This window comes from Hemiscyllium ocellatum, chromosome 35 (genome assembly GCF_020745735.1).
Source record: "Hemiscyllium ocellatum isolate sHemOce1 chromosome 35, sHemOce1.pat.X.cur, whole genome shotgun sequence".
NCBI classification, from domain to species: Eukaryota; Metazoa; Chordata; class Chondrichthyes; order Orectolobiformes; family Hemiscylliidae; genus Hemiscyllium; species Hemiscyllium ocellatum.
In genome coordinates, this window is record NC_083435.1 from 47,855,339 (window position 1) to 47,999,517 (window position 144,179).

General features: G+C 43.6%; 1 protein-coding gene and 1 pseudogene across 1 annotated transcript; both read right to left on the bottom strand.

The window, feature by feature from the left end:
* Positions 1 to 54,241: 54,241 nt before the first annotated feature.
* Positions 54,242 to 54,443, bottom strand: LOC132833026 (U2 spliceosomal RNA; annotated as a pseudogene).
* Positions 54,444 to 59,331: 4,888 nt separating this feature from the next.
* LOC132832663 (verrucotoxin subunit beta-like) lies at positions 59,332 to 90,957 on the bottom strand. The gene is made up of 5 exons (XM_060850741.1): positions 90,858 to 90,957; positions 87,559 to 87,797; positions 85,743 to 87,348; positions 61,094 to 61,276; positions 59,332 to 59,522 (listed from the first exon to the last, which is right to left on the bottom strand). Exons 1-5 carry the CDS (start codon positions 90,955 to 90,957, stop codon positions 59,332 to 59,334), a joined length of 2,319 nt encoding a protein of 772 aa, XP_060706724.1.
* Between the last annotated feature and the right edge of the window lie 53,222 nt (positions 90,958 to 144,179).

Sequence of the window (144,179 nt, forward strand, 5' to 3'; positions counted from 1 at the left end):
ACCCTGCGCCCTGTAAAAACGCCATCCCATATTCCCAATTCCTTCGTCTCCGCCGCATCTGCTCCCAGGAGGATCAATTCCAACACCGCACAGCCCAGATGGCCTCCTTCTTCAAGGACCGCAGATTCCCCCCGGACGTGATCGACGATTCCCTCCACCGCATCACCTCCACTTCCCGCTCCTCCGCCCTTGAGCCCCGCTCCTCCAACCGCCACCAAGACAGAACCCCACTGGTTCTCACCTACCACCCCACCAACCTCCGCATACAATGTATCATCCGCCGCCATTTCCGCCACCTCCAAACGGACCCCACCACCAAGGATATATTTCCCTCCCTTCCCCTATCAGCGTTCCGCAAGGACCACTCCCTTCGTGACTCCCTCGTCAGATCCACACCCCCCACCAACCCAACCTCCACCCCCGGCACCTTCCCCTGCAACCGCAGGAAATGTAAAACTTGCGCCCACACCTCCACACTCACTTCCCTCCAAGGCCCCAAGGGATCCTTCCATATCCGCCACAAGTTCACCTGTACCTCCACACACATCATCTATTGCATCCGCTGCACCCGATGTGGCCTCCTCTATATTGGTGAGACAGGCCGCTTACTTGCGGTACGCTTCAGAGAACACCTCTGGGCCGCCCGAACCAACCAACCCAATCACCCCGTGGCTCAACACTTTAACTCCCCCTCCCACTCCACCGAGGACATGCAGGTCCTTGGACTCCTCCACCGGCAGAACACAACTACACGACGGCTGGAGGAGGAGCGCCTCATCTTCCGCCTGGGAACCCTCCAACCACAAGGTATGAATTCAGATTTCTCCAGTTTCCTCATTTCCCCTCCCCCCACCTTGTCTCAGTCGGTTCCCTCAACTCAGCACCGCCCTCCTAATCTGCAAACCTCTTCCTGACCTCTCCGCCCCCACCCCACTCCGGCCTATCACCCTCACCTTGACCTCCTTCCACCTATCCCACCTCCATCGCCCCTCCCCCTAGTCCCTCCTCCCTACCTTTTATCTTAGCCTGCTTGGCTCTCTCTCTCTTATTCCTGATGAAGGGCTTATGCTCGAAACGTCGAATTCTCGATTCCTGAGATGCTGCCTGGCCTGCTGTGCTTTGACCAGCAACACATTTGCAGCTGTGATCTCCAGCATCTGCAGACCTCACTTTTTACTAGAAATAGAGTGAAGCTCCCTAGATGACATTCAATTTAAACTTTGAAAGGCAGATATAATCTGACAAGAGATGCTGATTTAAACTGACTCTCTACTCTCCCCATCTTCATAGACACACACACAACAAGAACAGAAATATTCCACAAATTCAACACCAAGGTCTTTGTTTGATTCTCTCTGTTCTGTTCTGATTCCTTTAGCTTGCTGGTTCTGAACATCCACAACGACAGTCGTCTGGATCCCATGGTGCCACGTTTGTCCGCAAACAAAGCATCTGATTCCAATTTGGAGTGTGAGACAGGAGCATCTCAATGTCAGAGGGAGGTGAGACTTGAATCTGATCCAGATGTGTGAATGTCCTGTGTTCATCTGACGCCCAAGGATTGTTTAGTGGAGCTTTAACATTTGACAATTCCAACATTACTTTGTCATTCCGCATCCCTACGTTACTGTGTGAACGAGTGTGTTTGCCTGTGTGTGCATGCGTGTACCTATGTCTGCGTGTGCATGTGTGTGTGTCTGTGTGTGCACACACGTGTATGTCTATGTGTATGCCTGACGTCTGTGTTTGTGCATGCCTGTGTGTGCATATGAGTGTCTGTGTGTGCACACATGTGTGTGTGTCTGTATGTATGCACGTGTGTGTGCGTGCGTGAGCAAGTCTGTCAGTCAGTCTGCCTGTTACCAGGACAGTGCAATATTGAGTCAAGTCCTCCTTCACTCCAGGACTTAGGTATTAAACATTATTTTCTGCATTCTGGATTAGAGGTTAGAGGTGCTGGAAAAGCACAGCAGCTCAGGCAGCATCCGAGGGGCAGGAAAATCGATGTTTCGGGCAAAAGCCCTGCATCTTTGGTCACAACTCACAATTAACTAATGTGCTTTCATCACCAAGTATTAGGCTGGCACTACGGACCTTGCTTTATTTGCATACTTCGTCTGCAAGAGCAGCGAGTGATTAGAAAGGCAAAGTGATTGTTCATGTTCGTTGGTTCATAAGATGAAAGCATCACTGGGTGGTCCCAGCATTTATCCCCCATTCCCATCAGTACTTCAGGCGGTGGCAGTGAGCTGCCTTATTGAACCTCTGCACTCTATCAAACTAATATTTTTGGTGAAACAGGATGCGGCAGAAACTAAATTCTACCATTCACTGTTTCTGCTCCCAATTTAATATTCAACTGCTTAATTTATACTGAATTAGGAAGTGGAATCTCATCGATGGTCTCAATGAGTTTACGTCTTGCACAATACACTGTAGAGTGAGTTTCAGTGTGAAAACTAATTAGGGGATTAATATAAAGAGTAACAGGTAACAGGAATAAGTTAGAAATAGAAGTATAGTGTAGGGATATGCATGATTCATAATTGATTAACTAATGCTGGGGAGTGTGGTATAGACTGAGGAGTTGTAGTGAGAAATGGGCTGGAATGTAATGGAGAGTTTTGGAGACTGGTGTTATGTATAGAATAACAGGTAAATGAAAACCAATTCGAAATCAGAATTTTATCAAGCTGTTTGGAGCATTTATTTAGAGATAACGGACACTCAGGAGTGAGATCCAGGCTGGAATCATATTGACGGTTTCAAGGTAGTATATATATAGAATAACAGATGCCAAGGAGTGAGATACTGACTGAAATTGTTATCTTTTAGAATGAATTGCAGGTTTTGGTTCATTAATATGTAAATCCCAGAGCTTCTTTTAAGTCACATTCTCGAAATAACTTTAGAAGATGACACACTTCACAGCCAACTAAGTTTGTTCAATATATATACAGCAGGCCAATGTAATCTTTTGCAAAACATCCTGCTCCACAGGTACCTGATGAAGGATCAGCGTGCTGAAAGCAAGTGCTTCCAAATAAACCTGTTGAACAATAACTTGGGGTTGTGTGATTTTTAACTTTGTCCACCCCAGTCCAACACCAGCTCCTCAACGTTATAGTAGATTTAGAGAAGGGATTACACAGCAGAATTAGTCAGATAGGAAATTGACTGTCTGGAAAGATAACAGGGTAGTTCAGAGTTCTCATGTGGCTAGCCCTCTCTCAAACAGATATTCCGTTTTGAATTGAATTGAACTGATTTGAATTGAAACTGGGTTGAATTTATTTACTGTCACGTGTGATGAGGCTTTGCCTTGTGAGTAATATAGACAGATCGCAATGTTATGTAGCATAGATAAGTAAATAACAGGTAAACAGCAACAAAATCAAAAACACAGGGACAGGTGAATGTGAAGCGTTTGTGAGTCAATTCAGTATTCTAACAACAGTAGGGTAGAAACCGTTTCAAAACCAACTGGTGCGTGTGTTCAGCCTTCTGTACCTTCTCCCTGATGGTATTGCTACGGTGGGATGGATCTTTGAGAATGATAGCGGCCTTTCCTTGACAGCAGGCAAGGTAGATGAATTCTATACATGGGAGGTTGGCCTTTGCGATTGGCCAGGCCGTGTTCACCACTCTCTGTAACCATCTTCTATCTTGAATGGTACAGTGGCATACCAGGTAGTGATACATCGAGACAGAATGCTCTCAATGGTGCACCTATAAAAGTAGGCAACGGTATTCAAGTCTCTCAGAGGAAAGCAGAAGTACTAATCAGATCTTGGGAACTAAGAATGAATCTTATGCTAAACGGGTTTGTCAAGAGTTTAAAGAACACTTGTTACAGGAGACTGCCCTATCAGCGACACAGAGACGAGATTTAGCAGCAGTAGGCGAGAAATTAGGACAGTATGTTACTTTTCTGGTGCCAGGGTTAAGGACATCTCAAAGCATTTGAAGCAGATTGTCAAAGGGGAGAGAGAGAAGCTGGAAGTTGTTGTGTACTTTGGGAGGAATGACATCGTCAGGGCAAGGGATATGGCTTTGCAGAGTGGGTATAAGAGGTTGGATAGAAGGTTAAGGACACAGCAAATCACAAGTAGTAATCTCTGGTTTACTTCTGGTCCCAATTTCAAATGAGGAAAGAATAGAACATGTAAATCAGTGGCTGAAGAGGTGGTGCAAACGTGCAGAAATTCCGGTTCTAGGATCATCAGGATCTCTTCTGTTACAGAAAAGGCCTGTTCAAAAAGGGAGAGTTTGACCTGGATTAGGAAGGGACCTATATCCTGGTAGGTTCTATTTTGAGAGGCTGAAAACCTTGTTCTGGAGCGGAGGAGGTTGAGGCTTTCCTCTGTAACAGTGAAACTCGACAGAAAGATGAGGATGGTTCTGAATCAGAAAAGACCAAGTTAAATAGAAAAGACAGACAGACAGCAATTCAGAGCCCAAAGCAATTCGGAAGAATTAAACTGCATTTGTTTCTACAGAGAAAGCTGATGAATTCAGGGTATGGATGGCAACATAGAACTCGCCTGTCAGAGCGATTACAGAAACGTGGCTCAGGCAGGACAAGTCAGGCTGGTCAATGTCCTGGGTTTTATATGTTATGAGAAGGAGAGAACGAGATACAAGAAAGGTGGGAGAGTATCATTTTTGGTTGAGGAAGAGACGAGGGGGATTAATATACAGAGTAAAAGGTACAGGGGGAGAGTTACAGATTGGGGTATAGTCGAGGGTTATAGTGTGGCTCAGAACTGATTAACCAGTAATGACGAGTGAACTCTAGACTGGAATCTAACTGAGGAATTCAGGGTACTTAGACATGGAATCACGGATACTCAATTACTACTGTACTTTGTGCAGAAATTACAGAGGGATAACTTAGTGAAAACCTATGGTTTGAAATGACAAATATGAAAGGGACAATCACCTTGATGAGATTGGACTAAAGGACCCCCAGTAATCTGAAGGAAATCGAGAAGAAAATATGTTGAGATCTCAAATGCATGTAAGAATAATAACATTGTAATAGCAGGGGAGTTTAATTTTCCTATTCTAGCGCCATTTAGAAAAGTGTGGTAAGGAGAGTTCATAGCATGTTGCTTCTGTTAGAGTGAAAGGCAAGGCTGGTAAGATGAAGGGACAATGAATGAATAAGGTATTGGAGTTGTAGTCAACAATATAAAAGCATCGTATGTTAGATACAGATAATTGTCCTTGAAGGCTGTAAATTTATTGGGGCATTCTTCGGACAGAAATCAGGAAGGCAAAAATTGATATGAGATCGTCATGGCAGATAAAGTTCAGGATAATCCAAAAAGATTCTACAAAGACATTAAGCACCAGACAGCAACTCCAGAAAGAGCAAGACCCCTTAAAGATTAAGAAGGTCATCTTTGTGTTGAACCTCAGGAGATTAATATTTTGCATCGGCTTTACTGTTGAGAAAGAAATGGAGGCTAGGGAACTCAGAAAAATAAATACTGATGTTTTTTAAAAGAGGGATTACATTACAAACGAAAAAGTCCTCAAGGTATATAAATCTCCAATACCTGATCAAGTGTTTCCCAGGATATGGTACGACATTAGACAGGAAATTGCGGGCCCCCAGCAGAGGTATTTGTATAATCTATAAACACGGGTGAATTGCCAAAGGATTGGAGGGTAACTAATGTTATGCTATTCTTAAAGAAGGGGTGGAAGGAGAAGCCAGAGATCTATAAACCTGTAAGTCTGATTCAAAGGTTGCTAAATTGTTGGATCTGATTCTGAAAGATAGGATTCATATGCATTTTGAGAGACAAGGATTAAATAGCGGTATTCAGCATGGCTTTGTGAAAGGAAATTCATGTCTCACGAATTCAATTGTGTTTTCGTTTTGAAGGAATGAATAAAAGATTGATGTGGGCACAGCAGTAGATATTATTTACTTGAACTTCAGTAAAGCCTTTGACAAAACTCTGCTTGGTATAGAGATTAATACTGGATCCACATTTTTCTTCATTTATATAAATTATTTTGATGAGAATGTAAAAGGCATGGTTAGTAATTTTGCGGATGACGCCAAAATTGGTGGTGAAGTGGTCAGTAAAGAATGCTACCTCAGATTACAACGAGATCTTGATCCATTGGGTCAATGAACGGAGGAGTGGCAGTTGGACCTTAATTTGGAAATGTATGAGGGATTGCATTTTGGTAAAACAAACAATGACAGGATTTAATGGTAGGTCCCTGGGCAGTGCTTAGAAGAGAGAGGCCCAGGGGTTCAGGTACCTCATTCATTGACATGTGCGTACTCGGTAGACATGGTGTTTAAGAAGGCATTTGGCACGCTTGGTTTCGTTGCTCAGACCATTGAATATAGTAGTTGGGATGTTATACTGAGGTTTCACAGAGTGTTGGGGAGGCCTCTTCCGAATTAATGCGTGCAATTCTGGTTGCCCTGTTTTGGAAGGATTAACTTGGAGAGTGTGCAGCAAAGATTTACCGAGATGTTGGTGCGAATGGAGGGTTTGAGTTATAAAAATAGACTGGAAATGCTATGATTTCCCTCACTGGAACATTCGGGATGGTGGGTTGACCTTATTGAGGTTTATGCAATCATGAGGTGCATAGAGAAGGTAAATGACAAGGGTTTCTACATAGGTTATGGGACCATGAAAACAAGGGCTCATATTTAAAGGTGAGAGTAGAAAGATTTAAAAAGGATATAAGGGGCAACTTTTTTACACAATTTGCGTGTTGAAATGAACTGACAGGGAAAGTGATTAATGCAGGTACAGTTACAACGATTAAAAAGCAGAGAGTCAGAGAGATGTACAGCACAAAAGCAAACTCTTGCATCCAATTCGACTATACCAACCAGATACCCTGAATAGATCCTGTCCTATTTGGCAGCAATTGGCTCGTATTTCTCTAAACCTATCCAATTCATACAAACATTTCCAGATACCTTTTAACTATTATAATTGTACCAACCTGCACCACATCCTCTGGCAGCTCATTCCAAACAAACACCACCCATTGTGTGAAAAAGTGGACCTTTGTTTCCGTTTTTAAAATTTCCCTTCTCACCTTAAGCTAATGTCCTCTTGTTTTAATCTATCCATGCCCATCATGATTTTAAAAACCTATACAAGATCATCCCTTCACCTCTGACACTCCAGCCTATTCATCCTCTCCCGAAAACTCAAACGCTTCAACCCTGGCAACATCCTTGTGAATCTTTGCTAAAGCATGTCAAGTTTCACAACATCCTCCCCATAGCAGGGAAACCAGAATTGAATGCAGTATTCCAAAAGTGGCCGAATCAATGTCCTGTGCAGCCGTAAATTGACCTCTCAACTCCTATACCCGATGCTCTGACCAATAAAGGAAAGCCTTAATTCACTATCCTATCTACCTGTGACTCCTCTTTCAAGGAACTATGAACCTGAATGCCAAGGTTTCTTTGTTCAGCAACACGTTCCAGGACCTTACCATTAAGTGCCTGGATTTGTCTTTCCAAGATGCACATTTGGAAAAGTTCATGAATAGGAAAGGTTTGGAGGGACACGGATCAAGCGCAGGCAAGTGGGACATTTTAGTTTTGGAAGGTGGTTAGTGTGGACAAGTTGGCCCGAAGGGTCTGTTTCTGTGCTGTATGACTCTGTGACTCTATGATGTAACAGCAATCACTCAAAAAACAGGTTAGTCTCTGCACATGCTCGCTTTTTTATCCAACCCATGGGCTGGGGCACAGGATATGGAGCATTGTGGATGGATGGAGACACGGATCTCTTATATACAGTGAGTGTGTAATGGAGAAACTATAGAATGGACGGTTCAGGGGAGATGAAGGCACAAAAGGAAAGGGCAATTAGACAGGGGCCACGGAAGGAAGAGGTGTAAGATGTGAGACGACAAAATTTGCGCAAAATTGGGTGGGAGGGCTTCAATTTGAGGATTGAAAGACAGAAATAAGAAGGAAAGAGAGAGAGAGAGAGAAAGTGAAACAAGAAGAAAGAACGGAAGAGATTGTTAAAAAGATCTACAAAGTTGAAAAATGTAGGTGAGAAAAAGACAAAAGGTAAGGCTATCAGTAAGGAAGAGAGAAAGGGATAGTGTGAGAGCGAAAAAGATTGAGAGAGAGAGAGATAGAGAGAGAAGAGCTAAACTCCGAAAGAGCTAAACAGGAGTTAAGGAAATACATGACATGACTAAAATGGTGATACTCTCCATTCAGGTTGGTCCAAGCTCTCTCGATGGTCTGTCATGCTCCCTCTTTCCCATTGGGGCAGATACTGATTCAGGGGCTTGCTTTAGGCGGGGCTGGTTCAGGCAGTGAATGGGGTTGTTAAAGGATCAAACTGAGACTGAGATTCAAACACTCCCCACGCTCTCACAAGCACAGACAGACAGAAGCACACAGATACTCAGTCTCTGCTCAGTGCACATGGCGAAAGGGAGTGTGGCTGCCAAAACCTGTTTGAAGTACCCCCAGATCTGTCACTCAAAGACGCCTTCACCACCCAAGTCCCAGCTCATCCAGTCAGCTCCCAGGTTCCTCTCCATGTGGCAAACCTCTCTCAGAGATGAAGCACAGTTGGAGTCATACTTGTGGGATTAGAGGGAGGAAGGGAGGGAGTTGTGAGAGAAAGCAGCAGGTAAACAGTTTAGTCCAGACTGCCTTCTGTCTGTTCCTGCTTAGAATTTTACTGACTTGGAATGAAAGCTGTATATATTCTCATCCTGATCAAATTCCTTTTGTCTTTGGGTTTTCTGATAGATCAACGTCAAAATCATAACTTACGATTGCTGGGAATCAAACACAGATCACCTGTTTGGAAGGCAACTGTGCTCACCACCATAGCACCATCACTATCCACTTTAACTCAACATAATCCCCAAACACATTTTAAAAAGACCTTTACCAGGTCAAATTAAATAGCGCTGATGTTGACCCACCGATGATGATATTAGGTCAGGTGACAGTAACTGATATAAAGAGGCAGATTTGAAGGAGCATCTTAAATCAGAGGGGGAGCTGGGTCATTGAAAGGTGCAGAGAGAGAGTCCAGTAGTCCCTCTGGTTGGGCTTGGATTCCCTGCCAACCCATCAGCTGGTTCTTGGAAAGGAAGGAATAAAGAAACAGAATGATGCCAGGGATTGAATGGAAATGAAATAAATTACGAATGAAATAAACTTGCAAACAGAAGACACAGAATATTTGACAGAGCATGGTTTATTCTTTATAACACCCTCTTTTTGCCCCCCTTTGGTCAAGTTGTGTGGATCAGTGAATTCAGTGAGGAAGAGTGGAGAGGACTCTATCTCTACGTTTCCCACTCTGGGCCTGTAGTGAACAATAATCCGTTCCTCCAGCTCACTTATTTATGTATCTGTGACACCTACTGAGAATTGATTGCTTGGGATGTATATAACTTAAGTCCTTTTTCGGTTCTGCTTTTGTTGTTCAGCTTTCTACTAACTGTTGTGCCTTGCTGACAGCACTTTGCACTGGCTTTGCTCCTCCAGTGTCTTTCGTTTTATTCCACAGATAGAGTCATTCCTTGCCAATTAGAAAATGAGTGTTGTCACGTTGGTATTCCTCTGTCTCCTTCTGACCATGTCTCAGGAGAACTCCTCGTTCTGCTGCAGATCGTGCTGACTCTCAGTTACTTGGATTTATCCATCAACTGACTTATTTTGAGAACTGGATATTTCACTGCATACTTTAACTGGTCTCTGATTTTTTTCTGCGTCACCACGTAAATAAATGCATTTGTGCAGCAGCTGAGGTTCCGCAACATATATGTGACTTCTCGAAAGTGGCGATAATCAGTGGAATCCAAGGAATCAGCAACTCGAAAGAACCTTAAAACATGCATCAACCACAATAGGATGAAGGTGGTGGTAATGGCAAACAGTAAAATCACAGAATTCTTTCTGCTCTGTATCTCTGGGTCATTCTCTATTTTTCCCTCAGCCTTGAGTCTCTTCACAGCCTCGAAGATGTGTCCAACAGTCAGAATGTTGAGAAAGAGAATAAAAGTGAATGGTAACAACGGTGTTAAAAAATGTTCAAAGAATTTAAAACTTTCCCATTTGTCACTGTAATACTTTGGCCTGGTATAACAGTACATTGGAACATTGTTAATAATCATTTCAGGTATATATCGAAAATAGTTGGGAATGTTCTTTAAAGAAAAGAAAATGCAGATTGTTGCTACAACCCTCTTTGCAGTTTTCTCTGTACAATACTTAGTTTTCATCTGATGAAAACAAATGGCAACAAATCGATCAAAAGAAAAAACGACAGTGAACCAGACAGAGGTATCAATGGACAAGCAGGTCAACGCGTAGATAATACTACAGATAGGAGTGATGCTCAGGAAACACCGGGGATAATAATAATACGAAAACCTATCAAGTATGACCTCAAATACGATGAATAGTAGATCAGATGTTGCCAGGGCCACCAGATAGTGAGTCGTGCATGAAGAAAGGCCGCACTTCTGCCGAGCTAAAATGATAATCACCACCAGACTAACTGTAAGAGAGAGAGAAAGGAATAAACAGACTTGAAGTTACTGATCAAACATGCTCTGATGCCTGAACCCAGATGTAAATAATGACACAAAGATAATTGTTGTTCCATGTCATATGACGTTTAAAAGAATCTGAATCACAGCAGCAACCTCTCTCTAAATGAATCATTTGCACTTTTAAAAAATGGCGAAGAACACTGCTCACAGAAACACGGTCATGTACTCAATTATTTTTGAGATTGGAAACTGTTGATTTCCCCTATTTTAGAGGTTGCTCAGAGAGGTTGGAGATTCCCATGAGACCACAGCATCGACACAATAACACCGTAAATCAGTAAAACAAAAAGTGGGAAACGCCTAACTTGGACACTGATTGCAAAATTACAGTATTTGGTTTTGGCGCCTCCGCAGCTCAGATTGCCCCCAGAATTGAATATTCACACTGTATGAATGATAGTACAGGGCAATGAATCACCGCACAGTGTCCAGAAATGAATGCTGTCCACAATATGGATGAACAAATGATCAGGCAATGAGACCCTCCTTCATGGACAGGATTGAACATCCTGACAATCCATATCATGGAAATATTCATCAGTGAATCCAACCACCATGTCCCAATCTGCATATCGACTGAAATCATAAGCACTGCCACCGTTAAATCACACCATTACAGAAGACGTCGGAGGACAATGGCCTAATGGACCTATCACTTGACTGTTAATTCATAGACTTAGGTAATGATCTGGGGAGCTGGGTTCAACATTCCCCATGGCAGATGGGGGAATTTCAATGAGTCTTATCAAGATGATGAAATGGTTGATAGTTGTCAGGAAGCAAAAAAAAATCGCGTTCCCTGATATAGTTAGACAACGCAATCTGTCATCCTTACCTCTCCTTGCCTCATGTTACTCCAGCCCTACGACAACCTGGTTGACTCTTACCTGCCCTCCTGGCAATTAGGGAAGGGTGGGAAATGTTGAACAAACCAGCGACACTCACATTCCTTCAATGAAAACAAAAGATGGAAATTACCATGCACAGCCAGCTTCGTGCTGCAGGCAACTGCTCCTTTTTGAGATCTTTATCTGGGGTTGGATATCCCGACACTGTGTCCATTATTACAAATCTGAAATGATCCACTCCAAATCTCATCGAATTTCAAAGACCAAGAATTGGGAAATAAATTAGATTTGATAAAATAAGCTGTGACAGGAATTATTCACTCATCACCAAGCACCTTTCAGACAGGAAATTTCTCCTTCTCTCTACCTTATTAAACATTCCCTTTGACACTAACCACCCCTCGGATTCAGAAAAGTCCATTTGTAGATTTGAGAATTGGTGTTAATTTAAAGGTGCCATTTGAATTTGAGCTTTAGTGACCAGGCCAGTATTCGTTGCCCAGCTGTATTCACCTTTGTCATGGGACTGGCGATATACCTGTTTGAACGTCTATATTGCTTGAAATACAGGAAAAACCGCAGTGCTTCAGGGGTACAGTTGCAGAATTTTAACTCAGCAACAGTGAAGGAATGACTTTTTTTTAGTTAGAATGAAATCCAGCTTGAAAGGGAACTTGCACGTAGTAGTGAATCGAGGTGCAGGAGATCGTGGAAAGTGGTATTAAGGAGAGACTTACACGCTTACTGGTTTGCATCGCGTAAGTGATATTCATTGCTGGTCATAGTGTCATTGGTGAAGAGAGTGTGCAATGAATGATCTGTGTGCTAATCACCATGATTGGCTCACTGTCCTGCACAATGTGGAGCTTTGTGAGTATTACACTCAGTGCTGCATTTGAGCTGCACTCAGCAAATACGTGGAAATCATTCCATCCCGGCCCTGAGCTGTGCTTTCTGGATAGTGGACATGGAATGGAGAGGTAGGCAGTGAGCTTACTGTCACAGTAATCGGAGTGTGTAACATACCCCTGTGGCTACAGCACTTGTATGGCTGGACCAGGTTATTTCTCGCAATGTTTGCTCCAGGTTATTTATAGAGACACAGAACTGCAGATACTGGAATCGAAAGTAGGTAAGCAGGTGGCTGGAAGAACACAGTGTCAGGAGGTATAGAAGTCAACATTTTGAGCATAATCCTTCTGCAGGACTGGGTGTGAGTGTGGCGGGAGCTGCAGATAAAGTGGGTGGTTGGTGCAGGACGATGAGGTGTTGAGAGGTGATCACAGGTAGAGGGTATGACCTGGTTGGTCGAGGGGGGGGCGGAATAAAACTGGTTGGTAGCTAGAACGAAGCTTCAATTAGAGGAATGGAAGTGAGGGGAAGGGGCTGGGAAGGCACTGCAGTATGGGAAGGGAGCTTATTTGAAACTGGAGAACTCAATGTCGAGTGTTGTGGTCTGTAGGCTGCCCAGGAGGAAGATGAGGTGTTGTTTTTTTACAATTTATGGTGTGATTTATTGCTCAACATTGACCTCCTATCCCCCCAAATCCCTTCCCAGCAGCCTCTTCCATTCCCCTCATTGACACTTCATTGTATATTTACAAACTGCATTGGCAGTGAACTGAACAGAAATGGGGATGTTATATAAATTAAACACTGCATGACCCCTATCATCATAGTTACCACTGCAGTCATGTATTGCATTTCATTCAGTTCCCCACAAACAGTTAGATTTTATCGTTAGAAATGCACCTCCTTGCACACGCCCACTGGGGTAACTTTTTTCCCGTCCAGTTAGTAACCCACACTCGGTGTAATTTGACTTTGAGGGGTGCTCCAGTCATGCTTGGGCACGGGGCTAAGTTGGTCCCTTGGGTTGGAACTCACACTCAGGAAGATTTTAATAGATAGATGCTCACTGAAGATTCACGTTATCAGAGGAATCAACTGTTCCCTGCATGTTATTGACCCACATGCAATACAGTTCTCCAGTGAAAGATACTCCCAGGAAAAGTTGCAATTGAGGTCACGGATATTTTCCGTATGTGCTCCACACTTATTACAGAAAAAGCAAGAATAATGCATCAGAAGTTTCTCTGTAGCAGTTGCCCACACTCAGTACAATTCTACTGTGACACATCCGCCGTGAAATATTAGCTCACAGCAATCAGAGGGTCCAGCCTGAGCTTCGTCATCCCAATTCAGCGCAGTTCCACTATCAATTGAGTGATTCCTGAGATCTGGATCAACATTCTAATCAATCACTGGATAATACAGAGGTCCTGTGAGCTACAGACAAAATATATTTTTCCTCAGTTGACTAATTACACCACAGAGTTAATTTGGAAATGTTAAATGTGTGCACTGCTATCACACTTTGGAACTCGTGCTGCCCCAGTCCAGTGCTCAGTAAGTCAGGGGTTAAACATATCGATCATGCAGAGCACTGGATCACACAGCACCCGACATCAGTGCGGAGGATTCTCTGGGGAAGAAAAGACTGAAACTCAAGAGAAGAATAAATAAGAAACTCCAAAGACAGCACATGACAGAATGCTCATGCTCCAGAACAGTCTGCCTTCTCAAAAATTACTGGAAGAACGGCGGATTACTGGAATTCAGAAACAGAAAAGAAATTTTGGGAAAGGTTAAGCAGGTCTGACTACATCTGTGGAGAGAAATCAGCTTTCAGCTGCGGTTTCTGGATCTGAAATGTTAACCCTGATTTTTCTCCACGGATGATGCCAGGTCTTCTGACCTTTTCCAGCAATATCTGTTTTTGATGTTATTGTTGTTGACTCAGTCTTACGTATTGCACTAACCTCTGGCACTATGGCAGTAATGTTCTCAGAATCTTCCAGTCTTATCAGGTACCAATGAAATTCATTTGATATTTTCCTACTCAACACTTCAACAATAGCATTTTCCCTCAAGTGAACTATTTTGGAATGGAAGAAACGGGACGTTAAAGAGTTAGATCCATTGTGTTACTCCCCTGATGTAAAACACACTGTGCTAGATATGTCCCAGCCAACAGTGTTGATGCAGCAGTCCTGACATTTGTAATGTTCTGCGGAAGGGAACAGCTCGGTATCATCATTTCTGTAAACATTTACAAACTTCCAAGTGCGAGCTGGCTATAACAAGTCCCTTCAATACAAACTCAATCTCAATCCCAGCTCAATTTCCATCCCTCAATAGCCACAAAGAAGTCTGGGTTTACTCAGCGCCTACATGTGATTTCCAATAAACCACCCTACCTCTAAACCACAATCACTGTTAGGACAGACATCCCATGTGACAATTGGTGGAATGATGCCCCATGCTAAAGGGCAAAGAACATTATGCGAACCAGGGTCAAGAGGCAATACAGCAGACATGTCTTTTTGATAATCAAAGAATTCTTTTAGCAGTGTGTTACTGATGGACATGAATGAACTTGGGACCCAGATATATTATCCAACTCGCTGAGTCCCTGATTACTGAATATCAGATCACCTGAAGGTCCCAACAGCAGAGCTAACTGTCAGTCCACATAGCTGAATGTTCTTGATCCCGATTGGACCCTCGGAGAAGCACAACAATATCAAATTTCCTAAATCACACATCAGTCACCCCAAACCGACTTGCCCTTCATCAGTGAAAAATCCTGTTGAACCACCCAGTCTCCATTGTTCTGAGCCCTGTGGAACAGGTAGAAGAACAGAGGTTTCATAAAGTTGACAGCGTACTGCACTCCAGGGCATAACACTATTGCCTCACAGTGAATTGGTTTTAAAATATACCCAGAGGATTCATCTGTCAGTACCAACATAATAACAATAACAATAATTAAAACAATAATAATACTTATCCAAACCAGTAGCCAAAGACTAAATAACAATCCCAAACGAATTTACATTGGAGCCTCTTCACATTTACCAGAATTGTTCCACGAACATCAAAGGGTAACAGCAACAAAGGGCATCATGAGAAATATCCTGTTGGACAAAGTTGCTTGATCCTCGATGTGAGAGCTGCTACCACAGTACTCCAGATCGCAGGGTATGTCCTATTAAACTCCACACCACAGTACTGTACAACCTGTTTTTCAAATGGCACAACTCACTCGTCTTTCTGAAAATCAAATAATTCAACATTGTGCATCATAGATAGAACCCTGTGCTCAACGCTCCTCCCAATGATCAGTCATCACAACTATCATGCCTCCACATATCCACTGACAGAAAATAAAAGCCAAGTTGGCCAAAGCTATGCATGCTGACATTCACTTATCATTCTGTCATGACTTGCTGAACTTGATCATTGTATTTGCGCATCCATTTGGAGTGAGCTGCCTGACCAAGATCCACCAAGACAATCCCTTCACATCAAGGAATGGGAAAAAAAACAGGTATTACTAAGAGGTGGGTTGTTACAAAACCCATCTGGCCAATACTTTGAACTCCCACAGACAGAGGGAGTCTTGCTAAATACTTTCTAAACCAGCCCGGGCCAGTGCTCAGCCAAACCCCATAAATGTGGCCTCAGGGCAAACCCATTCTGCATAGTATACTATGAAACAGACAATGCTGCACATTACTGAGGAACTTCCTAATCAAACAACTACTTTCTTTAAACTCAGTAAGTAAGGATACCGGCATCTGGCATCAGTATTTGCTATGCTAAATGGAAATAAAATGATTAAGAGTCAAAGATTAGAAATATGCCTGATTTATGGAGGAGGTGTACAACTTAAGTTGTTATAAGACTTACCAGGAATACCAACAGCAGCAAGGATGGTGTAATATACTCTGGCGACCTTTTGTTCTGGCCGAAGCATTTCGTTGTTTGCTGGCAATCTGTCAGAATGGGAGAATTCTGTCATAATTGGAATGACACAGTTCCAGTGATGCTTTTTTATATATATACAGTATGGCATCTTCGTTGGGAAACTGTGATTACGTCTTCCATTTTTTAATATCAGTTTGAACAAACAAATTATGACAACAGGTTTATTTTAATGATGTGATTTCATTGAGATTTTCCTCTGTAATTGAATACTCCAAAGATTGGATTAAACTAATCCTTTGGGCATCACAGTTAATTTCAATTTGTCTTGAAACGACAGTATTATTTCACATACTATCAATGCCATAAATATCTAAATATCTTCCGAAATTATTTTCTTTTATGCCACTTCATTTTGCAGAGGTTACTCAGTCATTCAGCACCTCATGCTGTCGAGCTCCTTGAGAGCTGTTCTACAACACACTGTTATCCCACTGCTGTTCTTGTTCATTCCTTTTTCCAATGCATTTGGGTAATTCTATCTGTGAACCAGCACTCTAATACAGAACTTGAAGCTGATACTGTTCACAACAAGAATTGGAACTCATACTGTCTCAAATACGAGAAAAGATACTAATTCCGAACCTTACCTTCAGAATTGTAGAATGACAGAATCACATAGGACAGAAAAAGCTAGTCGGCCCATCATGTTTATCCCACCAAAATTATACTAACTCAACATTCGTCCCATTTTCCAGCACTTGGCCCATAGCCTTGAATGCTATGACATTTCTAGTGCTTATCAAGTATTTTATAAGGGTTGCAAGGCTCCCATCTCAACTTCTTCCCGGTCAGTGTATTGCACGCCCATTCCATCTACGAGGTGAGAAGTGTTTTCCTCATGTCCCTCTTCGCCTTTCAGTTTAAAATTGTCCGTCCTTGTTATTAGCCCTTCTACAAAGGGGAAACAACTCCTGTTTATCCGCACTGTCCATGTTCCTCATATACCCCAATTCTCGCTCCAAAGGAAGCAGCCGGAGCTTATGAGCCACCCCCTTCACAGCTGCATTGTGACACCCCAACAGTATTCTGGGTGATTCGCGTTTGCAATCCCTCCAGTCCTATTATAGCCATCCTCTGGTGCAGTGACCGGAACTGCACAGAAATCTCCTAATCTGGCCGAAACAAAGTCCTGATTGATTCAGTTTTTTTTGAAGTGTGAAACAAGAAGGTCGATGAGGGCAGTGTGATAGCCATCGTCTATATGGACTTCAGCAAGTTATTTAACAAAGTATCGCATGGATAGGTTGTTGAGTAAGGTCAAACCTCATGGGACCCAGGAGAGCTAGCCGACTGGATCCAAAATTGGCTTGATGTTACAAGATATTCTGAAGTTGTAGAGTTACTGTACTTTTCAGAGAGTTGAAAAGCTAGGAAAACTGGCTGACCCAACACAAAGTGTTCTGTACAAGATAACAATGTAACACAAATAGAACACCTAGCTTGTCATGAGACAAAAACAAATTCAAATTCGGCGAATCAGTTTAAATTATGCCCCAAGATACCAAACTCCAATCAAGATTGAATTTAATATTTTGACAATATTAAAACTGATCTGATGTTTTAAGTATAAAACTGGACATTTTTGAACAGTTGAGAGAGAACAGCCATGGAGTCTGCGAGCTCAAATGAACACTGAAAGGTACCTGTCTGGAGGAGGATTTCTTTTACAGTAGAACATCGAGGTTGACCTAGTGAGTACCTGCAGATGAAAATCTGCAAAGGAGATTCGGGAAAGCTGATTGGGTTTGAAACGTGATTTTGGTTTTGTAAATCTTCATTGGGATTTTTTAGTCGGACTGGTATTGTAGAGTGGGAGGTAAAAGATAGATTTGAGAGAAAGGAGTTTTTAATAGATATTTGTTTTAATATTCTCTTTTAGATTTAAAGAATACGTTGTCTGTTTTTACTTTGAATACTGACCTCAGGGATAGTTCTTTGCCTCTCGTATTTTAATAGATTGCAGCATGGGCTTAAACTTTTCCGTGTTGCTGGCTTAAATTTGCAGAGGGCTTTACCCCATGTTGTAACAGTTTGGGGATTTTGTCCATAATTTGAACTGGTTTAGACAGATCCACTCTGTGACTTGGACAGATTTGAATAGATTTGGGGTACGCAAAAGCCCTGTAGATTTGAATACTTACAGGTTATTATCGTCAATCTCCAAATAAAATGTGGGTGAGACAATTTGTTTAATTTAGGCGACTTGTGTTTGGTTCAATTGGTAAGCGAAATGGCTCTTAAAATTGCCAAAGAGATTTTGGGATTTTAGGATGATTTTTCAATTTGCCAAGATAGTTTAGAAGGAAAGAAAAAGGCCATAATTTTAGAATAAGCAAAGACGTTAGATTTAGGTTTGACAAAGGACAAATGTAAATGAGAAATTATAAGGGAATTATTCAAACACTTAAAGGTACAGAGAAACAGTCAAGTGCAGTCGAGGTAGAAAAAAATGAAATTACAGTTGAGGAAAATGGAGTTAGCATGTAAAGAAGAAGAGAGAGAAAAAGAAAAGAAAGAGAGAGAGAGAGAGAAGAATCAAAAAGAAGGGGAGAGGTAAAAGAGAAAAGAAAAACTTCTTAACTGAGCAAAAAGACACGGAGTTTGAACTTGAGAATTTGCGATTAGCAAAGTCATGTTAACAGGACTGAGCTTAAAAGAGAAGGTAGAGGTATACACGATCATGTCAAAACTATGCCGCATTTTGATGAAAAAAAACGTTAAAATCTTCTTTATTAGGCCGATGGAGTGGCATGAGGATTTATGGCTAAGGCTAGCTCAGACTACACTGGGAAGCAGAGCTAGTGATGTTAGATGTGGGATCAAGGGGTTACGAAGAGTTCAGAAAGGCTATTTTGAGTGCTAATGAACTGGTACCAGAAGCAAATCGACAGCAGTTCAGAAACAAAATAAGAAGCAACCAACTCAGACTTAGGTTGAGTTTGAAAAAAATAAACATTGTGATCTTGATAAATGGGTGCATGCTTTAAAAATAGGGCATTTGAGGCTCTAATGGAGATTATTCTGCTGGAGGACTTTAAACTTCACTTCCAGAGATGATAAGAGTTCACATGGAGGAACAAAAAGTTCAGGAAGTGAAAAGGGCAGCAGAAGTAACAGATGAATACATATGGGTACATAGCACAAGCTTCGAGCCAGAATTTCATCCGTGAGGAGTAGAGGTTGGTAGAAGGGAAGATCCTACACTACAAAACCAATAGTTGATAGCACTGGTAAGAATTTTCAATTTGTTAAAAAAGCCACGGAGGATGGAAAAGAGGTGAAAGGCCTCAGGCGTTTCCCCTGGGGTAAAGTGGGACATGTAAAGTCACAGTGCTGGTTGTTAAAGAAAGGTGGCTGTGGGAAAAGATGTGGTATAAAAAGCTCTGCCAGCGGCATTAGTGAAGGTAGTAAAAGAATCCCCAAAAAGAGCCAAGGAGCTTCAGGAGAGTGCACAGCCCAGGCAGGGGCTGCGTTTGTAGTTAGTACCTGATCTCTACAAAGAATTCAACACTGAGGTAAAGTTTACTCAGAAAATGCGTGGGAGTAGGAGAAGAAGTTATAATTTTGAGAGATACAGGATACAGGATATAACCATTCACTGATGGTAAGAGATGAGAGAATTTGCACTCTCTCTGATCTGTTGCCTGAGAGTGTGGTATGAATAGATGGACAAAAATTACGCATTCCCCTATGGAAGATCAGGTTGGCGTGCCAACTCAAGACTGGGAATTAACAGTGGGAGTGAATGATAGAGTGTCAGTTCCAGGAATCCAGTTTGTTCTTGGGAATGATTTAGCAGGATCCAAGGTGGAAGTGACACCCCTTGTTGGGGAGAAGCCCAAGGAAGACCAATATACTGAGGAGTTAAAGCAGAAATATCCAGGTATTTTCATAGTCTATGTGGTACACAGATCCCAATATCATAAGTCATAGCATGAAGCAAAAACTAAAGAGAAAGGTGAAAGAGTTAAGGTTCAGTTAGCGGACACCCTGTTTGACGTAATGGTGCAGGAAAAACCTGAATAGGTAGAGTGTCAGACAGACGTTTTTAGTTCTGAAGAGCTAAGAGACTTGCAGCAGTAAGACAAGATGATAAAAGATATAAATAGGGATATGAACTCCGAAAAGGAGGCAGAGGACATTTCTGAGAACTATTATCTGAAAGATGGAGACCACAGCAGGTGAGCACAGAGGAGAAATGGCCTGACGTGCACAAGATTGCGTTGCTGGTAGCATACAAACAGGTGGTGTAGCACATGAACTACCTGTAGGAGCTCACTGAGGGGTTCGAAAGATTAAGGCTAATGTACAAAGACATTTTTATAGGCCTGGAATGCACAAGGGTATGGATAATTTTTGCCGTATGTGTCAAATATGCAAAATGGTAGGTAAGCCACTGGTGGTAATAAAATCAGTATCTTTCTTGCCAATTCCTGCATTTGAAGAATCTTTCACGCTGATTATAATTGATTGTATACAGCCCCTCCTGAGGACTAAAAGTGGGAACCAGTACTTGTTAACCATAATAGATGCGTCGAACAGACTTCTGGAGGCAATTCCATTCGGGAGTATCAAGGTAAAATGGGTGGTAGAGCAGTTCGTAGCTTTCTTCACATGGTTTGGGCTACCCAAAGAGATTCAGTCGAACCAAGGGTCAAATTTTACTGCTAGGCTGCATAAGGAATTTATCGATACTTTACTTGGACAGCACTTTAAATCCAGTGAGCATCATCCTGGATCCAAGTGAGCTTTAGAAATGTAGCATCAGACCTTGAGGACCATATTGAGAGCATACTGTCAGGTTTACCTGAATTATTGGAATAAAAGTATCCCATTGTATTATTTGTCATGAGAGATGCCCCAAATGAATCTACTGACTTCACTCCCTTCGAGTCAAAATTTTGGCATGAAATAAGAGGCTCTTTAAAATTGAATAAAGAGAAATTGACAGGATCAAAGTCGGAGATCTCTTATGCATTGAAAATTACCAACCAAAGATTTAAGTCTTGTTTTATTTCTTTGTGAAGTATTATCTTGCTTCTACTTTGTTCCAACAAAGTGAGAATGCAGACAAAGTGAGAGCTGCCAACTACATTACCATGAAATGATTGTGAACAACTGAGAGACAATCCAGTTGAAATGGGGTAATTCACTTGCTCAGTGTAAGGTTTGAAGGACCTGTGGTTGAGCAGCGGGAATTGATTTTCCATGCAGAGGAAAGTATTGAGTAGAAAGGAAGAAGCATAGTTTGCGTGTGTGTAGACGTGAAAGTAAAATGCCTAAGACATTCTTTTGAATTATATGTGTTTTATTCAGTGGATAATTGGTTAGCATTGCTACCCCACAGTGCCAGGGACCCAGGTTCATTTCCAACCTCAGCAACTGTCTGTGTGGAGTTTGCACATTCTCCCTGTGTCTGTGTGGGTTTCCTATGGATGTTCCGGTTTCCTCCCACACTCTAAAGATGTACAGATTAGGATATTTGCACATTGTGTCTAGGGATATATGGGTTAGGTGCATTAGTCATGGGAAATTCAGGCTAATAGCGATTGGGTGGGGGATGGGTCAAGTTGGGATGCTCTCCGGAGAATTAATGTGGACTTGATGGAACAGATGGCCTGCTTCCATACTGTTAGCAATTCAGTGCTTAAGAACTCTATCTTTACTTAGTTTGGAAGATGTTTGTAATGTATTTTTCTGAACAGTTGAATAGGGAAATCAGGGTTGATATAACATTCCTTCGCACTGGGAAGGAAAAAGTGCAAAAAGAAGCCATGCTCAAAATATCTGAAGTAGATTTATAGATGGTGCAAACTGGTCACCTTAAACTTGTAAAAATGCTGAGATGTGGAGCAGTTATAACCAAAAACACAAAGGAGGAAATTACAGGGACTCTGTCCCAAACATTTAATTCCGTGGAGGAGGTGCAGAAGGACTGGAGGACAGCTGATGTGTTTCCATTTGTTATGAAGGGTGGTGGAGATAGCTTAGGAACAATAGGTCATTAAGTTTCACATCAGTATTAGGGAAACGATTGGAGAAAATTGCAAAGGAGAGACTTAATCTCCATTTGGAGAAGTGAAGTTTGATTAGAGATAGTCAACATGGATTTGTCAGAGATGGATCATGCCTCACAAATCTCTTTAAGGTTTTCAAGGAGGTGACCAGATCTGTGGCTAAGGGTAGCGTAATTGATGTAGTTCATATAGATTTCAACAAAGCCTTTTACAAGGTCCAACATTGAGGTTGAAAACGAAGGTTAAAGCACATGACACCTGTAGTACCTTTGTAAGATGGCTCCAAGATAAGTGCAATTCGAGGGGGCAGAAGGTGTTTATTGATGGCTGCTTGTGTAACTGTAAGCTGGTATCCACAGGAATCAGAATTGGCTCCCTTATATTTTCTGATGTTCATAAATGATATTGATGAGAGTGTGGGTGCTATTGTGGCATGGAGGTGCGGGGGTGATGTTGTGGATATGAAGTACGTTTGCAGATGACACAATTATTGACCAGGTGGTTGGCAGGGAGGAATATAGTCTTCAGTGACCGATAGAAATAGACAGGTTTTTCAGGTGGGCAGAACAGTGGTGGATGAAATTTGACCCTAATGAATGTGAGGTGATGAACTTTTACAGAAGTCACAAGAGAAGGGAATGCTCAATGAATGGTAGGACACGAGGATGCTCAGAAGAACAGAAAGGTCTTAAGGAGCTTATTAACAGATATTTGAAGGCAGCAGGACAGGTTAATATGGAAGTTCAGAAGAACACGTGCCTTTACCAGTCGAGCCAGAGATTGTGAGAGCAGCGAAGGGTGGTGGAGATAGCTCAGGAACAATAGGTCATTAAGTTTCACATCAGCATTAGGGAAACGATTGGAGAAAATTGTTGGAGCTATGCAGGATATTGTTTCGGCCACAGTTGAAGAATTGCATGCAGTTATGGACACTACACCATATGGAGGATGGGACTGAATTGGAGGGAGTGCAAATGAGATTCACCCAGAATGTTGCTTGGGCTATAGCAATATAGCTGTGAAGAGGGAAACTGGATAAGCTCGGGCTGCTTTCATAAGAGAAAGGGTGTGTGAAACTATGAGGGGCATGGACAGAGTGAATAGAAACCAGTTGCTCCCCTCAGTCAAAGAGCCACTAACAATGTGGCATAATTTTAAGCTAAAAGGCAGGGGATTCAGAGGATATGTGAGGAAAAATAATCTTACCTCGAGAATGGTAGGAGCCTGTAATTGAAAGGGCAAACTTCACAAAAGTACTTGGATGAGTACTTGAACTGTCGTAATATTCAACACTATGGGTCAAGTGCTGGAAAGTGGGACTGTTGTAAATTTAGAGTAGATTTTGCCTGACAAATATGATAAGCTAAAAAATATCTTTTGTTCGATGTGATTCCATCATTCTTGAATTCTGAAGATTAGGTTTTTAATTAGGTTCTGTTTTGTTTTGTAATCGTTTTGAGAAAATATTACCGAGTGTAAGTTCCAGCTGTTGTGTGGTCAGTATCAGTTTCAGGTTCTGTACTAGGGTGTGCATTCACAGATACAATTTCCGAAATGGTGTAAAACTGAATTAACAAGGAAAGCAGTGGGATAAGAGCTTGCAGTAGAACAGCTCACAAGGTGCTCTACGAGATGAGCGATTGAATGACGGTGATGTACTAAGACTTCCAAAAGGCAAGGTGCTGCCAAAAAGGCTGCTGCGTAAGGTTAAGATGCATGACAGTACGAGTAATGTACTCGCATGGGTAGAGGGTTGGTTAACTGACAGGCAGCAAAGAGTAGGGATATATCTGTGCTTTTCTGCTTGGTGATTAGTGACTGGTGGTGACACTCAAGGATCAGCATTGGGACCATAATTGTTGACAATTTACACAGATGATTTGAAGTTAAGGAACACATGTAGAGCGTCAAAGTTTGTGAATGATATTAAGATGTGATAGAAGTTAGAGAGTCAGTTTTCACTGTCATGTACAACTAGGACAGGTGTGTACAGCCTCAAAATTAGGGGAAGTAGATTTCGGACTGAATTGAGAAGGAACTTCTTCACCCAGAAGGTTGTGAATCTGTGGAATTTCTTACCCAGTGAAGGCTTCCTCGATGAATGTTTTTAAAGCTCAGATATATACTGTTTTGGACAGTAAAGAAATTACCAGTTAAGAAGAGTATGTGAATTAGTGGAGCTAAGGCTGCAAAAAGATCATCCATGATCTTATTGAGTGTCAAAGCAGGCTAGCTTGCCTATTTCTGCTCCTAGTTTTTCTGTTCATATGTTCTTATAAATAACCTTAGCAAAACGAAGGCAGTCACTAAAAAAAATCAAAAGGTATTTACATATTGACGGGATTGATTGTGAGTGAAATAATGCAAATCTTGTGATTTGGAGACAAGTTGGAAGTGACGTTTGAGACCAATTAGGATCAGATTAATCCAGTCTTTGGGTATTCAAATACAGATGTAAATATCAATGACATCACATCATTAACATAAACCTATTGTTGTAATTCATTTTTCTTTCAAAAATGATTTTAAAATAGTGAAAGTAAAATAATAATACTTTCCCAAGGGCGATACCACACAATATAATATGAAGCCTCTGGAATTATCTCATTCCAATTACGAATTAATTCCCCAATTCCGAGAGATTGCCATCAGCAAGAAAGGAGAGGTTGTTTCACACACAACAAAACGTATTTTCCAAGGCGAATGATCTTAAAATCATACTACACGATGCTTCCCATTATTAGTGTTCCTGGTAAGTGTTGTCACTTCTACTGTATGCCTGATAATTATTTTGTTTCCATTTAGCAAGTGTCTAATACTAGATAATAGTGTCCTGAGTCTAAAATGAATTGTTTGTGAACTAAAAGACTCTTCAGTAATGTTCAGCATTGCCTGTTGCTCTATACTGTGTTTGATTGAGCACTGGCCCTGACTGTAATGTTGAGTGTGTAGCTGGAACAAAATAGCCTGAGGCTTCATTCCTGATAAGGGCTTTTGCCCAAAACGTCGACTCTCCTTTCCTATTCTCAGATCTTGCCTTGCCTGCTTTGTTTTTCCAGCATCACACTCTCGACTCTGATCTCCAGCATCTGCAGTCCTCAATTTCACCTTGCCTGTAATGTGTTTAGCAAGACCACTCTCTCTGTCTGTGGCAGTTCAAAGACTGTTACTGGTCAGATGGGTTTTGTGGCAACCTTCCTTTTAGTGATACCTGATGTTCCCCATTCCTTGATATCAAGGATCTTGTTCAAGCAACTTGCTCCAAATGGCAAAATGTGGTACAGACACAATTTTGAGCAGGGCATTATGGCGTGAAGGTAAGGGAAGGTCAGCAGAGAGCTTTGACTATCCTGTGTATTTTCGTAGTCAGTAGGTGTGTAGGGACATGGTAATTGTGATGGAAGATACCCGGGAGGTGTGCTGAGCACAAGATTCCAATTATGATGTGTATTGTTGAATTATTTGCTTGTCAAAAAGACGAGTGAGTTGTGTCATTTGTAAAAAAGATACACAGTACTTTAGTGCAGAGTCTAATTGGACTGAGATCTGGAGTGTTGGACAGTAGCTCTCCCACAGAAGATCAAACAACTTTATGAATCAGGATGTTTCCCACCTTTCCCTTTTTTGCTGTGATCTTTTGATGTTCCCCTAAAACTCATGGTTTACGTGAAGGTCCTCCCACTGATAATTATTGGGAGTATCATTTAGCTGTTGACTCTCAAGTTAGATTTATTATTTTTTTGTTGATATTGACATTTTGGAGATGAATCCACTGGGTATATTTTCAGATCAATTCACTGTGAGGCTATAGTGTTTCACCATGGATGCAGTGCTCCGACAAGTTTGGAAGATAGCTGGTTTGGGGTGAGTGATGCATGACTCTGGATACTTGATGTTGTTGTATTGTTTTGAGATTCCAATCAGGATCAAGCACGTCATATTGGGTCAGCGCTGCTGCTATGCCCTCCCGTTGACCTGATGTTTAGCATTGAGGGACTTTTTGAGTTGGAAACTGTATCAGTGTCACCAGCGCACTGCTGAAAGAATATGAATCTGTCAACACAGAGAAAGCATGATGTTCTCTGTCTCATGCTGTGAGACTTCATTCACGTGGAATTTCTGTCCAAACAGTAATTGGGATTTACACTACAGAGGCAGTTATATAAAACAAATAAATTCCTACAATTACAACGTGACTTGTCATAGTTACATCGATGCAGTGCAATATCTCACTGGTCAATATGAGTCAATCTGCCCACTAGGAATGTTACCATATCTTTCTGGCACACTGGATGACTGGGAAGCGGGGTTCAGTGGAATGCCTGCTCACCCGTGATCACTTTGTGGGAACTTGTACATGACTAGACTCTGTGCTGGATGAGAATGGCCATTCAGGGAACGGACCCCACACAGGGCAGCACAGTATGTACAGCTCCTTCTGCTCAGCTGAAATGGTTCATGTAGTTCAAATCGTTGTATGAGGTGAGTTGATTTACTGGAGATCACATTTCAGTGCTCAGTAACTCCTGACAGTTTTGTGATAATTGAGGGATAGAAATGATGTTGGGTGTGGGAGTGAGATAGTATTGTTGGTTAGGACATATCTGGCACAAAATGTTGTACATCAGGGGAGTAACACTGTGTGTCAAACTCTTTGATGAAATGACAACTTGTTTCTTCAATTAGAAAATAGTCCACTTGAGAGAAAATGTTGTTGTTGGAGAGTTGGGAGGCAAGGTATCCAGGGAATTTCATTTGGTAGTTGATAAGACTTTGTAAGATTTAAAGAACATGCAACAAGACCTGGACAATGTCATCGGCTGTCAGAATCCCTGCAAAACAGAGAGAAGCCATTCATGTGATTGCATCTGAACTCATCCTCCGAAGAACATCCCACCCATACACACCACCCTATTGCCATAACCCTGCAGGTACCATGTACCATAGCCTGTACAAATTTGAACCGTGAAAAGAAATCAGAACATCTGCTGGATATTCATGCAGACATGGGGAGAACATGCAAAGTGCTCTTTCACTAAGGCTGGAATCAGATCTAGGTCCGTGGCACTGAGGCATGAATGTTAAACACTGTGCCACAAGAGCTGCTGGATATGGCAAGTAATGCGCATGTCACATAACTGCCTGGCAATTAAACTCGCCAAGAAGAGAAAATCTAACATCCACCCTCTCGACATTCAGTGTTACTGATACTGAATCCCTCATTATCATCATCTTGAGAGTTACCATTGACTACTGGACACATTGCATAGACACAGTGGCTTGATAAGAAAGTCATTAGCTAGGAATACTGCGGAGGGTACCTTATCTTCTGACTCCAAAAACCTGTCTACAAAATACAAGTCTGGAGTGCGACAGAATATCACCCAACTTGCCTTAATAAAGGCAACTCCAACAGCACTCTAAATTTTGAAACCATCAGGACAAAGCAGCCCGTTTGTTTGGCACTCATCCACATAGGCCCACTCTCTCCAACACCAAAACTGCGTAGCAACAGTGTCTACCATAAACAAGGTGCTCTGTCAAAATTCACCAAAGGTCCTTAGAAGAACCATCCAAAACCTGGACCATGACCATCTAGAAGGGCAAGCTCAGCAGATGCATTGGGCACACTACCATCTGATGCTTGCCCCCCACCCACCCCCAAGCTGCTCAAAATTCCGACTGTGAAATATTTTGCCATTCTTTCAGTATCAATGAGTAAAAATCCTGGAATTCATTCCCTTTTGGCATTGTGGGTCTGCCTAAGCAGGTCGACTGCAGCGGTTCAGAAACATAGCTCGCCATCACCTTCTCAAAGGCAACTTAGGATGGATAATAAATTATGGTCAGACAGCGATACATCCATCCCACGAAAGAGTAATAAAAAATATTGCACTAAATGTGGGTAACTTCTCAAATACGAACTTTTGATCGAGTGTTCTTACTTTCCTGTGGGTATCTGGAAGGGCAGAATTCAGTAAGTCTTCAGCGCTGACAGGAAAATGCCCTCAACTACAAACTTTACTAAAAATATCTTTGACTGTCCAATTGCATTGCATATAGGTCAAAGGCCTGACGGGAACGCCCGATTCCACTGGCAATGTGGTTCAGGAAGCATCTTTCAATCGAATTCTACTGAATGTGGATTTGTATCTGCCGCTTCTGGTTGTTAGTTCCAGCTGTCCGCTGCAGTGGCCGGTATATTGGGTCCAGGCCGATGTGCTTATTGATTGAATCAGTGGATGAATGCCATGCCATTCCCTGGCTGTTCTCTGTTTGGCTTGGCCGATAATAGTAATATTGTCCCCAAGTCGAACTCATGTTGCTTGTCATTTAGATTAGATTAGACTTACAGTGTGGAAACAGGCCCTTCGGCCCAACAAGTCCACACCGACCCGCCGAAGCGCAACCCACCCATACCCCTACATTCACCCCTTACCTAACACTATGGGCAATTTAGCTTGGCCAATTCACCTGACCCGCACATCTTTGTGACTGTGGGAGGAAACCGGAGCACCCAGAGGAAACCCACGCAGACACGGGGAGAACGTGCAAACTCCACACAGTCAGTCGCCTGAGTCGGGAATCGAACCCGGGTCTACAGGCGCTGTGAGGCAGCAGTGCTAACCACTGTGCCACCGTGCCGCCCAAACTGAGTGTGTGGCTCCTAAGGATAGCTGGTCATGTCGTTTCGAGGCTAGCTGGTGGCAGAAACAACTTACCCCACGGGAGCTGCATAATTAGCAGTATCTCTGTCTACAATGCAACTGTTTGTGGGAAATTAAATTAAATCGAATGTCTGACTACAGTGGGAACTAGGATCACAAAACCTTGAATTACACAGTGCTTCATTTATATTACATTCCTCATATCTGTTCTGTCCACTGATGGAGCTGTCAATGTAATTTGTAAATATACATTGGATTGAAACTTGGAAAATCTTCACAGTTTGTTGAATATGTTTGGTTATAAGTTTAATAAACTGAAATAATCCGACGGATATAAACAGATAGGATTGCTTATTTTAACAAAAGGGAAGTGGCAGAGCTCCAATGTATATTTAATAAAATGTCCTGTAGACATATTATGTTCACTCAAATAATATTGATGATACTTTGGGACTTTTAAATTTTCCGTCAAGGTTAGGGCAAGCTGTGTGACGTGGTTATTCTAATTTATGATCTAGACTTGAAGAGGGATGGGTATAGAGCTGGAAATGTTGAAACAAATTCACATCTGATTAGATTGGATTAACAAGTTTTGAATCTGTAAATCATAACCTATCCACAGTTAATTTTCCTGTGATCGCTGCTCTTCACTTTCTGATGTGTGTCCTCCTGGGGAGGAAGACATTTTGATGAGGACCGTGCATAAGTCAGTTTTGAATAAATATATAAAGCTAAAAAATATAAATAACATTAGGAACGAAAAATATCCGCTTCAATAAATAACCGACTTTTGTTCCTTTAGTACACTCAGTACGTGTGTAATTATGAATTGAATTGAAGAGCATTACATAGAAGTAACAGGGCAGATTACAGAACACTTACATGGTGTTTCCATTTACCATACATCCCTCTCCTCTCCTATTAGTAAATGACCGAACACTGATTGAGCATTTGAACAAAATGAATTCGAGTTATGAGCTTCGTCACTCATGGAAATATCATAAACGTTTCAAGCCCCACATTGGCTGTAATTAGCATTCTCTCGGTGAATTTCAAGAAACAGATATACATATTTAATTTTCCATGTGGCAAGTGGAACATAGAGCATTGGCCCTCGAAGTTGCGTTTATCTATTTCCTATCTATCTTACATTATTTTATTTTCATCCATATGTTTATCCAATGACCATTTAAATGCACTAAAGGTTGGCGTGTCTACTACATTGCAGGAAGTGCATTCCGTGCCTCTACAATATCTGATTAAAGAAACTAGCTCTGACATCTGTCCTATATCTATCACCCCTCAATTTTAAGTTATGTCCCCTCATGCTAGCCATCACCATCCGAGGAGAAAAAAACAGTCCATCCTATCTAATCCTCTGATTATCTTATATGTCTCTGCTTAGTCACTTATCAAACTTCTTCTCTCTAATGAAAACAGCCTCAAGTCCCTCAGCCTTTTCCTCAGTCTTAGGCTGTGGTAAAGGAGGACATTATGACAGTCTTGGGTGGTGAGGCATTATGGGTGGAGCTGAAGAAGAAGAAGGGTGCAAATACATTGTTCTGGCTGCATTACACACCTGCCAACAGTGAGCGTGAGGTAGAAGAACAAATAAGTAAACAGATTATGAATAGATCTAGAGGCAACAGGGTAGTGGTGATGGGAGATTTTAATTTTCCCAACATTGACTGAGATACACTGAACGTCAGTGGTCAGGATGGAGTAGAATTTGTACGAATCGTCCAGGAGAGTTTTCTAGTGCAGTATGTCAACAGTCCGACGAGGGAAGGGGTCATATTGGAACTGGTACTGGGGTACGAGTCTGGACAAGTGGTAGAAGTTGTCGCGGGGGATTTCTTTGGGAACAGTGACCATAATTCTCTAAGTTTTAGAATACCCGTAGATAAAAAAGAGAGTGGTCCTAAGGGAAGAGTACTAAACTGGGCCAAGGCCAATTATATCAAAATTAGGGAGGAGCTGTAAAATGTGGATTGGACACAGCTATGTGAAGGGAAGTCCACATTTGAGATGTGAGAGGCTTTCAATTATAGGCTAACGGTAGTGCAGGATATTCTTCTCCCGTTGAAGGCAAAGGATAGGAAGGGCAAGATTCGTGAACCGTGGATGACAGGAGAAATTATATGATTAGCCAAGAGGAACACAGAAGTGTACGTAAGGTTTAAGCAACTAAGAACAGAACGGGCCCTGGAGGCATATCTAAAGAGTGGACAAGTCTTAAACATGGAATCAAGTGGTATAAAATGGGAAATGATATCGCTTTGGCAAGCAGAATAAAGGAAAACTCCAAAGCATTTTATTCGTATATAAGAAGCAAGCGGGTAATGAGACAAACGATTGGTCCAGTAAAAGATGATGAAGGAAAGTTGTGTGCTGAACCTGAGAAAATGGGTGAGATTCTGGATGATTACTTTACATCAGTGTTCACTGAGGAGAGGAACATGAGATTAGAGGTAGAAGTTTGATTAGTCTGGATCACGTTAGCACAAGTAGGGAAGATGTGTTGTTTATGCTCGAGGTTATTAAGGTGGACAAATCCCCAGGATCGGATGGGATCAATCCAGGTTGCTGAAGGAGGCAAGAGATGAAATAGCTGTGGCCCAGATAGATATCTTGGTGGCATCCTTAAATACAGGTGAGGTGCCAGACGACTGGAAGGTTGCTCATGTTGTCCTCCTGTACAAGAAGGGTGCTAGGGATATTCTGGGTAGCTACAAACCAGTGAGCCTGACGTGGGAGGTGGGGAAGTTGTTTGAGTGGGTAGTTTGAGATACGGTGAATTTATATTTTAAAAAGAATGAGCTTCTCAGTGATAGGCAACGTGTTTTTTTTTCGCGGGGAAGATCGTGCCTTACCAACTTAATAGATTACTTCAAGGAAGTGACCAAGTTGTTAGATGAAGGAAGGGCTGTTGATGTCATATACATGGACTTCAGTAATGAGCTGGACAAGGTTCCCTATTGTAGACTAATGGAGAAAGTGAAGTCACAAGGTGTGCAGCATGTTCTAGCTAGGTGGATAAAGTAATGGTTGAGCAACAGGAGATAGAAAGTAGTAGTTGAAGGGAGTTTCTTGAAATGGAGAAAGGTGACAAGGGGTGTTCCACAGGGGTCAGTATTGGGGCCACTGTTGTTTTTAATGTTTTGAGACTAGGACCGTTGGACACAGCCTTAGAATTAGAGGGGGTCAATTCAGAACAGAAATGCGGAGACATTTCTTCAGCCAGAGAGTGGTGGGCCTGTGGAATTCATTGCCACGGAGTGCAGTAGAGGCCGGGACGCTACATGTCTTCAAGGCCGAGATTGATAGATTCTTGTTGTCTCGAGGAATTAAGGGCTACGGGGAGAACCCTGGTAAGTGGAGTGGAAATGTCCATCAGCCATGATTGAATGGCGGAGTGGACTCGATGGGCCGAATGGCCTTACTTCCACTCCTATGTCTTATGGTCTTATGGTCTTAATAAACATAAATGATCGAGAAGCGGGCACTGTTGGTATGATCAGCAAGTCTGCAGATGACACAAAGATTGGTGGAGTAGCAGAAAGCATGAGGGACTGTCAGAGAATACAGGAGGATATAGATAGACTGGAGATTTGGGCAGAAAAGTGGCAGATGGCGTTCAATCAGACAAACGTGAGGTGATGCATTTAGGAAAGTCTACTTCTAGAGCGACTTATGCAATGAATGGAAGAGACTTGGGAAAAGTTGTTGGGCAGAGTGATCTGGGAGTGCAGGTACATTGTCCCCTTAAAGTTGCGGCACAGGTGGAGAGTGGTTAAGAAGGCATATGGTATGCGTGCCTTCATTGGACGGGGTATTGAGTATAAGAGCTGACAAGTCATATTAAAATTGTACAAGACATTGGTTTGGCCACGTTTAGAATACTGTGTACAGTTCAAGTTGCCACATTACCAAAAGGATGTGAATGCTTTGGAGAAGGAGCAGAGAAGGTTTACGAGGATATTGCCTGATGTGGAAAGTGCTAGCTATGAAGAGAGGTTGAATAGGTTAGGTTTATTTTCACGAGCAAAAAAGGAGATTGAAGGGTTCCTGATTGAGGTTGAGAAAATCATGAAGGGCATAGACAGGTTGGATAGAGACAAGCTTTTTTTCCAGGGTGAAGGCTTAATAACTAGAGTTCATGCTTTCAATTTGAGAGGTGGAAAGTTTAAGGGGAGCATACGCAGCAAGTACTTCGCACAGAGAGTGGTGGGCAGTTGGAACACTTTGCCAGCAGAGGTGGTAGATTTTTTTTAAGAAGCATGGTAGTTTTTTAAAGATGCGTTTGGCCAGTTGAATGAGTAGGTGGGGAGCAGAGGGATGAAAATGCTTAAGAATTGATCGACAAGTTTCGACAGCACATCTGGATCGGTTCAGGCTTTGAGGGCGGATGGGCCTGTTCCTGGGCGGTAAATTTTCTTTGTTCTTTCCTCATAAGACCTTCCCTCCATATCATGAAATATCTTGGTAAATTTCCTCTGCACACGTTCCAATGTTTCCACATCCTTCCTGAAATGTGGTGACCAGAACTGTACACAATACTCCAAGTGTGGCCATACCAAAGTTTTGGAAAGCTGTAACATGACCTCATTGTTTCGAAATTCAATCCCTCTACTAATAAAAGCTAACACACCATATATCTCCTTAACCACCCTACCAACCTGGGTGGTCACTTTCAGGGATCTATGTACATGACCACCGAGATTTCTCTGCTCATCTATACTACAAATCATCTTACCATTAGCCCAGTACTCCATATTCTTTGTTACTCCTTCCAAAGTGAATCTCCTCATACGTTTTCCACATTAAATCCTATTTGCCATCTTTCAGCCCAGCTCTACAGCTTATCTGTGTCTCCCTGTAACCTGCAACCTCCTTCAGCAGTATCTACAGCTCTACCAACCTTCGTGTCATCCGCAATTCCGAAACCATCCTTCTGTGCCATCATCTCAGTCATTTAGAAAAGTAACAAAAAGCAGTGGCCCGATGATAGTACACCACTCGTAACTGAATTCCAGCTTGGGCATTTCGCATCAAACACCACCCTCTGTTTTCTTTTAGCCAGCCAATTTCTTATCCAAACCGCCAAATCACCCTCAATCCCATGCCTCCGTAGTTTTTGCTTTAGCCTACCATGGGGAACATTATCAAAAGCTTTAAAGAAATCCACATACATCATATCAATGCTTTCCCCTCAGCCACCGATTTGGTCACCTTCTCAAAGACCTGATTAAGGTTTGTGAGGCATGACCTACACTTCACAAGGCCATGTTGACTCTCCCTAATCAAGATATTCCTTTCGAGATGATTATAAATCCTATCACGTATAACTTTTTCCAACACTTCACCCATAACTGAGGTAAGGCTCACTGGTCTGTAATTACTCGGTTGTCTCTACTCCGCTTCTTGAACAAGGGGCAATATCTACTATCCTCCAGTCTTCTGGCACTATTCCTGTAGACAATGATGACATAACGATCAAAGCCAAAGGCTCTGCAATCTATTCCCTAGATTCCCAGAAAATCTTAGGGTAAATCCCATCCAGGCCAGGGGATTTAAACTTTTAAACTTTTGAGCATTGCTAACACCTTCTCCTTGTGGACCTCAATTCCAACTAGTCAGTCGTTTCAGCCATTGTACATCTCTGCAGGAATTCAGCATGGTCTTGTCCTCAGCCTCAAAACCTGCAGCTGTCTCATCAATGCCTCCTTTGTCATTTCTGACGTAGAGAGGTTTGTTCGTGATTGTACAATGTACAGCACCATTTCCAATTCCTCAGATCATGAAGACGTTTTGCCCACACACAAAAGGATCGTGCTTGGCCTGACAATTGACAAATAACCTTCACAATCCACAAGCAGCCAGTAATGGCCATCTCTAAAAGTGAGATTTCACCAATCTCCCACTGGCTTCCTATGACATTCCTATTACTGAATGCATCGCTCTCAGCTACCTGCACCAACCATTGACATAAAAATTTCCTGCTTCAGCCATATGAGTGCTGTAGCCACAGGAGTATATCAGACACTCTGATTACTGTAGCAAGAAACTGCCTGCCTCCCTCTCCAATCTTTGTCCACCATTCAGAAAGCTACCTCATGGTGGAATGGAATGCCCTCCACGTATATGGCTGAGTGCACTCCAGCAACATTCACAAAGCTTTATATTGTGCATAACAAACAAACGATTGATTGGCATATCAGTCACCACATTCAGTAATCACTCTGTTCACCAACAAACTGCATGACCAACAATGAATACCACCGGCAACATTGAATTGAAATGAATTGAATTGCATTTATTGTCATGCGCACGGTGGCACAGTGAAAAGCTTTATCTTGTGAGCAACAAAAACACTACAAGTATCTCCTGGCAACACCTAACAAAACCATAAATTCTTCCACCTAAACAAATGGCAGAAGATACACGGAAATGCCATCACATACTAGTTCCCTTTCAAGGCAGCTTTCATTCTGACTTGGAAACACATCATTGTTCCAACACTGTTGCAGTCAAGAAATTCTGGAACTCTCCTCCAAATCTACAAGGTTTTCCTGTACATCCGAGAATAGAGATGTTCGCAGATGACACTCTCCAATACAGTCACAAAGGTAATCAGAACGAGAAAATTAGTATTGGCCTAGCTATTGAACTCATATTCTGTGTGCATATTTTTAAAAATAAACCAGTATTCCCACATCTGAAAGAAGATATATTCGCACCCGACCGGTGGTTATTGTACGAGGAAGTGTCCGACTTGGGAAAGAGACTGAGAAATGTTGTGGCTCTGTTCGTCGAGCTAGGAATCTGCGTTGCAGACGTTTCGTCCCCTGTCTAGGTAACATCCTCAGTGCTTGGGAGCATCCTGTAAAGCGCTTCTGTGATGTTTCCTCCAGCATTTATAGAGATTTTTATTTGCCGCTTCAGGTTGTCAGTTCCAGCTGTCCGCTGCAGTGGCCGGTATATTGGGTCCAGGTCGATGTGCTTGTTGATTGAATCAGTGGATGAGTGCTATGCCTCTGGGAATTCCATGGCTGTTCTCTGTTTGACTTGTCCGATAATAGTAGTGTTGTCCCAATCGAACTCATGTTGCTTGTCACCGGAGTGTGTGGCTGGTCATGTCGTTTCGTGGCTAGTTGATGTTCATGGATGTGGATCGTTAGCTGTCTTCCTGTTTGTCCTCTGTAGTGCACTCATCCACTGATTCAATCAACAAGCACATCGACCTGGACTGCACAGAGAAAACTGCAATGAGGGTTCCAGCAACAATCTGCATTTTCTTTTCTATAAACAACATTCCCAACTACTTTCGAATTAAATCTAGAATGAACAGCAACAATATTCCATGGTACTGTTATACCAGGTCCAATTATTATTGTGGCCGTTGGTGGGCAAGTTTTATATATTTGGATTTTTTAAACACCAATGTTACCATTCACGTTTATTCTTTCTCTCTCAAAATTCTGGCTGCCCGACATATCTTTGAGGCTATCAGGGTGCATGAGGGGCTGAGTGGTCACAGAAAAATACAGAATGATCCAGAAAATAGAGAACATAAAGAAATCTGCGATTTTACTCTTTGCTACATCTGCCACCTTCATACTTCTCTGGTTGATGTATATTTTGCTTATTTTTCAAGTTGCTTATCATTTGAATTCTGACTTATTTTGTCACTTTGAGCTAATCACATTTATGCTACGGGACCTAAGTTGCTGCACAAATGCTTTTATTTATGTGGTGACACAGAAACAGTTCAGGGAACAGTTAAAATATGCCGTAAACTATCCATTTATAAAAGTAATTCAATTGATAAATCAATCCAAGTAACTAAGAGCCAACATGAGATGCAGCAGAATGAGGAGTCTATGTGGGGAATGGGCCGAAGGAGAGGGAAGATTTGCAACATGATTAACCTCCTTTTGTAATGGTCAAGGAATGACTCCATCTGAGGATAGCCATGATGTGGAGGAGCCGGTGTTGGACTGGGTGGAGGTTGTTAAAAAATCTCACAACCCCAGGTTATAGTTGAACAGGTTTATTTGGAAGCATTTGTGGGCGGCACGGTGGCACACTGGTTAGCACGACTGCCTCACAGCGCCTGAGACCCAGGTTCAATTCCCGACTCAGGCGACTGACTGTGTGGAGTTTGCACGTTCTCCCTGTGTCTGCGTGGGTTTCCTCCGGGTGCTCCGGTTTCCTCCCACAGTCCAAAGATGTGCGGATCAGGTGAATTGGCCATGCTAAATTGCCCGTAGTGTTAGGTAGGGGTAAATGTAAGGGTATGGGTGGGTTGCGCTTCGGCGGGTCGGTGTGGACTTGTTGGGCCGAAGGGCCTGTTTCCACACTGTAAGTAATCTAATCTTTCGGAGCGCTGCTCCTTCATCAGGTGGTTGTGAAGCAGGATCATTAAAAAGATCACAGTGTCGTGCAAGTAAATTTATATGCTTAACAGACCTTAGCTGTTGTTAAGTCTTTCATCATTTAGAATGGGTTAACAGCTTTAAGTTCATTCATACGTAAATCCCAGGACTCTTTAGTATCTGTCTTATTCTTGGATACATGCATCTCCAGCAAGAATGGGCACCTCAGCAACTCACTCCATTGCAAATGCACAGAAAAACTCATAATGCCACACTTCGTTAACATCCACCCTAAATGTATTAAAACAGCCATCCCCTATGGGCAAGCCCTAAGCATAGACAGTATCTGTTCAGATGAGGAGGAACGTAACAGGCACTTGGAAGGACTGAAGGATGCCGTCATAAGAATGGGGTACGATGCTCAACTCATCAATCTTCAGTTCTGACATACCACACCACAATGACCTCTTCAGGTGACAGACACGGACTGCAACCAGTAGGGTACCCTTTGTTGTCCAGTACTTCCTAGGGAAATTCTGTGTCTTATTGACCTGCCTCACAACCACCTGATAAAGGAGCTGCACTGCAAAAGCTAGTACGTCCAATTAAACCGGTTGGACCATAACCTGGTGTTGAGTGATTTTTAACTTTGTCGATCTGAGGAGCAGATGAAAGACACAGCAGGAGCAAAGCCAGTATATTGTGTTGTTACCAACAAGTTAGTAGAAAGCTGAACAACAAAAGCAAATCATAAGGAGGAATTCGTATCGAATGAAAAGAAAAGATCGTCTGAAGCAAGCAGTTCTCAGCTAGTGAACAGGATGTGAAAAAAAGAAATGAACTGGAGGAAAGGTCATCGTTCACTCCAGGTGTAGAGTGGGAGAAGCAATGATAGTCTCCTGACAACTCTTTCTCAGAACAAATGGACAAAAGAACTGAGAAGCTTCCTATATTATAAAAATTAAATAATGTACTGAACAAATTCTGTCTTTTGATGAGGAATGTACTTACGGTAATACATTACCTGTTTCCATTCAGCTCCCCCCTCCCTCCGGCCTGATACTGACAAAGAAAACAGCACATAGAACAGTACAGCACAGTACAGTACAGGCCCGTCAGCCCACGATGTTCTGCCGACCACTGATCGTCATGTATGCACCCTCAAATTTCTGTGACCATATGCATGCCCAGTAGTCTCTTAAATGTCCCCAATGACCTTGCTTCCACAACTGTTGCTGGCAACGCATTCCATGCTCTCACAACTCTCTGTGTAAAGAACCCGCCTCTGACATCCCCTCTATACTTTCCTCCAACAGCTTAAAACTTTGGCCCCGCGTGTTAGCCATTTCTGCACTGTGAAATAGTCTCTGGCTATCAACTCGATCTATGCCTCTCATTATCTAGTATACCTCAATTAGGTGCCCTCTCCTCCTCCTTTTCTAAGGAAAAAAGTCCGAGCTCAGTCAACCTCTCTTCGTAAGACAAGCCCTCCAGTCCAAGCAGCATCCTGATAAACCTTCTCTGAACCCTCTACAAAGAACCCACATCTTTCCTAAAACAGGCCGACCAGAACTGGACGCAGTATTCCAAGTGCGGTCTAAACAAAGTTTTATAGAGCTGCAACAAGATCTCACGACTCTTAAACTCAATCCCCCTGTTAATGAAAGCCAAAACACCATATGCTTTCTTAACAACCCTGTCAACTTGGGTGACCATTTTAAGGGATCTATGTACCTGCACACCAAGATCCCTATGTTTCTCCACACTGCCAAGAATCCTATCCTTAATCCTGTATTCAGCTTTCAAATTCGACCTTCTAAAATGAATCACCTCACATTCATCCAGGATGTACTCCATCTGCCACCTCTCCGCCTTTCTCTGCATCCTGTCAATGTCCGTCTGCAGCCAACAACAGCCCTCTAGACTGATAACGACACCTCCAGCCTTTGTGTCATCTGCAAACTTGCTGAGCCATCCTTCAATCCCCTTATCCAAGTCATTAATAAAAATTACAAACAGTAGAGGTCCAAGGACAGAGCCCTGTGGAACACCACTCACCACAGACTTCCAGGCAGAATATTTTCCTTCTACTACCACTCGCTTTCTTCTGTTGGCCTTCCAATTCTGCATGCAGACAGCTAAGGTCCCCTGTATCCCATTCCTCCTGACCTTCTGAATGAGCCTACCATGGGGAACATTATCAAATGCCTTGCTGAAGTCCATATACACCACATCCACAGCTCGACCCTCATCAATCTTTCTAGTCACATCCTCAAAGACCTCGATAAGGTTCGTGAGGCATGACCTGCCCCTCATAAAGCCGTGTTGACTGCATTTAATTCGCCATGCTCTTCAACATGGTCATACATTTTATCCCACAGAATCCTTTCTCGCACCTTACAGACGACAGACGTGAGACTTTCTGGTCTGTAATTGCCGCGGATTTCCCTATTTCTTTTCTTGAACAGAAGAATTACATTTGCCTCTCTGCAGTCCTCAGGTATGACTCCAGTGGAGAGCGAGGATGCAAAGATCTTCGCAAGCAGCGAAGCAATTCATTTCTCGTTTCTCAAAGCAGCCGAGGACAAATCTGGTCTGGGACTGGCGGCCTGTCAATTTTAATGTTTGACAAAATTTTCAGCACATCAGCGTCCTCTACCTCTATCCATTCCAGCATGCACACCTGCTCTTCAAAGGTTTCATTCACTTAAAAGTTCGTTTCTTTCGTAAACACAGAAGCAAAATATTCATTTAGTGCTTCCCCTGCCTCCTCAAACTCCACACACAAATTCCCTATGCTATCCCTGATCGGCCCTACTCTTCCTTTGACCATTCTCTTATTCCTCACATAAGTGTAAAATGCCTTTGTGTTCTGCCTAATCCGTTCTGCCAAGCCTTTCTCGACCTCCCTCCTGGCTTTCCTCAGACCATGAGAGCCTGAAGCGTGGAGAGATAAGCAAGAGGAGGGTGGGGGTGGTGCGAAAGTAGAATAGAGTACAATAGGTGAGTGGGGGAGGGGATGAAGGTGATAGGTCAGGGAGGAGAGGGTGGAGTGGATAAGTGGAAAAGGAGATAGGCAGGTAGAACATGTCCGGACAAGTCATGGAGACAGTGCTGAGCTGGAGGTTTGGAACTAGGGTGAGGTGGGGAAGGGGAAATGAGGAAAGTGTTGAAGTTCACATTGATGCCCTGGGGTTGAAGTGTTCCGAGGCGGAAGATGAGACGTTCTTCCTCCAGGCGTCTGGTGGTGCTGGAGCGGCGGGGAATGAGGCCGAGGACCTCCATGTCCTCGTCAGAATGGGAGGGGGAGTTGAAATGTTGGGCCACGGGGCGGTGTGGTTTATTGGTGCGGGTGTCCCGGAGATGTTCCCTAAAGCGATCTGCTAGAAGACGCCCAGTCTCCCCAATGTAGAGGAGACCGCATCGGGAGCAACGGATACAATAAATGATATTAGTGGATGTGCAGTTAAAACTTTGAAGAATGTGGAAGGCTCCTTTAGGGCCTGGGATAGAGGTGAGGGAGGAGGTGTGGGCGCAGGTTTTGCAGTTACTGCGGTGGCAGAGGAAGGTGCCAGGATGGAAGGGTGGGTTGTAGGACCTGACCAGGTAGTCACGGAGGAACAGTTTTTGTGGAGGCTGAAAGGGATGGGGAGGGAAATATATCCCTGGTGGTGGGGTCTTTATGGAGGTGGCGGAAATATCAGTAGATGATTTGGTTTATGTGAAGGTTGGTAGGGTGGAACGTGAGCACCGGGGCGTTCTGTCCTTGTTACAGTTGGAGGGGTGAGGTATGAGGGCAGAGGTGCGGGATATGGACGAGATGCGTTGAAGTGCATTTACCTGGTTCAGGTAAATTTAAGGTCAGGGTGGAATGTGTTGGTGAAGTTGATGAATTGCTCAACCTCCTCGCGGGAGCACGAGGTGGCGCCAATGCTGTCATCAATGTAGCGGAGGAAGAGGTGGGGAGTGGTGCCGGTGTGATTACAGAAGATCAACTGTTCTTCGTAGCCAACAAAGAGACAGGCATTGCTGGGGCCCTTTGGTCTGGAGGAAGTGAGCCGATTCGAAAGAGAAATGGCTAAGGGTGAGGACCAGTTCGGCAAAACGAATGAGAGTGTCGATGGAAGGGTCCTACTGGGCACGTCTGGAGAGGGAAAAACGGAGGGCTTGGAGGCCCTGGTCATGCCGATTGGAGGTGTAGAAGGATTGGATATCCATGGTGAAGATGGGGCGTTGGGTGCCGGGAAAACGGAAGTTTTGGAGGAGGTGGAGGGAGTGGGTGGTTTCTCGAACGTATGTGGGGAGTTCCTGGACTAGGGGCGATAGGACAGCGTGGGAACACTTCAACCCCAGGGGATCAAAGTGGACTTCAACAGTTTCCTCATTTCCCCTTCCCCCACCTCACCCGAGTTACAAATCTTCAGCTCTGCACTGTTCCCATGACTTGTCCAGACTTGTCCTATCTGCCTATCTCCCTTTCCACCTATCCACTCCACCCTCTGCTCCCTGACCTATCATCTTCATCCCCTCCCCCACTCACCTATTGTACTCTATTTTACTTTCTCCCCACCCCACCCTCATCTAGCTTATGTCTCCACGCTTCGGGCTCTCTGCCTTTATTCCTCATGAAGGGCTTTTGCCCGAAACGTCGATTTCGCTGCTCCTTGGATGCTGCCTGAACTGCTGTGCTCTTCCAGCACCACTAATCAATAATCTGGTTGCCAGCATCGGCAGTAATTGTTTTTACCTCGTTGATTTTAACCCTACCGCGAATCCTTTTGCAAGGATGCCTTGAAGAAATTTTCCTCCTCTCTCTACAAAAATTTCAGTGAGTCTCTCTCCCACTGCAATTCCCGGGTCATTCCTCTGCCCTGAATCTTTCCAACCATGTCATGAAACAAACTCGCTACCACAGTATTTCAATTCCATCTCAAACATCAAAAACTGTAAGTACAACAAATTTTTATCTCCCCACCTCCATAACCAGCGCTCCTCAAACATTCCAGAAGATTCACCTGGCCTTGGAAACTACTCAGACGGCATTATTCATGTGGCTGATGCAGCTGCCAAACCCACGCTAAGTGATGATGTCACTTCCGCCCCATCATGGTCACTCCCACAACCACTTCCGAACCCTCACAATTCCTCATGTATCCCAAGTGACTTCACTTCTGCCCTGCATATCATCGCTGATGCCACACGCTCAGTGACTTTCACCACCCCACTGCCGTGGTCACCACCACTTCCGCCCCCACCAATGCCACTCAACTTCCTTCTGCTGACACACCCCCTACAGACCTCACTGTCACTATCTCCATCCCCCAGAATCCTGAGGGGAAAACTACCTCTGCTTTGACTCCACCCCATTCCCCAACCACCACACCAGTTAAAGGCTCCGCCGCCACTCCCAGCTCTACACCTACATCAGATCCCAGCTCCCAGCCTGCTGAGTTTTCACCATCCCTCCAGACCTCCCCCTCACTGAAGACGAATGATCAGTCTTCAGCAAAGGACTCACCTACATCCCCCTCCGTCCACGCATCAATGAATTTTATACACGCCATGACATCGAACAATTCTTCCGTCGCCTCCGCCTCCTTACTTTCACAATCAGGATTCCCACCCAAATTCCGAGGACGCGATCGCCCACCTCCAACACACTGCATCCACCTGGACACCCTGCGCTGGCCTATTACCTGCCCTCAACCTCTTCATTTCCAATTGCCACTGGGGCATTAACCGCCTCAACCTGTCTACCCCCTCCCCCACTCAACCTCTCACCCTCACAACGTGCAACCCTCCAATCCCTCTGCTCCAATCCCAAACACACCATCAAGATATTGGGGGTGCAGTGTTAGTCTGGCGCACTGACCTTAACACTGCTGAAGCCAAATGCCAACTTGAGAACACCTCTTCCTATTGCCCCCTCAACCATGACCCACCCTCCATCACCAAACCATCATCTCCCAGAACATACAGAACCTCATCACCTCAGGAGATCTCCCACCTACAGCTTCCAACCTCATAGTCCAGGAACCCCACACTGCCTGGTTCTACCTCCTTCCCAAGATCGACAAGCCTGACCACCCTGGCCGACCAATTGTTTCAGCATGCTCCTGCCCCACTGAACTCATCTCCATCTACCTCGACACTGTCCTATCCCCCCTAGTCCAGGAACTCACCACATACCTTCGAGACACCACCACGCCCTCCACCTCCTCCAAGACTTCTGTTTCCCCGGCCCCCAATGCCTCATCTTCACCATGGATATCCAATCCCTCTACCACCATCCACCATGACCAGGGCCTCCACGCCCTCCATTTTTCCCTCTCCAGACGTCCCCAACAGTACCCTTCCACTGTCACGCTCATTCGTTTGGCCGAACTGGTCCTCATCCTTAACATTTTCTCCTTCGAATCCTCCCACTTCCTCCAGACCAGCGGGGTAGCCATGGGCACACTATATCTCTTTGTTGGCTACGTAGAACAGTTGATCTTCCGTAATTACACCGGCACCACTCCCCACCTCTTCCTCCGCTACATTGGCGCTGCCTCATGCTCCTGCGAGGAGTTTGAGCAATTCATCAACTTCACCAACACATTCCACCCTGACCTTAAATTTACCTGGACCATTTCTGACACCTCCCTCCTCTTCCTGGACCTCTCCATCTCCATTATTGACGACCGACTTGATGCTGACATTTTTTTACAAACCCACCGACTCCCACAGCTACCTGGATTACACCTCTTCCCACCCTACCTCTTGCAAAAATGCCATCCTGTATTCTGAATCCTCTGCCTCTGCCCAGAAGGACCAGTTCCACCACAGAACACACCAGATGACTTCCTTCTTTCGAGACTGCAATTTCCCTTCCCACGTGGTTGACGATGCCCTCCAACGCATCTCGTCCACATCCCGCACCTCCACCCTCAGACACCACCCCTCCAACCGTAACAAGGACAGAACTCTCCTGGTGATCACATTCCACCTTACCAACCTTCGCATAAACCAAATCATCTGCTGATATTTCCGCCACCTCCAAAAAGACCGCACCGCCAGGGATATATTTCCCTCCCCACCCCTTTCCACCTTCCACAAAGACCATTACATCCGTGACAACCTGGTCAGGTTCACGCCCCCCTACAACCCACCCTTCCATCCTGCCACTGCAGGAACTGTAAAATCTGCGCCCACACCTCCTCCCTCACCTCTATCTAAGGGCCTAAAGGAGCCTTCCACATCCATCAAAGTTTGACTTGCACATCCACTAATATCATTTATTGCATCCTTTGCTCCCGATGTGGTCTCATCTACATTGGGGAGACTGGGCGCCTCCTAGCAGATTACTTTAGGGAACATCTCCGTGACATCCGCACCAATCAACCACACCACCCCGAGGCCCAACATTTCAACTCCCCCTCCCACTCTGCTGAGCACATGGAGTTCCTGGATCTCCTTCACCGCCGCTCCCTCACCACCAGACGCCTGGAGGAAGAACGCCTAATCTCCAACGCCTTGGAACAATTCAATCCCAGGGCATCAATGTGGACTTCAACAGTTTCCTCATTCCCACTTCCCCCACCTCATTCTAGTTCCAAACCTCCAGCTCAGCACTGTCCCCATGACTTGTCCTACCTGCCTATCTTCTTTTCCACCTATCCACTCCACCCTCTCCTCCCTGACATATCACATTCATCCCCTCTCCCACTCATCTATTGTACTCTATGCTACTTTTTCCCCAACACACCCTCCTATAGCTTATCTCTCCATGCTTCAGACTGTCTGCCTTCATTCCTGATGAAAGGCTTTTGCCAGAAACGTCGATTTCGTTGCTCCTTGGTTGCTGCCTGAACTGCTTTGCTCTTCCAGCACCACTAATCCATAATCTGGTTTCCAGCATTTGCAGTCATTGTTTTTACCTGCCTGTCATTGCCCCTTTTTTTATTCATTTCTTTCCACCAATCAGCTGCTGTGTTGATGGGGAATCCAAGGCACAGTCAGAGGGCTTGGTGACAGAGGAGCTCCAAAGCCTAGGAATGGGTTTGAAAGTGGAATATAAGCCGTTGACCTCAGGGTTTCTATGAAAATGTTTTGCAGCACTCACTGAATCCATCAAGCTCAGCAGGAACTGACTCTGGACAAACTCTGTTTCCATTGTGGTTTCGCACTGAAGGGCCTGATACTTTATTGATGAATTGTTTCCTGTTTGCAAAACAGCTCCTACATCCATTCCTGTCTCAGCTCATAATTGCTGAAACAATCATTCATTCTACCGTTACCGCTGCACCCTTGTCTCTCAATGTCATATTGGCCTAAAACTGGGATTATAAACTCCACACAGTTACTTTCTCCAAATTACCCCCATTCTCCTGGTTTGCATTTCGCAACAAATCCCAATAATCCCTGATCTCAGGAACCAACCCAGGTATATTGATTTCCAAATTCTCAGGTTTAAGTTCTCTCTTATGTATTCAAAATATTCCACATACATCCACTGACCTTTTTGCTTTCTGAGACTAGTGTAAACCTTGTTTGGCAAATTCTATATGGAAGGATTTGAACTTCTGTTGAGCAGTAAATGTTAGCAGCTGGTGTGATGGTAAAAGAAGTTCCTGATTTAATTGCATTAAATCAAATTAAATGACAGATCAGAATCCCAGAAAGAATGTTCAGTCTGATGATTGGGAGCAGTTTAGCAACCAGCAAATGATGACCCAGAAACCGATGGGGAGACTTTGAATTAAGTCTTCCTTTGAAGGCAAGATTCCTCTGACATTGTTAGGTCATTCCGAAACTTGTTTGTTACCTCCCCAACAGCACGTGCACACCTTTTGTGAGGCTGCTCATTCCATTCTGCCAAGATGCAAACTGTCCATCGTGTGGAGCACTAGTGTGTTCCAGAGCTGGTCCCATCACCTCTGAAACTTGCTTCCCGCCCTCCTGAGCCCGTTTTCCAGCCATACTTCAGACACTTAACGGGTCTCCCTATGAGCATGTGGGGCAGGCAGTCGCTCTGAGATCACAGTATTACACGTCCTGCTTTTCAATCCTATTCCTAACTGGCTAAAACCTGTTTAACGGACCACGTCCCCGATGTCCTACTGAGGTCTTTGTAACCAACATGGACCACATCCCCAACTTCCTACTAAGGTCTTTGTAACCAAAATGAACAATATCTCCACCTTCTGACTGAGGTCTTTGTAACCAATATGAACCATATCCCTGCCTTCCTACTGAGGCATTTGTAACCAACATGGACAACATCCCCGACTTCCTGCTGAGGGCCTTGTCACCAATATGGACCACATCCCCAGCTTCCTACTGAGGTCTTTGTAACCAACATGGAACACATCCCCAGCTTTCTACTGAGGTCATTGTAACCAACATGGAACATATCCCCACCTTCCTACTGAGGTTTTTGTCACTAACATGGACCACATCCCCACCTTCGTACTGATGTCTTTGTAACAACATGGACCATATCCCTACCTTCCTGCTGACGGACTTGTAACCAACATGGACCACGTGTCAGCCGTCCTATTAAGGTCTTTGTAAACAATATGGACCCCATCCCCACCTTCCTTCTGTGGTCTTTGTAACCAACATGGACCATATCCCCACCTTCCTATTGATGTCTTTGTAACCAACATGGACCACATTCCCACCTATCTACGGAGGTCTTTATCACCAAAATGGAGCGCTATCTCTGCTTATGATCTTTCTCCAGCAGAATTTCATGCTGCTGTTCTGTGATATCCTTGACCCTGGCAGCAAGGAGGTTATCAGAGCACTCTGAAGGTATGTTTACAACTGTAGAAATTCCACCCCGTTCCCCTAACTAAAGAATCCACAATAAGTACTGTGTGCCCACTGTCCTTCCTACCTTCCTGTCCAGGTGAGCTGTTCACACTGTCACTGACTTGGCTCTGTCTGCAGACCAAGAGGAATCGTCTCCATCGCAAGTTTCTAAAGCAGGAGACTGGTGTGTGATCTCACTCATCTAAGGAGATTCCGGGATTCTCAGGCTGTAAAACATCCCTGATCACCCATACCTCCCAAAACTGTGGTGTGACCACCTCAATAGATGGGTTTTTCCTCTCGTCCTCAGCTCCTTGGCTGGCCCACAGTTACACCTATCCCGGAAAATAGAGCTTCAGCTTCTGTATCCCATTACGTTTCTTGCAGGTTTGTTTTTCTCTGGCACATTTTGCATCCCAGAATCCCACATTCCACAGACTGACCATTTCCTTGCAGTAGAGCTACCTTACTTTATTTTGAAATTACTTGCCAGTTATAACGTGAGGAATGGCTGACCCGTTAATCTCAAAATTAACTCTTTCCACTGCATCATATTAGGAACCAAACTCTGGATGTTGTCTACTCAATGAAAGTAAATGAAAAGTAGAGAACAGTAATTTGTTCCCTCTTTAACCGAACCACCATTCACCAAGATCACTGTAGCGATTATGTGATTCGACTTGGAGCTGGTGAATGGTCCCTCCCTGGTGTGACTGCATTGATGAGTTTCCTGTTCAGATAGCGATCTGTATCCCATCACATTATTCTCACATTCCCCATAGTTTGGCCCAGTGTGAATCCATTTGCGGTTTGAAAGATCACATGATCAGCTAAAACCTTGTCCATGTATAGTATATGCGTCTGGTTTCTCAACACTGAACCATGCTCTTCCCTTCCATGTTCAAAACTTGATGACATTCATATTACAAAAATAAACTGTGTGATTCTCTCAAATCCTGATGTGAACTTTGGTTTCAATTTCCTGATTACAAATCCTCCCCTCTGACAGACTGTAAATTATTTGAATCTTTATTAAAACAGAGGACGTGATGGCATTGTGGTATTATTACTGGACTATTAATCCAAAGGCCCTGGTGATATTCTGGTGACCTGGATTCAAATATTGCTATGACATAGGTGGAATGTATTTTAATTTTAAAAAACTGTGACGAAGATACTAATGTTAATAAAACTGTTGCTGATTGTAAGAAATACCCATCTGGTTCACAGATGTCCTTTCGGGGAGGAAATCTGCCATCCCCGGCCACGGTAGCTGCTGGATTGGTGTTAAAAAGACCCAAACAGATTGACTGATGTCTTTCAGTGATGGGACCCTTCCCCTGGTCTGGGTCTACTTACGATGCTGTGCTCTTTAGGAGCAGACTGAGGGAATAAGTGGTTTGTTGATCTGTTCAGATGTTGTTCTTTCATCACCACTGGGTGAATAATCTGCAGCTCCTGACTAACAGCATTCTGGGAGCACTTTCACCACACACATTGCAGTCATTCAAATGGTTAACATCATGGCCCTCACAGACAACTGGGGAATGGGAACATCTGCTGGACTTGGCAATAAATCCCAAATTCCAATACACAGATTGACAAATATGTATGCATGTCACAGCTTCAGAGCATCAAACTTGTTGCTGAAACAATATTGCTTTCCTTTTATGGACAATGTGTATTTTGCAAATTGATCTTCCCTGGAATCTACCTGCTCCACCTGATCTTCCCGAGAATCTATCTGCTCGATCTGATCTTGCCTAGAACCTACCCATTCAACCTGATAATTTCTAGAATCTACCTGCTCAACATGATCTTCATTCAGACCTGAATGCTCAATCTGATTTTCCGAAATTCCAGAAAATAGTAGAAAGAGATGACACTGGAAAGGGACAATTTGATTTCCTCTTGCAGAAAGCTCCCACAGATATGATGAACTCCGCAGACTCACTCTATATGGTAATCATTCAATACTTCAGTGACTTGGTGTAAATGGAGCAGTGGTGTTGGCCAGGGATCACCTTCTGCCACTAATGTTCTCCCTGATAGATGTGGCTCTGATTTGCTCCACCTGTGTTAGAGTCAGTTCTGGGAGCAACATCTGTATTCTAACAATGGAGAAATCCTACAGCTGCTGAAAATCTGTCATCCTAAAGGAAATGTTGGATATTCTCAGAAAGTTGGGTAGTATCTATAGAGAGAAAAAAACAAAACACAGTTCATGTTTCAGATGGGAATAAGAGCAGAGCACAATTTTATCATCACTATAAGTTCAGGAACAAAAGAGAAATGCACTGTAGTGCAGAGAAAAAAGAACTGAGGGAAGATAAAAATTGTAAATTAGCAGCACATGGGCAGGTAGGGGATAACTCAGCTAAACATAGTTGGCATAAGCAGAAATTAAACTAGTAACTGAGCTAAAATACACTCAATAGTAAAGACAGTGGAAGGGAGGCAAAGACAATATGGTGACCAGGAACTGTAGAGTTGAGATAGATAAATGGATGGGCATAGATTTAGATCAACAGAAAAGGAGCCATCGACCTCCCAGAGACATGGAAAATTACACATGGAACAGAGCACAGCACATAAAGAATGACATTGGAGGTGAAAGCTCAGAAAGCTCTGAAAGAATTTCACTTTTAAATAAATTCTGAGAAGTTTCAGGTGGAGACTGCAACAGGAAAGCTATTTGATCTCAGGTGTCAGAAAAAAACCTTTAAATCTGAGAGAACGCACAGGGAATTGTCACTGTGTGTTGACATTACCCACAGGAATGCAGAGCAACTACAGTTCCCATACACACTGGGAATGATGGCAGGTTTCCTGACAGGGGACCCAGGACATTAACTAGGATGGTTTGGAGAATGGTAGATTTCAGGGATGTGGTTAGAGTGTAGAAATCGAAATTGAGGGGAGATTTGACAGGATGGGGGCAGTCGTTAATGATTGGTTGACACAAGGTAAATAAAGTGAAGCTGTGTCCATTAGCTGACCATAAAAGGATTAGAGGAGAGTAATATCAGTTTGGAGATGATCCACAGGGAGAATGTGAGGAAGAAGTTCTGTGCAGTGAATCTTAATAACCTTGGACTCAATATTGACACACAAACACCAATAATGCTGAGATCCTGATACATTGATGGTGGTCATGCATAAATAAAAATCGTTCTGACCAATGATGGAATCTGAATGCAATCATTAATACCATTGATCTGATAGAATTAATTCGAAATGTATCTCAATGGACTCAAACCACATGATTCAAGGATAGATAGCACATCACCTTTCCACAGATTACTAATTGGTTCTGGAGAAACCTTCAGCTGATTCTGAAAATCTTTCCATTGCCTGACGTTGTGAGATGTTGAGGATGTACAAAGTTGCGACTATACGAAGGACAATCCTAGAAACACTCAATAGATCAGGCAGGTGGGAATACACACAGTGAATATTTTAGCTCAACGAAATTTTAACATTTTTTTGAAGTGATATCAGTATCGGGTAAATAGCAAATGAAATTGATCGTGAGCAATTGTATAAGAGTGCAAACTAGAATCTAAATCACAAACAAAAGTAACATATTGTGAATGCTGCAGGAGGTGGTGTGTCTGGAGAGACACACACAGGATTAAAATTCTGAGTTCAAAGTCACTGTCAGTCAGCTGACCTTGAAACGATAAATCCGCTTCTCTTTGCAGAGAGGGTATGCTTGGTTTAGAAGGATTACCGAAAACAATGAGCTGACTGTAAGAATCGGCAATGGAGGGGGATCCTTGGTTGCGCACATGAATTGTTAACATTCAGTTGTGGAATGCTCTTTAATCCCAGGTTCAATTCCAGCCTTGGATGACTATCTGTGTGAAGTTTGCACATTCTCGCCGTGTCTGCGTGCATTTCCTCTGGTTGCTCCGGTTTCCTCCCACAGTCCAAATATGTGCAGGTTAGGTGAATTGGCCATGCTAAAATGTTCAGCCGAATGTACTGTTTCTACATTGTAGGGAATCAAATCTAAACAATTCGGAAATTGCACTCAGATCAAATGGCTTTTTATGTGTTAATAAGCGCCTGGTTGATACGTATGCACACCTTTTAAATTGCAGTTTGTGTTACTCTCCCACAGACATATACATATTTGTTTCTTGGAAACAATATAACCATTCAATTTGTAGATAACAATCAAAGGAAAGCTTTAACTCCAAACAAAAGTTTGAGATGAGTCCTGTGCTATATCCCTGCTTACATTTTTCTGATCTGCTCTCGACCCAGGTGAGCATAATGATGCTGTCCTGGAGAAATACAGTATCTTCAGAACTTTCCCTGGTCTCCATGGCAGTGAAAGATCTCCTGACCAATACAACAACCATGACGCTGTCTGATTTCTAGTCTATGTTTTCTATGAGGTTACTACCACCATTCCAGCAAATGCATTTATCCCTGTCTTCATTTATTTAGTAAGTGGAAGTTCCAGCCAGTTGATGGTTACTTGCTCCATAACTCCCATTCCTTACACATCCATCTGGTTATGGAGCTAAAAGCCACTGAAACGCCCCTATCATATCTGCCTACATTACCATCCCTGACATTACGTTCCAGACACCTACCACTCTCTGCGGGAAGAAACTGCTCCCCCACATCTCGTTTGACCTTTGCCACTTAAACATGCTCCATTGTTTAAGACATTTCAATGCTGGGAAAGAGATTCTGACTGTCAACTCTATTTATGTGTCCCATTATTTTGTAGACTTCCACGGACTCTCCCCTCAGCCTCAGCTGCTCCAAGGTAAACAGCCTGAGTTTTTATCGAGTCTCCTCATAGCTCATACACTGTTCTGCAGGCAGCATCCTGGTAAAACTCTTCGTATCCTTCACATCCATCCTGGAATGTGGCGACCAGCATTAAATGCAACACTCCAAGAGAAGCCAACTAAAGAGTTATAAAACTGTAACATGATATTCTCACTCTACTTTGTTCCTTCCACTTTGTGTCAAGTCCATGAGCTTCTGTACTGTCCGACACAGCACGTTCGTGAACAAATTTTACCTCAAAACATTACCCATAACCAAGCCCCAGGCCTGCAGCATCGCTGTACTGTCCCCACATAAAAACTGGGACTGTGACGGTGCCCACCAATTCCACAGTAACCCATGTCCTTGTCTCCCTCCGACTCTTATACGGTGACTTTCCCACCTCTTCCACAATTCCTGTCCACTCCGCCTACAAGCAGGCTGTCTCCGTTGCCCAGAACGGTCTTCCCCAACTTCACTGTCACTGCAGGGCCCCCCAAATTTCATCAAACATATCCTCAATTACAGGAATGGACAGTGTCGACATGAATAGGTGAACAGGAATTCTGGATCGAAAAATCTACTGGAGCATTTCGGGAATGTAATGCATAGTTTTTGTGGCCACCTCTCTGGACTGTCGTGATACAGATTCTCGGATCCTGACTGTCCCAAACAATGTCAAAGTCCCTGGACATAGTGTGCCAGGATCTCCTGACTGAATCCTGTCTCCCTTACCCTGACTGAGAACTGGTTCGCTGAGGCTTTTATTCGTGAAAATTTGGTTGAAGCACATGCAGTGTGCTGCTTTAGCTGCTGGTCCAAGTGCAGCCCCCTGACTGATCACCGCTAACAAAATGACAAGCTGCCTGGCTTTTGTGTGCGATAAAGAACCAGGCCAGACAGGAGCATTGTGACCCATTAGATTCTGGTTGAGGCATCAAACTGCAAAAAGCCAAGGAAAGGCAGATATGTTGTGCCAGTCCCTACGCAGGATGTTTCTCAGGCACTGGAAAGTTTGTAGTGTTCTAATTTTTTGGAGCAATAGTGTACAGGTAATTCTACATCTTGATGCAGTGCTTTTGTTGAACACTTGCTAGTTTCGCCCGCTCCGTAAGTATCTATTGGACCAGTTAATGTCGGAATTGGCTCTCGGTGTAATATGCCTCTGACTTGGTCATTTGTGATCCCACACACAATTATGTCCTACATCAGTGAATATGTTATCTGATTCAACTCACAGGCCTTTGAACTGAGAAAATAAAGTCGTCACAAACACACCAATTGATTCGAGTTGTTCTTGTACTCTGACGAAAAATATTCTTAACGATTTACAAGGATGTTGCCAGCGTTGGAAAGTTTCACCTACAGGGAGAGGCTGAATAGGCTAGGGCTGTTTTCCAGAAGTGTCAGAGGCTGAGAGATGACCGTATAGACGTTTATAAAATCATTTCAAGTTTGATTAGGTTAATTGAAAAGTTCTTTCCCCTAGGGTGAGGATTCCAGAACTCGAGGGAATAGGTTTAGGTGAAAAGTGGAAAATTATAAAAGGGACGTAAGGGGAACGTTTTCACGCAGAAGATGGTGCAAAAAAATGGAATAAGCCGCCAGAGAAAGTGGTGGAGGCTAGTACAATTAAAACATTTAAAAGGCATCTGGATTGGTGTATGAACAGGAAGGGTTTAGAGGTATATGGGTCGAAGTGCTGGCAAATGGGACGAGATTAGGTTACAATATCTGGTTAGCATGGTTGAGTTGGCTGAAGACTCTGTTTCCGTACATCTCTATGAGTCTCTGTATTTTCATGCTTCACAGAGTTCTCAAAATCTCTCGTTAAATATATCCAAGTCATCCTCATCTTCATCAAAATCCAATCTGTTGAATACTTCAATAGCTTCATCTACTCCCTTTTGTTTTCTGAAATGCCGTTTGACGTTAGTAGAGCTGGTGGGCAACTGTGTTTTCCTTATTTTGTTAAGAGTTGGGAGTTGGCGGGAAAGGGAAGAAATAACGTTGAGAGTGAGGGCCGAACATGCAGGAAGACTCAGATTAATCATAATCTAGAACATGATTTGGAAATGCCGGTTTTAATCTGGGGTGTACAAAGTTAAAAATCACACAATGCCAGATTGTAATTTAACAGGTTTAATTGGCAGCGCACTAGCTTTCGGAGTGCAGATCCTTCATCAGGTGGTTGACAACCTGGTGTTGCGTGATTTTTAACTTTGTAATCTGGAACAAGCTGAATCGCACAAAAGCCAGGCAACACATATTAAAGTAAACATATTAAACTGCTTTTCGGATTCTTTAAGGAGGGGTGCACCATTCCCAGAAACACTGCAATACCAGGACGATGCGCGATGTTGGCTGGAGCAAGCTCCAAACCCAATTCCTTCCTGCAAAACTCAGATTCATATTCAGTATCTAACTCAGGGACATCAGACACTAAAAATATTAGACATTAAAAATGACAAGAACAGAACTGCACACGGTCTTAGCCACCTCGAATGCTGCCTGACTTGCTTTCCCCTAAGCCCATTTTGGAGAGAACATCTTCCATATACCTGTGTGATATCTTGTCAAAGGCTTTCTCCTGGTCCAGGCTGATCAGTCAGGTGTCCAACCCTCTGTCCTGCATGTAGGCGATCGTATCCCTGAGAAGTGCGAGACTCTCAGCGATCTTCCTGCCCGGTACAGCACAGGTTTGGTCAGGGTGAATCACTGACACCAGAGCAGACCTGACACGTTTGGCGATTACCTTTGACAGAATTTTGTAATCCCGCATTTAAAAGTGAGATTGGTCTCCAATTTTTGAGTTCCTCCCTATCCCCCTTCTGCTTGTAGATGAGGGTGATGATGTCTTTCCTCATGGATTCACTCATGCTAACTGCCCGAAGCATACTGACATACACCTCCAGCAACTAAGTCCCATAGAGTGGAATACAGCTCGACCAGTAATCCCTCGCTTCTGGGAGTTCTATTCTTTTCGAAGGACTTGAGGGCCTTGGTCAGCTGGTCCAGAGATAGCGGCTGGTCCAGCCTCTCCAGTGTCCTGTCGTCTAAGAACTCCGTGATAGAGGACAGGAACGACTGGAAGACCGCACTGTCAGTTGGTTTTGCGTCATACAGACCGGCATAGGAGGCTTGGCTGATCCTTATGACGTCAGACTGAGATGACGTTATCAAGTCATCTTCTTTCTTCAGGATGCTGAGCATGGAGCTCTCTTTTGCACCTTCTGGAAGAAGAAACGTGAGCACGTCTCAACCTTGTCCCCGAGTGGACCCTGGACGGAAGGTATCTTGGAGGCCTCCGAGGCAAAGAGCGAGGCTTAGTGGCCCTTTACCTCCTTGAGGTCCTCCATGACATCTACTCCCATCATCTGCAGCAGGAGCAAGTTCTGCATACTTTCCTGGAGCTGGGACAGTTTTTCCCGCCTCCTGAACGCCATTGAGGATGAAGAACCTCTTGATGTTCCCTTTTACTGTTTCCCTCCAGACCGCTGGGGACTCAAAGAGAGGTTTCAAGGTTCTCCAAGCTGCATAATCCCTCTTGAGCTCCTCAAGGTCAACAGCTTTGTGTTCAGCTTACCAACCCACTGCTTGTCCTATAGGTGACAGTCGGCCAGCAGGAGACAGTAGTCAGAGAAGAACACCAGCTTGACGTCGATGGATCTAACCAAGCTTCCTGACTTGTGCTTTCACAGCATCACTCTGATCTAAACACAGCCAAAATGACAGGTACGTCCCTCGCCTAGATTAGATCCCAGCCGCTTCCTATGTTTTCTATCAGCTTGACTGGGATCAAAGACTTATAGATCACGGCTGACAGTTTTACTGCTGCTTTGACGTTCCAGTTTTTCTGACCAGAGTAAACGATCCATTTCACCCAATTGGTTCTGTTAATCATTTCTGTTCAGATATTTGGTAATGATGTAGACAATTGGCAATGTACCAATCAGATGTGCTGGGGCTGAGTGTACATCACTAACAAGCTGATAGTGTGTCTGACAGACAGACCGTCAGTGAGATTGCAGCAACCCACAGGGAATGGTGCAGCACGGATTGAGGCTCTGCAGCCTCTCATTGTCTGCATCAGCTCTCTGTATCAGCTCCTTCCCTAGTCCCACTCGCCATGCTTTTCCAGATGCATGCCTGCAAATCTCTCTGCCAATAATTATTCGATTCTCTCCTAAAAGTCATGGTTGAATCTGGCTCTAGTGACACCCCAACCCCCCAACCCTCCCCCCTCTCCCCCCCCCCCCCCGCCCCGGCAATGCACAGCCAAGAATGAAGATGATTGGGATTACCTAAATACATTGATGAAATGCAACGCTTTATTAAAAAAAATTATCATCTACCTCTACCCTCACCCCCATCTATTCGCTTGGCATGTGCAACTTCCTGCAGGGTTAATGAGCCTGCAGTTTGTGCTTTTCCATTGTCTGGTCTAAACAAACTGAACTGTTAACAATGCAAATTATTCCTACCTCTCTACAAGGCAAATCAAGACAAACAATTGAAATTGGTTCTAATTCTGATCACATAACATCACTGCCAGGAAATATTAGATCACTCTTATGAACAGAAATCCTTGGACTAATCCATCCATCTTGGATTATATGAACTCTGAACTCCAAACCATTAAACTCTGCCAACCCCACCAACTGAAATGAACAGAACCATGGTGGACCTGAAGTTCGATTGAGCGAATCAGCCAAAAATGATTTGGCTTTGACTCCGAATATTCCAACTGCAATTTGCTACCTTAGAATTGCAAATCAAGATTCATAGAGTCATGCAGTTGTACAGCACAGAAACACAGACTCTTTGCTTAAATCACCAGCATCAACCAGATAACCTCGATAAATCTGGTCCCACTTGCCAGCATTTGGCCAATATCCCTCTAAATCGTTCCTATTCAATTCTCCATACAAATCCATTTCAAACGTTGCATTTCTACCTGGCTCCACCACACCCTCTGGTAACACGTTCCATACACAGCACTCTCTGCATGAAAAAAAAGGTTGTCGCTTAGGTCCCTTTAAAATATATCCTCCCTCAAATTAAACATCTTCTTTTGGACTCCCCTACCCCCAGGAAAAGAACTCTATTATTCATTCTACCCATGCTCCTCCTGATTGTATAAACATCTATATGTTCACCCATTAGCCTCTGACGCCCCATGTGCAACATTGTCACCCACTTTGCATGAACTCCATGCGGACAAAATCGGCTTTTCTGCCTTCATCAGTCTTCTTTATCACTGCTTCGAAAATCTCAATCAAGTTAATGAGAGACAATTTCCCTCACAAGAAGCCATGCTGACTGATTATGATCAGTCCTTGCCTTTCCAACTGCACGTAAGTCCTGTCCCTTAAAATCACCTTCAATAACTTACCCACCAATGACATCCGGCTCACCAGAACTATATTGTTATCATGCAGACAGCACATTATTAAAATAGATAGTTTAATATTATCTTTGCAATCAGAACGCAAAGTCAAAAATGCAAAATAAATCAAAGAACTTCCTCACTCACTCTACTCCTCGTAGTATTAATGAAAATTGTCCAATCCAGTTTCTGTTCACTCTCGCTTCCACAATATTGATAACTGCGGATTTATGGAAATGCATCTGAATAGCAAGTATGGTCGTTTGGATTCTTTCTTACTGGGGCTGGTCACTACCAGGCAGGGCTATGTATTTTATACCACTTTTCATCCCAAGCCTAAAATTCTTTGAATATTGTCATGGATTGCTTCAGTGTCTGGGTAAGTGAAGATTATGTTGTGTGTGAGGCAACCGATTGGGTACACCCACACTTCTGGTCTCATGGTGGATAGAATATGATTAACCAAACCAAGCATTAGCCGTGGTGAGGGATTGGAGACTGATTGTGAGGAACTCTCATGCGAAATTTATACTGCTGAGATGATAGGCCTTTGGTCACCAGAAACATTTCATTTTGTGGTATGGATAACTCTAACCAGTGGAGAATGTATTCCTTTATTCCTATTGACTTCTGTTACAGGCGCTTACTCAGCTACATTAGATCAAATGCTGCAAAGAACTCTCACACTCTCTAGCCTTTCCTGTTCAGTTTATTTGACCGTGCTCTGCTGTAATAAGACTGCTGAAAAATGTGTTGCTGAAAAAGCTCAGCAGGTCAGGCAGCATAAAAGGAGCAGGAGAATCCACGTTGCCGCAATAAACCCTTCTTCAGGAATCCTTATACCCGAAACGTCGATTCTCCTGCTCTTTTGATGCTGCCTAACCTGCTGCATTTTTCAGCTCTGATCTTCAGCATCGGCAGTCCTCACAATCTCCCTGTAATAAGACTGCAATGAGTTCTGGGCCTCTGTGGCCAGGGTCGGATCAAACTGACAGTATGTTAAGTAGGTTGTTGCGAAATATTTACATCTTGATATTTACTTCTTACCTCTTCAAATGTTGGAGCAATACTGGAACAGCTTAATTAGCTGCTCTTTAAAAAGCACAACCATTCACTTGACGCAGGGCAATTTGGGCAAATAGTATTTCTTATTTTTATTTTGATATTACATAGAGCAAGTAAAATTCTTTGGAGACAGGTATTTGTGGTGCAGGTCAGTTCTGGAAGATAATGCATTCAGATATCTATTTGAAGATGACGGCAGGTATTTTATATCAATATCATGGGCATCTCCATCATCGACAACAGGGAAAATTTGGGAGAAGATTAGTAGCTCGGGTGCTCGTTATTGTGGTTCTGTTCACTGAGCTGGGAATTTGTGTTGCAGACGTTTCATCCCCTGTTTCGTTCTTGACAAGCAATATGAGTTCCACTGGGACTACATTACTATTATAGGACAAGCCAAACAGAGAACAGCCAGTCAATTCCGTAGAGGCATGGCACTCATCCACAGATTCAATCAATAAGCACATCGACATGGACGCAATATACCGGCCACTGCAGTGGACAGCTGGAACTGACAACCGGAATCAGCAGGTACAAATCACTGTAATTGCTGGAGGAAACATTATAGAAGCGCTCCACAGGAGGCTCCCAAGCACTGAGGATGTCTCCAAGACAGGGGACAGAGCGTCTGCAACACAAATTCCCAGCTCGGCGAACAGAACCACAACAATGGGGAAAATTGTGATTCTTTCTCCTCCAATTAACTTTTCCTAATTGTGTAATGCTAAATATGAAATAGTCCCAATTAACTGTGAATGCAATCTACCTTTCACATTTATGAGTTTAGTGTTGATCACATTCACTTTCAATGCAAAGTGGCCCTGAGTCTGGCTCAGAATTGATGAGCTGGAATCTGAGCTTCAAACACTACAGCACATCTGGGAGGAGGAGAGGTAAATGAACGCTTTGATTCAGGAGGCAGTCTCTCCTGGTAGATTAAGTATCTCAAATCCAGTCAGTGACAATGGACAGCCGGGTGTGACTGCAAGTGAGGCATGCAGCGGGATCCAGGAAGAGGAGCCTCAGCTCTTGACCGTAGCCAACAGGTATGGGGGACTTGCTGCTTGTGAAGATGAGGAATAGAGCTGTGGGGACGATGGCCGGCTGACCACAGCACCATGGGGCAGGAGGCCATTCTAGAGGGGAGAGCAAGGAGACAAGTGGGTAGCTGTAGGGTATTCTATAATTAGGGAAATTGATAGTATCCTTTGTATGCACGATCAAGGGATCCATGTAGTGCATTGGTTGCCGGTACAAAGGTGAAAGCCATCTCGGACCGTTTTGAGAGGGAAGAGGAGGGTTCAGTTGGTGTGGTTCCCATTGGGACACACAACATAGGCAAGGCAAGGAAAGAGGAGCTGTTTAGAGATTATCAGGAACACGGAAACAAATTAAAGAAGAGGTCCTCAAGCGTCATAATCTCCAGATTGCTGTCTGAGCGACATGGAACTGGCACAGAGATGTGAGAATAAAGGAAGTAATCACCTGGATAAAAGAGTGATGTGGGAAAGAGGGGTTCCTTTCCATGGGACACTGACATCAGTATTGGAAAAGGAGGGATCAGTACCAATGGGATAATCTCCACCTGAACTGAGCTAGGGCCAGTGTTCTACCGAATAGGGTGATCAACGGGATTTTATAGACAATAGACAAGAGACAATCGACAAAAGGTGCAGAAGTAGGCCATTTGACCCTTTGAGCGAGCACCACCAACCTTCCACAATCTGTATCCTGTTCCTGCCTTATCACCATAACCCTTGATTTCACTATCTTTTGGAGTTCGATCCATCTCTTTCATGAAAATATCCAGAGACTTGGCCTCCACTGCCTTTTGGGGCAGAACATTCCATATATCCACTGCTCTCTGGTTGAAGACGTTTCTCCTCAATAGCCTACCCCTTATTTTTTAAACTGTGTCCCCTGGTTCTGGACTCACCCATCAATGGAAAAATGCTTCCTGCCTCCAAAGTATCCAATCCTTCGATAATCTTATGCGTCTCAATCAGATCCCTGTCATCCTACTAAACTCAAGTGTATAAAAATCCAATCACTCAAATCATTCAAAATATGATAGTCCTGGCATTCCGGGAATTGACCTCATGAACGTATGCTACATTTCCTCAATAGACAGAATGTCCTTCCACAAATATGGAGACCAAAACTGCACACAGTACTCTAGATGCAGGCTCAGCTGCAGAAGGACCTATTTGTTCATATACTCAATTTCTCTTGTTATGAAGGTCGGCATGCCATTAGGTTTCTTCACTGCCTACTGTACCTGCATGCTTGCTTTCATTGACTGATGCACAAGAACACCTAGATCTCATTGTACTTCCCCTTTACCTAACTGTATTCTATTTAGATAGTATCAGGTTTTGAGTGATACTGGAAAAGCACAGCAGGTCAGGCAGCATCCAAGGTGCAGGGAAATCGACATTTCTGGCAGGAGCCCTTCATGACGAATGAGGCTTTTTTCTTATGCAGGGTTCCTGCCCAAATCACCGATTTTCCTGCTCCTCAGATGCTGCCTGACCCGTTGTGCTTTTCCAGCACCACTCTAATCGTGACTCTTATCTGCAGCATCTGCAGTCCTCACTTTCACCAACTTCATTTAGAAAGTAATCTTCCTTCCTGTCCTTCCAACCAAAGTGCATAAGCACATATTTATCCACATCAAACGGCATCTGCCATGCATTCGTCCACTCACCTAGTCTGTCCAAGTCACCCTGTATTCTTGTAACATCCACTTTACATTTCACCCTGGCATCCAGGTTTGTGCCATCAGCAAATTCGCTAATATTACGTTCAATACCTTTATCTATATCATTAATGTATATGGTAAACAGCTGCCGTCCCAGCACCGAACTTTGTGGTCCCCACTGGTCACCACCTGACATGCCAAAAGGGACCCATTGATCACTACACTTCGCTTCCTGTCAGCCAGTCAATTTTCAATCCAAGTTAATATTTTGCCCACAATAATATGTGCCCCTATTTTTCTCACAAATCTCCTATCTTGGACTTTATCAAAGGCTTTTAAAAGTCCAGATTCACTGCATCCACTGGCTCTCCCTTGTGTGTCTTCATAGTTACATCCTCTAGAAGATTAGTCATGCACTGAAGACGAAGTGGGGGAGAAGTAAAGGATAAAACTCAAAGAAGTATAACTATCAATGGGAAGCAAGTCTGCAGTTAACATGTGCTGAAACTGTGTTGCGGGAAAAGCGCAGCAGGTCAGGCAGCATCCAAAGAGCATAATAATCGACGTTTCGGGCATGAGCCTTTCTTCGGGAATGAGGGAAGTGTGTCCAGCAGGCTAAGATAAAAGTTAGGGAGGAGGGACTTGGGGGAAGGGCCCTGGAAATGCGGTAGGTGGAAGGAGGTCAAGGTGAGGGTGATAGGCGGGAGTGGGGGTGGTGGCAGAGAGGTCAGGAAGAAGATTGCAGGTTAGAAAGGCGGTGCTGAGTTCGAGGGATTTGACTGAGACAATGTGGAGGGAGGGGAAATGAGGAAACTGGAGAAATCTAGGTTCATCCCTTGTGATTGGAGGGTTCCTAGGCGGGAGAGGAGACGCTCTTCCTCCAGCCATCGTGTTGCTATGGTCTGGCGATGGAGGAGTCCAAGGACCTGCATGTCCTTGGTGGAGTGGGAGTGGTTGGTTGAGCCACGGGTTGGTTGAGTTGGTTGGTCAGGGTGTCCCAGAGGTGTTCCCTGAAATATTCCGCAAGTAGGCGGCCTGTCTCCCCAATATAGAGGAGGCCACATCGGGTGCAGCAGATGCAGTAAATGATGTTTGTGGAGGTGCAGGTGAATTTCTGATGGATATAGAAGGATCCCTTGGAGCCTTGGAGGGAAGTGAGAGGGGAGGTGTGGGCGCAAGTTTTCCATTTCTTGCGGTTGCAGAGGAAGGTGCTAGGAGTGGAAGTTGGGTTGGTGAGGGGTGTGGACCTGACGAGGGAGTCGCGGAGGGAGTGGTATTTTCGGAACGCTGATAGGGGAGGGTAGGGAAATATATCTCTGGTGGTGGGGTCCGTTTGGAGGTGGCGGAAATGACGACGGATGATATAATGTATGTGGAGGTTGGTGGGGTGGTAGGTGAGGACCAGTGGAGTTCTGTCCTAGTGGCGATTGGAGGGGCGGGGCTCAAGGGCGCAGGAGCGTGAAGTGGAGGAGATATGGTGGAGGGGATTGTCGATCACGTCTGGGGGGAAATTGCTGTCTTTGAAGAAGGAGGTCATTTGGGCTGTACGATATTTGAACTGGTCCTCCTGGAAGCAGATGCGGTGGAGCCGAAGGAATTGGGAATAGCGGATGGCATTTTTACAGGGGGCAGGGTGGGAGGAGGTGTAGTTTAGGTATCTGTGGGAGTCGGTCGGTTTGCAGTAAATGCCCGTTGATTCGGTCGCCCGAGATAGAAATTGAAAGGTCTAGGAATGGGAGGGAGGAGTCTGAGATGGTCCAGAACTGTTCAATCTCCTCGAGGGAGCACGACGCAGCACCGATACAGTCATCGATGTATCGGAGGAAAAGGTGGGGTTTGTGCCAATGTAGCTGCGGAAGATGGACTGTTCCACATATCCTACGAAGAGGCAGGCATAGCTGGGGCCTATGCGGGTGTCCATGGCTTTGGTTTGGAGGAAATGAGAGGATTTCTCGATTTCAAATCAGTTTAATAAGGAGGAAGACAACATTATAACCTTTCTTGCACAGACTCGTTTGTTTCTACTTAATTTTAAGTCTGCTGTGTTTTATTGGTGATCGTTGTTAAGAACAGTTGTAGTCTTATTGAGGGAGTCCTCTTCCTCAATGACCATTGAAGTTCCAGTTCAAAATTCAATTGTGATAAATCATCTGAAAAAGAAAATACTATCCTAATGTTAATATCTGTGTCTTTGGATTCAGCCATTATTCATGCATTAGAATTTTTTTCATTCGAATAGACAACACCTTTTAAGGCAGACCAAGTTATTTCATGACCTATAGCATTGTAATTGAGCAAAGATTGGTCAGGACCCCTTAAGAAACCTAACCTTGGACTTTTTGGGTAATTATAGTAGATTTCAAAATTGGGAACTGTGCACATTTTACATTTTAAATATTAAGTACTGAATGACGGAATTTCCAGTCTATATGGATGACAGTAAGAAAATAAAATGTAAAATTACCATTTTCATGTAAAATAAAGTGACCATTGTTATATTATCACAGAGGAGATTTGCTCTCAAAACAAGACCAAGAGAACTAAACTCTGTTGATCCTCCAATGTCCACTAAAATAAATGAAAACTTATTTTCCAGACTCTTCTTCAGCTACACTCAGTAATGCGCAAAGTATGCTTTGCATCACTTCACTGAGTGGTCTCTCCAAAATCCAAACTTAATTCTATCCACACCATTAGGTGTCCCTAACAAATGCAAATAGAATAATGCCTGACTTAAGCAGTTACTGCTGTCACCCCGCATTCCACCCTTTGGACAACAGGGACAGCCAAACATATCAAGGAATAGGGTGGTAAATCAATCACTACTTCTTTTGGAGCATTACTGCCTCATTGCCATGGAGTTAGCAGGCTCCATAATGTCACAAGCATGTGATACAGTCACCAGGAGAAGTGAAAGAGGCAAATCGACTATTTAATTATTCTCCTCTTGCAATTTTTGATTAGCTAAAAATTCATTTCCTAAAACTGACTTTCAGATTATGACAATCAAGATTCCAAAATGCAGAGTTAGGAACAGGTTTTAAAGTTAAACAAACATAAATTGATAAATTGGTTAAACAAGGTTAAAATGAAAAGAGAGCCTCGGAGATCAACTACAGAAGGGAAGAGAATGATGCAATAAGAAGGATAAAGCAGCAGAGTACAGTTTTTAAAATGCCTTATTGTATTCCGACCCTGAATTTCAGATAAGATTAATTTATTTATTATTTTAAATTAATACTTTATAATATTTATAATGAATTGTATTAGCCTGAATCAAATTTAACTGGTCGCTTGGTTTTATTTCTTTACGCATTGTCAATGACCTGTCCTATTGCCTCATGGGTAACTTTAAATATGGCTGCATTAATTCATTGTTAATTAAATAATGGAAAGCTTCCTTACTGAAGAAATTCTGCATGTGATTGGGGAATAGGGATACACACGCAAATATATATATATATATATATATAGAGAGAGAGAGAGAGAGAGAGAGAGAGATAGAAAGATAGATAGATAGATAGATAGATAGATAGATAGATAGATGGAACTCCCAAAAGCTGGGGAGGTGACTCTGAATGGGTGTGTGTGTGTATACACACACACACACCCATTCAGAGTCACCTCCCCAGCTTTTGGGAGTTCCATCTATCTACCTATCTATCTATCTATCTATCTATCTATCTATCTATCTATCTATCTATCTATCTATCTATCTATCTATCTATCTATATATATATCTATCTATCTATATATATATATATATGTATCCCTATATATATGCACATGAGAAAACAATGCAAGGCCACTAAGGTTGAAGAATACATAAATAAGGTTAAAGTAACAATACTATCAAATAAAGAACTTCGTTTCTATTCGGATTCCAGAGCCGATGTCTGGCATACCGACCCGTTTTGAGGATTGGGATTTTGATCCTATATTACCGCTGAGCCCCTAACATTTCCTGATTGACATCAACCTTAATTTTAATCACCCTCCTGTTACAAATCTTTCTTTTGAAAGATATCATGGGGATAAGTGGCCTGCGTCATCCTAAACCAGGCCCCATCCCAGGAACTAGAGATTCGTCAATGAAGCATGCGCCTGACCACAAGACCAAACTGGCCAAATTCGCTCAATATGTCCAAGGGTGATACGGATGTAAATGCAGTAATATTCTTGGAGTAGCCTGAATATGAATGGCTTGTGTTACAAGACTGAAAGATATGGTTATCTGTCTGATGGAAGTGACAAACAATTGAACAATCATCAAGACGACCAATTACCTTTTTGTAACCCTGTGTTTTTGAAATGTTTTCAGCCTGGAGTCACTGTCATGATCCAGACCAACAGTACGAACCAGTCCAGGGATTTCCCATCGCAAATGAGGTGAGCTATGTTTTCTTTATTGGGATGGCCAGAACGGGACAGAACCAAGATGCAAATCACAGATAAAACATATTATATCCAGCGCCCTCTCGATTCCAAAAGCCATATGTTAGCCCTGATATGGTTGATCAGAATCAGGATACCCATTGAGTGCGGAATGTACCTCATGTACCAACCCGACCACCACTGCTGGACAAACTTTTCCTGAGGGGATCCTGAAAATGGGGACAGGAATTCTCCAGCACTTCATCTTTGAGACTGGGAATAAGACAGCAAAAACCCCATGCTTCGCCGTTGCTTTAACAGTTGAAATGTGGCCAATGGGGAGTAATGAGTCTTTAATGTTACCTCGGAAATGATGTTGGGAATCGACATGCTTTCATCCTATCAAAAGGAAAATCTACTAATATACATAGACTCTTCATTGTGCTTTAAATATGATCCACGGTATTCGAGCTTTGTGGGAACATTGAAGAGCTTTAACCCCCACCCCCACCCCCCCAAGGGGCCTGTGCTATAAAAATGTTATTGTTTCCAATCAATGTGACGATTATCAAGATGGTCAGCTCATTCTGATGAAACTGATACAGATTTAAATATAGTGGGCAAGTATATGCAGCTGCCAAGCAGGCAGCCTTACACCCAAAACTTTTGATCCCATTGGGTCCCCAGCGAAACCCGGTTAGACACTGAGGATGAATATGCTCGACCTGGATAAGGGGATGAGACCGTCTGTTCAATGCCAATTCACAATGTAGAGGTTGATTTCTCTTTTGCCTACTGACTATAAGCAGGTTTAGTGCTTGCATCGTTTTCCATATTGTTGAGAAATTTGAAAGTAATTTGAAAATTACCACTTCTGAAATAATGTAGGCACTTCATACTGCAACATACTACTGACTGAATTATCAAGTGATTTGATTTCATACATAGACACTAAGTGTAAATATCTTTGTTTTGTGTATGGAGCTTATAAGAATGCGCACTGGTTGATTTGATTTATCTTTGGACTGGGCTGTTAGATCGAAAGAGGCGTGTCTGGCTGAGCAATTATCTTCACTTAGATAGTTGATACTGAGTAATGATGGTTTATAGCTTTAAGACTGTACCAATTTCCAAGTCCTAGGGTTAGCTCAATATTAGAAAATTTCAGTGTAGTTTGAAAGCTTTTTGTCGTAATTTGGGCACAGTATTTCCCTCCAGCCAATACTCATCACAAACATTTCAACTCAAAATCACTACCAGGTTTCTACGCTTAATTCTAAATACTGTTAACTACAGCTGTAGATCAGTCCATTTGATTAGCCACAAGGTTAATGCATGTTTTTAAAAAGAATACAATACATTGCGGCACTAATATAAATTTTAGATAATATTGATGGTTTTTTTGGTAGCAAAACTTCGGAGAGTATTACCTCTTAGCAAAGCTGGATTTATAAAAAAAATAGGTTTGCTTAATTCGCCCATGCCAGGGCTCCTCCATATAAAGTAAGAAAATAATGGTTAGGAAAGGAGTATGTTGTGCAATGAATAAAATGAATGAGCGTTTGGCCAGTGTGGGCAACACGTTTACTCAAGTAGGCTATTTTAGTTAGATCAATTTGTTACAATGGACACCACATGACCTCCAGGCTTGTTGGGAAGGACCCTTCCTGGTCCTCCTCACCACCCGAACTGCTGCTAAGGTCGCCAAACGTTGCAAGACGGGGGGGGGGGGGGGGGGGCTGGCGGAGTGAGTGGGGGTTTTGATAAAAATCCAACTTGCCCTTTCCAGCTTTGATGCACAAGAATGGACAGTTTTCCTGTGCAATCCTGAGCACCAGAGATTGTGGACCATCTAAGCTGGGAAGATGTTCTCATCTGCCGAGAGACTGAATGTTACCAAGAATGATGATTTTAGTGGTCAAACGCATCAAAAAGATTGAACAGTTCATTTACAGAACACGTCCATATGGTCTTTACCTTGTAAAGGTTCTGTGTGCCAGTTTGATTTCATATATATGATGAGCATCCCTGGTAAGCCTTGTCCCTTTTCAGATAGATCACGTAATAAAAGAGAAAAGGGGGTGGGGGTGGGGGGAGTTAAAATATTTGGAGAGAATGACGTTACGCCCTTACTTCAATAATAGACTCCCTGAACCATTTTATCCTTCTAATTAATAATGGTTCGAAAGTATTTACAGGATTATGGACTTTCTCCAATAATTCCTTGATATCCTATTCAAATTGCGACACGAGTAAGTAATGGGAGTGTATAGATGGGGATGTGCTTTTGTAAGAGTGCCTAAAATTATCACCTGTGCTATGATTAAACGTATCAGTTGTCATTGCTTCCCTGAAGGACCCCGCATCCCATGTGTATGCCTTAAGGAGGAATGTGATTCAATTACCACTGGTGTTTAAATCTTTTGTGGGGTGGGTAACAGCACCCACCTTCATTATGACATTCCTAATGGCAGTAATATTGTCCCTTCTGTTGTATGGGTACAACAATTCTGGGATGTCGACCACGTTTTTTTATCAAGAGATCCACCTCATTCAACTAAATGGTTTCCAGCCTTTACGTTCAGGACCAAACTATGTAATCATGAATTACCCAGATACTCTAGAAAGTCACAAAGATAGACCCGACGGTCCCTCCATTATCTGTACTAAACTTGTATTTTTTTTCAGTTATAAAAAGGCATCGAACTATCTTATCCTGAATAGAGCGAGTACTCCTCATGCTATCATGATTTGGAGATGCCGATGAGCAAAGTTAAAACTCACACAATATCAGGTTATAGTCCAACAAGTTTAAGTGGAAGCACACCAGCTTTCGGAGTGCTGCTTCTTCATTAGGTGGACACAGAATTTATAGCAAAAGTTTACAGTGTGATGTAACTGAAATTATACGTTGAAAAATACATTGATTGTTTGTTGAGTCTTTCGTATGTTCGAATACCATGATAGTTCAACTTCTTTCATGTGTAAATCACAAAATAATTTTTAAAAAGTTGCATTCTCAGGTTAACTGTAACAATTGATGTTAGCGAGACAATATGCTGAAGGTGTTATCCCCGTGTGTTCTCTGTCTGTGCCATAATGTTTACACTGATTGTAATCTAAAAGTATTATGTTAGAGTTTTACATGAATTCATGCAGTTTTTGACCAAAGTACAATGTAGCTTTTCAAGTCCAAATTCACCCTACAAAGAATATGTACGTATGTGCATGTGGGTCTTTGTGTGTGTCGTCTGGGTAGGGGGTTTGCGATGTGAGAGAGAGTGTATATGTGTGTGTACCTGAGTGAAGAGTGCCTTAAGTATGTGAGGGAGTGCATGTGTGAGTGTTCCTATGTAGGAGTGTGTGTGTTTGTCTAGGAATGGCGGGGGGGGGGGGGCTGTGAGTGTATGTGAGAGACAGTGTATATGTGCGTGCGTGAGCATAGAGGGATCTAAGTCTCTGAGAGGATCCATGCGTGAGTGTGGGAGTATGTGAGTCTGTAAGGGTGTGTGTGTGTGAGTGTCTGTGTGCATGTCTGTGCATATGTGTGACCGTGTGTATGTGTGGGTATTGGAGTGCCTGTGTGTATGTATATAGTGAAGTGGTGGTTACCTGTAGTGCGACATGACACAATAATTATTGCCAAGGAAACAATTAGGTGCATTCAAGGGGAAATACTTGGTTATTTTAAAAGTGCTTTGACTAGGTAATAATATGATCCTGCTGTGATAATCAGACTCATCATTTGGGTGCTATGTTTTCATTAGATTTCAGTCTTAAAATTGAACGAAACAAGTGGGTGGATTTATTTCTTCGGCAATCAAGTGACTATGATTTATCATCTTCAAGAATGACACTCTGCAGTTAATGATCAATACGATATTGAAAACATCTTCATAAAATTTCAAGTGTGAGTCGCACACAATGATGTTAGTAGGCATCATGTTGGACATCCATGTAGATGCACAACTATGTATGGACACTGCGATGATGGAGCTGACATGCACTGGATATTGTTGATGACGGATTCAATGCAAGATGCCATTTCATCCATCACTTTTCTAAGACCTTCAATAAAGATCTGCTCCAAAGTGGAGAGTTATGAAGCTTATGCAGCATACTAGCTGTCATCAACATTGCCGAACTTACCAGACATGGTCATTGGAAGCTCTGGGCGAATCCTTTGGCCAATCTGCTGCATGCACTTCCCCCTTGTTCAAGGGCGAATCTAAATTGCCTGTTGAGAGGAAATGTTTTCATATCTATCCAGAACCAGTTTGGGAGCTGGCTGGAGATATTTAGGAGCTGGCCACTCTTTACTGGAGGTGCCAGTGTGATCTAGGAAGACTGTATATAGATTCTGGCCATTTCAATTATATTTTTGATGGAAATAGTCGTGCAAAAATCACGTGTTTACTCTTTGGAACATGAATCAGCTGTTTACTGCGGTTATTGAACTGAGCAATAATCAGCTTGTTACTACAGTTATTAAAGTTAGAAATAATTAGGAGTGCATTCTGATTATTGAAGTGAATAATATCCAATGGTAAAAAAAAGTTTGGTTTGATTATAAAATTCCAAGAAATAAAATGGAGTTAACTATTGTACAAACTTAAACCTGACGTGCAGTATATTTGTCACAGGCTAATCCAGCAACAATCGATATTAGTCTCGCTCATGGAATCCCACTTTCCAGACAATATCCCAGACAACACTATGATCATCTCAGGGCACGTCATGTTCCACTGGCAGGACAGAGCCAGCAGTGGGAGCAGCGCGGGGTGGGGGGGAGTGGTTGGGTGGATTTGGATACCGTGGCAGTGCTCACATTAATGCCTGTCTCCATAAAGCCTCATGGCATCAGGTAATACACGGGCACGGAAACATTCTGCTGATTATCAATTACCACATCACTCGAATTTCCTTGTTTGTACACAACATTGAAGGTGGAAAGGAGAGAGAATGGATTCTGTGAGGAGGCTTCAGTGTCCATCACCAAGACAGGCTCAGTAGCACCACTTATTGACTAAGGTGGGACATTGGAAAAACTATTGATACCAATCTGCAGGCCGCACATTGAAAAGACACCGCATTACGTGATGTGGCACTATCTCTGTGTTAAATGGGGCAGACTTCAAACAGATCGACCAACTTATGACAAAGTGTCCATGAAGTTCAGTGGGCCATCTGCAGCATCTGAATTATACGTTGGAGCAGGAGAATGAGGGGTGACTTTATCGAGGTGTATAAACACATGATGGGGAGAAATAGGATGAATGCTTGTAGCCTTTTTCCCAGGGACGGAGAATTGAAAACTGGAGGGCAGATGTTGAAGGTGAGAGGGGAAATATTTAGAAAGGACCTGGGGGGGGGGGGGTGGCATTTTTTCACACAGAGAGTGAATGGAATGAGTTGTCAGAGAATGTGATTGAGGGGGGTACAATAACAACATTTAAAATTCATTTGAATACGTACAGAGATGGGAAAGGTTTAGAAGTATATAGACCAAATGCAGGCAATTGGAACTAGCACATGGTCAGCATTGAGCAGTTTGGGCCTAAGATCCTTTTTCCAGATTGTATCAGACTGTGACTCCATAACCAGAAAAAAAAACACAAGCTGAAAGGATGTTGATGGATTGTTGACATGCCCTCTTCATACACGAGTATGTCATTCTATGAAAAATGCATCTTTGAAATATTGCCTTGTTTTTCATAATGATAGGTAACTGAGGTGGCCATTGTGGAACTGGGAAAATAATATCTCGTAAAAGGACTGTGGATATTTGAAATCAGAAATCAAAACAGAAGCTGAGTTGGATACAATCGAGAGCGTCTAGTTCCTGGGAGTGACAATAACCAACAATCTGTCCTGACCACCCACTGAGATGCAATGGTCAAGCAGGCACAATAATGCCCCTTCTTCCTCAGGATGCTTGGGAAATTCGGCATTTCCATAAGGAACCTTATTAACCTTTTCAGATTCACCACAGAAAACTTTCCATCTGGGAGCATCATGGCTTTGTCCAGAAACGTCTCCACCCAGGATTGTAAGGATGTTAGAACATAGAACACAGAACAGGCACTTCAGCCCACGATGTTGTGCCGACCACTGATCCTCATGCATGCATCATTTCGAGAAAAGAAGCTTAGAGCTGTGAATAGTTGCTGTCTAATGTTCACCTTTGAAGAAACGGAATAAAATTGATTCTTTTTTCTTAAAATAGTGGAATTTGGGGAGTTCTCTGTCATTCATACTTTAACAGATTTCTGTGTCCTTGGTTTAATTAGCAGAAGGGTTTACCACCGTATGGTAACAGTTTGGGAAATCATCTGGGATTTGAACCCCGGAACTCTGACACTTAAAGCAATAACTAATCTCCAGATTGTGCAGGACATACAGATGATTGATCGGTATGCCAATCACTGCATTCAGGATTCACTTCCTAAACTAAAGACTGCATGACCAGCAATGAGTATCACTTATAAGATGCAAACGAATAACAGACCAAGTCTCTTTTTGGCAGCACCTCAGAAGCCTATGACCTACAGCACCTGGAAGAACAAGGGCAGCAGCTACATAGAACTGCCACAACATGAAAGCTCACCTTCAAGCTGGATTTCGTTGTGACTTTAAACTATTGTCATTCCATCACTGTTGCTGGGAAAACATTCTGCAATTCTTCCCCGAAAACACTGTGGGTTTTCTGTACACCAGGGAATGTAAATATTCAAAAAGCCAGATTGCCAACACCATCACAAAGGGAATACAACTGGGCTAGCTCCCAAAGCTCAGATTACATTAGCATCTTTAAAAATAATCACTATTCCTAAATCTGCATGAGATACCTCTGAACCAAAGGGATGATCACTGTCCATAGGAATATCCTGTATGGCAGAGAGCATGAGAATTGTCCAAGGGGAAAGGCTGGATCCTTTTTGCTGCTGAGGTCCTACCAAATTTAGGGCATCAGATGTCCCAGCGGATAATCCGTGACATCACTTATTTTACTGAGTCCAATGCATTTCCCAACTCTTGCTGGTCTCAAAGCCAAGAGGCAGATCCTTTTGCCTCGATTCTCTGTGCTTTGTACTGGTCTTTGCTTTGTTGTTCCCTACTTTAGATAACTGCACTGGATCATTGGTAGGATCTCTTACCTTCGAAAATGGATCAATTCTGGGAGATATATTTCAGTGATAGTGGATTTACTGTGGTGATATCCAATCCAGAGAATGGTCTAAAAAGGGAGACGTCATCTGTGCCAGGGAGTTAGCTGTGCATGAGGACTTCATTTCCTTTCGTTCTTTCAAGGGATGTGGGTGTCTCTGGCTAGGCCAACAATTACCACCCTTCCCTAATTTCCCACAGGGCAGGTAAGAGTCAACTAGATTCTTGTGGATCTGGAGTCACATCTAGATTAGACTAAGTATGGATCTCAGATTATCCTCACAAAAGGAATGAGTTTTTTTTTCTTTTTGCCCCCCAACAACTGCTAATTGTTGCTTTGTCATCATCAGACATTGGAACTCCAGTTTTTGTTTAACTGAAATTCCACAGTCTGCCATGGTAGACATAGAACCCAGCTCCCCAATATATTACCTGGATTTTAATTAATACTATGGTGATACGATCATTTGGACATCATCTCCCCTAAGCTTTAGCATTAGCGTTAATCCGGAGAGTCAGTCTGGAAATTAGAGAAGGGTTGTAATTGTTGGCCTAGCCAGAGACACCGACATCCCTTTACAGGATGAAAGAAAATGGAGGTCTCCATGCACATCAATATGACAATGTCTGAGTTTCCGAGAACAAGCTGTGATACAGTTCTGGTGATTTCCATGCAGTGCTATGGAAATTCCTAGTCCCGGTGGGTGCTTCCAATCTGGGAGGGGGATCTCCGTTCACATGGAGAGGGCATAGGAGAGGAGCTTGAGTGCATGAGTCTGAACATCAGGCAGCAAGCTTTGCTTAATCCCAGGTAAAGTATGTCATTTGCAAACTAAAAAGTTGCAATGACCGATGCTGCATGGATTCTGCTTCCATTTGGGCCAGGATTGTGAACATGAGAGGGGAGTCATATCAACTGTTAAAGTAGTTCTTCGGATTGTTGTGGGAATCCACCCTGGGACATGTTGCTTGGACTCATTGCTGAATAATTTCATACTTCAGATTGTGAGGATGTTCAATTCCATACACAAAGTACTCAGTGTCCGGTCATTTGTTCATTCACATTGTAGACAGCATTCATTTCCAGACACTGTGGAGTTGTTACTGTTTACTGTTACTGTTACCCATTACTATTGTTCATACAGTGTGGATATAAAACTCTGGAGGCAATCTGAGCTGTGGAGACTCCAAAACTGAATGCAGGAATTTTGCAGACCCTGTTTGTGTTAGGTGTCTCCTGTTCTTTGTTTCACTGATCCCAGGTGTATTTGCGTGGGTGTTGTGGGAAACTCCAGCCAGTCAGAGTGACCTATAACACCTATAAAAACTGCCAATCTAAAAAAATACACATTGAGTACGTCGTCATATTTCTGTGAGCAATCTGCTGCTCATGTTCTTCCCTCTGTCTTTTAAAAGTGCAAATAATTCATTTATATAAGTGTCTACGCTATTGTTCAGATTCTTTAAATTTCATATGACACAGAGCAACAATTATCTTGCAGCGATTACTTACAGTCTGGGCTCAGGCGTTGAGAATGTTTCATTAGTAACTTCAAGTCTTCTTGTTTCCTTTCTCTCTCTTACAGTTAGTCTAGTGGTGATTGTATTCTTAGCTTGGGGCAAGAGTGGTCTTTCTCCATACAGCACTCGCCGTCTGCTGGCCATGGCAACATCTGATCTATTGTTCATTCCTTCTGAAGTCGTACTTAATCGATTTATGTATTATTATTATCCGCGGTGTTTTCTGGACATCAGTCCTGTTTGTAGCGTTATCTATGCCCTGAAATGCTTGACCATTGATTGTTCTGTCTGGTTCACTGCTGCTTTTTCCTTTGATCGATTTGTCATCATTTGTTTACATCAAATGAAAAAAAAATTGTACAGAGAAAACTGCAATGAGGATTCTAGCAACAATCTGTATTTTCTTTTGTTTAAAGAATATTCCCAACTACTTTCGATTTAGACCTTGGAAGATCATCAACAATGTTCCAGTGTATTGTGTTACTAGTTACAGTTATACATATGGCCAGCAATGGGCATGTTTTAAATATTTTGAACAATTTTTAACACCATTTTTGCCATTCATTTTTATTCTCTTTATCAACATTCTGACTGTCAGACATATCTTTGAGGCCATTAAGGTGCATAAGAGACTGAGGGGTCACGGAAACACAAAGAATGACCCAGAGACAGAGAGCAGAAAGAAATCTGTGATTTTACTCTTTGCCATATCTGCCAGCTTCATCCTTCTCTGGTTGGGGTATATTTTACATTTCTTTCGTGCGAGTCATTTCTTAGATTCTTCTGCTTATTATCTCTTTGAACAATTCGCATACATGCTGCGAGACTTCAGTTGCTGCACAAATGCTTGTATTTATGTGGTGACGCAGAAAACTTTCAGAGACCAGTTAAAGTATGCTGTGAAATATCTAGTTATAAAAGTAGCTCAATTGATAAATAAATCCAAATAACTGAGAGTCAACATTAGCTGCCGTAGATGATGGATCATAAGTAAAAAACATGAGAATGTTCTTGTTTATAAAGATTAAATGATATACTTTTTAAAAATGTGTATTTGATGACATATATATTTTCAGCTGCACTTTGTTCACATTCAGCTCCCCCACTCTCTCGCCCAGAAGCTGCCATCAGTCCCTTTCTTTATTTGTTTCTTTCCACCAATCAGCTGCAGTGTTGATGGGGAAATCCACAGCCCAATCAGAAGGCTCTATGACAGACGGGATCCGAAGCTCGGGAATGCGGTTGGATGTGAGCCATGCGCCGACACCCTCAGTGATTCCAAGAATATAGTTTGTGGCTCTCACTGCCTCCATGGAGCTCAGTGGGAACTGACTTTGGATGAACCCTGTTTGCTTATGGTTTCACATTGGTGCTTGAGATAAATTCAAAAGGGCATTCGCATCATCAACAAGAATTATTAATTCCATCTGCAACACAGCTCTTAAAGCCATCCCTACCTCAGCTCATAATTGGTGAAACTGCTGTGACTGTTGAGAAAGGAATGCAGATTAGAGAACGCAGGGAAATAAATATTGATGTTTTAAAACCAATTCCACTGTTACCTCTGCATCCCCACATCCTGGAATCTTATCGGCCTGCCTCTAGATTGTAAACTCCACACATTTACTTTGTACAAATTCTTACCCCCTCCTGGCATGTTTTATCAACAATTCCTGGATCATCCACTGAGCACAGTGATCTACACGGACATGTTGTACTCCAAATTCTCAATTTTACATTCTCGCTCTTTTATTCCACATGTTTCAATATCATCCACTGATTTCCTTGCTTTCTTGGACTGGCATAAATCTTGTCTTGTAATATCTTAATGAACTTGTTAGACATTCTGGTGGTAAATGTTACCATCTAATGTGATGATCAAAGAAATTATAGATTTCGCAGAATTAAGTGAAATGACATGGCAGGTAAGAATGCCAAAAACAATAACAAGGTACACAAGCGTGGGGAGCGGGGTGGATGGGAGACCACGCCAAGCCAGGCAGCATCAGGAGGTAGAGAAGGCAACATTTTTGGTGTAACCCTTGTTCAGGACTTGGTGTGGGTGTGGGGGAAGCTGCAGATAAAGGCGGGGCATTGTGGTGAGTTGGGGACAGGTGAAGACAGGCAGAGGGTAAACCTGATTGGTCAATGGGAGGGATGAATCTGGTAGGTGGTTGAAATGAATGCAAGGGAGGGGGCGGGGCTTGGAAGGGAGCTTGGTATTGAGGGGTTGGGTGGGTTTGAAAAGGAAGCTGGATGATGGGAACAGAGGTTATTTCAAATTGAAGAAATCAATGTTGAGTCCTCCGGCTGTAGGCTGCCCAGGCGGAACAGGAGGTGTTGTTCCTCCAGTTTGTGGCTTGATTCATTGTAGTAATAGAGCAGGAAAAGGATGGTGATGTCGGAAACGAAGTGAGAGGTGGAATTAAGATGGGCTTTGATTGCGGGGCTTTGATTGCAGAACTGACCATCCTGTGTTACTGAGATGAATCCATTTCTTGTTTGAACCCCCCTCTCAGTTCTTCCGATTACCCAGCTCATTCTCCCGAATAAGATGCTCCTTGTAATTTATCTCCTTGAGTAAGTTATTCTTACCTGACCAAATATCGCCTTTAATAGGTCAACATTAACTCTAATTTGATATGATAAAGGTCTTATTAAGCATGATTCTCGAGACATAGAGCAGTAAAGCATGCAAACGTGCTTCTTGGTCCAACTCATCCATACCAAACACATATCCTGATGTGACCTTAGTGGATGAAGGTGATAGGTCAGGGAGGAAAGTGTGGAGTGGATAGGTGGAAAAGGAGCTAAGCAGGTAGGACAAGTCTCGACAAGTCATGGGGACATGCTGAGCTGGAAAGCAACTTTCTCAAATACGATGAAAAGTTCTTCTACATCCTTCTCCTCAATTTAAGGCAATGCTTGGATATAATTGAACAGATCCCCACCAGCCCTTGGCTGCGATGGGTTTGCACATCCTCACTATTCTCCTCACTAAGCCTATCTTCGACTTCATATCCATCCTTTTCAACCAACTTTCCTGTTTAAGTGCCTGTTTCTGAAGGTCAAACTCTCTTTATTTTGCCTTTCCTCGCTCTCTTCTCCTTTTTGATCTGCTAAAGTGATTCTATCCTTTTCTTTTTGTTATGCTCAGCCCTTCCCTTCCTTTTGTTTTATTTCTCTGCTAAAGCCATTTGTACTTTTCCTCTTTCGTCTACTTTTAATCGTAATTTAAACTGTTTCTATTCCTTTTCATGTTCAAGTTGCCTCATTTGGAAAAGGGCTGTCAACCAAAGAGCTTTAGCCAAATTTTACAAACAGTTTCCTGGCCTGGTATTTCTCGTCTCATTCACGTTGGTCAATCCCATGATTTCAGGAAACCTGTTTGGTTAAAACAGCATTTAAAAATGTGTTGCTGGAAAAGCTCCGATCCTCAGCATCTGCAGTCCTCACTTTCTCCCGGTTAAAACAGTATGTCCAAGTACTGGCATTGCTCGCAGTTTCCATTCTCTTACCAGGACCCATGCTCTTTTTTTTCTTTAGCATGTCACAATGACAGGGTCTACAATCCATTGCTTCTTCGGCCAAGGCCAATACTAATTGTATTCCTGCTACCACGAGAGACATTACCCTAATCTCGGGACGTATATTAATATTCATTCCCCAGTCCCATTTCTTCCCTCACTATTTCTGTTTCCGAAGTTCTTGTTCTGTATCCTCAAGAATTTGGAGCTCCTTTTGTAACCGATATTGGAATTTCACTGTCTGATCTGTCGTTTGTCTAATTTACCTCAGTTGTTTCCTCAATGCGGAATAGGGGCTGCTTATATCTCTTCAGATAGTCATGGAGTATGTCAGATAAGGTGAGCACTTCTAGTTCCTCTTGTTTGGAAAATTTAATTTTGTTCAGGATATTAATTCCTTGGACTCTGTTCCGTTAAAATAAAATGCAGAAACCTGAGGATATATTCAGCAGGTCAGAGAGAATAGATGCTGACAGAACAGTTCAAGCTGATAACTTTTCATCCCAACTGAAGAAAGTTTGAAAAACAACAAAAGTGTAGGAGGGTGCATCATATTCAGAAGTGAAGGCCTGTGATCCTGGAGCACACAAGACAGAATGTGTTACAGTGAAAGTAGGAATGCTGATAAAAACACAAGTTTAATGAATGGCTGCATGACTGGCCCTCACTGCAACAAGGGGAAATAAAGAAGATATATTTAATAAAAAAACAACAGAATGTGATACAACAAAGAAGTTGATGTTCTGATCTAAAATGATTTAAGTCAAATGTTGAGTCCAGAAAATGACCACTTTAGATGAGGTTCTGTTCTTTGAGCTTTGCTGTTGTTGAGCCACTGTAGTCCCTGGAGTCTGTTCTCTTGTTCACTGATGCTGGGGTTCACTGATGGTCATCTCCAAATCCTTCATTTTCCATCATTGTCAGAATTCTTCATATCCACATTTAACCAAACTCTCCTTATCTCACATTTAAAATAAAATTATGAATCACGCAAGAATGACCATGCACAGGAGGGAGCTCAAGTGTTCCGGCATTATTTGTGTGCAGAATTATCCTTAATTACAATGTTGGAATCGCTGGATTTAATTTACTCGTCGGTCTTAGCCCTCGATCCACAATCAACATCCTTAACTGGCCTCATCTGTTCCACTGAACCTTGTGAAAATTATTAAATGTCACCAGAAACCACACCTCTTCACTAGAGGCAGTTTCTGTTATAACATGGGGACTGAGCTCGAGTTTGCTCACTAGATTCTGCAGGTTATTCTGCTGGAACGAGATCAGAAGAGAGTGCTCCCACTCCCTACCGGTATCAAAGACCTGGGAAGGAAGGCAGGAATGTGATCCATAAACAGACATCAGGCAGTGAAACCTCCGACTAAACAGCAGAATCGGTAACACAGTAATAGAACATAGAACATAGAAGGATACAGCGCAGTACAGGCCCTTCGGCCCTCGATGTTGCGCCGACCGAATCCTACCTAACCTATACTAGCCCAATAACTTCCAAATGCCTATCCAATGCCCGCTTAAATGACCATAAAGAAGGAGAGTTCACCACTGATACGGGCAGGGCATTCCATGAACTCACAACCCGCTGTGTGAAGAATCTACCCCTAACATCTGTCCTATACCTACCACCCCTTAATTTAAAGCTATGTCCCCTAGTAACACCTGCCTCCATTAGCGGTAAAAAGGTTCTTAGTATCTACCCTATCTAAACCCCTAATCATCTTATACACTTCTATCAGATCTCCCCTAAACCTTCTCTTCTCCAATGAGAACAGCCCCAAGTGCCTCAGCCTTTCCTCATAAGATTTTCCTACCATTCCAGGCAACATCCTGGTAAACCTCCTCTGCACTCGTTCTAAAGCTTCCACATCCTTCCTATAGTATGGCGACCAAAACTGCACACAATACTCCAGATGAGGCCGCACCAGAGTCTTATACAGTTGCAACATGACCTCAGGACTCCGGAACTCAATTCCTCTGCCAATAAAGCCCACTACACCATATGCCTTCCTCACAGCACTATTTACCTGGGTGGCAACTTTCAGAGATCTGTGTACATGGACACCAAGATCCCTCTGCTCATCCACACTACCAAGTAGCCTACCATTAGCCCAGTAATCCATCATCTTGTTATTCCTACCAAAGTGAACGACTTCGCACTTAGCTACATTGAATTCCATTTGCCACATTTCCGCCCAGCTCTGCAACTTATCTATATCCCGCTGTAACCTACCACTTCCTTCCTCACTATCCACAACTCCACCGACTTTTGTGTCATCCGCAAACTTGCTTACCCAGCTTTCAAGTCCTTCCTCTAGATCATTTATAAAGATAACAAAAAGCAATGGTCCCAAAACAGATCCTTGTGGTACACCGCTAGTAACTGCACTCCAAGATGAACATAATCCATCAACTACTACCCTCTGTCTCCTTCCAGCCAGCCAATTCCTAATCCAAACCTCTAATGTATCCTCAATGCCATACCTCCGAAGTTTTAGCATTAGCCTACCATGGGGAACCTTATCGAACGCTTTACTAAAATCCATATACACAACATCTACTGCTTTACCCTCATCCACTTCCTTAGTCACCTTCTCGAAGAACTCAATAAGGTTTGTGAGGCACGACCTGCCCTTCACAAAACCATGCTGGCTATCCCTGATCACGTTATTCCTACCCAGATGTTCATAAATCTTATCCCTTACCATTCTCTCTAAGACTTTGCCCACCACTGAAGTCAGACTCACTGGCCTATAGTTGCTAGGGCTATCCCTACTCCCTTTCTTGAACAATGGGACCACATTCGCTATCCTCCAGTCCTCTGGTACTATTCCTGGTGACAACGACGACATAAAAATCCAGGCCAATGGCTCTGCTATCTCCTCCCTAGCTTCCCATAGGATCCTGGGGTAAATGCCATCAGGCCCAGGAGACTTATCTATATTCATCCTTTCCAATATTCCCAAAACCTCTTCCCTGCATATTTCCAGGGCATCCATTCTAATTATTTGTGATTCCATATTCACATCAGCAACAGTGTCCTGTTCCTGAGTGAATACTGATGAAAAGTACTGATTTAATGTCTCTCCAATCTCCTCCGCCTCCACACACAACTTCCCACTACTATCCTTGACTGGACCGATACCTACCCTAGTCATCCTTTTATTCTTGACGTACCTATAGAAAGCCTTTGGGTTTTCCCTAATCCTACCAGCTAAAGACTTTTCATGTCCCCTTCTCGCTTCTCTTAGCTCCCTCTTTAGCTCCTTCCTGGCTACCTTATAACTCTCAATCGCCCCTACTGAACCTTCACACCTCATCTTTACATATGCCGCCTTCTTCCCTTTCACAAGGGACTCCAATTCCTTACTAAACCACGGCTGCCTCACAAGGCCCTTTACACCATGCCTGACTGGTACATACCTATCGAGGACACGCAGTAGCTGCTCCTTGAACACTCCCCACATCTCATTAGTGTTCTTCTCTTGAAGCCTGTTTTTCCAATCCACACATCCTAAGTCATGCCTCACTGCATCATAATTTCCCTGCCCCCAGCTATAGCTCTTGCCCTGCGGCGCACGATTATCCCTCTCCATCACTAAAGTAAAAGTCACCGAGTTGTGGTCACTGTCCCCGAAGTGCTCACCTACCTCCAAGTCTAACACCTGGCCTGGTTCATTACCTAGAACCAAATCCAATATAGCCTCCCCTCTTGTTGGCCTGTCGACATATTGTGTCAGGAAACCCTCCTGCACACATTGTACAAACACCGACCCATCTAATGAACTCGAGCTATATCTCTCCCAGTCAATATCTGGGAAGTTAAAGTCCCCCATAACAACCACCCTGCTACCTTCACTCTTTTCCTGAATCATCCTCGCAATATTATCCTCTACTTCTCTAGGACTATTAGGAGGCCTGTAGAAAACACCTAACAGGGTGACCTCACCTTTCCTATTTCTAACCTCAGCCCAAACTACCTCAGATGGCAAGTCCTCTTCCATCGTCCATTCCACTGCTGTGATACTGTCTTTGACAAGTAATGCCACGCCTCCCCCTTTTTTACCCCCATGTCTGATCCTACTAAAACATTTGAACCCTGGAACGTGCAACAGCCATTCTTGTCCCTGTTCTACCCACGTCTCTGTAATGGCCACAACATCGAAGTCCCAGGTACCAACCCACGCTGCAAGTTCACCTACCTTATTCCTTATACTTCTGGCATTGAAGTATACACACTTCAATCCACCTTTCTGGTTACAGGCACCCTCCTTAGAGATCGCTGCATTATTCCTAACCTCCCTACACTCAAGGTCCTGTACCCTAAAGCTACAGTCCTGGTTCCCATGCCCCCGCGGAGTTAGTTTAAACCCTCCCAAAGAGCACTAGCAAACCTCCCCCCAAGGATACTGGTGCCCCTCAGGTTCAAGTGTAGACCATCCTTTTTATAGAGGTCCCACCTTCCCCAGAAAGGACCCCAGTTATCCAGAAACCGGAATCCCTCCCTCCTGCACCATCCCTGTAGCCACGCATTTAACTGCTCTCTCTCCCTGTTCCTCGACTCTCTATCACGTGGCACGGGTAACAAACCAGAGACTACAACTCTGTTTGTTCTAACTCTGAGCTTCCAACCTAGCTCCCTGAAAGCCTGCCTTACATCCTCACCCTTCTTCCTACCTATATCGTTGGTGCCAACGTGGACCACGATCTGGGGCTGCTCCCCCTCCCCCTTAAGGACCCGGAAAACACGATCAGCGACATCACGTACCCTTGCACCTGGGAGGCAACATACCAAACGTGAGTCCCTGTCGCCCCCACAAAACCGTCTGTCTGTACCCCTCACTATCGAGTCCCCAAGAACAATTGCTCTACCTTTCTCCACCCTACCCTTCTGAGCAACGGGGCCAGGCTCCGTGCCAGAGGCCTGAACCTCGTTGCTTGCCCCTGGTAAGTCATCCCCCCCACAAGTATCCAAAACGGTATACTTGTTCTTGAGGGGAATGACCGCAGGGGGTCCCTGCACTGGCTTCCTCCTCCCACTCCCCCTCACTGTCACCCATCTATCTTGAACTTTCGGAGTAACTACTTGCCTATAGCTCTGATCTATGACCTCCTCTGCCTCCCGAATGATCCGCAGTTCATCCAACTCCAGCTCCAGTTCCCTAACACGGGTTTGGAGGAGCTGGAGATGGGTGCACTTCTTGCAAGTGTACTCAGCAGGGACGCTGATGGCTTCCCTCACCTCATACATGTTGCAAGAGGAACATTGCCCTCTCTGCACTGCCATCCCTCTAAAAGTAAGCTTTCCTTAAAAAAAACAACAAAAACCAACTAAATCTAAAGAAACAAACAAGGAAAATGCAGCACTTACCCGCTAGTCACAATTGGTCTTATTATTAGGTTAGAGGAGGTGGAAGGGTGGGAGGCACTACTCGTGTAGTGCCTCGGGTGACTCGCCTGTGCGTTTAAATAAGGGGAGAGAGAAAAAAAACCTTACCCAGGTAACCTAGCGCGCCTTCCGGGTCTGCTAATCGCAGGATTACTGCCAGTCCCATGGTGTGCTGGTGAGAATTGAAGGGAATTATTGGACGGTTGGACATGGGGCTGGAAACTTGTTTTGCGGGGGGAGGTAGCATTTTATGGAGGCAATTGGACCAGTTCTGGAGTCAGACCAAACTCAAGAAGTCAGACAGTTTGTATTTGGCTGGACTGGAATGGTTTGTGAATGCTGTTCGGAATGTGACAAATGAGATTGGTAATGGCCTGGGAACATAAGAGGGCGCTTGGCTTCAAGGCAAGACTGCATTCATATTCTCTCCCTCCCATGATCAGTTTCCTCATCAGCCTTCGCTGGAACCTAAACTGTTCCCAGTCGTTTCTGTCATCCCTATCCGCCATTGCATCTGATTTAATGCAATGCAATCTATAACTACTTTTTACCATCATACTCTGGTGACATTTACAGCACTGCAGGACATCAAACACTTCCATATAGAGTTTATAAAACAAGATTCACATCAGTCTAAAAAATAAAGAAATCAGTGGAGGAACATGGAACATTTTGAATGCATGAGTACGAATTTAAAGTCAAGAGTTTGGAGGACAATACGCCTGTGTTGGTTTCTGTCGTCACCAGATAATCAGGGATTATTGGGATTTGTTTGGATATGTAAACCAGGAGGATAGAATAAGTTTGTACCAAATAAATTATGGGGTTTATAATCTGGTGTTAGGCCGATATGATGCTGGCTACGAGGGTACGGGGAAACAATGGATGGAATGGTTGTTTCATCAATTATGAGCAGAGGCAGGGATGGATCTGGGAGTTGTTTTGTAGATGGAAACAAAGATTTCTTGACAACGCAAATATTTTTTTGAATTGATCTCAGGATCCTTTATGAAGCCACAAGCAAACAGAATTCATCCAGAAGCAGTTCTTGGTGGAGTCAGTGAGAGCCACAATAGCTTTTCATAGAAGCACTGAGGATGGCGACTCATCCAGGAGGAGGTGAGGACAGCAGATGCTGGAGATCAGAGTCAGGAGTGTGGTGCTGGAAAAGCACAGCAGGTCATGGAGCAGAAAATTTGTGGAGCAGAAGAATCGATGTTTTGGGTATAAGCCCTTCAGATGATTAATAATTGAGGCTGATGTTGGTCATGTCCCAAAGCAATCTGTTCAGATTATAACTCCCTCTGTATTTTCTACCAACAGCTTTGTTGTCTCTCCCAGTCCTCCAGGCTCTGGCCTATATCCTTCCTCTCACCTTCCCTCTGTTGTGTGGCCCAGGAGGTGAGTTGACAAGGAATAAGTTGGAAAAAGTCGAATGCAAAATGGATACAATCATCTCTTGGAAAGTTGATTTGTGAATTCTGAAGAACTTCCAAGATCGCAAATATTTGACCATCGCACAGTTGATCATTTGCCGAGGAACGATTGAGTGATTCGGAAGGTGGAGTCCAATGAAAGGGAGGTCAATATCCTCCAGCAGAGAAACAGAGGACAATTTTGTTACTACACATAGTTCTTGCATATGCAAAGATTTGGACTGTAAACCAACAAATCTTCAAAACAGTTCAATAAAATTTCATCAATTTCGACAATGTTAAGAGAGTATAGGATCGAAAATCCCTCTTGTTGATTGATTACACGCTGGATTACAGAGAACCTTCCCTCAACACTCAACCCCCGAGTGCTGCTAGTTAATTGGAACTGATCGGCCCAGTCCCCACTGAGGATGTAGTAGATCAGGCAATTAATCAAATAATTTTTCCCAGAGTTTTACTTGCCAATGATCATAATTGGATACGTTGATGTTCTGCCTTCATCAAAAAACTGACTTTCTCCAGCAGTTCTCATTCACCGAGAATTGCTTTTCAATTTTGTGGTCGTCCTAATTGATGAACTGTGCATATTTAGGGGCTAATTGGAAAGGGAGTATGTACAGTTACTCCGATTTCTACTTCAGAGTTAGCTGGTACATTCCAGCCTCTCAGCAATCACTAGTATGCTCATTTTGTGAGCAGTTTCTGCCACTTGAGTTGGGATCCTTTTTCTGGAGGTTAGGATCAGCATCTCTTAACTTGGAGCAATTCTGCCAGTTCCCTTGTAGAATGACAATTAGCACAGTGGCTCAGAGGTTGGCACTGCTCCCTCACAGCACCAGGGACCCAGGTTCGATTCCAGTCTCAGGCGACTGTCTGTGTGGAATTTGCATATTCTCCCCGTGTCTGCCTAAGTTTCTTTTGGGTGCTCTGGTTTCCTCCCCTAGTACAAAGATATGCTGGTTAGGTGTACTGGCAATGCTAAATTGCCCCATAGTTCAGAGATATGTAGGCTCGATGCATCAGTCAAGGGAAATGTAGAGTAAAAGGGTAGGGGAATGAGTCTGGTTGGAATAGTCTTCGGAGGGCCGGTTTGGACTTGTTGGGTCAATTGGCCTGTTTCCACACTGTAAGGATTCTGAGATTCTATTTGCTAGGTCGGATGGGACCTAAAACCAGATTATACAACTCAATCTCACTGATCAGACTCTCTGAGTCCTCCTGACTCTCACCTTTTTGATATTCAATATTTGCACCATCACCAACTCGCACAGGAGGAGCTTTGGATGCTGAAAGCCCGTGAGAAGTAGTAGTGAGGACACTGACAGTGGGATCACTGAATAAGCCTATGAATGACTTGTGTATATGAGCAGCCCTGAACTGGTACTGACAGTGTGGCTGTAATCCTGTCACCGTGAAGGTTTCAGAAGAATCCTGCGTGCACTTCCAGGACCAAACCTCGTCTTGGATACACCTAAATTCCACCAGGAACATCAGTCCCAGTCCAGTGTTATCTTCAGGAACCTTGAGTTTCAATGTCACACTGTTGTCACTTGTCCCAATGATCTCTGGGGTGTCCAGTTTCTGTGGCTTGAATTCCTTATTTATCAATATTCCTTGCTCATACAGAAAAATTGAGGCTCCAGTAATATTCTTGTCATCTACTGAGGCAATTGCAATCTTGCAGCAGCTCCTCAAGTTTGTGCTTTTCATAAAGGATGCATTGGACTGGATAAACTGCAGAAAAAGCTTTGCCTGTTTCCTCATTTGCTGGGAGATTGATCCGAGAGAGAACCAATCTTCACTCGGTTGACTTGTGTTAGTTTGCGATGTGTGGCCTGATACTGTTAAAGACCATGAGGTCTTGAGGTAGTTGGATAGTTCTTGAAAATAGATATCTTCATACCACAATGAAGTGAAGGTGAAGCAGACAACATGTTCAACCATTGGATCTGTCAAGTACTTGTCCAATTGGCTGGAGGTCAGAACATCTACACCTTGAAACATAGTTAGGTATCCACCCACTGTGTTTATCTCCTTCTCCCTCTTCTCCATCCAAGCTGTCAGTGATTTGTTGCTGAATGGTGATTGCTCTCTCTGTTGCAAAATATTGGCTAGACGACTTTCCTCTTCTCCTGTTCCCCGGATAGATGTCAGCACTTTCCCCAGGTCTTTCTTAAAGATAGTTTGGTATTCTAGGCACATTCCCTTGAACATGAGGATTTTTACCTTTATCTTGGAGAATTCTCTGGCAGCTACGCTTTTAATAAGATCATTACATCTCATCTCTATGTCAAGAAACTGGTCAAAGAGTAACTGACACCAATTGACCAGTCCAACACTAACCTCTCGCACAATTTGGGCAGCTTTTGAATCCAACATCTTCAGAGGATATAACCAGACTCTGAGGGGTACCACATTCCTTCCATCATCGCCCAGTAACTCAGGGAGTGTTGAATAAACATTCAGGGCATCTTGGTAGCTCACTGGGTTCCGAATGAGCATAAAATCACCATGAAATGTGCAGTTGAACTTCTTAACAATTTTATTTTCATCATCTGAGAGTTGCAAGGAACCCTTTCCCTCGATACTGAGGAATGGGATCTTTTTAATCATCACCTGTAGGTTGCCTTCTACTTCATGCTTGTTGTCATTGCAGGAATATTCCTGGTCAAACACAAAGAATGCCTGAGCCCCGTATAACACGGCGGTGACAACATGAGTCGCTGAACCTTGTTCAAAGACAGATGGGTAGGCAATATTCTTGGGACCTAACTGTCTCATAGTCAGCTGCTCAAAGCGGGTTGTTGCTTGATAATTCAAGGTGCAAATGTGTTGCTGGTCAAAGCACAGCAGGTTAGGCAGCATCTCAGGAATAGAGAATTCGACGTTTCGAGCATAAGCCCTTCATTGCTCTTATTCCTGATGAAGGGCTTATGCTCGAAACGTCGAATTCTCTATTCCTGAGATGCTGCCTAACCTGCTGTGCTTTGACCAGCAACACATTTGCAGCTGTGATCTCCAGCATCTGCAGACCTCATTTTTTACTTGATAATTCAAGGTGACTCGGGCTTGCTGCTTTGATGACTTGCTGTCCTGCAAATATCTGGCAGAGCCGCCCACCTCTACCAGTCCCCCCAGGAAGCTGGCCTTGAGTGAGGCTTCAACATTTAAGTGGCTCGCTTTCTCCTCAATGGAGTCTGAACAAATAATGCTGAAGTTTGTGTTGGGCTTGGGTCGGACATCAAGGTTCTTCAAGAGGTCATCCAAGTCCCATAAGGTGACACCTGCAATGATAAAATAGATTTCTAGAATACAGCGATGCAATGGTTAAAGAGTATCACTGTTGGATTCCTTCACTGTCTGTTGGACTATATTGAGTTGGCTCTGAACTGTCTGAGCAGCAGCACTTAAAGAAGGCCGTACTTACAGAAGCAGAAAGTAGCAACCCATGTTCAGTCTCACAATTACACAGTGAATGTGGTGAATAAGTGTGATCCTTGTGACTAGGTAGGAATCAAATACCCACTTCCAATCTCTCATAGACACACACACTGACACACACACACAGCTTCCAATGGGCACTTTTGCCAGAATTCACCAAGGCTCTGTTGGATACACCATTGGATGCAACTTGAATGTCTACATTAGTTCAACCCAGCTCCTTAGCTCATCCCAACCCTTCACTGATGATCAGAGCTAGTCACCTAGTCTGTCTCATTATAGCTCTGAAACAAAAGTGTTTTCTCGTCCTCTGTCATTCACACATTTTAAACTCAATTTTTCAAAGAAAACTATGAGTCTATTATTTTTACATTCTTTCTCCTTGCTCAGCAATTTACATTTTTGTCATACTTTTACATTTGTTTTTGTCATTAATATTTTATGTTGTGCCAATCCTTATCTTTCTGAAGTGGGCTACTTAGAGTGAAAAAAAAATGAAATGTGTCTCCTAGGACAAAGAAAAAGTCAGACAATCATCACAATCATCGCTTCCTTCATGAAGCATCTTCAATTTGTTTGTAAACTACAACCTTGTGGTTTCATTCTTTTCGTAAATATTTGGGATTTTAAGTTTCCTCTACAACAGAGTGACTAGTGTCTCGCAGGATGCCAGAACAGTTCTGAAGAAGGGTCAAAATGAAAACTCTGCTCCCTCTCCACAAATGCTGCCAGACTAGCTGAGTTTCTTCAGCATTCTCAGTTTATTTCACATTTCCAGCATCAGCAGTATTTTGCTTTGCCTGACTAGGATTGAAACATTTCTGCAAAGATAGAGTGTTACCAGAAGGCTGGTGCTGAACGGAATTTTCAAGTTGCTGGGAGTTTTGGTTCTGGGAAGGTTCAGACGTTCTTGCAATGTAGCAGCTTTAATAGAACCAGGAACAATGCCCTTAGAGTTTGCAAGTATTGTTGGGGATAGTTTGAACTAAATTAGCAGGAGGACAGGAAGTAGGATATTGTATTAAGGGCAAAAGAAGTCACGTGGCAATAGAACAAGAAGCAAGATGATTTCTGATGTTCAGGCTGTGAGTGAATATATTAAAAGTATAAATGAGGTGTATAAATCTGCTGCCCAACAAACAAAATGTGGCAGATAATGTTGGTGAATTGTAGGCACAGATAGCCACATGAGCACATGGTACGTCGATAATGCAGTTTTGATTTGAAAAGTCAGGACAGATTGCAAAATTTTGCTATTCTATTGTCGTTGCAAAAACATTTGTGACTTTGGCTCTTAATGCCAATTCTTGTTAAATCTTTACATTGGCTTTTGGCTCCTATTAATTTTAATTCACTGCTCTTTTTCTACTCTGTTTTCTGGTCCGGCTCTTCCCAATCTCAACTCCTATTGTTTTATAAGCTCTCTCTCTGCACCTGCTCTTTTCCAATACTCCCTTTAACACTGACCCTCTTCTATTTTTTTGGTGGCATGGTGGTTCACAGCAATAGGGATCTGGATTCGATTCCAGCCTTGGGTGACTGGCTGTGTGGAGTTTTCACATTCTCCCTGTATCCTCCAGGTACTCAGGTTTCATCCCACTGTCCAAAGATGTACAAGTTAGGTAGATTAGCCATGCTAAATTATCCATAGTGTCCAGGGATGTGCAGACTCGGTGGGTTAGCCAGGGTGGGGGTGGGTCTGGGTGGGAAGCTGTGGTCAGTGTGAACCTGATCAGTTGAATGGCCAGCTTCCACACGATAGGGATTCTATGATTATATTGCAAACTCAGCTCTGGCTTTCAGTTCCTGATTTTTAAAAAAGATCCAACCCTGACTGTCAACTTCCACCCCTTTAGAATTTTCTGTTTCATTTCAAGTTTTAGTTTCTTAGAAACCTCCGGTTGACATTAATTATGTTTTGCGTCTCCACTCCCCTGTCGTATTTAAAGTTTCACTCCCACTCCAACTCTCTATGCTCACTCATTCAAATCTCTGCTCTGCCCCTGATCACCAGCTTGTCTCCAGATAGTCTCCAATCCAGCTGTTCTCAATTCAAGAGAAAGCCCATCAAGTTCACCAATCACTTCATGCTCCCTCATCACAAGAATTCAATGTGTTAAATTAGATTAGATTACTTACAGTGTGGAAACAGATCCTTCAGCCCAACAAGTCCACACCCATGCCTCTACAGTTACCCCTTCATCTAATACTACAGGCAATTTAGCATGGCCAATTCACCTAACCTGCACATCTTTGGACTGTGGGAAGAAACCACAGCACCCGGAGGAAACCCACGCACACACGGGGAGAACATGCAAACTCCACACAGACAGTCACCTGAGGTGAGAATTGAACCCGAGTCTCTGGTGCTGTGAGGCAGCACTGATAACCACTGTGCCACCGAGGCTTGTGTTGTAAAGTTGTAATGTGTTTGTCTTAGGGCTATGTCATGGATACTTTTGGAATTATCACAAAATTGTAATGTTCCTCCAGCAAAGAATCTGGCCCATTGGGAATGCACAAGCTCTGAGTAAATAGCTCACTTAATTGTCCCTTTACATATAACTCTATACACTTGTTCTTTTCAGATAACTACCTTCCCTTTTTCATACCTCTTTTGAATCTGCACAGTTCATGCTCTTATCCAGTACAGTTTAACCCTTAACTCATTGCTATCTTTTGTGATTTGCTACATCTCTTTTCTGCGTTTCCTGCACCATAGCATTTTCTCTTAGTCCCTCATGGTTTCACAGCCCCTGCTGAATTGTGTTCAGCTCAGATGAAAATAACAAATGCTGACAGAAAGGATCAGGCAGCATCCTTAGAGAGAGAGCAAGCTAGATGACCCTTCATCAGAGTTGTGGTGAACGTTCAGCTCAGCTCCTGGCTGACCTCAGCATTACCTGGGATGAAAGTGTCACTGCGTCGATCATACAACATCCCTGTGCGGAGCGGCCTTCCGAGAGTTGGCATTTCAAATATGTCATTGTCCCCTTCAGCCATTGTTGCAATATGTTCACTGAAATGGAGATAGACAGTGACTATGGAGTTTAAAATCCATTGGACAAATCAAAAGTATCAATCTTGCAGTGCTATCAAGCAGAAATACAAGGTTGTTGCAAACAGTCAGGAAAGAAATCCACAGCCTCGTGCAACAGGGAACCCAACTTTCCCCTTGCACCAATCTCAAATAAAATTGACTCTCCCACACAAGCCCAGCAGTTCATTCTGAAAAAACACATGATTCATATGCTCACCCGCAAAAACATAAATTAGAGGATACAGAGATACATTGTGGGCTCTTGTGATGCATGGGGTTGTCCCTACCTATGAGCCAACAGATTATATTCCACATACTCCGTGGCATTGCTAAACAGGTTGATAAGAAAATATCTAATATCGGGTTCCAAACCAATAGTTCCAGGAGTACATGTCCCAACGTTCCCCTTCATTAGTATAAAACAATGATGTACAGATACTGGAAATACAAAAATAGAAATTGCTAGAGAAACTCAGGTCTGGTAGCATCTATGCAAGAAAAGCATAGTTAATCATCTGAGCTAACTGGTCACTACATTGGTGACTGAACTGAAAGACAAAATGTTTTTTTTTTAAAAGCTTGACCACGAATGAGATTTTTATTTTTACCGCTGGTCTCCCAACATTCATCGGTAATTATTTCAAATTCAACTCTTCAGCTATCAAAAGTCAGTGATATCATAGATTTCTATGTTTATTCTGCCTGGTTCTCAATCCATAACTTTAGGGGTATTTTTTGACTTTGTTGAAAAATCTAAAATGAAGCAAAAAATCCCACCTGCTCAGTTGATGTATATGTTATCGGTGTTTGTACCATTGAGCAGCTAACTTCAGATGTGTCATAACAAAGTTTCTGAAAACTTATTGATATTTCACCAAACAATTATTCTCTTCTGACTCACTTGTTAAGAAGCTAGTATAAAATAGATTGGAATCTGAACTTTTTTGTGGGGATTTGAGGGAGGGCAACAGCCTAGTATTATTATCCCACATGATTAATTCAGGAAAGTCAGCTAATGTTCTGGGGACCCGAGTCTGTGACAAGGGGTGAGGGAATCAGCAAGAGGGAAAAACATACTTCACCTCATCCTTTCTAATCTGCCGGCTGCAGATGCATCTGTCCATGACAATGACCAATTAAACAACTCACTGGAGGAGGCGGCTCCACAAATATCCCCATCTTCATTACAGAAGAGCCTAACACATCAGTGCAAAAGTTAAGGCTGAAATATTCACAGCAATCCTCAGCCAAAAGTGCCAAGTGGATGATCCATCTCAGCCTCCTCCAATGCTCCCTAGCATTACAAATAACAGTCTTCAGTCAATTCGATTCACTCCACATGATAGAAAGAAACAGTTGAGACATGGGAAACTGCTAAATGTTAAGGGCCCTGGCAACATTCTGGCAAAACTTTGAAGTCAAGTACTCCAAAAATGCCTTTCAGTTACATCATTGGCATCTGTCTGGCAATGTGGAAAATTTGCCCAGGTATGTTCTGTACATAAAAAGGACAAATCCAACCAGCTTATTGCCGCTGAATCGGTCAACTATCGATCATGAGTAAAAGTGATGGAATATGTCATCAACAGTATTATCAAGCAGCGCATACTCAACAATAACTTGCTCAGTGAGGCCCAGTTTGGGTTCTGCCAGGGCCGCTCAGCTCCTCACCTCATTGCAGCCTTAGTTCAAATATAAATGAAAGAGCTAAATTGCTGAAGAGAAATTTTGGGTACAGCGTTTGGTTACAAAGGCCACATTTCACCATGTGTGGCATCAAGGAAGTCCAGCAAAATTGGAATCAGACAAAACTCACTGCTGGTTAGAATGATGCCAAACATTGGAAGATGGTGGTGTTTGTTGGCAGTTGGTAATCTCAGCTCTAGGACATCTCTGCAGCAGTTCCTCAGGGCTGAGCCCAAGGTTCAACAATCTTCAGCTGCCATCTACCCCACCACACTCTGATCACAAGTGAGAAAAAGGGGTTTTTGCTGATGATTGCACAATGTACAGCACCATTTGTGACTCCTCAGATATGAGGCAGTAAATGTTCTAATGCAACAAGATCTGGACAATATCCCAGCTTAGAATGAAAAGTGGCATGTAACATTAACGATACACAAATTCAGGCAGTGGCTGTCAGGCAATAAGAGACAACTAACCACCACCTCTTGACATTTAATAGTAGTAGCATCATTTAACCATCATTACCATACTGGAGTTATCATTGACCAGAAACTCAAAAAGACTTGCCATATAATCACAGTGACTTCAGGAGCAGGTCAGTGGCGAACAATACCGTGTGGGCGGCATGGTGGCACAGTGGTTAGCACAGTGGTTAGCACTGCTGTCTCACAGCGCCTGAGATGCACTGGAGAAATCCACCAAAAATGTTTATACAACATCTTCTAAACCCACAGCCACTTCCAACTAGAAGAACAAGGATAGCAGATACGTGAGAAATCAATTAAAAATAGCTACAAGACTATGAGAGCTAAACTCTACCACATTCAACAGAAGTTCAACGCAACTTGTTCCAACAAAACAATCGGTCTTTATTAACAAGGAAACTGCTTGCAGAGTGGCTGAACTTAGAAAAGAGAGGTTTGATTACAGCTCTGAATCTCTCACTTGTTCACACTTACATAGAGAAAAGCCAGAAGTTTTATACTTAAAAGTTATCAACAGCTATCAACCAGCTAGTGGTTAGTCATCCATTAGACTAGTAAATTGAATTATGATCTGTGTTATTTTATATTGACCTCCCAAAATCTGGTTGGAGAAAGTGAGAACTGCAGATGCTAGAGATCAGAGCTGAAAAATGTGTTGCTGGAAGAGTGCAGCAAGTCAGACAGCATCCAAGGAGCAGGAGAATCGACGTTTCAGGCATAAGTCCTTCTTCAGGAATCCTATTTTCCTGAAGAAGGGCTTATGCCCGAAATGTCAATTCTCCTGCTCCTTGGATGCTGCTTGACCTGCTGCGCTTTTCCAGCAACACATTTTTCTGCTCCCAAAATCTGGTGCCACAAACTTTATTTCATAATCTCATCCTTGTTGGGGCCTCAAAGGATTTTGTGGAATGTCTTTATTTGGGCTCAGTCAGTATCCCAGAATTTATGGTAGAGCCAGCCTAATAATGCCCAACTTCCACCCTACCTCCCTAGCACCAATCTTGCTGAGTTGGGGACTGTTTATGATCAGAATTATCTAAGATCGATGACTTTTAGCAATTTCTGGGTAGTTTATTTAGAAACAGCAGTTTGGATATGCAGCCCATGACGGATGAGAACTCTTTACCAATCCCAGAGCTGCTCTGTTAAATGGAGGTACAGAGGCAGCACACTCCCAGCTCCCTGTCTGCTGTGAGGTCTGCGATGGTAATGGCTTTTACTCTTCTGATGAGCAAATGGAACGGAACTCCTTGCCTTCCCCAGAAAGATGGAGGCTTGTCTCTCCAGATATTCATTGAGCATTGTTCCCTACCTGTTCCTGTAGATGTCCGTTGTTTTGGGAGTTCATCATCTCGTTTCGTCAATCTCCTGTGGAAACCCTCTCAGCCTGGGACGATGGCCAGCTCCTCATGATGGTCCAGAATGACAGTCATTCTCTTTCCCCACCTCTATTTGAAGGTTAGTTGTCTCCTAACCCAGCTGTACAATGACCAGCCCATTTCACTATTGTAATTTCATCTGTATCCCAGTATTCCTGATGCAATTCCCCCTCATTAAGTATCACAGCCTCCTTCCCATTGCATAGACCCTGAAAAAGGGCTTATGCCCGAAACGTCGAATCTCTTGTTCCTTGGATGCTGCCTGACCTGCTGTGCTTTTCCAGCAACCCATTTTCAGCTCTGATCTCCAGCATCTGCAGACCTCACTTTCTCCTCCATTGCATGGACCCTGACAAGCCCATCTTGGCTATTCTTGGCTGGAATCCTAGGAGAAACCGTAGTCTACCTTCTGAGCAATTTAGCCAGACAGACCTGAATGATAAATGAATAGACCCCTGACTGTTATATGTAAAGCTCTCTAATCAGGTTCACACAACAACCAGGACTGGTTGCACCGGACCCAAACTGTAATGGTATGGGACCCCTGACCAGCAAACCAACTGTCCCCAAGCCTGTGGACTGGTATTGGAGGCTGCTTTCATTTTACTGTGCTGGCTACTCGGCTTGAATAGTCCGCTACCTGGACCTCACTGATATTGGCTTCCTTTTGATTTTGAGACATGATTATTTGCTTGAATCACATGCACTGTCTGGTGCATATGAGACTGGCAAAAGCCGTGGGACAGGAACTGATGTATTTCTTCGCTGTCTATAGGAATCTGTCCACCCACTTGACTGGGATTATGAGGAAAAGGCAGGAGAATGACATGGAGTCATTCTGCGCAGTCAGAGAATGGTACTGACAATATGAACAAAAGCAAGTTAAGCAGTCAGGGCAGGCAGGGATAAGGTAGGATGAATAAATTAAACTGCATTTATTTCAATGCAATGGGCCAAACTGGGAAGGCAAATGAATTCAGGGCATGGTTAGGAACATGGGACTGGGATATCTTAGCAATTACAGAAACATGGCTCAGGGATGGGCAGGATTGGCAGCTTAATGTTCCAGGATACAAATACTACAGGAATGATAGAAAGGGAGGCAAGAGAGGAGGGGGAGTGGCGTGCTTGATAAGGGATAGCATTACAGCTGTGCTGAGGGAGGATATTCCTGGAAATATATCAAGAGGAGCTATTCTGGGTGGAGCTATTCTGTATTATAGATTCCCCCCCCCCCCCAATAGTCAGAGGGAAATTGAGAAACAAACTTGTAAGAAGATCTCAGTTATCTGCAAGAATAATAGGGTGGTTATGGTAGGGGATTTTAACTTTCCAAACATAGACTGGGATTGCCACAGTGTTAAAGGTTTAGATGGAGAGGAATTTGTTAAGTGTGTACAAGAAAATGTTCTGATTCAATGTGTGGATGTACCTACTAGAGAAGGTGCAAAACTTGACCGACTCTTGGGAAATAAGGCAGGGCAGGTGACTGAGATGTCAGTGGGGGAGCACTTTGGGGCCAGCAAAGATCATTGTATTAGTTTTAAAATAGTGATGGAAAAGGATAGACTGGATCTAAAAGTTGAAGTTCCACATTAGATAAAAAAACAATTTTGACACTATTAGGCAAGAACTTTCTAAAGTTAATTGGAGGTAGATTTTCACAGGTAAAGATACGGCTGGAAAATGGGAAGCCTTCAGAAATGAGATACCGAGAATCCAGAGAAAGTAATTTCCTGTTAGGGTGAAAGGACAGGTTAATAGGTATAGGGAATACTGGGTGATGAAAGAAATTGAGGGTTTGGTTAGGAAAACAGTAGTGGGCGGCATGGTGGCACAGTGGTTAGCACTGCTGCCTCACAGCGCCTGAGACCCGGGTTCAATTCCCGACTGACTGTGTGGAGTTTGCACGTTCTCCCCGTGTCAGCGTGGGTTTCCTCCGGGTGCTCCGGTTTCCTCCCACAGTCCAAAGATGTGCAGGTTAGATGAATTGGCCATGCTAAATTGCCCGTAGTGTTAGGTAAGGGGTAAATGTAAGGGTATGGGTGGGTTTCGCTTCGGCGGGTCGGTGTGGACTTGTTGGGCCGAAGGGCCTGTTTCCACACTGTAAGTCTAATCTATACAAAGGAAGCATATGTAAGGTATTGACAGGATAGATCGAGTGAATCCTTAGAAGAGTATAAAGGCAGTAGGAGCATACATATGAGGAAAATCAGGAGGGCAAAAAGGGGACATGAGATAGCTTTGACAAATAGAATTAAGGAGAATCCAAAGGGTTTTTACAAATACATTAAGGACAAAAGGGCAACTAGGGAGAGAATAGGGGCCCTCAAAGATCAGCAAGGCGGCCTTTGTGTGGAGCCACAGAAAATGGGGGAGATACTAAACGAGTATTTTGCATCAGTATTTACTGTGGAAAAGGATATGGAAGATATAGACTGTAGGGAAATAGATAGTGACACCTTGCAAAATGTCCATAAACAGAGGAGGAAGTTCTGGATGTCTTGGAATGCATAAAGGTGGACAAATCCCCAAAACCTGATCAGGTATACCCAAGAGCTCTTTGGGAAGCTAGAGAAGTGTTTGCTGGGCCTCTTGCTGAGATATTTATATCATTGATAGTCACAGGTGAGGTGACAGAAAACTGGAGGTTGGCAAATGTGGTGCCACTGTTTAAGAAGGATGGTAAGGACAACCCGGGGAACTACAGACTAGTGAGCCTGACGTCGGTGGTGGGCAAGTTGTTGGAGGGAATCCTGAGGAACAGGATGTACATGTATTTGGAAAGGCAAGAACTGATTAGGGATAGTCAAGATGGCTTTGTACGGGGGAAATCATGTCTCATAAACTTGATTGAGCTTTTTGAAGAAGAAACAAAAAGGATTGATGAGGGCAGAGCGGTAGATGTGATCTATATGGACATCAGTAAGGCGTTCGACAAGGTTCCCCGTGGGAAACTGATTAGCAAGATCTCATGGAATACAGGGAGAACTAGCCATTTGGATACAGAACTGGCTTAAAGGTGGGATGGAGGATTGTTTTTCAGACTGGAGGCCTGTGACCAGTGGAGTGCAATAAGGATCGATGCTGGGTCCTATACTTTTTGTCATTTACATAAATGATTTGGATGCGAGCATAAGAGGTATCATTGGTAAGTTTGCAGATGACACCAAAATTGGAGGTTTAGTGGACAGTGAAGAGGGATACCTCATGATTACAACAGGATCTTGACCAAATGGGCCAATGGACTGAGAAGTGGCAGATGGAGTTTAATTCAGATAAATGGGAGGTGCTGCATTTTGGGAAAGCAAATTTTAGCAGGATTATACACTTAATGGTAAGGTGCTAGGGAGTGTTGCTGAACAAAGAGACTTGGAGTGCAAGTGCATAGCTCCTTGAGTTGCAGGTAGATATGATAGTGAAGAAGGCGTTTGGTATGCTTTCCTTTATTGGTCAGAGTACTGAGTACAGGAGTTGGGAGGTCATGAGGCAGCTGTACAGGATATTGGTTAGGCTACTGTTGGAATATTACGTGCAATTCTGGTCTCCTTCCTATCGAAAAGACGTTGTGAAATTTGAAAGGGTTCAGAAAAGATTTACAAGGATCTTGCCAGGGTTGGAGGATTTGAGCTAAAGGGAGAGGCTGAACAGGGTGGGGCTGTTTTTCCTGGAGCATCAGAGGCTGAGGGGTGACCTTATAGAGATTTTAAAAATTATGAGGGGCAAGGAGAGGGTAAGTAGACGAATTCTTTTCCCTGGGGTCGGGGACTTCAGAACTAAAGGGTGAGAGGAGAAAGATATAAAAGAGACCTAAGGGGCAACACTTTCACACAGAGGATGGTAGGGATATGGAATGAGCTGCCAGAGGAAGTGGTGGAGGCTGGTCCAATTGCAACATTGAAGAGGCATTTGGATGGGTATATGAACAGGAAGGGTTTGAAGGGATGTGGGCTGGGTGCTGGAGGTAGGACTAGATTGGGTTGGGATATCTGGTCGGTGTAGACGGGTTGGACCGAAGGGTCTGTTTCCATGTTGTACATCTCTATGACTCTATATGGATTGCTGAAAGGGCCCACTGTTCCCATTTCTTCTCTCTGATAGTGCTTTCCTCTTAATTCTGTTCTCACCATTATCCTGAAGTTCCCTTTCTCTAAATAGTCACTCACCTGAACTACATTACGTTCCACCATTTTCAGAACAAGAACACAGATGGCAATCTCCAAGTGCCTTCTTCCCATAATCACAGTGCCATCTCAGAAAAACTCTCTGCTGAGCTCCATTTCCCAGCAGACCAATACCCTCACAGTAGTCCCATTTTCTCAGACCCACGATACCCAATAAACAAAATTCCAATCAGTTCTTTTCCCAACTTTGCCATGAATTCCGCCATCTCTTGTGTGTTCTCTTTTCAAGTGAACTCATCCTCAGTTTCACAATTCCACAGAGGTAAACTGGAAACAATCTACCACATACCAAGATTTAATAAGGCATCACATTGTAATTGAGGAACTGACTGAAGGAAAGACTGAGAAAAAAAACAAACCAACTGCACGTTCTTAGTGAAGGAAGGTTAATCGCAAACATTCTTAAAAAGGTACATTCAAGAGTTTTAATAATTAATTCCTTAGATGAACAATTTGTAGGTCTGTCACTGTTGCAAATTGAATTTCTACAACTTCAAAACAAATGAGAGATTAAAAAAAGGCTTGACTCCACTAACATTCTAGTATGTGTTAATTGATTTAATTTAAAGATGGCTTCCTCCTGTAAACTGCCAAATCACATCACTTCCAACACAAATAGCTATTGACCTCATCAGTCTTGAGAGCAGGGTCAAATTAAATGTTAAAACAGCTAAATGTTGGCTATTATTTTCATTGAGGAGAAACAAGTTCTCAAATTTAGTTGCATGGACTCAATACAGTTTTGTTCTGTAATGACATTATGAATTTCCTCCATTTTGAACCCATTAAATACATTCTCAGAAATACCTTTACTGAGTTGAACAAATTCAGCCCAGCTTCTCAGAATTATTTAGAGGAATTTAGAATACTGTAATATGGTGAGAGATTTGAAAATGTAAGTCAATTGACAGGTTTTCCATCCAATTATACAGGTTATTCTGCTATAACGCGCGCTTCATTAACATGAATTTGCTGTAACGCAATGGATGAATTCAGGACACTGTTTCTATAGCCGATTTTTAAAAAAAAAAGTGGGTTGGTTTTATTGCAATTACATCACCAAGACTTGAAGCGTTGCTTTTAAAGAGCAATTTATCCATAAAGCACAAAAACGCAACAATCCCATTATAGAAGAACTACCTGTAACCACATCAACAGATGATTAAACAGGTTATACTTCCCCACTTCAGTAGCCTAAGGACAGGGCCTTTGCTCTAGTTATGTGAGGGTTAAAAAAAAGAAAATCAAATTCAAGGCAATTTAGCATCATGATCAAACCTATTAGTCCATTGAAAATATTGAATTTATTTGACATGTTTCATTTCAGAATTGTGTGAAGTCCTCACTTTCACTTGTATCAATCACATGTCTACTGGATGAATGGCTTTCTAATTTGACACAATAACAACATTTAGATATTCAGGCTGGACAAAGTGTAACACAAAGTAGTAAAAATAAAGATAGACGCCGATTACGAACCACCATACAGGGAAAGCAGAAGTACGACTGAGGCAAGACCGTACAGGTTACTGGATGACAGCCTGACAGATAAGGGAAGTAAAACCAAAAAAAAGCATACTCAGATCAGGAAGTTTTATAATGATTAAAGCAAAATATTATAGATACTGGAAATCTGAAATTAAAATAAATTGTTAGAAAAATTCAGCAAGCCTGTATGAATATGTGGAGCGAGTAACAGAGTTGATGTTGAGCCCATAAGGCCTCTTCTTCAGTAATTTTTACTTCCACATTATTAAAGGCTATTTGCTCACAGCATGAGTCAAGTCCAAATGGACTAGACCCTGGTTTTAAACTAGCAGCAGCTGGTCTCCTCCATATACTCAATTCAAGCAACTTAGACACAGCGCTGTTGCCCACAGCAGACAAGACATTTATCCCCATGAAGGGCATATTGAGAAGCTTCAGGGTGAGCATCTAGTCGGATATTCTGTGGGGATAACAATATACTCCATTAATTTGTGGAAAACAGTCAATAGGTCTTTTTTTCTCCTTCCCTTATTTCTCCTGCCTTGTGTTTGCATTCTCATTCTCAGTCTCTCACACTCTCGCTCTCTCACCTGCTCAAAAGTTGAGTTTTCTGATCCTCTGGCAAGTCTCTACACAGTCCAGGGTTTTGTGAACTCCACCTTGAGAACTACTGGCCATAAAGGAATCTATTGTCGAAAATAAATGTAACAAAACCAGTATCACTTCTACTTAGTAATGAGGACAATTCATCCTGAATATTCAGCTAGTTTCTATTTTATCAGGAGCCTGTGATTCACCAGGTTTCCGTGACACCATATAAATTGCTGATGCAGGACCAACTGTACAGGACATGAACAGCTTCACGTCCACAGCAGTACAAGAAATAAATATTCATATTGTTCACAATGCAGTAACATTGCAAGTCGGATCAACTTTAAACGATTTAAATCAAAAATTTTAGTGATCATATACACTGCACAATAATGATTGCAACAGAAAAATATTTCTGTCACATTTTAAATGTAGCAAATGTTTGAAGAATATTGAATATTTGAAGGAAAGTGGAATTGAGATAGATAAGCAATGATCGTATCCTTTCAGATCCAATAGATAATATGATCGATATTTGCACCTATTTCTTATTTAAATGGAAGTACGACTCTGCCAGGATCCAAAGTTGGCACTTGTGTGGAAACAGAAGCCACTCAGTCTGATCATAGCTGATCACTCCACTGTATATAGTCCTCTCTGGCCTAATGTCTCTTCATACACCAGTCCTGCCTTCTCAGGAATAAGTCTGATATTCTTTCGTTGCATTCCCTTCATAACCAAAGCAATCTTTCTCAGATAAAAGTGGACTGAAACTGCACACTGTGCATTAAGTGTGGCCTCAACAAGGCCCTAAGCAATTGCAGCAAGGCATCCCTGCTTCTGTACTCAAATCCTCTCGCTATGAAAACCAATATACAATTTGCTTTGTAACTGCCTGTTGCAGCTACATGCTTAGTTTGAGGTTTGAGGACATCCAGGTCTCATTGCACCTCCCTCTTTCCCAATCCATCACACGGAGTCAAAATGGTGGCAAAGTAGGACGTTCTGGTTGGAGCTCCTCTGCTTGCCAATCCCTTCCCCTTTTCCTTCACTTTTCTTCCTCTTCGTAGTTTTTCTTCTCTTCCCACCTCACTGCCCTCTCTGGACAATGGATTTAGCACAACAGCTCAGTGGTAAGCACTGCTGTCTCACAGCGCTAGCGACCAGGGTTCAGTTCCCGCCTTGGGCGACTGTGTGGAGCTTGCACATTCTCCCTGTGTCTGCGCGAGTTACCTCCGGGTGCTCTGGTTTCATCCCACAATCCAAAGATGTGCAAGTTTGGTGAATTGGCCATGCTAAATTGCCCATAGTGTTAGCTACATTAGTCAGATGGAAATGGGTCTGGGTGGGTTACTGTTCTGTGGTTCATGTGAACTTATTGGGCAAAATGGCCTGTTTTCATACTGTAGGGAATGCAATCTAGTCGAGGAGTGGAACAATCATTTGCAGATCTTAGGAATACTAGTGTGAATGAATCGGACAGTAAAGAGAACATTAGCTAAAGGCATTCAGAAACCAGGGCAGAGCTGGGCAGATCTGCTGCCTCGTACCTTAAATGGAATGAGGGCAAATGGTTTAACTCCATCGGAGTTAATGACACCAGGGCAATGAGATTGCAGGGCATGCTGTGGCTAGAAGCAAGGATCGAGGATCCATAAGTTAAACAATTTGTGAGAAAGCTGTGCAGGTAGTGGCATGTATTGGAACAAGAGGTATGGAATCAGAGATACCATTTACAGTGCTTCCACTGTGATAATTTGTCTTCATACCAAATTGTTACTGCTGTGTGCAGCTAGTGTCACCAAATCATGTTACCACTCACAATGCAAATTGCAAGACTGACCTCACACACAGATTCAGCTGCAACATGACGTCCCAATTCCTACACTTAATGCAACAACAAATAAATACAAGTGTACCAAATACCTTTTTCACTATCCTCCAGTTTCTACGACTCCAGTTTCAAGAATTTATGCACATGTCCCCACGGTCTGTTTGTTCGGCAATACTCTCCAGGATCCTACCATTAATTGGATGAGACTGGCTTGGATTTGCATTATCAAAATACAACATCTCACATTTACCTAAATGAGACTCCATCTCCCACTCCTTAGCCCATCAGATCAAGATAACTTTCTTCACTTTCCACTACACCACCAATTTTGATGTAATCTGCAAACTTGCTAACCATTCCTCCTATATTCACAATCAAACGATTTTTATAAAGTAGGAAAACCAGTGGACCCAGCATCGAAACTTGTGGTAAAGGCCTCCATTACGAAAACCAGCCCTCCACCACCACCTCTGTCTCCCTTCTTCAAGCCATTTTTATATACATATGGCTAGCTCTCCCTGGAGTCCACATGATCTAACCTTGCGAACTAAACTACCATGCGGAACCTTGTCAGACACCTTGCCTAAATCTAAACAGACAACGTTCTCCACTCTGCCTTCATTGACAGAGCGGACTGCTCTGTCAATTCTTCAAAAAGCTCAATCAAGTTATTGAGACACGATTTTCCATGTACAAAGCCACATTGACTATCTGTAATCAGTGCTTGCCTTTCCAAGTACATGTTAATCCTGTCCCTCAGAATCTTCTCCAACAACTTACCCATGGCTTTTACTACCACTTCTCTGAAATACTTTGCACTCGGTCTCTCTGATGTAGAGGAGACCACATCGGGAGCAGTGAATGCAATAAATCAGGGAATGCAGGTGAATCTCTGCCAGACCTAGAATGATTCCTTTTAGAATGATGACAGAGGGAAGAGGGGAGGTGTGGTGGCAGGCGTTGTACCTCCTGCGGCTGCAGGGAAAGGTGACAGATGTGAAGATGGTGCGGATGGGAGGTGAACTGACGAGGTAATGAACACTCCCTGTGGAAAACAGATAGGGGTGGGGAAGGAAATATCATTTTGGTGGTGGGGTCAGACTGCAGGTGATGAAAATGGCAGAGGATGATGTATTGGATTTGGCGTTTAGTGGGGTGGTATGTAAGGACCAGGGGCACTCTATCCTTGTCAGGGTTGTGGGGAGGACGGATTTGAGGGTAGAGGTATGGAAAATGTTGGAGATACAATTGAGGATATTGTTGATCCCAGGGACGGGGAAAACACAGCCCTTAAAGTAGGAACACACCTGAGGTATCCTGGAGTGGAATTGCTCATTCTGAGAGCAAATATTGCAGAGGAATGGTAGTGTGGGATTGCATTTTTGCAAGAGGAGGTTGGGAGGAGGTTTAGTCAAGGTAGCTGTGGGAATTGGCGGATTTCAAGTAGATGTTGGTACTAAGCCGGTTGCCAGAGGTGAAGATTGAGAGGTCCCAGAAGGAGAGGGAGGTATCAGAGATGGTCGGGATAAATTTGATGTTAAGGTAGAGGATGTGGGTGAAGATAATGAACTGTTTGAGCGCTTTTTGGAAACATGAGGTAGTGCCAACACAGTCATCAATGTAGTGGAAGAAAAGGTGGGGAATGGTGCCGGTGTAGCTGCAGAAGAGGGGCTGTTCCATATATCTGCCTCTGCCAAGGATGCCCACCTTGAAGAGGTTTTCCTCCTTGATCCACAAAGATTTCAGTGGGTCCCGCTCCCTGGTCATCCCCTCCGCTCTGAAACTGTTCAACCACCTCATAAGAATTGGGCGGCACGGTGGCACAGTGGTTAGCACTGCTGCCTCACAGCGCCTGAGACCCGGGTTCAATTCCCGACTCAGGCGACTGACTGTGTGGAGTTTGCACGTTCTCCCCGTGTCTGCGTGGGTTTCCTCCGGGTGCTCCGGTTTCCTCCCACTGTCCAAAGATGTGCGGGTCAGGTGAATTGGCCATGCTAAATTGCCCGTAGTGTTAGGTAAGGGGTAAATGTAGGGGTATGGGTGGGTTGCGCTTCGGCGGGTCGGTGTGGACATGTTGGGCCGAAGGGCCTGTTTCCACACTGTAAGTCTAATCTAATCTAATACAGCTACCCCCAGACGTCCCTGACCACTCCAGACCCTACCCAACCTCCTCCTGAATCCCCCAAATACCACCAACCACGCGGTTGGTCCAGCCACCCCCATTGCCATTGACAATGCATTATTCCTGTGGATGCTGCTGACTATGTCACATCTGTGAATGCTGCCTCCACTGATCTCACCAAACACAACACCCCCGCAGAGACTGAAACCATCGCTTCCACCTCTGCCGCTGACAATGTCATTTCTGCGAAGGTCAATCCTGCTGCCTCTGCTAACACCGCCTTGCAGACTCCACTGACCAGGCCACCCCCATGACCGCTGCCAAACACGCCACTTCAGCCTATGCTGTTGACCACGCCACTTTCCATGGAATCTTCCAACTGTGCTGCTTCTGCTTATATCACCACCCATCACATGACCATTCATACTCCACAGAGCCAATCTCTACCGTAACTTCAAACTCCAGTTCAACGCCATGCTCCAGTCCCAAGCCCTGCATGCATTTACTATTCCCCAAGATTTCCCCCTCACTGAGGACAAAGAGTCAGTCCTCAGCAAACAACTCATCTTCATTTTACTATACCCACATGTCAACAAATTTCAAGATATCAAACTCTTTTTTTGCTAACTCTACCTCTATGCCTACTTCTTCAAACATCGTTCCTACCCACCCTCCACAATCCCTTCTAGCACCTCCAAACTCCATCCTCCTGGACATCTCATCCTGGTCTCCAACACTCCCTTGACCTCTTCATCCCAAATGTGTCGCATCATCAACTGCTTCAATCTCGCCACCTTCTCACCCACTCCAATCTCTCTCCCTCTCAACACATAGCCTCCTGCTCCCTCCGCACCAACCCCAACATAATCATCTAACCAGCTGACAAGGGAGGCATGGTAGTAGTTTGGTGCATCGACCTTTACCTTGCTGAGGCCAGACACCAATTCACTGATGTTTCCTCCTTTTGCCCCCTTGATCATGATCCCATCTCTCATCATCAACCATAATGTCTCAGATCATTGACAGCCTCATCAGTTCAGGAGATCTCCCATCCACAGCCTCCAACCTTATAGTTCCCTGCACCGTCCGTTTCTATCCCCTACTCAAAATCCATTCAAAACCCAGTCAAATGATTGCCTCTGCTACACTGAACTCTTCTCCTCTTATCTCAAAAGTGTCCTGTCCCATTTGGTCCAGAAACTCCCCACCTACATTCAGGACACCACTTATGCCCTCCATCATTTTCAATTCCCTGGCTCCCAACACTCAACATCACTGTGGTCATCCAGTCTCTCTACATCTGTATCCCCCTCTCCCGCAGACCCAACCAACCTCTCCACCGACCCACTTGGAACCATTAACAACTTTTGCTTTGGATCCCTCCAATTCCTAGAAATCAGATGGGTAGCTATGGGTATCTGCATTGGGTATGAGCTATGCCTGCCTCTTTGTAGGATATGTGGAACAGTCCCTCCACTGTAACTACACCAGTACCATCCCTCAAGGTATTGTGTGAGCACGGAAGGGGAGAAACCTGTGATGCATGAAGGAGAACTTTCTGGAATAATTACTTCCAGTCCTATCAGGAAGAGAGCTGTGCTGGATCTGGTTCTAGGAAATGAAACAGGCCAAGTGAAGAAAATCAGAGTGGGGAGCATATGAGAAATAGCAATCATAATATAAAAATATATAATATAATGGAATTACAGATTGGGATGTCAGATTGGAAAAAAGTAAAATTCAGGGGCCTAAAAGCTGAACTTGAGCAGATTGATTGGAAATGCATTTTGGTTTAGAAAGAAGTGGATGAAAAATAGGAGACACTCAAATGGGAAATGAACAGGGCGCAAACTAGGTATATACCCATGAGAAATAAATATACGGTATCCAAAGCTAGAACAACTTGAATAACGAAGGACACTGATGAGAAAATAATTGGAAATAAAGGAAGCATGTGATGCAAACTGAAAAAGTGAAAGAAATCAGGGACACGATCTCAAATGTAGGGGTGGTGCTAAGGCTGGAATAAGAAAGTCTGAGAGGAAGCATGATAGTGTGTATGGTAGGAGAAAGAGTGGCAAGCTGTGTTAAAACAAACAGCAAAATGTTCTTCAAACATCTCAGTAGAAGATTAGTGAAGGATAGAGTGAGGCCCATAAGGACAAAATGTTCACTGAAGCAATGGTTACTGTTCAGGCACTCAATAAGTACTTTGCTTCTGTCTTTACCATATTGGAAAATAGTGGGGGTAAAGGCCCTGTTGAAATTATGTGTTTTGAGTAACTGTGCAGTATAATGACAGAGAAAGTACAGGCACTGAAAAGGCTCAGCTAGAGATGTCACCAGACCTGACTGAAGTACATCCTAAATAGCTGAAACAGGTAAGAGAGCAAATGAGAGAGCCGTTGACAGAAATTTTCCAGGCTTCTGTGAACATGGGATTAGTACCAGGATTGTAAATTTGACGTCATTGCTTAAAAAGAGACAAACGATAACCCAGGAAATTCCAGACCTGTCAACTTGACATGAATACTGTGTAAACTGATGGAAGCCATAATACAGTATAGGGTAAATATACACAGAAAAATAAGTTAATACTGGATAGTCAACATGGTTTGGCTAAGGGAAATTTGTGTCTGAAATTTAATTGAGTTATTTGAGAATAGGAAACAAGCAGTGGATGAGGGCAGCAGACTTTCAGAAATTGATACAGTGCCACATTGTAGGTTGGTTAGTAACTTAGAAATATTTGGGATTGATAGGTCCTGGGCAACATGGATTACCAGATGGCTAAAATATAGGAAATAGAGGATAGGAACAGAAATTGTGCTTGTTCCAACATGAGATAAACGCCTCTGCTAATTTAAACCCGACTCACAGAAAAGCTCATCTTGCGCTGTAATCTGTTAAATTTTGAGAGGCAAAAAACTATCCCAGCGGTCGATATGTAAAGTAAAAATCACCAATTTTATTTTTTTAAGTCCAAAAGAGAACATTAATTACAACTCCTTTCTTTTAAACCTATCTTTTACCTCCCATTCTACAATACTGGTCTGATAAAAACCCCGATTTAAGATTTTCAAAAAAAGTTCAAATTTCAAAACCAGCCAGCTGTCGAATTTTCTCTTTGTACCTTCCTCTGCAGGTTTTCATCTGTCATCCTTTCTGTAGTATTCTGCTTCACAGGTCTTTCATTTGAACAAGTACCTTTCAGACAGCTATTCAGCTAGCAAACTATACTTGTTGGTTTTCTTGGCAGTTCTCCCCCTAACTGTTCAAAATGTTCAGTTTTCTACCCCAAAACTGATGTCATCCCAAACAGTAATATTCAAATTCAATTGGATTTGGTATCTGGGGCATAATTTAAACTGATTGACCAGATTTGAATTTGTTTTTGTTCCGTGACCACACAACTCCAGTTATTGGTTTCAATTGAGTGTTATATTTTTAAATTGTTCAGGGCATGATGTGCTTTCAGTCAGTCCTTGCTAGCTTCCTCTCTCTCTTACAAGTACAATACACCTCTATACCTTCATAACACATTTCACAGACTGGTGAAGCATTGAAGGTGGTGTACCTCACTTGCTTTTTCTGATTTATATAAATGATTGAGTTGGGTTTTGAGGGCAAAATCTATACATTTGGAGATGACATGAAGCCAAAGAGAATAATGAATTGTGATGATGATGCTGAGTGACTTAACAGGGACATTGACAAGATGGTCAAATATGCTGGCACCTGGCAGATAAATTTCGATGCAGAGAAATGTGAGGTAATGCATTTTACTCAAGTTAAAATGGTGAGGAAATATTGGCTCAATGATACAACTTTAGGGGTTGTACAGGAGTGGAGAGACATCAAGGTTCATATGCATGTGTCTCTGAAGGTGGCCAGGCAAGGTGAAACTGTTGTTAAGGTGGGTTACATGATCCTTGGGTTTATTAAAGAAACATGGATTATAAAACAAGGAAGTAATGCTACACATCTATAAATCATTGATTAGACCACATATGGAGAATGACATTCAGTTCTGGGCAGCTTATTTGAGCCCTGAAGAGAGTGCAAAGGAGATTTATTGGTAAGAAACACGAACAAGGGACTTTAGATACAGGAAAAGATTTGAGAAATTGGACTTATTCTGCTTGGAGAAGAGAAGGTTTAAGTGGTGACTTTATTGAGGTGCTCAAAATTATGAACAATTTTGACAGGGTAAAGGAAGGTATTCTATTTCCATGAGTTGATATGTCATAAACTCAAGTCCAATTAATGATTGTCAGCAAGAGAGATAGGAGCAATATGAAGAGAAACTTATGTACCCAGAGTTGTTTGAATTTGGGCATGTGCTACCTGGGAGAGTGTTAGAGGCTGATCCCATACAAAGTTTCAAAAGAGAGCTGAATATGTATTTCTAAGTGATTAATTTAAAGATCTGTAGAGATAGGGCTGTTACAGACACAATGTATCAAACGGTTCTGTAAAAGTCTTGATTTGGTTTTATTTTTAAACCATGGATTAGATTAGTCATCCAATGTTGTGGTTCTGTTCGCCGAGCTGGGAATCTGTGTTGCAAATGTTTCGTCCCCTGTCTAGGTGACATCCTCAGTGCTTGGGAGCCTCCTGTGAAGCGCTTCTGTGATGTTTCCTCCGGCATTTATAGTGGCTTGTCTCTGCTGCCCAAACTGCTGGACTTTCCAGAATCTACACATTTTGAAAGATGACAACTCGCGCATGCACCATTTCCAAGGGATTTAGTTATCTTGGACAATCAAGGGCATATATCAACATTCAGTCCCATTAATTTCATAATCACTTGTTTTTTTTTGAAGAAACCTTTTATTAAATTTTGTTCAGCTCTGCTTTCCCAACAGAAGTTTTCTTCCATTGCTTTTCTTGAAAATTCACAGAATTGCTCTGGCACAGGAGAAGGCCATTATTCCAGCACCAGTCCTATTCTATTGCACCAATTGCCTGCCTTACACATTTCACGTCCCGAATTATCTCACCACACAATTTCTACCTAAATAATTATTCAATGACCTCTTAAATGCCTCAATTGAATCTGACTTGACACATTTCAGATAGTACTTTCATATCCTAGCTACTTGCTGTGCGAAAGGAAATCTCAACAAGTTTGCCTCTTTTTTTTAATAGAATCCCGACAGTGTGGAAACAGGCCCTTCAGCCCAACAAGTCTCCACCAACCCTCCCAGACCCATTCCATACTCTACTATCTGATATTTACCCCTGACTAATGCACCTAACCTACACATCCCTGAACAGCATGGGCAATTTAGCATGGCCAATTCACCTAACCTGCACATTTGTGGATTGTAGGAGGACCACAGCAACCCACACAGGAAACCCACACAGACAGTTACCCGAGTCTGGAATCGAACCTGTGCCCCTGGTTCTGTGAGGCAGCAGTGTTAACCACTGAGCCACATGCCAACCCACCACCGCACCTTTTGTGTATCACTTTAAACCTATGCCCTTTTGATCGTTTTTCTTGTATTAGGGAATAGTGTCTCCCCATCTCCTCTATCCAGCCTGTTCACAGTTTTGCAAACCTGTATCAAAGCGCCTCTCAGCCTTCTTCTCTCCAGTGAGAACAGTCCCATCTTCTTCAGTCTGCCTTCATCTGGAACCATGTTTGCAAACTGCTTCTACACTAACAATACATTCAGACTTTTCCTATAACATTGCACCCACAACTGTGTGTAATAATCCACTGAGATCTAATGTGCGAACAAGCTGCACAAGTTCAAAATCACACCCCTGTCCCTATTATTTTTGCACACTGTCTCTATTATTAAAGCCAAGAATGCCATGTTTTATTTATTGCTCTTACCTGTCAGCGACCTTCAACAATCTATGGATGTGCGCACTCAGATTCCTCAGCTCCAGTATCCCTTTAGAATTTTACTGCGCCTTATATTGTCTTTCAATGTTCTTATGACAAAAGTACATTATCTCACACTTCTCTATACTGTTAAAAATCACACAACACCAGGTTATAGTCCAACAGGTTTAATTGGAAGCACACTAGCTTTCGGAGCGACACTCCTTCATCAGGTGGTAGTGTTCTCACATTCTCTATGCTGAACCTCATTTACCACCTATCCTCACACTTCACTAACTTGTCAACATCCTTTTTGAGTTTTAGACTATCCTCCTTGCTGTATGCAATTCTAAGTTAATTCTTCTAAGCAATCTGTAAATTTTTAAAGTTTTCCCACTCATGTTCACATCCATGACTTTTTTTTAAATTGAGCTGTCCCTGCTGGAGTGCAGTATGGCTAGGGATGGCAAATGACTATTAATATTAAATTAAGCAAGTTCCAGCTAGACGAGCTCTAACCAACTCCCCTGGACATGTAATCCCTGAATAACATCCAGCTTGCTCCAATAAATAGAAGCTCAACTCGATCATAGCATGATTAAGAGCAGGAAAATTGAAAATCTCTATTGAGTTGAGATTTCTTCTCTTCTCACTTCCTGACAAAACCTGCCCATCTAGCAGGTAGTGGAAGGAGTGTGATCAGATACCCATGGATGGCTACAATAAATGTGGCCTCAACAACAATCAAAAAAAGGTGAACACCATCCAAGATAAAGCAGCCCATCTGACCAGAACTCAATTCATCAACATATTTGTTCACTCGGTGCAAAACTGATGCACAATGACAAGAATACGTAAAATCTACAAGACGTACTGCAGAAACTCCCCAGGGTTCTTTCAAAGCCTTCTAAACCTAATGGTCTCTCCTACATAGAAAAAGAAAGACAGGAGACACATGGAGACAACCAGGAAGCATATCTTGGACATGGTAATGAGGCAGGTTTAATAAACGATCTCAGTGTAAAAATCTCCTAGAAATAGTGTTTAGAAGATGAAAGAATTTAATATTCCATTTGAAAATGAAAGACATAGGTCGGAAACAACTGTGTTTGACTTAAAGAGAATTACAATGAAATGAGATAGAATTAGCTAAAGTGGACTGGGTGAATAGATTAGGGAGGAAGGCATGGTTATCTGAAAAATATATCCCAGTAAGCAGGAAAAAAATCTAAGGGAGAGATAAACAAATCATGGCTAACCAGGGAAGTTAAGTAGAGTACAAAGTTGAAAGAAAAAGCATGCAAGGAGACAAAATCAGTGACAGCCTTATAGACTGAGGCAGGTTAGGTGAATTGGCAAATTCAGAATCCAGCTAAAAAGGACTAAGAGAGAAAGTAAATCATGAGGGTAAACTAGTGAAGAACATAAAATCTGACAATAAGAGCTTCTTTAAAATATGAAAAGGAAGAGAAAGGTCAAAGTGAACATCAGCTTCTGAGAAAATGAATCTGGGGAAACAGTTATGGAGAATAAGGAACAACGTGTTGAAGGTAGTATATTAGCAGAGAGATATGACTAATAGGCAGAACATAGCTAGTAGGAATAAGGGGTATTTTACAGACTGGCAACTGTAACCAGTGGGGTTCACATGAGTTAGAGCTGGGACTGCAACTGTTTATAGTATAGATCAATGACTTGGAGGAAGAAAGTGAACGTACTGCAGCCAAATTGGCAGTCAACATGAAAATAGATGGAAAGGCAACTTGCGAGAAAAATACAAACATTTCAGAGAGATATTGATAGGTTCTGTAAGTGGGCAAAAGGTTGACAAATGGAGTCGAATGTGGGAAATGACAATTCATTTGTTTTGGAAGGGAGAAAAGGAGAACAGAGTACTATTTAAATGAAGGAAAGCTGCAACACAGAAATGTGTAAATGAACAAAGAAAGTTTGCACTGAAGACAAAAATCCTGGAGATGCTAGTGGTTCAGGCATCAACCATGGAAAGCAAGCTAATGTTTTGAGCTCTGATGAAGTGTCAACTAGACATAAAATGTTAAATTGCTTACTCTCCATGGAAGCTGCCTGACCTGCAGTGATCTCCAGCATTTTGTTTTCAGTACTGGTAGGTCCAGTATAACATGCATTTTTTCAGCATGATTTGGCTATAACATTGCTAAAGAACTAGGGAACAGTATTTTAGGGAAAATTGCAATAGCACAATTTCAGCACCAATCAGTCATGCACTTGGTTCTGAACATGCTCAGATGTGTGCACTGAAATCTCTGCACCGTTCTGCATAAGCACATGAGCACCAGAATGTGAACGCCATTCTGCACTCGCACCAACGTCAGCTGCCAATGTCAGCTTTGGCCTTTTGGCTGAGATCAAGTGTCTGTTCTTATCAGGACAGGGGTCGAGTTGTGAGTCATCAGAGCGAGTGGAGATCATCGCTGGATCATGATTGGATGTTGGAGGATCGTTTGGTTGTGCTGACCTGCTCTTAGACCATAAGACATAGGAGTGGAAGTAAGGCTATTCGGCCCATCGAGTCCACTCTGCCATTTAATCATGGCTGATGGGCAATTCAACTCCACTTACCAGCATTCTCCCCGTAGCCCTTAATTCCTTGTGACATCAAAAATTTATCAATCTCTGCCTTGAAGCCATTTGCATCCCAGCCTCCACAGCACTCTGCGGCAATGAATTCCACAGGCCCACCACTCTCTGGCTGAAGAAATGTCTCCGCATTTCTGTTCTGAATTTACCTCCTCTAATTCTAAGGCTGTGCCGATGGGTCCGCGTCTCCTCACCTAACAGAAACAATTTCTTAGCGTCCACCCTTTCTAAGCCATGTAAGCCTTGGTGGATCTTCATGCTGGCTTCGGCCTAACGCCAATTCAGGGACCAGCCAACCTCAGAGCTATGGCCGCAACCGCTGCCTGCATCCTGGGCCAGGGCGTTCGCAACACAGTCAGGGTGACTGTCAAGAAGGTGGAGGAGCATACACCAGTTGATTGGACGGTGTTTGTCAAGAAGATTTTGCTCGATTGCTGTGGGTTTGCCGCAGCGGACATGTACTGCCTGCAGGATTTCCCTGGCGCAGGCTACTTTGATGTCACCTTTAGGAGCATGAAGCAGTGTGAATAGCTCTTGAAGGTCTTCGAGGAAAAGGAAGGGGAGCCGCTGTTCTCCATCTTGTCAGCACTCCCGTTGTGTGTGCTTCCTGCGCAGAGGAGTCAGGTTGTAACAATCCAGATATACAACCCCCACGTCCCAGCTACAGATGTCCTGACCTTCCTGAGAAGATACGTCCAGGTCGATGGAGAGAGTACCGATGTGGTCGATCCTTTCGGGATCTGGACCAGCAAACGACAGGTCAGGGTAACACTAAGGGTCGATGCCAGTGGGAACATCCTCCACCCACCCTCTAGCTTTGCCATCGGAGGAAGCAGAGGTTACCTGACATACACAGGGCAGCCAAAAGTGTGCCGAACCTGCGGGAGGTCAGGCCACATGGCGGCGGATTGTAAGGTGACCATCTGCCGAAATTGCAAACAGGAAGGCCACCCAACCAAAGAATGTAAGGAGGCAAAGAACTGTATTCTGTGAGGAGAGGCAGGCCGCATGTACAAGGCCTGCCCAAGACGAGGGGCCGCCACCTATGCACAGATGGCTGGAGATGGCAACATGAGCCGTGGACCACCTAAGACCAGCAAGGCACACAAAACAGCACAGAAACGGTGTTTGGAGGCACCCAGAAGGAAGGGCAGGCTGTAACGGAGCAGACGGCAGACAGCGGGGAGGTGCAGCAGCCAATCCAAGCTCCTTCAAGACAGACGGAGAAAATGGAAGAGGAGGGAACAAAGGAGGCAGAGGATTGGATTACTGCCAAAAGCAGGAAGAGGAAACCTCCCAAGGCCCCCAAAGCCACCCGGCAAAGGGGGAAGCGACACCGACACGACGAGGACATAGGCAGTGCTTCCAACGGTGATGACGGGCGCAAAGAGGGTATTCACCAGAGAAAGAGACAGAGCACCGCGGGAATAAAGGAGGGCAGCACTGCCCAAACAGGAAATGAAGATCCCTCTGATGGGATGGGTAAAGGCCTCCCGCCACCCGGTGAGAACCAAGAGATACCCACCGGTCCACAGCTTCAGGGAGCAGCGGCCCTGTGACAGTCCCGCTGTCAGATGGAGAACTGGACTGTACGGACCCTGGGCCCGACCCGGAGACACTAGAGCGGGGAAATGGACCCAGCGTGGAGCCGGACAGCTACTTCAGCTCTGAGAGGGTCCAGCAGTTTGCCATCACCACAGGGATGCAGACAGCTACCCCACAAAGACAACAGCAGCAGCAAATGAACACTTGTAACTCGTAAACTGTTAAAATGGGGATAAGAATTGCCAGCATCAATGTGTGCAGCATAAAATCTGCTGCGCAATGTGTTTCAACGCTAGCCTTCCTGGCCAACGTCAAAGCCGATTTCCTGTTTCTGCAGGAGTGTGGAATACCACACCTCAACAGTTACAGGAGATGAGCGAGCTTGTGGGCCCACAGGCCATCAGTTTGGTCGGGGGGGGCAACGATAACCGCTCCTCAGGCCTGGGTATTCTGTTGCGAGGAAGCAACTTCACCATCTCCGAGGTTAAGGAGGTGGTGGGCGGGCGCCTCCTTGTCGTGGATGTTACATACAGAAACGCTCCTGTGAGACTGATCAATGTGTACGTCCCAGTGGATAAGAGTGAACGGTTGGCCATCCTGCAATAGCTTCCACTGTTGCTGGCTACATCCAAGTCGGTCATTCTGGCCGGAGACTGTATCATTGATGCAGATGGACAATCCAAACAAAGATGCCAAGCTGCACGACGTCTTCAGCACTTCTGCAGACGGAGCACAGCGCAGATACACCTGGTCACAGGCAGATGGGTCTATCCGCTCAAGGATAGATTACTGTTTGTGTCCCAAACATTCTCGGTCAGAACCGCCAACATCAAGCCGGTGTTCTTCTCTGACCACTGCCTCCTGCTGGCCAACGGTCATCTACAGGACTGGTAAGGGAACGTGGAAACTGAACAGTAAACTGTTGACCTGGGAAACATCGAGGAGCTCAACAGGGATTACGCAGGTTGGAGAACCGCAAAGCCCCTCTTTGAGTCTCTAGCGGACTGGTGGGAAACAGTAAAAGGGAACATCAAGAGGTTCTTCATCCTCAAAGGTGTTCAGGAGGTCAGAGAGAGGCGGGAAAAACTGTCCCAACTCCAGGAAAGTATGCAGAACCTGCTCCTGCTGCAGATGATGGGGGTCGATGTCACGGAGGACCTCAAGGAGGTGAAGGGCCAGCAAACCTCGCTCTTTACCTCGGAGGATTCCAAGATAATCTTCCGGTCCAGGGTCCGCTCGGTGGAGCAGGACAAGACATGCTCACATTTGTTCTTCCAGTAGAGGCACAAAGAGAGCTCTGAGCTCAGCAGCCTGAAGGAAGAAGATGGCTCGGTAACGTCATCTCAGGCTGACATCATGAGGATCAGCAAATCCTTCTGTACCAGTCTGTATGACTCTAAGCCAACCGACATCGCGGCCTCCCAGTCGTTCCGTCCTCTATCACAGAGGTCCTAGATGACGGAACACGAGAGAGGCTGGACCAGCCGCTATCTCTGGATGAGCTGACCAAAGCCCTCGAGTCCTTTGAAAAGAATAAAACTCCTGGAAGTGACGGCTTACTGGTCGAGCTCTATTCCGCTCTTTGGGACTTGATTGGCCAGGACCTGCTGGAGGTATATGTCAGTATGCTTCAGGCAGGTGCCATGAGTGAATCCATGAGGAAAGGCATCATCACCCTCATCTACAAGCGGAAGGGGGAGAGGGAGGAAATTAGAAATTGGAGACCAACCTCACTGTTAAACATAGACAACAAAATCTTGTCAAAGATCATCACCAACTGGATCAGGTCTGCTCTGGGATCGGTGATGCACCCTGACCAAGCTTGTGCTGTACCGGGCAGGAAGATCGCTGAGAGTCTCGCACTCCTCAGCGATACAATTGACTATGTGCAGGACAGGGGGGTGGACACCTGCCTCATCAGCTTGGACCAGGAGAAAGCCTTTGACAGGATATCGCATACATATATGAGGGATGACCTCTCCAAAATGGGCTTTGGGGAGGGAATCGGTAATTGGATCAGACTGCTCTACACCAACATTGTCAGTGCAGTCTCAATCAATGGGTGGGAATCAAATATCTGGAGTCAGGCAGGGCTGCCCTCTCTCTCCTGCCTTATTTGTGTGTTGCATAGAACCATTTGCCGAATCCATCAGGAAGGATGCGAGCCTGAGAGAGGTGACTATTCCAGGCAGTGGGGACCTGCAGGTTAAGGCCTCCCTCTACATGGATGACATCGCCGTTTTCTATTCGGATCCGCTGTCCATGCACAGACTCATGTGCATTTGCGACCAGTTCGAGAGGGCCTCGGGGGCCAAGGTAAACCGAGGCAAGAGCGAGGCCATGCTCTTTGGGAACTGGGCCAACCATTCTTCGATCCCCTTCACCGTCAGGACTGACCACCTGAAGGTGTTGGATATTTGGTTCAGGGTGTGCGCCAAGACCTGGGAGGAGCGGATCAGGAAGATGAGACAGAAACTAGGCAGATGGGAGCAACAGTCGCTCTCCATTGCCAGGAGGAACCTGGTCATCAGGTGTGAGGTACTCTCAGTATTGCTATGTGTGGTACAGGTCAGGCCTCTCCCCAGAACTTGTGCCACCGCAGTCACCTGGGCCATTTTCCACTTCATGAGGAGATCAAAGATGGACAGGGTCCGAAAAGACACAATGTACAAAGACCTGTGCAATGGGGGAAAGAACATGCCCAATGCCACCCTCACCCTGATGGCCACCTTTGTGTGTGGTTGCATCAAGCTGTGCATAGACCCCTGGTATACAAACACTAAGTGTCACTACGTACTGAGGTTCTATCTGTCCCCGGTGTTGCGAAGGATGGGCCTGGCCTCACTGCCGCGAAACATTCTGAGTAGTTGGACCTTTCCATACCAACTGTCCTTCGTGGAAAAACTTATGAAGAAAAACACCTTTTGACCACAAGTCCATCAGGAAGTGGTCAGCATGTAGTGTCCTTGAGACCCTTCGGGTAAAAGAGAGGGCGGATCCTGATGAGCAGTTCCCTGAGCAGACTATCAAAGTCATTTGGCAGAATGCCTCATCGCCAGAACTTTCCAACAAGTACCAAGACATGGCTCGGCTGGTGGTGAGAAGGGTTCTGCCTGTGAGATCCTTTATGCACGCCCGGACTCTCTGCCGCACCGCATGCTGCCCTCAAAGCGGCTGCGGTGAGGACGAGACTGTCACACACCTCCTTCTGGAATGTGCCTAGACAGAGGAAGTCTGGAGAGGAATGCAGTGGTGTTTGGCGAGGTTCGCACCACGCAGCGCCGTGATGAGGGACTCTGTGCTCTACGGCCTGTTCCCCGGGATGGACACTGAGGCAAACATTAACTGCGCCTGGAGGATCATCAACTTGGTGAAGGTCGCTCTCTGGGTGGTCCGAAACCTGTTGATCTTCCAGCTAAAGGTGTTGACCCCGACTGAGTGTTGCAGACTGGCACATTTCAAGGTCCAGGACTACGTGTCGAGGGATACGCTGAAGCTTGGGGCAACTGCCGCCAAGGCGCTGTGGGCAAAGGCGACCGTGTAACATCTGCCTGCCTAAAAAAGAACAGAGGGCCCACACAGAGGGCTCTGCTGATGCCTCAGAAAAAAATGTAATCGGACAGACCTGTAAATAGGAATGATTACTCTGTTCTGGTATGCAAAGAAATGGAATATTTACATATGTATGGCATGTCCAGTTGTACAGACCATCAAATTATTTTATGAATAAAGTATATTTTTGAAATAAAAAAAACTTTCTGTGCGAGGTACTGTATAGAGCAGCTTTTTTTTAAAAAATGTATTATTGTGTTCAATTTATTTTTGTTTGTTAATAAATATGATGTTAACCTCCATTCTGGTTGTATTACACTTTGCATTACACTTTTGGGTGGTGTTTGAGCATCGTGAGTGATATCTTTTTGCTGGTTTGCTCCTGACCCCATGTTTCCCATAGGCCCCATTATTTCTATTAAGCGAGGTTTCGCTGGGACGCAACTATGGCATCATAACAGAAGTATCTGTACAGATTCCAGCATTTGCAGTAATTTGCTCCTACAGAAAGCTTACACATCAGTGTAGCAGGGAATCTGGAAAACATACTTATTTCTAAAGGTTTGGAGTATAAACGTCAGGAAGTGTTACTATCTATGCAAGCTGCTTGTGGTGACATTTCCAGGGCATAATGGGCAATTTCGGTCTCATTGTTCAAGGAAATATATTATTTCGCTGGTGGTAGTTCAGAGGAGTTCAATAGGATAATCCCTGGTCCAGAGCGATGATTTTAGAAACAAAGATGAAACAGATTCACTCTATTGACTGGCATTTAGAGGAAGGAGAGGTGATTTTTTGAAACATACAGATTGTGAGGTGGCTTGACAAGATACATGCTGAGAGGGTGTTTCCCCTCATGGGAGAATCAAGGACCAAAGAGAATCATCTCAGAATAAAGGGACACAAATTTAAGGCTTAGATGATGATGATTTTTTTCTCTCAGTGTGTTAAGTGTCTTTGGATGTCCTTCAGTGCTTTCAGGACAGAGTCATAGAGTCAGAATAATACAGCACAGCCCTTTGTCCCTGAGGACCAGATACTTTAAATTTATCTAGTCCCATTTGCTAGCATCTGGCCCATATTCTTCTCAACCCTTCCTATCCATGTACCCATCCAAATAACTTTAAAGCCTGCACTACTTAATCTGGCAATTCATTCCACACATGTACCATTTTCTCCATGGGAAAGTTGCCAGAGGTCCCTTTTACATCTTTCCCCACCCCCACCTCTTACCTTAACTCTATGTACTCCAGTTTTGGACTCCCCTGACCTGGGATAAAGACCTTCACGATTCACCTATCCATGAGTTTATAAGTTTCTATCAGGTCACTCCTAAGTCTCCAAAACTCCAGGGAAAATAGCCCCAGCCGACACTCCTCTCCATATAGCTCAAACGCTCCAATCCCAGCCACAGTTTTGCAAATCTTTTCTGAACCCTTTTAAGTTTAAATTGCTTTTAATAGCAGGGAGACCAAAATAGAATGCAGTGTTATAAAACTGGCCTATGCAATGTCCTCGACAGCTGCAACGTGACATCCCAACTCCTATACTCAATGCATTGACCAATGAAGGCAAGTATGCCAAATGCCTTTTTCACCACGGGGATTCCACTTGTAGATTTGTGCATGTGAATCCCGAGGTCTCTTTGTTTTGCAACAGTCTCCAGGCCTCTATCACTAATTGCATAAGCACTGCCCTGATTTGCTTTACTAAAATGTAACACCTTACATTTATCTAAATTAACCCCCATCTGTCATTCCTCAGGCCATCTGTCCCTCGAGTGCATTCCCATGTATAACTCATTTCCAGGTACTTGTTATTCTGGATATAAACCACCTGCGATCCCCTCCATTAGTTTTCAGTCTGTAACTCCCTCCCAGGTATCTGTTATTCTATGCTCAAACAACTTCTGTCTGTCTCACTCCCTGGTCCCTATAAACCACCCAAAACACCTCCAGTACTCTTAAGACTGTAAATCACTCCCTAGTATGTGTTATGCTAATATAAATCATCCGAGCCATTTGATTAGATTACTAATCATTTGCTGCCCCTGAGGTAAACGCAATAGGAGTAATATGCCAGGCACCCAAAACCACCTCAATGTCCTGCAAAATCTCCTGTTAAACTGATGTTTCTTCATTGATTCTTCCTGACAAACATTACACTTTATACTGAATTGGTCAAAGTTTCATCCACTCACTTAACATCTCTACATCATTCAATTTGAATACCTCTTACATCCTCTTCACAATTTAACTTCCCAACTATTCTCACCAATAACCTGTTCAATTTTTAAAATCGAAGACTAACCTGATCTGATGCTTGTTGGAAATCCAAATACCTGTATTCTCTGTCACGTTCTGTGCTTTGGTCAGTGTTTGTCTGCCTGTTTCTCTCTCCATTCCTTGTAAATATTTCAGGCTGAGATAAATTCTTCATCAGTAGGAGATTCAAGGTCACAGTGATAAAGCAGGAAAGTGAATGTGAGGAATGCTGAAACAGGCATGATCTTATTAAATGGCAGAGGAGGCCAAACAGCCCATTCCTGTTCCATTTTATATTGTTTAATGCACATCCAATCTCCCTGCCAAAGCCACACAATATCCTGACTTGTAAATATACAAGTTATCCCTTCACTATCAGTGGCTTCATAAACTTGCTCCCTTAAAACAATGTGGGAGTACCTTTATCACTAGGACTAGTTCAAGAAAGCAGTTCATCATCATCCTCTCACGGGCAAAGGAGGATTGGCAAACAAACATTGGCAGTGATGCTCTTATGCCAAAAGTCTGATACAAGAAGTCTCAACTTCTTCCTTGAAATACTGAGCTTGAAACATTCTATCCATGCATCTCTGAAATTTCCTCACAGCTCACCTTCTTACTGACCTTTGTGACATTTGCAAATTTACAAATATTACATTTAGCTCCTTCTTTGAACTATTAATATTTACTGTGAAAGCTGCAGTTCTGGTACTGATTCTTGTGGATCAGTGGTGCTGGAAGAGCACAGCAGTTCAGGCAGCATCTAACGAGCAGCGAAATCGACGTTTTGGGCAAAAGCCCTTTATCAGGAATAAAGGCAGTGAGTGAGCTGGAAGCATGGAGAGATAAGCTAGAGGAGGGTGGGGTGGGGAGAGAGTAGCATAGAGTACAATGGGTGGGTGGGGGAGGAGAGGAAGGTGATAGGTCAGGGAGGAGAGGGTGGAGTGGATAGGTGTAAAAGAAGGTTGGACCAGTCCGGACAAGTCATGGTGACAGTGCTGAGCTGGAAGTTTGAAACTAGGATGAGGTGGGGGAAGGGGAAATGAGGAAGCTGTTGAAGTCCACATTGATGCCCTGGGGTTGAAGTGTTCCGAGGTGGAAGATGAGGCGCTCTTCCTCCAGGTGTCTGGTGGTGAGGGAGCAGCGGTGAAGGAGGCCCAGGACCTCCATGTCCTCGGCAGAGTGGGAGGGGGAGTTGAAATGTTGGGCCACGGGGTGGTGTGGTTGATTGGTGCGGGTATCTCGGAGATGTTCCCTAAAGCGCTCTGCTAGGAGGTGCCCAGTCTCCCCAATGTAGAGGAGACCGCATCTTGTGGTATAGCCCTGGTCACAGTAAGCCATTCAAAACAAAGGCCATGTATTCCTACTGCTTCCTGACTGCCAACTAGCTTTCTTTCCCAATACATAACCCCCAAATTCCTTGCCCTTGAATTTAAACACAAATTTTTGGCATCCTCTTCACAACTCACTTTCCTACCTACCTGTGTCATCAGCAAACCTAACTACCATACTTTCAATTCCTCTCAGGGAGATATTGAGGAAAGGGATCAGTCTGAGGCTGGTACAGTTGGGAAAAGGAACAAGTCAAATATGGCAGGGAGGTACAAGGCAGTAAATGAGGTAGGACTGATAAATTAAACTGCATTTATTTCAATGTAAGAAGCTTAACGGGGAACACAAATGAAGGCATAGTTAGGAACATGGGACTGGGAAAACATAGCAATTGCAAAGAATTGGCTCAGGGATGGACAGGACTGGTAGCTTATGGATACAAATGCTATAGGAAGGATAAAACGGAGGAGAAGAGGAGGAGGGGCATTTCTAATTAGGAATAACACTACTGCTGTACTTAGGGAATATTTTCAGGGAAGTTATTTGGATGGAACCGAGAAATGAGAAAGGGATGATCATCTTATTGGGATTGTACGAAAGACCCCCCCAAACGTTAGCAAGCAATTGAGAAACAAATTTGTGAGAAGGTCTCCCTTATCTGTAAGAATAATAGGGTGGTTATGGTAGGGGATTTTATCTTTCCAACATAGATTGGGACTGCCATAGTAGAAAGGGGTTGGATGGAGAGGAATTTACGTGTCCACAAGTATGGGAAGGTGCAAAACTTGACCTACTCTTTGGAAATAAGACATGTAACTAAGGTGTCAGTTGGGGAGCACTTTGGGGCCAGAGACCATAATTTCACTCATTTTTAAATTGAGATGGAAAAAGGTAGACAGGATCTAAAAGTAAAAGTACTTAATTTATAGGAATGCCAATTTTGACGGTATAGGCAAGAAGTTTCAAAACTTCTTGGTTGGGGGCAGATGTTCGTAGGTAAAGGGACGATTGGAAAATTGGAAGTTTTTAAAAATGAGATAAATGAGAGTCCAGAGACAATATGTTCCTATTAGGGTGAAAGGCAAGACTGGAAAGTTTAGGAAATTGTGGATGACTAGACAAATTGATGTTTTGGTCAAGAAGAAGATGGAAGAATATGAAATCACACAACACCAGGTTATAGTCCAACAGGTTTAATTGGAAGCACACTAGCTTTCGGAGTGACGTTCCTTCAACAGGTGATGAAGGAGCGTTGCTCCGAAAGCTAGTGTGCTTCAAATTAAACCTGTTGGACTATAACCTGGTGTTGTGTGATTTTCAACTTTGTACACCCTAGTCCAACACCAGCATCTCCAAATCATAGTCAGCAGAGATTGAGTAAATCTTTAGAAGAGTATAAAAGCAATAGGAATATACTTAAGTGGGACCTCGGGAATGCAAAAACGGGTAATGAGATGGTTTTGGCAAATAGGGTTCATGAGAGTCCAAGATAATTTTATAAATACACTAAGGACAAAAGGGTAACTAGGGAGAGATCAGGGCCCCTCAAAGACCAACAAGTCAGCCGATGTGTGGAACAGCAGGAGATGGGGGAAGATACGAAGTGAATATTTTGTGTCAGTGTTTCCTGTGGGGATGGACATGGAAGATAAAGAATGTTGGGAAATTGATGGTGACGTCTTGAAAAATGTCCATATTACAGAGGTAGATGTCTTGAAACACATAAAAACAGGACTTGATCAGGTGTACCCGAGAACTGTGGGAAGCGAGAGAAGTAATTGGTTGCACCCCTCTGCTGAGATATTCGTATCATTGATAGTCACAGGTGAGGTGATAAAAGATTGGAAGTTGGCAAACATGTTGCCATTATTTAAGAAAAGTGGTAAGGATAGCCAAGGAGCGATAGATTGGTGAGCCTGACATCAGTGGTGGGCAAATTGTTGGAGGGAATCCTGAGGAACAGGATTTACATGTATATGGAAAGCCAATGACTGATTAGGGAGAATCAGCATGGCTTGTGCTTGGGAAATCACATCTCACTAACTTGATTGAGTTTTTTGAAGAAGTAACAAAGGGGATTGCTGAAGGCAGAGTGGTGGATGTGATTTATGTGGACTTCAGTAAAGTATTCAACAAGGTTCCTCAAGGTTGACAAGGTTTGACTGGTTAGCAAGGTTATATCTCATGGAATACAGGGAGAACTAATCATTTGGATACAAAACCGGCTGTAAGATAGAAGACAGAGGATGGTGATGGAGGGTTACATTTCAGACTGGAGGCCTGCGACCAGCGGTTTGACACAAGGAGTGGTGCTGTGTTCACTGCTTTTCATAATTATATAAATGATTTAGATATGAACATGGGAGGTATAAGTTAGTAAGTTTGCAGATGACACCAAAATTGTTAGTGTAGTGGACAGTGAAGAACGGTACCTCAGAATTTGATCAGATGGGCCAATGGGCTGGGGAGTACCAGATGGAGTTTAATTTAAATAAATATACGATACTGCGTTGTGGTCAGGTCTTATTCACTTCATGGTAAGGTCGTGAGGAGTATTGCTAAACAAAGGGACTTTGGCGTGCAGGTTCATAGTTTCTTGGAAGTGGAGTTGCATGTAGATAGGATAATGAATAAGCCCATTTGGTGTGCTTTATTTTATTGATCACAGCGTGGAGTATCGTAGTTGGGAGGTCATATTGAGCTGTACCAGGACATTGGTTGGGCCACTTTGGAATTTGGAACATTGTGTGCAATTCGATAGGAACGGTGTTGTGAAACTTGAAAGAGGTCGCAAAAGACTTAAAAGTAGAATATGCTGGGGCTTTTGTTGCCTGGAGCACAAAGGCTGAGGTGACCTTGTAGATGTTTATAAAATCATGAGAGGCTTGGCTAGAATAAATAGACAAGATATTTTCCCTGGAGTAGGGGAGTCCAAAACTAAAGGGCATAGGTAGGGTGAGATGGGCAAGATGTAAAATGGACCTAAGGGGCAACCTTTTCATGCAGAGTGTGGTCCATGTATGGAATGAGTTGCCAGAGAAAGTGGTGAAGGCTGGTACAATTACAACATTTAAAAGGCATCTGGATGGGTATATGAATATGCTGGCAAATGGGACTAGATTAATTTCGGATATCTGGTTGGCATGGAGAGTTGGACTAAAGGGTCCGTTTCCGTGCTGTACATATGTACAACACTTTAATACAATAGATTCTGGTAACTGGGCAATATCCAAAAAATGGTAGAGCTAAAACAAGAGACTAAGACTTAAAAAGAAAGAAAACAAAAGGAAATTTGTGAGGGATATTAAAATCATCACAAAAAATTAATTATAATTATATTAGGAAAAAAACATTGGTCTTGATCAGGAGCAACTGAATACTAATAATGAAGATACTGTCCACAAAAACAAAGGAAATGATGAATAGACTTAATAATTAGTTTGAATTGGTTTGATATTTATTTAAGTAAAAAAATGAGGTCTGCAGATGCTGGAGATCACAGCTGAACATGTGTTGCTGGTTAAAGCACAGCAGGTTAGGCAGCATCTAAGGAACAGGAAATTCGACGTTTCGAGCATAAGCCCTTCATCAGGAATTATTTATTTATACTTGAGAAAGAGACTAATATCGTCTCTAATAAATGGAAAAACTAATAAATGGAACAGCTCCACCAAAATTAACATAAGTATAATAATAGCAACAAAGCAAATAATGGTGCAAATGAACAGATGGCTCACATCCTGGAAGATAAAAAATAACTTGGTGACAATATTGCGATATTCTAACAATAATCTTCCAAAGTTCTTCCAATTTGGAACCGTGATTTACGTTGAATTATATATGACATTCTGCTATTTAAGCAATGAGATACAGCAGAATGAGGGAATTAGAGATCAGTTAGCCGAACACCTACTGTCGAGAAAGCACTGGAATCTATAATTAAGGATGGGGTGAGTCAACATCTTGAAAATGTTGTGAAAAAGGACTAAAGAGTAAACCTGACACGTATTTTAATCATATTATGGCCACTACTACCTTGAGTGCTTTCACTATGAGGTTACTGATGAATTTTATTCCATTGGTCAAAACCTGTTCTAATATAGCCTGCTCTCTGTTTGATGCCAAAACATGTGTCTAAGAAAATGCCCTGAAAACATTCACAAATTCCTCATCCACACTATCCTTCCCTCTCCGATTTTTCCAGTCTATACAGATGTTAAAATTCCCCATGCTGACTGTCATGCCCTTTTGGTGATTCCAATTATTTATTCTTGATATACTGTGCAACCATATTGTTACTGTTGGTGGCCCTGTACACATCTTCCACAAGTGACCTCTTGCCTTTACAATTCCTTATCACCACCCAGATTGTTTCTATGTCCTGGTTTTCTCAATTTTAAGTAACCCCTCTCTATTCTGCCAATAATAGCTTTAATTAACAGAACCACTCCTCCACTCTTCCCCTAGCTGCCTGTCTTTCCTAATCCTGACACTTGCTTCAATATTCACATCCCAATATGGGTCACCTCCAGCCATACCTCAGTTAGGGCCAGCAGCTTGCACTTAATATAAATCTCAATTTGTACTGCTAGTTAATTTGCTTTGTATTGAATGGTACACACATGCCTTAAGTTTTGTCGGTTTATTATTTTTGTCATGATTGGAGATGCTTGTATTGGACTGGGGTGTACAAAGTTAAAAATCACACAACACCCTGCGTTTATACTGCAGAGCCTGCTCAAAGTCCCTTTATTGATCCACCTCAACACCAAATATCTATCTGACACTTCTAGGATTCCAAGAGCTTCCTCCATCTGTTACTTTCATGTTACTTAAGACAGTCATTCATTTCCCTACTTCAATTCATTTCCTGTCTGTTGCTTCTTCCTGTGAAAGCTACAGGCTTTTGCACATTATTAGGCTGTTTATCAAAAAAGAAACAATATTTCAAAGAATCTGTGAAACCATCAACATTCATTTCCTTTTTTTGGAATCAACTTGAACTTTCAGCCATGATAGTTTCAGTTCAATCACATTCTGATACTCTGTAATAACTTAGGTTAGTCAGAAACATCAAAAATGGAAGGAGCATGTTGAATATCAGCTCCATCTTCCGTAATGCTGTGCTTCGCATCCATTAATCAATTCTTCACTCAGACTAATGTATCTGCCTGAACTTCTTGAATTTTTAAACTTAAGTATTTACCTTTTGTGTGGCACTTTATAGAATCCCTGTTGAAAATCCAAGTGTCTATCATACGTAAGTCCCTTTATTTCCCTGATTTGTCTCAGTCTCACAAAAAGGTAGTTTATCAAATAATCTTTCCTTTTTGCTAAATCATGGTGACATGTTCTAATCAGATGATACGTCTCCAAATGTATAAAAATTTTCTTAAGAATAGATTCCAGCATTTTCCCCAATGACAGACCCCTCCCTGCATACTGCTGGTGAATATCAAAAACAAAATGGACAAACTCAGATCCAGACTTACCGACCAGAGGGAACTGAGGGACTACTGTGTGCTCTGCTCCACAAAGACTTTGCCCTGCCATTCCCAAGCTGACAAATTCTCTAAACATTGCATGGATCAAACGCAGTTCTCAGGCAAAGCGAAGGACAATGGGGGCATGCTTCCTGATCAACACCTCTTGGTGATAAGATGTAGCGACTCTGACAAACCATTGCTCCCCGAACTAGAATACCTCATAGTAAAATGCCATACCTACTACCTTCCTATGGGCAAGAGTTCACCTCTGCCATCCGGACAGCAATTCACATACCACCCATGCAATGTGAAGAATGTCCTAGATGTGATTTACAGAGCCACAAACACTCCAGAAATGTAATTACCTGAAACCCTATTTATTGTTTTTTTTTGAAGGATACAGCGCAGTACAGGCCCTTCGGCCCTCGATGTTGCGCCGACCGAGTCCTACCTAACCTACACTAGCCCAATAACTTCCAAATGCCTATCCAATGCCCGCTTAAATGAACATAAAGAAGGAGAGTTCACCACTGATACGGGCAGGGCATTCCATGAACTCACAACCCGCTGTGTGAAGAATCTACCCCTAACATCTGTCCTATACCTACCACCCCTTAATTCAAAGCTATGTCCCCTAGTAACACCTGACTCCATTAGCGGTAAAAGGTTCTTAGTATCTACCCTATCTAAACCCCTAATCATCTTATACACTTCTATCAGATCTCCCCTAAACCTTCTCTTCTCCAATGAGAACAGCCCCAAGTGCCTCAGCCTTTCCTCATACGATCTTCCTACCATTCCAGGCAACATCCTGGTAAACCTCCTCTGCACTCGTTCTAAAGCTTCCACATCCTTCCTATAGTATGGCGACCAAAACTGCACACAATACTCCAGATGAGGCCTCACCAGAGTCTTATACAACTGCAACATGACCTCAGGACTCCGGAACTCAATTCCTCTGCCAATAAAGCCCAGTACACCATATGCCTTCCTCACAGCACTATTTACCTGGGTGGCAACTTTCAGAGATCTGTGTACATAGACACCAAGATCCCTCTGCTCATCCACACTACCAAGTAGCCTACCATTAGCCCAGTAATCCATCATCTTGTTATTCCTACCAAAGTGAACGACTTCGCACTTAGTTACATTGAATTCCATTTGCCACATTTCCGCCCAGCTCTGCAACTTATCTATATCCCGCTGTAACCTACCACTTCCTTCCTCACTATCCACAACTCCACCGACTTTTGTGTCATCCGCAAACTTGCTTACCCAGCTTTCAAGTCCTTCCTCTAGATCATTTATAAAGATAACAAAAAGCAATGGTCCCAAAACAGATCCTTGTGGTACACCGCTAGTAACTGCGCTCCAAGATGAACATAATCCATCAACTACTACCCTCTGTCTCCTTCCAGCCAGCCAATTCCTAATCCAAACCTCTAATGTATCCTCAATGCCATACCTCCGAAGTTTTAGCATTAGCCTACCATGGGGAACCTTATCGAACGCCTTACTAAAATCCATATACACAACATCTACTGCTTTACCCTCATCCACTTCCTTAGTCACCTTCTCAAAGAACTCAATAAGGTTTGTGAGGCACGACCTGCCCTTCACAAAACCATGCTGGCTATCCCTGATCACGTTATTCCTACCCAGATGTTCATAAATCTTATCCCTTACCATTCTCTCTAAGACTTTGCCCACCACTGAAGTCAGACTCACTGGCCTATAGTTACTAGGGCTATCCCTACTCCCTTTCTTGAACAATGGGACCACATTCGCTATCCTCCAGTCCTCTGGTACTATTCCCGTTGACAATGACGACATAAAAATCCAGGCCAATGGCTCTGCTATCTCCTCCCTAGCTTCCCATAGGATCCTGGGGTAAATGCCATCAGGCCCAGGAGACTTATCTATATTCATCCTTTCCAATATTCCCAAAACCTCTTCCCTGCATATTTCCAGGGCATCCATTCTAATTATTTGTGATTCCATATTCACATCAGCAACAGTGTCCTGTTCCTGAGTGAATACTGATGAAAAGTACTGATTTAATGTCTCTCCAATCTCCTCCGCCTCCACACACAACTTCCCACTACTATCCTTGACTGGACCGATACCTACCCTAGTCATCCTTTTATTCTTGACATACCTATAGAAAGCCTTTGGGTTTTCCCTAATCCTACCAGCTAAAGACTTTTCATGTCCCCTTCTCGCTTTTCTTAGCTCCCTCTTTAGCTCCTTCCTGGCTACCTTATAACTCTCAATCGCCCCTACTGAACCTTCACGCCTCATCTTTACATATGCCGCCTTCTTCCCTTTCACAAGGGACTCCAATTCCTTACTAAACCACGGCTGCCTCACAAGGCCCTTTACACCATGCCTGACTGGTACATACCTATCGAGGACACGCAGTAGCTGCTCCTTGAACAATCCCCACATCTCATTAGTGTTCTTCTCTTGAAGCCTGTTTTTCCAATCCACACCACCTAAGTCATGCCTCACTGCATCATAATTTCCCTGCCCCCAGCTATAGCTCTTGCCCTGCGGCGCACGATTATCCCTCTCCATCACTAAAGTAAAAGTCACCGAGTTGTGGTCACTGTCCCCGAAGTGCTCACCTACCTCCAAGTCTAACACCTGGCCTGGTTCATTACCTAGAACCAAATCCAATATAGCCTCCCCTCTTGTTGGCCTGTCGACATATTGTGTCAGGAAACCCTCCTGCACACATTGTACAAACACTGACCCATCTAATGAACTCGAGCTATAGCTCTCCCAGTCAATATCTGGGAAGTTAAAGTCCCCCATAACAACCACCCTGCTACCTTCACTCTTTTCTTGAATCATCCTCGCAATATTATCCTCTACTTCTCTAGGACTATTAGGAGGCCTGTAGAAAACACCTAACAGGGTGACCTCACCTTTCCTATTTCTAACCTCAGCCCAAACTACCTCAGATGGCAAGTCCTCTTCCATCGTCCATTCCACTGCTGTGATACTGTCTTTGACAAGTAATGCCACGCCTCCCCCTTTTTTACCCCCATGTCTGATCCTACTAAAACATTTGAACCCTGGAACGTGCAACAGCCATTCTTGTCCCTGTTCTACCCACGTCTCTGTAATGGCCACAACATCGAAGTGTGGTCGATGACTTCAACCATGCCAACTTCAAAGGAGTGCTGCCAAAGTATCACCACATCTCCTGCCCCAACAGACAACCAAACATTCTGGACAGCTGCTACACAACCAAAGACACCTACCACTACATCCCCTACCCATACTTCAGAAAAGCAGACCACAGCATTGTGGTCCTCCTTCCAGCTTACAAGCAGAAACTGAAATGGGAGGACACTCCACAAAAGGAAGTACAATGCTGGTCCAAAGCTGTGGAAGGCAGTCTCTGAAACTGCATGGAAATTGTTTACTAGATTGTGTTCAAGTACTCAGCAGAAACCTTGGACAAGTATACCACCACCATCACAAAATCAGGAAATCTATTCCCTACTGAAGACCAAAGGGACGGCATTCAAGTCAGATGACCCAGGCCAATACAGGAAATCAAGATGTGATCTCTACAAAGCCAACCAGGATACCAAGAGGCAGTAGCGGAGCAAATTAGAGGCCTAAACCTATCAGGCAGACTCCCACCAGCTATAGCAAGGCCTAAGCAATATTACAACATTCAAAATGAAACACAGCAAGATCATAGACAGTGATATATCCGTTCCAGATGCACTCAATACTTTCTCTACTCAGTTTGAGCAGAATGCTAGTGGTACGGTGACACCTGCCTCGACAACCTTGGACACGCCTGCTCCCTCAGTCACTGCTGCATACGTCAGATCAGTCTTCCTGGGTGTCAACACAAGGAAAGCAAGGGCCCGGATAGTGTCCCCAGCTGAGCACTCAGATCCTGTGTGGACCAGCTGCCGGAAGTACTGACCAAAACTTCAACCTCCTCCACTGACAAGTTGAAGTCGTCAGCTGGGTGGACCTCAAAACTCTGCGACTTTGGCTCCAATCTCTGCAACTGGATCCTCAACTTTCTGACCCAAATACCACAATCAGTGAAGATAGGGAACTGCACCTCCTCCACAATAATACTCAATACTGGGGCCTCCAAGGATAGATCCTCAGCTCCCTATTGTACTGTACGACTAATTGCCAAATTCCAAACAAATGCCATCAGCAGGTTCGCTGATGAAACCACCATAGCTGGACTGATATCTAACAAGTCAAAATACAGAAGGGAGACAGAGAGTTTGGTGACATGGTGCAATGAGAACAATCTCTCTCTCAACGTCAGCAAAACTAACAAACTTATCATGGACTATAGAAAGAAAGGAGGAGAACATCTCCCCATCACATCAATGGAACTGAGGTTGAGAGGGTGGACAGCTTCAAGTTCCTCAGAGTGACAATAACCATCAATCTGGCCTGGACTTCTCATGTAGATGTGACAGTCAAGAAAGTACAACAATACCTCTCCTTCCTCAGGTGACTCAGGAAATTTGACATGTTCATAAGGACCCACACCAACTTCTATAAATGTACGATTGAAAGCATACGGTTTGAGTGCACTACACCCTGATGTGGCAACTGCTCCGCCCAGCAAGAGAAACTACAGAAGATGGTGTGCACAGCGCAGACCATCACAGAAGCCAGTCTTCCATCCATGGATTACATTTACACAGCCCGCTGTCGCAGAAAGGTGGCTAACATCGTCGAGAATCAATTGCATCCCAGTAATTAAATTAGATGACTTTTTTTTAGATTACTGATAGTGTGGAAACAGGCCCTTCAGCCCAACAAGTCCACATCGACCTGCCGAAGTGCACCCACCCAGACCCATTCCCCTACATTTACCCTTGCAGATTAATGATCTCCCACAACTTCTTCCATCAGCCAGGAGATGCAGAAGTCTGATCACATACACCAGCAGGTTCAGGAACGCCTCCTTCCCAGCCCTTATGATGATGAATGGTCTCTCTAGCCTCAAACATTGCTGATCTTGCCAATGTTGCTCTCACTGAGAGCATGCACTGCACAATGTAACCTGTAGTCTCTGTCCAAGTCTTTCTGATCAGTCCATCCTTGCTTACAATGACCTGCCTGTACTTTGGTACATTTGACAACAAATCTAATAATCAGACTGAAGACAAGCTCTTTCTGCCTGCAAGTTTCCTGTTCTCACTTTCCCTTATTTCTTGAGCTGCTGCGTTCCATTTGCTAACTTCTGATCTGCTAACACTGATCCAGACTCAAAAAAATTCAGAAAATCGGGACCATTTGTATCATTTAGAATCCTAGAATGAAGGCCATCAGGTCCAGAGAATATGAAAGGAGAAAGTGAGGACTGCAGATGCTGGAGATCAGAACTGAAATGTGTTGCTGGAAAAGCACAGCAGGTCAGGCAGCATCCAAAGAGCAGGAGAATCGACGTTTCGGGCATGAGCCCTTCTTCAGGAATGAGGAAAGTGTGTCCAACAGGCTAAGATAAAAGGTAGGGAGGAGGGACTGGGAGAGGAGCGCTGGAAATGCGATAGGTGGAAGGGGGTCAAGGTGAAGGTGATAGTGGAGGTGGGAGTGGAGAGGTCAGGAAGAAGATTGCAGGTTAGGAAGGTGGTGCTGAGTTCGAGGGATTTGACTGAGACAAGGTGGGGGGGAGGGGAAATGAGGAAACTGGAGAAATCTAGGTTCATCCCTTGTGGTTGGAGGGTTCCTAGGCAGAAGATGAGGCGCTCTTCCTCCAGCCATCGTGTTGTATGGTCGGGTGATGGAGGAGTCCAAGGACCTGCATGTCCTTGGCGGAGTGGGAGGGGGAGTTGAAGTGTTGAGCCACAGGGTGGTTGGGCTGGTTGGTCCGGATGTCCAGAAGTGTTCCCTGAAATGTTCCGCAAGTAGGCGGCCTGTCTCTCCAATAGAGGAGGCTACATCGGGTGCAGTGGATGCAGTAAATAATGTGTGTTGAGGTGCAGGAAAATTTGTGGCGGATATGGAAAGATCCCTTTGGGCCTTGGAGGGAAGTAAGGGGGGAGGTGTGGACCCAAGTTTTGCATTTCTTGCAGTTGCAGGGGAAGGTGCCGGTAGTGGAGGTTGGGTCGGTGGGGGCTGTGGACCTGACAAAGTTGTCACGGAGGGAGTGGTCTTTTCGGAACGCTGATAGGGGAGGGGAGGGAAATATATCTCTGGTGATGGGGTACATTTGGAGGTGGCGGAAATGATGATGGATAATACGATGTATATGGAGGTTCGTGGGGTGGTAGCTGAGGACCAGTGGGGTTCTGTCCTGATGGCAATTGGAGGGGCGGGGCTCAAGGGCAGAGGAGCGGGAAGTGGAGGAGATGCAGTGGAGGAGATGCGGTGGAGGGCATCGTCGATCACGTCGGGGGGGAAATTATGGTCTTTGAAGAAGGAGGCCATTTGGGTTTTACGGTTTTGGAACTGGTGAGGCCTATCACCCTCACCTTGACCTCCTTCCACCTATCGCATTTCCAATGCCCCTCCCCCAAGTCCCTCCTCCCTGAGGCAGCAATTCCCACATCCCAAGAAAAAAATTAAAAAGCCCTTGATTTTCTCTGAACTTTCTTTCTGCTAATATTAATATATTCAGTGTCTTCATTCTTATTTATCCATTAAGTATATCTGGTATGGATCTTATAACTTCTACTGTGAAGACAGAACACTATTTGTTCAACGCCTCTAACATTTCCTTATGCTCATAATTTATCCTGTCGCTGCCTCAAAGACTAACATTTCCTGAGAGAGCCATAGATCGGTTTGCTCAATTTTTGTTTTATAAGAGAATGCTTTTTTGAATTGAATAGTTTATTAAGTGTTTCCAGCTGTTTATTTATCATATCTTCAGTCTAGTTACAATAACAATTTTAGTCAGTTCTGTATTCAAATCAATACAATTAAGATAATATTTATGTCATTGCTCTTATTTAAACTTGATATTCTCATTGAGGAATAGGGTATGTTGTCTTGCTTTGTGACATTGTTCTACTTCTGTATTGTTTGTCACTGTGACTAAAAACTACAAATGCTGAATAATCATGAAGCTGTGCTTGACAGTCACTATCTGACAAGACTCCATAGCTCTGGTCTGAGGCCGTGCTCAAGTTACATGTTTGCCTCTGCATCACATTAGTGAACTGACAGGAAGTAGGTTCTTAGTTTCATCTTCAACTTGATTTGTCAGAACCATTTTAATATCCAGACCTAATGATGTCAGTCAAGAGCTCAGAAACACCAAATAAAGTGTGTCTGGTCAGTTGCCACTACTCTGCATGAAAATGGAGCCATATTTCCACTCAAATACTGATACACAATAAGACCCTTGTAACTGTTTTGAAACTGAGGGATCTGTTTACATTTGACAGCAAAGCTTCACACCAGATAACTGTTCTTACAATCACCTTCTCACCATTTCCTAAATACCTTGTAAACTTTGTGTCTAAAGCTTCTTGCCTCACCATGTAACATTTGCCCAAGCTGTAAAGGGTTTTTAACCACATTAAATAGGTTTAGCTTTTTTAATGGTTTATCTATGATGGCCCTTTGATTTAGCTAGCACACTCAAAATTCTGGAGATTAATGTTGTTATTCTTCATTCAACAATCACCTGGCAAAAGAACTTGGGATTTAAACTAAACATGTTGGACTATAACCTGGTGTAGTGTAACTTATAAATTTGCCCACCCAAACCCACACCATGGCAACTCTTTTTGAAAGAAAGCCATAATGTTGTCAATCCCCCCCAGTCTCCTGAACCCCCCCTCCCAATCCAGGGGAGACTATAATGTGAATCCTCAAACAAAGGTCAAACATACGTGACTCTATCCTCAATATTAACAGTTAACAGTTGACTCACATTGAAACTATTTCTTCAGCCTCACTAGAAGGATTTTAATTTAAAAAAATCCTCTCACTCTGTTCCAGCGGGAAGCCCACAGATACAGCGCCATTACCCACCTCGCGGTTACCGATTTAAACGATGACGAAATTACAAGCCGCTAACCGCCCCGCCCCCCGCGGACTCGCGCACAGTCGGTTAAACCGCCACGCCTCGACACACCGCGTGAGCCCTCAGGGCGGGCCTCAGCTCTACACCCAGCTCTGATTGGTCAAAGCGTCTGTCAATCACACTGTTCCGGCCAATAAGAAATGAGGGCCCAGCCGGGAAATGTTGTTTGGAGGTTAACGTGGACAGAAAGAGAAATCGCTAGAGGAACTTGGCGGCAGGATTTGTGGCGATAACTAGAGGTAATTTTCCCGATGCAGGGTTCCTTCATCAGAATTGATCATAACTGGAAAAGGTATAGATAGCGGGGTGAGGGCTGTCACTACTGCAGCAGTGGAGCTGGAGCTCAGGAAGAGAGAGAAGAGCAGTCCGACAGAGAAGGAGCTGGATCACCGTGAGGCAGCGGGAAAGAAAAGCTGATCATGGGGCTGGCTGTGCCTGAGGCGGCCCGTGTCATGGCCAAGGGCCCTGGGCTTTGAGGAAAGGACATTGCAGAAGCTGCTGAGCCTCTAACATTGTTGAGCTTGATCTTGCCTCCCTTGGTGCCAGGATCAAGGATGTGAGTGCAGCATATTCTCAAAAGGGAATTGGACCAGCAGGAGATCACTGTACACGTTGGAACTAATGACAGGAATGAAAAAATGATGTGCTGAAGGGAGAATATAGAAAGTTAGGCAGGAATTTAAAAAGTAGGTCCTCAATGGTAGGAATATCTGAATTACTCCTGGTGAGGGGAGGAATAGGAGAATAGAGCAAATGAATGTGTGGCTGAGGAACTGGTGCAGGAGAGAAGGGTTAACTTTATTTAAATCATTGGCATCTCTTCTGGTATAGAAGTTCCATGTATAAGAAGGGTGGATTGCACCTGAATTGAAAAGGGGCTAATATACTGGCAGGGAGATTTGCTGGAGTTGCTCAGGAGGTTTGGTATGCTTTCCTTTATTGGTCAGAGTATTGAATACAGGAGTTGGGAGGTCATGTTGCGGCTGTACAGGACATTGGTTAGGCCACTGTTGGAATATTGTGTGTAGTTCTGATCTTCCTATTGGAAAGATGTTGTGAAATTTGAAAGAGTTCAGAACAATTTACAAGGATGTTGCCAGGGTTGGAGGATTTGAGCTACAGGGAGAGGCTGAACAGGCTGGGGCTGTTTTCCCTGGAGCATCGGAGACTGAGGAGTGACCTTATAGAGATTTTAAAAATTATGAGGGGCAAGGAGAGGGTAAGTTGATGAAGTATTTACCCTGGGGTGGGGGAGTCGAGATCTAGAGGGCATAGGTTTAGGGTGAGAGGGAAAAGATATAAAAGAGACCTAAGGGGCAACTTTTTCATGCAAAGGGTGATACTTGTAAGGAATGAGCTGCCAGAGGAAGTGGTGGAGGCGGGTATACTTAGAACATTTAAAAGGCATCTGAATGGGTATATGAAGAGGAAGGGTTCAGAGGGATATGGGCCAAGTGCTGGCAATTGAGATGCGATCAGGTTATGATATCTGGTCAGCATGGATGAGTTGGACCGAAGGGTCTGTTTTCATGCTGTATGACTCCATCACCAATTGTCAGTGAGAGTAATTGATACTGAGAATGAGAATGAGATTAGAAAGACAGATATGAAGACAAAGCATCAGTACGAAATGGTATGTGAAAAGGAGAGAAAGAACATTCTAATTGAAGACATTACTTTCTGGTTTCACACATTTCTTTACAACGTAACAAAAAACATATATTCAAAATACAGGAACCTGTTTCCTGAAAACAAAATGCTCTCAGTGTCAGTAGTTTCAGTTTCAAAATCACTCAGTCCACACATTGACAGTACAGTCACACTCAGTATAACTCTGTGAAAATAAGAAGACTTCCTGAAGTAACACAGCTCAGAAATAGGAGTCAGCTCATCTTGATGGACAAAGAAGGGAAGACACGAGTAATGAGCTATCTGTTTCTTTCTCTGCTGACCACCCTCTGGTTTCATTGTAAGTATTTGTAACATTGGCTCAGGCGATCAATAGATTCCTCTCTGTCTTTAATGCTCTGAATTTGTTTGTTCTCAAATCTGCTTGCTGTTCAAACCCACCACAGCCGATCCCTGCCTGTCTCTCATTGTAACTCACACTCTTTCACGATGAAAGTGCTTTAAGCACCTGCACAACAGACAGGGATCATCTCGTCAATGGGATTTTGGAACAAGCCCTGAGTTTTCCAATTTCGGCACAATACTCTCTGCCAGAATATCAACCAGGAGAAAGGGAGGACTGCCGATGCTAGAGATCAGAGTCAAGAACGTATGTTGGAAATGCGGAGCAGGTTAGGCAGCATCCGAGGAGCAGGAGAGTCGATCTTTCAGACTTCATCGGGAACGAAGGGCTTAGGCTTGAAACGTCAATTCTCCTGCTCCTCGGATGCTGCCTGACCTGGTATGCTTTATCAGCATACACTCTTGATTCTGCCTGAATATCAGATTCCTGTTTGTTCTGGAAAAGGGTCTCTGGACCCCAAGATGTTAACTCTGCTTTCCCTCCTTAGATGGTGGGCGGCACGGTGGCACAGTGGTTAGCACTGCTGCCTCACAGCGCCAGATCCGGGTTCAATTCCCGACTCAGGCGACTGCCTGTGTGGGGTTTGCACATTCTCCCCGTGTCTGCGTGGGTTTCCTCCGGGTGCTCCGGTTTCCTCCCACAGTCCAAAGATGTGCAGGTCAGGTGAATTGGCCGTGCTAAATTGCCTGTAGTGGAATGGGTGGGTTGCGCTTCAGCGGGTCGGTGTGGACTTGTTGGGCCGAAGGGCCTGTTTCCACACTGTAAATAATCTAATGCTGCCAAACCTGCTGAGATTCTCCAGCAATATCTAGATTCTCACAGTTAATCTCACCGGTTCCTGAAGTCTTAATGTACTTGGAATGTATTTGAAAGCGAGTGCTGTACATCTCTGACTCGAAGCAGTTCAAAAAGTGTCCAGACCCATCTCCAGGCTGGCTGAGACTTGAACCGTCGGTCTCCAGGGTGAGGAACACTCCCTGTGTACCTTGTTATCTGTTGCTTTCCACTCCGCGTCAAGTTTTTGAACGACATGAGCTGGGTGATAGTCTGGTCCCTGGGGGTTTGAGCTACGTGCTCTAGGCTTTCTAGCGATATCTTAGCTGACCCGGCAGTCTGCGATGGATTGTGGGGGCTGAGCTGGGAAAGGGACAGCCAGTGTGCTTTTTCAGATGGGACATTCCTGAACAATTGGAGCAAGAATTAATCATTGAATCCATGAGAGAGAATTTACCTGTGACCAAAGGTGTTGGTGATCTGAGTGTGTCCTTCACTTCACTCCCTGCTGCCTCTCCATTTCCTGGAACCCTCCCCCATTCCCCCCGTCCCCTTTTACACCAAAACGTAATCCTGCTCCGTTGTAATTATGTTGGAAGACCCAGTCTTCACTATCACATTGAAATACCCAGGATTTGTAAGGGACTCATTGTGGTCAATGCTGAGAGGATATTTCCCATCATGGCAGAATCTAGGACCTAAGGGCAGAGACACAGAATTAACTGGAGAGGATTTAAGGCTGAGTTGAGGAGCAATTTCTTCTCTCAGACGGTGTACCCGTGCAGTAGGCATGAGGGGCCGAACAGCCTGGGACTGTTCCTATTTCTTCCAGTCTTCTCTGCTCCACAAAAGAAAATAACCTGAGCTTATCCAATCTCTCTCCACCGCTGCGATCCTCCATCCCATGGGAGTGTCCCAGAGAATCTTCTCTGCACACTCTCCATTGCAATCCCATTCTTCCTACAGTGTGAGGACCAGAACCATACAGTTCCAACATCCCCTCCCTGCTCTTATCGCCTGTACCACGACTCTGAAAAGCAAGTGTGTCGTGTGCCTTATTAATGACCGTATTGAACCTGTCAATCAATGGCTTTTGGGAAAGGACAGGAAAGTGGACCTCAGGAATGTCAGATCAGCCGTGATCCTATTGAACGGCAGGGCGCGGTCCTGTCCCTAAGGTCTTTCTACTTCCTGTGGAAATTAATTCCAGCTCCCATTTCTATTTCATTCCACAGCTCAGGGTCTTGGGAATGTTATCCAGTTGGACATGGTAAACAGTTCTGCAGCTTACATCTTCAGCTGGAGCAATGAATCCGATCAGCTGGCCATCAGTCATATCCAGAAGGAAGCACGGGAACATGGCTTTGAGGATGTTTGGGCCAACGCAGTGAAGAGAATGAACTGCGTTGTTCCCAGTGGGCTCACAAAGGAGCACATGGTCGCACTTTATGCCTATACAACACAGAGTCCCTTCTACAGCCGATTCAATGAAGCAGTCAGACAATATGGAACCAACGAGACCATCTATGACAAGAGGTTTGTGTATAAAAGTTATCATTACCTCCTGGCCACTGCTCTGGAGAAACTGAAAACACATTCTCCTGCAGAGTTTGAATTGGTTTATCGAGGGATCAGAAAGTTGGCGAAGGGCACTGAGGGGTCAAAGATGCGATTTGGCTACTACGCCTCTTCTTCACTGAATGAAAGTGTTGCCCTGAACTTCACTGACGACAACACAAAGTCGAACACCATGTTCTCCATCAGCTCCCGGTATGGGGTCCGAATCGAAAAGTACTCATGTTTCCCTGGAGAGAAGGAGGTCTTGATCCCGCCCTACGAGGTGTTCCAAGTGGAAAGGATCACTTCGTGGAAGTATGGCAACTATGTTCCTCTGAAGGGGGTGGACAAAAAGGGGATCCACGTGAAACTGGAGATAGGGGATAACGGGAAGCTGGTGGTGGTGCCCAATGAGGGGACAGCAAACTCAGCCCTGGGCGGATTGTGGATTCTGATAGCAGCAGCTTGTATCACAATGTAAGGTTTCACTCCATTCACTCTCTCCGTTCCTTCACCCCACTCCCACCCTCGTTCCAGCTCGGTCTAAAGTCTGGCTCTCTCCCTGCTCATCGCTGAAAGGTGATGTAAAATATGAACCTCAAGGCTCCAGCTTACCTTGAACACTCCTGTCCATCCCTTTCCCGGCCACTTCTCTCCACAACATGTCAGAATTTCTGTCTTTGTCTGTCTTCTCCCAGAGTGAATAGCCTCACGCTTCCTCACATCATACCATATCCACCATGTTCCTTGGGCAGTCGACATCCTCTTGTTGGGCTGATAAGCCGAAATCTGCCCCTATATTTTATGGTCTCTTGGTGTCTTGAAGCTCCTTTTGATCTTCCTCATATCTTATGTTCCTACATCTGGAAATGTTACAATTGGGCCCCACTTTTGAATCATTGATATGAATTGGGAAGAGTTGGGGACTCGCACTGACCCTTGGGGTCCATTTACATTTTTAAATTCTTGATGTCACAAGGAATTAAGGGCTACGGGGAGAATGCGGGTAAGTGGAGTTAAAATGCCCATCAGCCATGATTGAATGGCAGAGTGGACTCGATGGGCCGAATAGCCTCACTTCCACTCCTATGTTTTATGGTCTTATGGTCTTTACTAACATGTGGGAACCTTGGAAAACCACTCCCCATACATCAGTTCCCTTTTATCAATCGCTACAAGTAACACCCTTAAAACTCTCCACTTGTCTGATAAACGTGATTTCCCTTTTCCAATTTCATGTTGACCCTGTTTAACTTTGTCACACTTCTTCATTTCTTACACCCTTTATGAAGATTCCCAGATTTAACCTCCGACTGACTTCAAACTAACAAGGCTGCATTTCTCCATTCTCCTTCCTCCCTTACGAAATAGTCAGTCAACATGAAACTTACCAGACTCTATCAGATTTTGAAAGATAGTTCGCACTGCCTCCCCTGTACCTCTCCCCATCTCTGCAATACTCAGAGTTGCATCTCATCCTGTCCGTGGGATTTCTCAACCCTTCACAGTTAGCCTTCCAACATCTTCTTCTCTACTCATTGGAAATGGAGTTTCTTTTGCTTCATCTGTTTCACAAGTTCCTAGCATTTCTGGAAAATTATCTGTTTCCCCTTCCACAAAGCCATTTGAGAGTGTATTGTTCCATTTAGCTCCATTTCCGGTCTCCTGGCCCTTCGATACTCGGGCCACAGTTTCCCTGGCTAATCTTTCCCTTTGCACAGAAGCTCTTCACAATTCCCTAACAATTCCCTTGAAGTCCCTAACTAGTTTGCATTCATATTCTCCCCTCCCTTCCTTGGTCCTACCTTCACAGTACTCCCACCTCTCACGTATTCTGATACCTTGTACACAGAGAAAGCAGGAATATGCTGTTGAGATACAGGATCAACAACGATCATGCCGAAAGGTGAGGCTGCCTCGAAGGGCCGAGTGGCCTACTCCAACTCCTAGTTTCTATGTTTTACAAGTCACTTCCTTTCACTTTTTAAGTTTGGGTTGTTTGATTTACTTTGGGTGCTTGATAAATGTATATCTCCTGTAGAACATGTATTTCGCAAATCTCTGGCTCTGAGGCTGTAGCAAATCTAGTCAAGGGGCAAATTATCTCAAAATATACGATTATGAATATTGTAGATTTTGTTCTTTGCATTTACTTCTCGATTTGGTGAATGTAGAGAGATGAATGAGAATCACAGAAAGTTATTTTGGACAACTATAAGTTATTTCCCTAACTGTAGAGGTGAAATATGCAGCAGGCTTGGAACAGGAATGTACGTAAAAACAGAAATGAATGATTATTAACCGAACATATATCATTGCCATATTTTAAGTAAACCGTCAAAGTGTAAAAACTTGAAGAGGCTTTTGCGCAGATTGCACTGTGCGCTTGTTGGCAAGATTCTTGGTCATTTTACACACAATATAACCATTTTATTCTTATTCTTGTAGATTCAATGGATTCAGTGTTTGATATTCAGGACTAATACTAACGTTCACCTCCTCTAGTCACAGTGTTACCTTCCCGCATGCTTTCTGGTTATGTTGTGGAGAGTAACCCAGGAAATGGAATAAAGGGACATCTGTTTTCCCTGACGTTGGTATCGAAAGCACTCTTTCTCCAGCCAGATCTCTGAGCGTTTACATTTCGGTTAAAATCTCCGTCTTGTTGCTCCTAAATCAGGCAAACTGATGTAACTGTCCCTTCACGGAATTACACAATTGTTAGCTTGCAGAAAGAAGTGGTCAGCTGAGATATTTCGCTCTGTGTGAATCTCATGGTTGTCCCCGCAAACTCTCAGATGATTCTTTGGAACTGCCAATAAATGACAAGATGCAGCGAGGTAACTCCTTTAAATCGTCAGGGCATGGAAATGAAATGCTATCAATTCAAATTCGTTCGAACAGAGGAATCCATTGAATTACAGGAAAGCAGGACGTTCCTGCGGGAGGAAGAAGCGTGTTCTTTTTAAAAAATACTTTGAAGATGGTCATGTGTTCTCCTTTTCCCTCAAATATAATAAATAGGAGCTTGCTTTTCTAAAACGGCATTGCCGCTAATTCTAAGCGATTAAATGGTACGTCGGATGCAATAATTTTGACTTGTATTATTTGGGGGAAGGTCTGGGTGTGTGGGTGGGACCTGGGTTAGTGGCGGGGTGGTTAGGGGTGGGGTCTGACTGGAAAGGGGTGTGTCAGGTGGAGTGGGGCGTGGTCATTCTTCTGACATTTTGCCCCTCAGACTCTCTCCCCCAGGGCTTGAATACTGGTAATTACCCCTCACCCCGTGCAGCGTTATTGAAGCCCCTGAACCTTCCACCTCCATGACTCCCACCAGGGCATAAAAGGCCCTCTTGATCACTCTCCAAGTCCTGTATATAACCCTACTGGGGCCCCATATCTCAGACCAGGAGGAGGTTATATCCACATTAAATGCCTGAGGGTTCTGCCCCTCCCACAATTTTGGGCCACCCCCTGTAGTTTTTCAGCTTACATCCACTTTCGCCTCCTTCCCTCCACCCCTAGTCAAAGTGCACTCCCACCCATGCAGCTTCATTCTCCTCAACCCTCATTAAAGTGCCCCCTAGATCTATACCCCATATTTCTTCAAAAGCCCCATCTTCCTCTGTTCATGGGCCCTATCTTTCCAGAAAAGACCCCTCTCCCTTTATTCATGAGCCTAATTTTTCCATAAAGTCCCCCTGCCTCTATCCATGTGCCTCACCTTGCTATAAAAGCACCCTCTCCCTCTATCTATTCCCGTTCTTTCAATGAAAGCCCCTTCTTCCTCTGTCCATGTCCCTCATCTTTCTATAAAATCCCCCCTCCCTCTATCTATGCCTCATTTTCTATTAAAGCCCCCTCTCCCACTATCCATACTACCATCTTTCTATACAAGCCTCCTCTCCCTCTATCTATGCCCCCATGTTTCTATAAAAGCCATCACTCCCTCTGTCCATGCGTCATATCTTTCTATAAAAGCCCCCTCTCCCTCTATCCATGTGTCTCATCTTTCTATAAAAACCCACTTTCCATGTGCCTCATCTTTCTCCCTCTCCCTCTAACCATGCCCCCATCTCACTATGAATGCCACCATCTCACTAGGAATGCCCCTCACCCTCTATCCTTGCCTCCATCTTTCCATAAAAGCCCCCCTCTATCTTTCCATGCCTGATCTTACCATTAAAGATCCGTTTCCCTCAATCAATGCACCTTCTCCCTCTACCCGTGCTCTCATATTTCTATTAAAGCCCCCTCCCCCTCTGTCCATGTGCCTCATCTTTCCATAAAAGCCCCTTGTTCCTCTATCTATTATCCCATCTTTCTATAAATGCCCCCTCTCCCTCTATCCATGCTACCATATTTCTATAAAAGGCCACTC

Excerpts from the sequence above, each read along its gene's own strand:
- LOC132832663 (XM_060850741.1), bottom strand. The coding sequence starts at position 90,957 with ATGGCTGAAGGGGACAATGACATATTTGAAATGCCAACTCTCGGAAGG. Across the intron at positions 87,349-87,558 it reads GAGTCACCTTGAATTATCAA|CAACACATTTGCACCTTGAA; the intron begins GTAAAAAATGAG and ends TGCTTTGACCAG. Across the intron at positions 59,523-61,093 it reads GGGTGACTTGGACAGACTAG|AATGGCCTCCTGCCCCATGG; the intron begins GTGAGTGGACGA and ends TCTCCCCTCTAG.